At 41.1% G+C, this 144179-nt stretch overlaps 3 protein-coding genes and 1 long non-coding RNA gene across 6 annotated transcripts; 2 read left to right on the top strand and 2 right to left on the bottom strand.

Annotated features, from left to right (window-relative positions):
- Positions 1-3907: 3907 nt before the first annotated feature.
- Positions 3908-50793, top strand: LOC106025467 (cryptic protein-like). Its single transcript, XM_063259659.1, has 9 exons — positions 3908-3954; positions 4735-4795; positions 14851-14861; positions 15436-15600; positions 15855-15904; positions 15997-16167; positions 16683-16794; positions 16899-17008; positions 48139-50793. The coding sequence occupies exons 1-9, from the start codon at positions 3908-3910 to the stop codon at positions 48240-48242; spliced, it is 831 nt and encodes a 276-aa protein (XP_063115729.1). The 3' UTR covers positions 48243-50793.
- Positions 50794-64025: 13232 nt separating this feature from the next.
- Ptpn18 (protein tyrosine phosphatase non-receptor type 18) lies at positions 64026-132307 on the bottom strand. Of its 3 annotated transcripts, XM_063258768.1 has the most exons (16): positions 131951-132307; positions 129733-129841; positions 129525-129601; positions 129346-129441; positions 129223-129261; positions 109180-109248; positions 107817-107879; positions 106394-106536; positions 105934-106000; positions 105777-105854; positions 105598-105687; positions 105304-105392; positions 104479-104681; positions 103980-104054; positions 68013-68185; positions 64026-65337 (listed from the first exon to the last, which is right to left on the bottom strand). In XM_063258768.1, exons 1-16 carry the CDS (start codon positions 132041-132043, stop codon positions 65002-65004), a joined length of 1800 nt encoding a protein of 599 aa, XP_063114838.1. In that variant the 5' UTR covers positions 132044-132307; the 3' UTR covers positions 64026-65001. The 3 variants fall into 3 exon arrangements, with proteins under 3 accessions (XP_063114838.1, XP_063114839.1, XP_003478818.2); XM_063258769.1 differs by lacking the exons at positions 64026-65337; positions 68013-68185 and adding an exon at positions 103119-103785 and having other exon boundaries at positions 104479-104765; positions 131951-132279; XM_003478770.5 differs by lacking the exons at positions 64026-65337; positions 68013-68185 and adding an exon at positions 103119-103785 and having other exon boundaries at positions 131951-132278.
- Positions 69604-71836, bottom strand: LOC100729768 (serine protease 40-like). The gene is made up of 3 exons (XM_063259586.1): positions 71752-71836; positions 70920-71154; positions 69604-70193 (listed from the first exon to the last, which is right to left on the bottom strand). The coding sequence occupies exons 1-3, from the start codon at positions 71834-71836 to the stop codon at positions 69767-69769; spliced, it is 747 nt and encodes a 248-aa protein (XP_063115656.1). The 3' UTR covers positions 69604-69766.
- LOC134478250 (uncharacterized) lies at positions 104751-107620 on the top strand. Its single transcript, XR_010050744.1, has 2 exons — positions 104751-104894; positions 106632-107620. It is a non-coding gene; the product is annotated as an uncharacterized LOC134478250 (long non-coding RNA).
- Positions 132308-144179: the final 11872 nt, after the last annotated feature.

Below are 144179 nucleotides of genomic sequence, written 5' to 3'. Positions count from 1 at the left end.
CCAAGGAAATCTTAAGACCTGACAACCTCTGGTTAATTCTAGCACACATTTAAAGAATAATTAATAACATTTTTTCTGACACTCTTCTAAAAATTTGCAGAGGAAGGAATAGTTACTAAAATCCTATGAGGCCAGCATTACGCTGACACCAAACCCAAAGATTCATCGCAAAAATTTCATTTATGAATACAGAAGCAAAAATGTTGAACAAAGTACTACAAATCTAAATTCAAGAGAATAATAAAAGAGTTTTACCATTACTGAGTATCGAGGACCTGGGCAAGATGCTCACTGCCTGTATGACAGGTAAGGCAAAAGGATGAAATAGGAAAGAGACAAATTTATTAATGCATGATGCAGGGCTGTAAGGTCAATGCCTCAGGGCAGCCAGAGGCCAAGATGCTTCCAACCAGCTACTCTGTTGGATGTAAGAAGGCTAGTAGAAGATTCAAGGTCAGCAGAAGACTCAGAGGTCAGTGACTCAGCAGGCAGTGGATAATCCTGGGGTGACTCAAAAGGACAGTGTTATAAACCCCAAAACCCAAAATGTGCTATACTTATTATAACTTGTTCTCTTCCTGTAAAACTTGTGTAATTGTCAGTTAAGTTGCAACTTTATAACCATAACCTCAAAAGGTGCTGTGATGGTTACTCAGTGTGGCCTTATAACTGGTTTCCATTCTGTAACACATCTACCCCATAATCCCCTCCCTATTTCCTTGGTTCCTGTAACTGCTTGTCCCACTCCCCGATGTCCTGAGATTTATGCATTCTGAGAGAAATTCAACAAGTTGTCTTTTAGGGAAGCAACCTGATCCTCAGATCCAGACCCCTCCCCTTGTGGCTTGTTGTTGTGGCTTGTTGCAGGAAGCTATAAATAGCTCCCTGCAGGTCCCCCTGCACTTCCCCAGGTTGCCCTTTCGGATGGTGTGGCCACTGAGCTCAGCAAATAAAGTGCTTCCTTTTTTTACTTTATGGAGCCTGTCGTTTTTCTGCCCATATCAGACAGGGATGATCTTACCCTGATGATTTTGCCCTTTGGTCTTTTTAAAAATTTTAATAGTTTTAGTTGATTCTTAGTCTGTGGGAGAAGATAGCCCATTCCAAGAGAGTTAATCAAAAGTCTCAAACCAAAGAGATGATGTCATAATCCCAAGCCTCCATTTATCCCTTAGAGAAGTATGCAAAATTAGTCCCTGTAAATTTGTGGTCCCCAACAACCGAGTAAAATTTTTGCCTGAAATTGAACAGTGGCTCAATATGGAGAAAACTTTCCCAGTCCTTGTCTCAGTCCAAGAAGTTTATTTATTTATTTATTTATTTATTGTCTTTTTCCTTTTTATCGGTACCGGGGATCGAACTCATGACTTCCTGCTTTCAAGGCAGGTGCTTATGCCGCTGAGCTAAACCCCCAGCCCCAGAAGTTTATATTTGTAAACCCATGGAGTAGTTATTGGAATTCCAATAACTTCATCCCATTCTACCACTTCCAGGTAGCCCATGGCAAGAATAAAGGTAGAAAGACATTTTTATAGTTTTGGGCAACCAAGAGGGTCCTAAGTCCAGCCAAGATGGCGGCTCACCCAAACAAAGGCCAAAACCCATGACCAAACCCAGGTTTTATTAATTCTCAGTGAGGAGACAGAGACTTGGGAATGAGTGACTGTGAGAGTGGGGGGAAGTGTGTGGCCCCAAGAGCTGGGCTAGTTACCTGGGTTGAAGTTCTCTAGGCAGAGGGAAGGAAATACAAAAGGAGTAATTTTCATAACACAGCTCAAGGCAGTATCTAATGTTTTAGGGTCAGTGCTTCATTTTGTAATCCTTTAAATCCTGTGGAGCCTGGCTCTCCATCCTGCTCAGCTCACACATGGTTTTTGGGAGTTTGGGGGTGGGGAAACACTGACTGTTGCCTTGCTTCAAACACTACACAATAGCACCTTAGCCAGACTGATTTGCAGTGTTAAAAGCCAATTGAAGGGATAAGGAAATGGCCTAGCCAGCTCTGTACATACCAATACATGGAAACAGGGCCAGCTTTAGCCAAAATGGAGATAACTGAGCTTTTTCCAAGCAGAGTCATCCAGGTGGTCCTCCACAGCTCAACATGTGAAAATCAGTCAACATAATATACCACATTAACAGAACCAAGGAAAAGAACTGAATGCCTCATGGATAAGGTATTTAGCAAAGTCTAGTGTGTTCAACGATAGTAGTCATGAGATCTTTTTCCATATACTTTTACCAGGTATTTTCAGCACCGTACTAAAGTTATAACTAGAAAAATTGGACAGCAATGCAAAGTAAAATCATGTAAATTGGCAAAGAGGAAATAAAATTATCTCTGTTTGCAAATGACAGAATCTCATAAATCTAAAGCCTGTATGGGGTTGTAGTTCAGTTACAGAGTGCTTGCCTAGTGTGAAGATAATAATTTTCTCCCTTTAGAATATTCAGGACCCAGATTTAATTCCCTACACAATTAATTAGTTAATTAATTTCTTGTCATTATCAATTAAACAGCCCACCTGAGAGGGTGAATGACTGTAATGCCAACATTTTGGAGGCTGAGGCAGGAGGATTGCCAGAAGTTCAAGGCCAGCCTGGAAAATATATGGTAACACCTTATCTCAAAAAACCAAAAACAAAAAAACAAATCATACAGCTCATGATATTCTTCTATAACAGCACAAAATGAACTAATACCACACAAAGCAATCCACAGCTTTAATACCTGTCAGAGAGCTTTTATATACAAATAGAAATTCATCCTAAAATCTCATTTGAACTTTCTGCAACTATACTTATTTACAAATACAGTGTGAGAGAATCAAGCTGATAACTACAAATTATATTTCTAATGCTCACACTCTGTTCCTGATGTTCCAACGAAAATCTAAACCTCCTAGTAAAAATCTCCTTTTTCTTTGCACAAATGGTATTATTGGGGTCCTCACCTAGGACCACCAATCACCAATCTCCTGCTCAGGGGTATGATGACAGAATAAAACACAGAAAAGATGCAAATGTACATCTACATGTATATATTACAAGGGGCAGCAGGATGGTCAAAGCCCATTAAGAACTGAGACCCTGTGTTGGTTACTTTTCTCATTGCTGGTAGGAAATATCTGACACTCAAATCTAAGGGAGGAAATGTTTGCTTCGCAGATTGTGGAGGTTTCAGTCCGTAATCAACTAGCTCCAAGGCAAGGTGTCATGGCACAGAAGCAACAGTTCAAGATGGCAGAAGATGGGAAAAGCAGTGAGAGCAAGAGAGGAGAAGAGCACCTTTCTAGTGTAAGCAAGCCACCCCCATCCAGGGTGGGGAGTGTAGCACTCACACTGATAGGTTTTTCGGCATGGTTAGAGAGATGGGAAATACGAAATAAAAGTGGCCCTTATTCTAAGAACGCGGAGAGAGCCTCATGATCTCCGGGGTCGGGCTTTTCTCTGCTGGACACATGGTGTGGGGGGCATACATATAGCTTTGGTCTGGGGTGGTGCCTAAGAGGCATTACTGATGCACAGGTAGCCCATTGGAATTCATTTCGCAACACAGGTAAATTGCCTAGGGCGGGGAAGATGACCTCAAGGTAAAGCCCCTTGGTTCCTCCTCTCACTGCCATAGTATCCTATCTAGGGCAAAATCCTTTCAGGCACCATATCCTAGCCTTCCTCCTGTACAGGATGAGGATGTTTATAAAGCAAAGACCCTGGCTTGCTGAAGTTAAGCTTCTGAACTTCTCAAGTTGACACAATGTATGGGTTTTCTTAGGTGCACAGTTGGATTGGAGGGGTGTTGGGGGAGCTGCACAAAGTGGTGAGTGTGAACTGTTGATGTGGACAAGGCTCAGGGATTGAAGAACAAAGCATTTTAGTCCCAAGTGACCTAAGAGCTCCAGTAAGAATGGTGACAAGAGTGGAACAAGAGTGGAATGGGACAAAACTTGCTGTGTAAGTGGGCATGGGCTGTCATGGATAGCCAAGAGACATGTGCCCAAGCCCAGCATCTAGGACCAAGCAGAAAATGCTGTGTTCAATTACTCTGACACAAAATCAAATAATTTTTCAGTAAGTTTGCGTGGATCTGACATCAGCTTGAGAAGTGGGCATGCAAAAATCTGCTGCCATTAAGCTCATTGCCACTGTGTTCTCTCTTTCACAGTGGTCTGCTCTCCAGTGACCCCTCCACTCTGCCATAGTCCTTAGGGTGGGGAATAAAAATTAACCTAAGGCGCACAGTGTGCTTAGCATCCATGCTGAGGCCCCACTGGTCTCCCTCCCCTGTGCTTCATTGCCAGGTACTGGACTGTTTCACAGGTGGCACTCGAAGGAGGGCCCCCGAGAGGAGGGGCTGGGCGGAATGGGGTGCCAGCATCAGCTTCCCTGTGTGTCTGGAGGACTGTGGCTATCTCAGCAAGCAGGGAGGGATCGCAGGTTCCGCAGTCTCTGCGGCCTGTGGTGAGTGCTTAGCTCACTCTGCCCAAATCCCAGACTGTTCGTGACCCTCCAGGCTTCCAGGTGCAGTGAAGTGGAAAAGTGGGTTTGAGGCCCCTACATCTGCCTCCCCATTCCGGCTGCACTTGGAGAACTACTGAGCTTCCAACGGGTGGGCGGGCCCATGCTATCCCCGTAGCCCAGCCTGTTTGGGCCTCCCACACCTCGCCATCGGTGTGCAGAGGAGGGGCTTGGCGGATCTGAGGCACCTGCATCAACCTCCCCGTGTGTCTGCAGGACTGTGCATGACTCGGTGGGCAGTGGAGCATCGCAGGTTCTGGAGGCCCCGCAGCCTGCGGTGAGTGGTCAGAACACTCGGCCCAGAGCCCAGACTGTTTGGGTCCCTCCAGGATTCCAGGTGCAGTGAATTGGAGAGGTGGGTTTGGGGCGTCTACATCTGCCTCCACATCCTGGCTGCTATTGGAGAGCCATGGAGCTTCCAACGGGCAGGTGGGCACATAGTGTCCCTGAGGCCCAGCTTCTCTGGAACTGCGGAGTTCTGAGCAGGCAGAGGAGGGCCATTGGTTCTGCAGGCCCAGTGGCATGGGGTAGCGTGGTGCCAGAGTCTCAGTAGCTGCAAACATACAAGGAGATTTCCAACAGATCCTGAGGAAGCTTTCAAATAACACTTGAAACACAGAAATATAGAAAAATAACAAAACAAAAGACCAAATTACAACCTCAAACCTCCAGCCCATCTCAAGAAACCCTAGGTGCAATGTATATAGAGGAAATTACATGCCATTCACCTCAAATATCGGACACAATAGCTACTGAAATTAACAAGCAACTCCAGGAAGCTTTAAAGAAATTCAAACTCGAAATAATCTCCCAGGTAAAAGAAGAAATGATAAAAGAAATGAAAGAGATTCTGAATATATCTAAAGAAAACACAGAGAAGAAATTGGAGGAACTAAACAAAAAGATAGAATCGCTAGACGAGCAATATAAGAAACAAACAGAATACATAATGCAGATGCACAGAGATATGCAGGAAATAAAAAACTCCACCGAAAGTTGTAAAAACCGCCTTAATGAAAGTGAAGACAGAATTTCAGACCTTGAAGACAGGATTCCAGCTAGTGAACAGGAAAGGAAAGATCTTTTAAAACTAACAAGGGATCAGGAAACAACAATTCACCAACTGCAAGATGACCCAAAGAGAAATAACATAAGAATGATAGGGATTAATGAAAAAGAAGGAGACAACATAAAGGATGTCAAGAGGATATTTAAAGAAGTAATAGCTGAAAATTTCCCAAGCAGGAGATCAGAAACAGACATCAGGATCAGTGAAGCATATAGAACTCCAAATAGTCATAACCAAAATAAAACTACACACAGACATATAATAATCACCATCCCAGAAATCCAACACAAGAATAGATTATTAAAAGCTGTCAGAGAGAAAAGACAGATCACTTATAAAGGAAAACCTATCAGAATCACAGCAGACTTCTCAGCACAAACAATAAAGTCAAGAAGAGCATGGAGTAAAGTATTCCAGATCCTAAACCAAAATGATTTCCAACCTAGACTGATGTATCCTGCAAAACTATCATTCAAAATTGATGGTGAAATACAATACTTCCATGACAAAGAACAGCTGAAGAACTTCATGAACACCATACCAACCCTACAAAAAATATTGAGAGACAGTTTAGATACACAAAGGAAAAAACCACTAAGCAAAACAGATAATTAAACAGAACAGAAAGATAAAGATGCAACAGCAGAGAGATAACATGTCAACAATAAACCAGCATTTAACAGTAATAACCATTAATGTAAATGGTCTCAATGCACCAATCAAAAGAAACAGACTAGCAGAATGGATCAAGAAACAAAATCCAACCATATGCTGTTTACAGGAAACCCATCTAACCCAGAAGGATACTCACAGACTGAAAGTCAAAGGATGGAAAACAATACATCATGCAGCAGAAATCCAAAACAAGGCAGGCGTAGCCATTCTGTTTGCAGACAAAGTGAACTTTAAACCAACAATGACCATAAAGGACAAAGAAGGTCACTACATACTCGTAAGGGGAAAACCCCAAGAGGAATAGATAACTATCTTAAATATATATGTACCAAACTCCAGAGCATCCAGTTATATAAAACAACAATTAACAGAAATGAAAACTCAAATTAGCAGTAACACAATTGTAACAGGAGACCATAATAGGTCATTGACACCAAGGGACAGATCAACCAGACAGAAAATGAGCAAAGAAATAACAGAACTGAATCACACCTGCAAACAAATGGATTTGATAGACATATACAGAATGTTCCACCCAACAACATCAGAATACACATTCTTTTCAGCAGTATATGGATCATTCTCTAAAATAGACCATATATTAGTTCACAGAACATATTTAAACAAATGCAAAAGAGTTGAAATCATCCCTTGCATGTTATCGGATCATAGCGCTCTGAAATTAGAAATTAATGATAAAAGATACTGCAAAAATCCCGCAAACACATGGAAACTGAATAACACACTCTTGAGTAATCAGTGGGCCATAGAAGAAATTAAAGAAGAAATTAAACAATACCTAAAAGAAAATGAAAATTCAGATACAACTTAACGGAATCTGTGGGATGCAATGAAAGCCGTCCTCAGAGGAAAATTTATTGCACTGAGTTTCCACATCAGGAAAACAGAAAGAATACAAATAAATAACTTGATGCTACACCTCAAACAGCTAGAAAAAGAAGAGCAAGTCAAGCCCAAAGCCAAAAGAAGGAAGGAAATTATAAAAATCAGAGCAGAAATCAATGCAATAGAGACTAAGAAAACAATCCAAAGAATCAACGAATCAAAGAGTTGGTTCTTTGAAAGAATAAATAAAATCGATAAGCCCTTAGCCAACCTTATTTGAAAAAGGGAAGAAAAAGCTCAAATTCATGCAATAAGAAATGAAAAAGGTGAAATCACTACAGACCCAATAGAAATACAGAGGATCATCAACACCTATTTCGAAAACCTCTACTCTCAAAAGTTTGATAACACAGAAGAAATAGACAGATTCTTAGAAACATATGAAGTACCAAAGCTAGATCAAGAGGATGTAAAACTGTTGAATAACCCAATTTCTGTTAATGAAATTGAAAATGTAATTAAGTCCTTACCTACAAAGCAGAGCCCAGGCCCAGATGGATTCACTGCAGAATTCTACAAGAAACACAAAGAAGACCTAATGCCGACACTCCTCAAACTATTCAATGAAACTGGAAAGGGAAGCAATCCTTCCTAAGACATTCCTGGAAGCAAATATTACTCTAGTACCAAAACCTGAGAAAGACCCCACTAAAAAAGACAACTATAGACTGATCTCCCTAATGAACACAGATGCAAAAATCCTCAATAAAATATTGGCAAATAGGATGCAGCAAATCATCAAGAAGATTATACACCATGACCAAGTGGGATTCATCCCAAGAATACAAGGATGGTTCAACATACATAAATCAATAGATGTAATCCACCATATCAATAAAGCCAAAAATAAGAATCACATGATCATTTCTATAGATGCAGAAAAAGCCTTAGATAAGGTCCAACATTTATTCATGATAAAAACTTTACAGAAAATTGGAATAGATTGTCTTTACCTCAATATAATAAAGGCCATTTCTGACAAACCAACAGCCAGTATCATACTAAATGGCCAAAAATTGAAAGCCTTTACTTTAAAATCAGGCACAAGACAAGGATATCCTTTATCACCACTCCTATTTAATATAGTACTGGAAGTACTACCCAGAGCAATTAGGCAAGAGAGAGAAATAAAAGGGGTAAAGATAGGAAAAGAAGAAGTTAAATTATCATTGTTTGCAGATGACATGATACTCTATATAGAAGACCCCTTAAACTCCATTGAAAGACTCTTAGATACAAAAAATAAATGCAGTAATGAGGCTGGATACAAAATCAATACTCAGAAATCAATAGCATTCCTATACACGAACAACAAAATCACAGAGAGGGAAATATGAGAAACTACACTCTTCACATTAGCAAGCAAAAAAATGAAATATTTAGGAATTACTCTCACGAAAGAAGTGAAGGACTTATACAGTGAAAATTATAATGCACTGAAAAAAGAAATCAAAGATGATCTCAGAAAATGGAAAGACATCCCTTGCTCATGGATATGAAGAACAAACATTGTGAAAATGACCATTCTCCCAAAACTGTTATACAGATTCAATGCAATCCCAATAAACATACCATCAACATACCTTATAGATCTAGAGAAATCACTCCTAAATTTCATCTGGAACCAGAAGAGACCTAGAATAGCAAAGGCAATTATAAGCAGCAAAGACAAAGCAGGAGGCATCACAATCCCTGACTTGAAGTTATACTACAAAGCAACAGTAGTAAAATCAACATGGTATTGGAATCAAAACAGAGGCGAAGATCAATGGAATAGATTAGAAGATACAACCACGACTACAAACACACTCAACCACCTTATCTTTGATAAAGGAGCCAAGCAGGTTCACTGGAAGAACGACAGTCTCTTTAATAAATGGTGCTGGAAAAACTGGCTCTCCATTTGCCGAAAACTAAAGCTAGACCCATGTCTATCACCATGTACTAAATTAAAATCTAAATGGGGCAAAGATCTGAATATTAAAAGCGACACACTAAATCTATTGGAAGACAAATTGGGTAGAAACTTTGAAGACATGGGAGTGTGTAGAGAATTCATGAACAGGACTCAAACCGCACAGGAAATACTTCCCCGAATCAATAACTGGGGCCAGTTGTTATTAAAAAGTTTCTGCATGTCAAAAGAAATCTCCAACATAGTGAAAAGAAAACCCACAAACTGGGAAAAGATTTTAGTGAACTCTATCTCAGACAAGGGACTCTTGTCTAAAACATATAAAGAATTAAAAAACTCAGACCCCCAAAATTCAAAGATCCAATCCAAAAATGGGCATCTGAGATGAATACGCACTTCTCAGATGAAGAAATGCAAATGGCAAATAAATACATGAAAAAATGTTCATCATCATTGGTCATTAGAGAAATGCAAATTAAAACCACACTGAGATAGCAACTCACTTCTGAAAGAATGGCCAGGATCAAGAAAACCAACAACAACAAATGCTGGAGAGGCTGTGGGGAAAAAGGAACTCTTCTACACTGTTGGTGGGAGTGTAGACTGGTACAACCTTTGTGGAGGTCAGTCTGGAGATTTCTCAAAAAGCTGGGATTGGAAATCCCATTTATTCCAGCTATTCCACTTCTAGGCATATTCACAGAAGAACTGAAAGCATCGTACCACAGTGATATATGCGCACCTATGTTTATAGCAGCACAATTTGTAATCACCTGATCTTGGAAAGAACCCAAGTGTCCATCAACTTAGGAATGGATAAAAAAGTGGTGGTATTTCTATACAATGGAGTACTACTCAGCTATAAAGAAGGATCACATTGAGATATTTATCAATAAATGGGCGCAGCTTGAGACCATACTCATAAGTGAAATAAATCAATCTCGCATGTGTGAATACCGAATAGTTTCCCTAATGTAAGTAATGATTCAAATATATAAAAATATGTGGTAATCATGATTCCCCATTATGTGGCCTTGAAGCCTTATAAATTTTTCACTTATTAATTGGAAAGGCTTTATTCTGGGGTTCTTGATATGGAAATATTTGAAGCTATAGTATATGAAGTTTTATTCAAATATTTCAAGGAAAAAGACAGACATTATGGTAACTACTATTAAGTCGGGTTATTTGATGGTGAAGCACTAGGTGGCTGAAACAGTCATGCTTTGACCTGTATTGTTATATTGTTATGTCCTGTTTTATCTCAATCTCTCCCTTATTCTTTAAAAATTTATTTAGTTATTTCTTATGTTTTTTTTAATTAAGGGGAAAAATTTAAAAAATTAGCAGGATATATAATAGTAACTTTTTTTGATTTCGTATTATCTTGTTTTGAAGTCCTGTAATACTCCCACGATCTTGTTTTGACTGATTAGACTCTGTTCCATTCTGTATGGTAGTATCAAGTTTGAGGGTATAGGCAACTACTTTGAAGGCAATAAGATTCACTAAGATGCCCATTCTGGTTTGACTATTGTCTCCTTTGGAAGTCCTGTAATGTTTACAATGCTTAAGTTTTATTGGTCTTGTTTTCTACTGTTTGTTCAACTTTATAATATCTATTGAGATAGACAATTCTTTTTAAGGAAACAAGAGACATTGTTGATAACTTTGTACTCTGTTTTACACCATGTGCTATGTCTATCCCTGGTTTTGACTGACAGCATTGTTTTGCCACATTTGACTTTATTCTCTCCCCCCACAAAAAGTGATAAGAACTAAGGAGTAATAAAACCCAAAATGTGTAAATTTTGTTGTAAAAAAGAGAGGGAAAAAAGAGCTCTAAAGGATATAACAGCAAGTGTGTTTAGGGGTGTTAAATAGCCGACCATATTAATGTTTTTGGTTGGATCATTGAACACAACTGTTTGCAGTCTCACTGTTTGAATGTCCACTTTGTATGCTTTGATACTGTGATTTGAGCAACTATCTCTAAGATGATAATATGTAATGTATTACCTGGTGATATCTTTTTTGTTTTTTTCGGTTTTTTTGTAGTTCTGTATTACTTGTACCATTACACCGCTTTGTTTTGTTTTGTGTTTTTCTCTTTTTCCTTTTAAATAAAATTAAAAAAAAAAAAAAAACAAAGGAGTACCCCTGGACCCAGGCTTGTATTGAAAAGTACACTTCTGCCTGCTTCCGCCACAGTACTGGGAAACTAAACTTCTCTCTACATTTTAATTTATTTTAAGCCTCTCTTCACTTTGGGAAATTCATGCTTTTTGCTTTTTTAAGACCATGTTTTCTGCAAATAAATCTGCAAGGACTGTATTATCTAGAAACCAAAGGCCTTGGTGATTATCCTTCTCCGGGTGTGTCCACATTTGGAATATGGAAATTAGCTGTGGAGATCTGTTGTTTGAGAGATGATCTCTTGTCACCTGAGTTGGTCACTTCTGGTCAGTGAGATGATCGCCTCTCACTCTTCTGGGTTCTCTGGGGGCCAGAGCAGTCACTGCCACAACAGTCCAGGTGTTACAGGGAGCTGAGGTAGGCAGAGACATCACAGGCAGTGGCACAGGGCTAGGTCCTGGATGAAACCAGTGCAGAAGCCCAGAGACCTGTGACTGTGAGGGAGACAGTCACCTCCTGCTGTGGGCCGGGCCTCAAGATAAAAGATCAAAGAAATGGATCCATGTCCCAAGGACTGATATTCTAAATAGTCCTCTCTCCCCCTGAGGAGGTTAGGAGTCACCTCCCAATGCCCTACAGGAAGAGTCACTGCTCTTAAGCATGCCCCCTTACTGTGCGACTGGCTTCCCCATTTGTCCCCAATTTAATCAATTCTACCTGAGCCATTAATCCTATTGGTTAAACATGGTTCTGTACCAACTTATGCCCAACCCTTGCAAGTTCACAAGTTTTCCTCACCTTGGACTTGTCTCACCTTGTAGTTTTACTCTGTAAAAGTCCCTAGAAAAGACAGTCTTTGGCAACCTTCTCTGGACCTCTTCTGTCTCTCTCAGAAAGAAGCTTTCTTTGTTTCAATAAATATATTCTGCTGTTGACCTCTATTTTTCCTAAAATTCATTCTTCAGTTTTAGACAACACAAGTTCATACCAGACACCTAGGAGGTTGCGAGTTTCTTTTCCCTATATCACTTTCACCATTTGATTTGAAGAACATCAACAGGGCTAATAACATGGCCTGGAGAGAACTTTTTGCAAGATTTTTGCTGAATGAAAGTGTACTTGGAAGGACACTGAGTAGATGGTCTCCAACATTTGTGAAGGTTGCCAGTAGAAATATACTCTATGGTTTTCAGAAATTACTCTGTTACCTAAAACATAACATAATGGGAAAAATATGTCAGGCGTGTAGCTCAGGAGTAAAGCTTGTACTTAGCATGAAGGAGCCCCTGTGTTCAGTTCCAAGCATCAAAAAGTAAAATAAAATGAAATCATACACAAGGACCTTGGGTGTTGCTTTGCATTGCCGTGGCAAAACAATGAACTGGGCAACTGAAGCGACATACCTTTATTTTCTCATCGTTCTGGGGGCTGGAAGTCTAAGACCACCATGCTGGCAGATTTGGTTTCTCCTGTGACCTTGCTCATCGGCATGTGGATGGCTGTTTTTCCTCTGTGTTCTCTTGAGAGTTATACAAAGGCCATGTGTCCATCCACAGATGATGAATTAATAACAGTGTATACATATGTACAATAAGATATTATTCAGTCATGAAAAGAAGTGAAGTTCTGATTCATGCTACCACACCACGTGGATAAGCCAAAAAATATTAGGCTGCATGAAATGAACCAGATGCAAAGGGATAAAAAGGGATTAAAAGATGCAAAGGGATAAACAGATGCAAAGGGCTGTGGGTAGAGCTCAGAGGCAGAGCATTTGGTTATCACAGGAGACCCTGAGTTCATTTGCCAGTACCACAAAACCTAACAAACAAATGACAAACACTGTATTATTTCACTCCCATGAGATATCCAGGAAAGGAAAATTCATACAAACAGAAAGCAGCCCAGTTTAAGCACAAAGACAGGAGGAGAAACTCCAGTTGTCACTCTCCTGGGGACCCCAGTGAACAGCTCAGGTGGACAGCTTTAAAGTGGCAAAGAACCCTTCACACTGACTTGGCTGCCAGGCATCTGCTGCTGAGATCCCTTGCTGTGCTGAGAATGTGACAGTGTGTAATCCTGGGTGTCTTGGTTCCCACACAGTTTTATCTCCTGGAGGTTGGATTGCTGGCTCCAGTCTTATCTCTTTACAGCTGATAACAAGAAAGAGGAAGCACCATCCCCCTCCCCACACACAAGGGATCCACCTTCCCCCACTCTAGGCATTCCAGGCAACTCTTACAAGTCAGGTTTGGTTCATGGCAATTCTCTCAGCAAGGAGATGCAAAACTTCTTTTATGAGACCTTTGAGTAGAGGGGACACTCAGAGACCACAAAGGCCTGGTGAGAGTAAGTGACAGAGTGGAGAGAAAGAGTTCAGCAGTGGTATTAGCTCCAAGGCCCAGCCCCTGATGCTCGGGGAGGCCCACTAGTTCTTTGGCAAACAGCCAAAGATAGACATCTTTTGGGTGTTTCTTGTCCAAGATGAGCCATTTGCTTCCCTTTTTCTGCAATTTCCGTTTGAAAGCATAGGAGATGTTTAAAACTTCATTTGAGGGGCAAGGGATATAACTGGATTGTAGAGTATTTCCCTGGCTTGGATAGGCCCTAGATTCAATGTCCACTACCAAATATCTGGGATTGGCTTTTAACGATTCTAAGACAGTAAGCCTGGGAAGAAATAAGATTGTATTCACATGGCGAACCTGAGTTTACTGAATCTTTTTCCTGGCTTTTTTGTATGCTTGGAAATAAAAGATATTGTGAGGAATTACATTTTAAATGATCTATTTGAAACTTTACTACTATTACAATACTTTTGTTTGCATAAGATTCTTTAAAGTAAAAATTGTAAAACTTTTTTTTAAACAAAGAAATACCATCAGTTAGGCTTTCATATGGTTTTAATACACAGCCAGGTTCAATCATGTAAACGTTTCTATTAATTTAGTCATAAATGTACTTACATTTTGTACATAGCTAAATTATGTAATAAACTAATAAGCACCATTCAACTTCAAAATGAACCTTTCCTGGATGTGTTGACTGAAGCCCTGGGTGCCATCTCCTGTGAGTTTTGTTCCCTCGGGTCTGTCAGTCTGGCCTGATCTTCGGACTTACAGAACCCTTCCTCAGGAGGTCTTGTGCTAGCCAGGCTCTCTGGCGCCTTGCTAAGTTAATGGTCCCTGTAATAAAGGTAACATTTAGAGATACAAGAAATCAAATGAGAGTCAAAAGCTATTTCAACTTTCAGAGAAGCATATTATTGTTTAGAAATCGTGGTTTTTGTCTGTTGTTTGTTTTGTTTTGTTGGTACTGGGGATAGAACTCACAGCCTGGGGCTTGCCAGGCAGGCTCTTGAAGTCAGTTCTCATATTAAAATACAATTTGCCATACTGAGTTGCAACGTGCTTTCTAGCATTGATGAAAGGGCCCCAGGCCTGATTTTAGCAAGTGGAAAAACTGGAAGCCGCTGTCTGCTGGGCATGAGGTGGTGAGCAGGACTCCTGTGTGCAGCAGGCTTCGCACATCACACTCCAAGAGTTTTCCTACATATTTGTGCATTCCTGTTTTTCCAAAACCTCACCGCCCAGGGACTTAATGTTTCCAAGCCTCCATTTCGCTCTTTCAGGTGCTGGTAAGGTGAGTGTCTTTCACAGGGAAGCCCTGCAGCAGCCTTTGCACCTCTGTGGCAGTAAGGATACCCTGAGAAAGCAGGGGAAGAAGGCCTCCCACAAACCCTGCTCAGCAGTCACACTTCTGGGGCTCGGGCTGCTCTGTCTCACACAGCAGCTGCCCTCTCTAGCTGACCTGTCTCACCATCTCTAGGACAAGGAGTATACAATAGCAAAGTCTCCATTTCCCTGGGAAAGTTTTTCTGTTGGTGTTGGGCATTAATTAACTAATTAATTAATCAAATGGTTTTTTTCTTGAGATAAGAACTCGTCCCCTTGCTCATGAATGTTTGCTGCTACCAACTCTGTGAATACTGCTGGGGTTAAGTTTGGGTTTGGGGCATGGTCAGCCTGTGTCTCCACCCCCTCCTCAGAGGTGGTTAACTGGGGGACAGTCCTCTGGCCTCTTTGGTGTCACAGCAGGAGCTCCTGAGGGTTTCCAAGGCAGAACTGAAAGGTGTCATGGCTGTTTGTCTGCGCCAAAGACGAGGGAAGCAAATGTCTCTGTCTTCCATGCTAACGCTCTGTGTGTGCTGAGGCAGTTGTTTGAAGGAACAGAGTGAAGATGCCCTCCGGTGCGAAACCGTCCAGACTCAGCCTCCCTGGGAATTGGTGTTCATTGCACTGATGAGGAAGGAGACGTTTCCAACTTATACCAACTGGACTGGACTTGTCAGTGAGAAAATGACCTGGAGGCACCATGTCAGGTAAGGGAAGTCACCAGACAGGTTTAAAGCGCTCAGGATAAACTGCAGTGAGAGTACCACTGATTCTGGCAGAGGAAGAAAGCCCTTTCACCTCACCTCCGAATCTTCCTAAACTATGACATTCCCCAAAATTTAACTTTCAAAATGATTGCATTTTATTATATTGTTATTGTAGTTACGTATTTGTATATAATCATTGCATTGCATTCGCCTTTTCTGCTTTCAAATTTTAATAATTTTCTTACATTTCCTAGGCTGCTGTGTCTAGTCAGTTTGGCATTACAGCTGGTCCACGCGGGAAACAGTAAGAAACGTTTTGTTCATAGGCTCAGGTTTAACTGCATACAAAATCCGTTTCTCCATCGTTATCAGTCTCACGCCTTATATTTTTGAAAGGCTCTCACGAAGAGAAACACAAAGGTGGTAGAGAAGTCAGCAATGTGGCCACCCCCGAGCTGAGGCCCACGGCGCTCCCTCGGGCCCTGGATCATTTCAGGGCGGGAAACGCAAGCTGCGAGGGCTGGAGGCCTCGGCGCGCGACCCCGCACCCCAGGGCGCACGGAGCGCGTAAGTCTCCCCGCAGAGCTCGGGACCTGCGCGGTGGCGGGGACAGGAGGGGAGGGTCATTCACAGGAAAAGTCAGAAACCACAAGGGGGCAGATCCTCGTCGTCTTCGTGCCACACATCACTACAAATGAAAAGGCTTCCCAGGGAGGCGTTTGTCTTTAAAGGTCCTGGCGCCTAATCCGCAGAGGGCTGCGTCCCCTGGCCAGGGAACCGGGACCGGCTGCGCTGCGGCCCCAGGACGTGGGTGGTCCGCCCACGGAGGCTGCGCTCCCGCTGCGCAGGAGCCGCAGCTGACTTTAACATGTGAAAGGCAATGCGGGCGAGAACCCGGCTCGCGGGGTGCCCCCGGGCGGCTCCTGCCCGCCGGAGCCCTGGGCAGTTTGTTTTTCAGCCCTGAGCTAACAAGCAGAGTTTGGTGAGCACACACGCCCAGCGGGGAGCTGGCTCCGCGGCCTCCCGGCGGCGGCCCCGACCGCTCAGGGCGGAGGCCAGCCGGTGACTCTGTGACCCCGCAGGTGCGCCGCCACCGCGCTGCTGCAGGAACGGGGGCACCTGCGTGCTGGGAAGCTTCTGTGTGTGCCCCGCGCACTTCACCGGCCGCTACTGCGAGCACGACCAGAGGCGCAGGTGGGCACGGAGGCCCTAGCGGGGGTTGCGGGGGTGGGGTGGCCAGAGGGATCTGGGGGGCAGGCATGCTCCCGAACCGCACCGATGCACTGCCCGCTCCGCAGCGACTGCAGCGCCCTGAGCAACGGAGCCTGGACCATCCGCGGCTGCCGCCTCTGCAGGTGCCTGTTCGGGGCCCTCCACTGCCTGCCCAACCAGACGCCTGGCCGCTGCGGTAAGGGCGCGCACTGGACACGCGAACTGTGCCTTCGAAATGAGCGGTCCGGGTTCGGTCATCACTCTGGAAGGTCAAGAGCTTTGTGAACCGCTTATGAGTCATTATTTAAAATTTTCAAGTTTTAAAAACAATGCAGATTGTTGGGTTTAACTGCCCCTTAAGCGTCCTTGACAGTGAGCCAGTTTGAGGAGCTGACAAGCTGGTTAGCAGAAGCCAAGCTAGTCCAGCGGGGCATCAGTGGCGATGTTCCTGCAGCCTCCTCTCCTCAGGCTTGAAGTGGAGAGCAGCAAGGGCCAAGGCTCGGTTCAGGCCCCCTGGCAGGAGCTGCCCTGCAGGGTCAGGCAGCAGGACATTTCAGGATGTGGCATTGCCAGCCTCCTGCGCCCTCCCTCCTTCTCAGCCTGGGTTGGCACACTGTAGCGGGTGGGAGGCGTCCTCCTCCAGCCCAAGTCCCCACATCTGCCTGGGTCATCCCTTAATGCTTCAGTTGTGCAGGGAGTTGAGAGAGCACTCAAAGAAGCCAGAGCTCTATGCACTTTGCTGCCCCTGCCTCCATGTCAGGGGCCTCTGGAGGCCTCCCGCAGGGCAGGGGAACCCCTAATGATTGCATGGCCTTTGACTGCCAGGCCCTCTCTGCTCAGGCATCCTCAGGCAGGACAGCTGGAGGAGAACAAGTGGCGGGGGAGTCTTGCCCTGCAGCTTTGTGCTCAGCTTCCCATTCTTACTGTTGGTGGAGCTGTGCGTGGAGGGGCACATCAGGGAGCGCTCAGCTGCTAACTTACCTTCCAATCCCTTCCCAGCCTGCTCTGCTTCATACCAAGCAAGCAGAGTGGTATTCCACGCATATGTCCACTTCTCTCTCCCCGTAATGCAAACATTTCCCCAAAGTCCCCTGTCACCGGTGAGTTCTCTATTTGCCGGACTTTCGTCTCCAGTTCACCAACTGTTTCTTGTGACCCCAAAATCAGAGGACACAGATTTGGGGGACTGACAGTCAGAATAGTCGGTAACACCTTTATAGTCTCATAGGCACCTCATAGTTTCCTCCTGCAGTTCCCCCACATGTCCCGTTCTCCCAACACACAGAGTACTAATGTGGAGAAAGGGCCGGCTGAGGTCATTTTGCATGTCTCTATAAAGCCTGTGGGGCAGGGACTCGGGTAGGTATCAGATCCCGGGTATCAGATCACTGTCTTACGTACTACTGGGAAATTCCAAGGCTTAGACTATTGACTGTCTGCCACAAACAGTGGCAGATGGCTTCTTCTTTTTTTTTTTTTTTTTCAATTGATTTTAAAGGAAAAAAATAAGAAAAATCAAGAAGCAAACCAAAAGAAAAAAGCAATATGACAACAATAACCACAAAAAGCTGCGATATAGAATTTCAAACTAAGATGATAGGAATTTAACAGTGGTTGCTATATTACATACTGTTGTCTTCAAAATAGTTGCTCAAGTTGGCAGATACGGGCATGTAAAACTGATCAAACAATATATTTCCCTTTGAGCAGTTTCTTTCCATTTTACTATATTGTAATTTTGGGCTCTTATTTGCTGTTTCAGTTTCTTACACTAGTGAGACAATATGGTTTTTACATGTACGAGTCTTTTATTTCACCTATGAGTGTGGTTTCAAAGCCTTGAGTTTATCATTCTTGATAGCTGAGTAGTACTCCACTGTATAAAAACTCCACATCTTTTTTATCCATTCCTCAGTTGATATGTTTTGGTGGTGTTTCCAACACCAATTGACTATTACAAATTGTGTAGCTATAAACATGGGTGCACATACATCGCTGTGGCATGATGTTTTCAGTTCTTCTGGAAAAATACTCAGAAGGAGAATAGCTGGATCAAATGAGACCTCCAATCTTAGTTTTTTGGGAAATCTCCACACTGATTTCTTTCTTTCTTTTTTGCAGTCCACCCCCCCCCACACACACACACCCTACCCCACAACCCCCTCCCTCCGTACCAGGGCTTGAACTCATGACCTCATGCTTGCCAGGTAGGCACTTTCACCGCTGAACTAAATCCACAGCCCATAGCAAGTGTTTTAAATCCTGTAATGGCAGTTTTAGCATCTATAGAAGATGAAATGAAAAACTTTATAATAGTTTGAAAAACATCTACAGATGGGAAGGTTGCAAAATTCAGCCCCCCCCCCAACCCCTCTTTGCTGCTTGAAACCCCTGCTGCTCCCAGGGTGGGTCAGCAAGCCCAAGAAAGAAAAGCTCCCAGCTGTCAAGGTTCTTTCCTCAGGCCTTAAACCACACCAGGCTCTCTTCATTAGACAAAGAATGACTGTTTCTACCTGTGTCCCCAGAAAATCAAGAGCTCATTTTCACAGGCATCAGAAGCCAGTTTAAGGGCTGGAGGTGTAACTTAGTGATAGAGCACCCCCTGGAGTGTGGAAGGCCCGGGGTTCAATCTCCAGCTCCACAAGGAGAAGGATCAGGAAAGGAGGGAGTGAGGGAGGAAGGGAAGGAAATGGGTCAATTGAATGCTGTAGTGCTGGAGAGGAAATTCTGTGTTCTAGTGTGTTCAAGGCCCTGGGTTCAGTCCCCAGCATCAGAAAAAGAAAATAGCAGAACAAAAGAGGAGATTGATTCTATATAATAATAAAATAGCAAGCTCAAGAGATATGCAGGGAACATAAATGTGATGCTGTGAAGAGGGGCCAGGTTAACTTTACTATGTAAACTCAATTTTAAAAAGACACTTTTGTGGAAAATAAAATAAAAGACTGAACCAACTGGCAAACAAACATCTTTGGGCCATACCCACTGTGTGGCCTGAGGGGATGCCATGAGAATGGCCCTGAAGAATCCTGGCCAGCTATGATTCATGTCCAGCCCTGCTGGGACATTCTCGTGTGCACGGGCAAGTCCCTCTGGGCGTGCAGACAGGAAAGGAAGCTGTCTGGTTCCCAGGGACATCCAAGTGTGGCTGCAGATTGGAAACTTTCAGACACTGGGCTGGGCCTCACACTGAGACATGATGCTGTCTCCTCCAGAGTGATCTCCAAAAACTATGACCCCAAAAAACAACAACAGCAACAACAACAAAAAACCCCATCACCGTCACCACCACCACCACCAACAACAACAAAAACCCATAAATAATTTGAGCGCCTTTCCATTCAGCAGTGGAGATACAGTTGCCATGCTGAGCATGCACAAACCTGATTTCATTTATGTTCTCCTTTTCGCATAGGCACAAGGCTAATAAATATGGCAAAAGTTGTTGCTCTGTCTAAAATCTAAAAATGAACTTTTGATAAATATTTAAGTCCTTGCTCAGGCTAATAAGTCATCCACCAGTAGCAGTTTCTGCTCGATGCAGTGTAAAATAACACTGGGTTGCAAAATCACTGATTTTGTAGATATGCATCACAAACATTAATAAAGCAATGTTTAAAATCTTTTTGTATATGAATAGTAGAAGTTCCACTGATTTCTTTCTAAGTTTAAGAGATGACCCCAGGCACCCATGGAGGTCTGCATCATGATGCCCCTAGCTCCATTTTGAGATCTCAGCTTAAGGGATTTTATCGATTCAATCAAATTCACAAAGCGCCTTACAGCAGTGGACTTGGGGCGCTGTATGGTCTCACTGCCTAGAAGGACTGACTGCTCTTCTGTCAGCAGCCTCTTGAGTCACTCCTACCTCAGCCTCTGAAGGCTGGGATTACAGGTGTATACCGCTATGCCTGGACATGCCTGACATACCTTTTCATATACATTTATTGAAAGGTCCATTTTAGACTTAGCCATAGCAGAGAGTTTTATTATACCTATTAGTCTTTTTCTTTCACATTTTTTTTTTGTATTAGTACATTGGCAGTACATAGTGATTACCTTAACAATAGGGAGGTAATATATGTACATAGTACATCATAATTCTTTTTATATCCTTTATGCTTGATCTCTTGGTTCACTTCCCATTTGCTAAAGATCAATGTCTATATTTCTATTACATATGTTTTCTTTTGCTCTTCATTTATGCTTTGGATTTCTCATAGAAGAGAAACCAGACATCTTAGTCACTTTTCTCTCATTGTTGGGACAAAATATTTGATGCTCAAAGTTAAAGAGGGAAAGATTTATTTAGCTCACACTTTGTGGAGGTTTCAGTCCAAAATCGGCTGACTCCAAGGCAGGGTGCACGGCACAGGGGCAACAGTTTAGGGCAGCAGAAGACAGCAAAGCAACAAGAGCAAAGTTGAGGCAAGCAAGCCCCTTTTTCTCCCTTGTACTGTAAGCAGGCTCCTCCCCAAACCCTGGAGCAAGCCAGGCAGGTGTAGCACTCACAGACTCCGTGTCCTCCTCTGCACAAGATGAAGATGTTTACAAAGTGATGCTCCTGGCCTTCTGTGGAGGCACTTGGTTAGACCTCTAAACTCCACAAGTTGACATAATGTATCAACCAATACAGCAGGAATTATTTACAGTTGTGTGCCTGACTTATTTTACTTAACATTACAGTCTCAAAATGCATCCTTTTTTCTACGTAATGCTGTCCGAGTAGTGTGTACAAACACCGCATTTCTTTTCATTCTTTTTATTTTCCATTGTGTTCTTTTAAAAAAGAAAATAAAAACAAATGCAAGAGAGACAAACAAACAACAACAAACTCAAAACAATAACAATATAGAATTCAAAATGACAGGAATTTAACAGTGGTTGCTGTATTGTATACTGTTACCTTCAAAACAGTTGCTTAGATATCCATATATAGACATGCAAAATTGAGCTAATCATATGAGTGTTAACTGTTCTTTTCCAAGAACTAATAGAATTAGTAGTATAGGCGTCTTAGCCATCTATAGTCGTCTTAGTCGTCTATAGTCGAGAGCTATCTTATATATATAGATACAAATTTATGTCTTTTGGCTTTTCCCTTCTTTCTTCCTTTCCCCAACCCCAATTATGTTTGAGCTGTTTCTTTCCTTACAATATTTATTGTAAAGTTTGGGTCTTATTTGCTCTTTCAGTTTCTTACAGTAGGGAGGCAACGTGGTTCTTACACATATGAGTTTGATTTATTTCACTTGTGAGTATGGTCTCAAATCCCTCCCATTTACCTATAAAAGGCTCTGTGATCCTTCTTTATAACTGAGTAGTACTTCACTGTATAAAAATGCCACATCTCTTTTTATCCATTCTTCAGTTGATAGGTATTTGGGTTGTTTCTAAGATTTGGCTGTTACAAATTTGTGCTGCTATAAACATGGTAAACACACATCACTGTGGTACAATATTTTCAGTTCTTCTGGGCAAGTGCCCAGAAGCAGGATAGCTAGGTCAAATGGGACCACTAATCCTAGCTTTTTATACTGATCTCAGTGGTTTCACCAGTCGACACTCCCACCAACAGTGCAGAAGAGTTCCAGCATTTGTTATTGATATTTCTTAATCCTGGCCATTCTTTCTGGAGTGAGATGGAATCTCAGTATTATTTTAATTTGCATTTCTCGAATGACCAATGATGTTGAGCATTTTTTCATATATTATTTGCCACTTGTTTTTCTTCATGTGAGAAGTGTGTATTCATCTCAGATGCCCATTATTGGATTGCGTCTTTCAATTTCTGGGGCCTGATGTTTTAAAATTCCTTACATGTTCTAGATGGAAGGTCTTTGTTTGAGGGAGAGTTGGCTGAGATATTTTCCCAATTCGTGGGTTTTTTTCCCACTCTTAGAGATTTCTTTTTATATGCAAGCACTTTTTAGTAAGATGAGAGCCCCGTTATTGATTCTGGGACGCATTTCCTGTGCACTTTGATTTCTGTTCATGAACTCTGCCTACCCCTGTGTCTTCAAGATTTCTAGCTACTTTGTCTTGCAGCAGATTTAGTGTTTCTGTTTTAATATTTAGACCTTTGATCCATTTTAACTTTAGTGCATAGTGATAGGCATGAGTCTAGTTTTAATTTTCAGTATATGGAAAGGTAGTTTTTCCAGCACCATTTATTAAAGAGGCTATCTTTCTTCTAGTGAGCATATTTGGCACCTTTGTAAGATAAGGTAGCTGAGTATGTTTTTAGTTGTGACTGTATCTTCTAATCTATTCCACTGATCTTTCAGGTCTGTTTTTATTCCAGTACCATGCTGATTTTATCAGAGTAGGTTTGTAGTATAACTTTAAGTCAGAGATTGTGATGGCTCCTGCCTTGTGTTTGTTGCCCAGAATTGCCTTTACTATTGTAAGTCTCTTCTGGTTCTAGATGAGTTTTAGGACTGATTTCTCTAAATCTTTGAGGTATGCTAGTGGTATTTTGATCTGGATTGCATTAAATCTGTATAACAATTTTGGGAGAATATCCATTTTCACAATGTTGTTCTTCCTATCCATGAATAGAGAATGTCTTTCCATTTTCTGAAATCCTCTTTGATTTTTTTTTTTTTTTCAGAATACTGTAATTTCCAGCCTTGGGTTCTTTTACTTCCTTTGTCAGACTGGTTCCTAAGTATTTCATTTTTTAAGATGGTATTGTGAAGACTGTGGTTTCCCTTATTTCTCTCTGAATAGGTTTGTTGTTTGTGTACAGGAATGCTATTCATTTCTGAGTATTGACTTTGTATCCAGCTACATTGTCGAATTGGGTTACTACATCTAATTAGTGTTTCAATGGAGTTTTAGGGGTCTTCTATGGAGAGTATCATGTCATCTGCAAATAATACTTTAACTTTTTCCTATCCTTATTCTTTTATTTTTCTTTCTTGTCTTGCTTGGCTAATGTTTCCAGAACTATATTGAATAGGAGTGGTTATTCAGCAGTTTCACGTCTTTTTGATGCAGCTGTGGTAATTCATGTTTCTAGGAACCTGCCCACCTCTTCTGGGTTATCAATCCTATGAGAGTAAAGGTTTTGAAGTAGCTTTTAATGATCTTCTGTATTTCCACAGGGTTTGTAGTCGTTTCACCGTTTGCATTTCTTATTGCATGGATTTGAGCTTTGTATTTTCTCTTTTTCATAAGGTTGGCTAGGCATTTATCAGTTTTATATATTCTTGCAAAGAACCAACTCTTTGATTCACTAATTCTTTGTATTGTTTTCTTAGTTTCAATTGCGTTGATATGTGCTCTCATCTTTATAATTTTCTCCTTTCTTAGGTCATTGGGCTTGACTTGCTTATCATGTTTCTAGAAGTTTGCAGTGCAACATTAGGTTGTTTGTGTCCATTCCATTTTCCCAACGTGAGAATTTGCCACTGTAAGTTTCCCTATGAGGACTACTTTTATTTTGTCCCACAGGTTTTGGTAAGTTGTATTTGCATTTTCATTTAGTTGTAGGCACTGTTTAATTTCTTCTGTGACCCATAGGTTGTTTAGGAGCATGTTATTTAATTTCCATGTGTTTGTGGGGTTCTCGTGGTTTCTTTTGTCATTAATTTCTAATTTTATTGCACCATGGTGAGATAATATGCATGAGATCATTTCAATTACTTTGCATTTCCTTAAGCATGTTCTGTTGGTTAGTATATGGTCTACTTTAGAGAATGACCCATGTGCAGCTGAGAAGAATGTGTATTCTGCTATTGTTGGGTGGAATACTGTGTACACATCTATTAGGTCCATTGATTCACAAATTTGATTGAGTACTGTTATTCCTTTGTTGATTTTTGGTTTTTCTTTGATTCATTGGTCTGTCTCTTTGTGACGGTGGGGTGTTAAGGTCTCCCATTATAATTGTATTATTGCTTATTTGACTTTTTTTGTCTATTAAGATTTGTCTTACGTAGTTATGTGCTCCCATATTTGGTGCCTGTATATTTATGATTGTAATCTCTTCCTCTTGGAGTTTTCCCTTAAGAAATATGTAGTGACCTTCTTCATCTCTTTTGATCATTTTTGGTTTGAAGTTCATATTATCTGCAAACAGAATAGCTACTGCCACTTTTTCCTGGGTTCTTGTTGCACAGAGTGTTGTTTTCCATCCTTTGACTTGCAGTCTATGAATTTCCTTTGAGTGAAATGTGTTTCTTGTATACAGCATATTGTTGGATTTTGTTTGTTAATCCACTGTACCAGTCTGTTTCTTTTCACTGGTAGTTGAGGCAATTTACATTGATGGATATATCTGATATGTAGTGACTCATCTCTGTCATGTTATCTCTGTTACTGTTTCTCTGCTTTTTTCTCTGTTTAAGCAGGTGTCCTGCTTGGTAGTTTCCTTCTGTTGTTGTTCCTGGAATCGTGGTCATCTATATCTCTTTCTAGAGCATCTTTCAATACTCTTTGTAGCATTGGTTTGGTGGTAATGAATGTCTTCAGTTGTTCTTTATCATAGAAGTGTCTTATTTTTCCATTGATTTTTGAAAGATAGTTTTGCAGGGTACATGAATCAGGGTTGGAAATTGTTTTGTTTCAAATACTTCAAGTTCTTCTTGACTTGAGAGTCTGTGATGAGAAGTCTGCCATGATTCTATTGTGCTTTGCCTCATGGGTGATCTGTGACTTTTTTCTGACAGCTTTTAGTATTCTGTTTTTGTGCTGAATTTCTGAAATCTTAATTATTGTATGTCTGGGTGAAGATTTGTTTTGAATATGGCTAATTAAGTATCTATATTCATTTAGCTGTATATCAGATTCTTTTCCCATGCTTGGAGAATTTGTCTGCTTTCATTTCTGTAAATAGTCTTCTTATGTCATTTGTGTTGTCTTCTGGTTTTTTATTAACTCCTATCAGTCTTATGTTGCTTCTCTTTGCATCATCCTGCAGCTGTTTCCTGGTTTCTTGTTATTTTTAAGAGGTTCTTTTTGTTGTTGGTGTTTTGTTTTTGTTTTTTGTTTTTTGTTTTTACTGGGTATTGAATATATGACCTCACACTTGCCAGGCAGGCACTTATGCCACTGAGCTAAATCCCTTGCCTGATAGATCTTTTCTTTCATCGTCATTAGCTTCCATTCTGTCTTCAAGACCTGAGAGCCTATCTTCAGCTTCATACAAGCAGTTTTGCTGGCTTCCAATGGGATTTTTAGTTTCCTGAATATCTCTTTGAATCTGTTTCATGCATTCTAATTCTGGTTTATACTGTTCACTCAACGTTTTGAACATTTTATTGTATTCCTCTATTTTTTTAATCTGTGTCTTCCTTAGATACATTCAACACTTCCTTCATAATGTTTGTCATTTCTGTTTTTCCTGAGTGATTGTTTCCGATCTGATTTCTTCTATAGCTTCATAGAGTCTTTTCTTTACTTCAGTTGCTATTGTTTCAGGAAGTTCAGTCATATGATTCCCAGTGTCTTCTATTTCAGTGTCTCCTGGGTTTGTTCTTAGTGGGCTTGAGGTCTGAGTCTGCATCTTGCTCTTTCATTTTGTCATTTTTCCTCTGGGACCTGTGTGGCTGGCCAGGCATCCTCATCCTCCTGACGGATTGCACTGGGATGCTGGGCTGGGCAGAGTAGGGAGGCTCTGGGACCCATGAGGCTTTCAGGGATGCACCCCCACTTTTTAAAAAATCTATTCATCTGTTGATGCCTATATAGCCCACTTCCAAGTTTTAGCTGAGTTGTGCTGCTGTAAGCATGGATGTGCATGTGTTATTGTAATTTGGTGTTTTAACTCCATTGGGAAGATACCTAGAAGGGAATAACTGACTTCAGTGGAATTTCTACTTTTGGTTTTTAAAGGACTCTCCATACTGATTTGCATACAGTTGCAATAGTTTACAATAGTACCAACAACATACAACCTCACCAACACTAGTTCAGATTTGATTTCTTGATGATAACTACTCTTTCTAGAGTAATATAGAATCTCGGTGTTTTGATTTGCATTTCTCTAATGATCAGTGATGCTAAACATTTTTCATGTATTCACTGACCGTTTGTACTTTTTCTTCTGAGAAGTGTCAATTCAACTTAATTGCCAGTTTTTATTGGGTTTTTACTTAAAGGGGGTTAATTTTTTTTTTTTAGCATTTTGTATATATTCTAGATATTATACCCAGCCTGAGGTTAATTTTTTTAACATTTTGTATATATTCGAGATATTATACCCAGCCTGAGGAATAACTGCCAAAAATGTTCTCCCATTCTGTAGGTTGCCTCTTCACTCTGTTGGTTGTTTCCTTTGCTGTGCATTGTCTTTTCAATCTAATTCCATTGTTAATTCTTGGTGTAACTTCTTGTGTAACTGAGGTTCTATTCAAAATGTCTTTGCTTATTCCTGTCTTTGAGTTTGACCCATTTTATCTTTTAGCAGTGTTTCTATTTTAATACTTAGATATTTGATACATTTTGACTTTAGTTTAGTACCTAAGTGAGAGATAGAAATCTAGGTTAATATTCTATGTGGGAACAGCCAGTTTTCACAGAACCATTGTTATAGAGGCTATCTTTGGTTGTTTCCAAGATTTAGTTATTACAAATTGTGCAGCTATGAACGTGGGTGCACATATATCACTGTGACATGATATTGTCAGATTTTCCGGGAAAATACTCAGGAGGGGACTAGCTGGATTGAATGGAACTTCCAATCCTAGTCTTAGAGAAATCTTCATACTGATTTCCATAGTGACTGCACTCCCACCCACAGTGAGCAGTGTTCCTTTTTCCCCACAGCCCCCCAACATTTGTTATTAGTTAAATTCTTGATGGCAGCTGTTCTTTCTGGAGTGAGACGAAATCTCAATGCTGTTTTAATTTGCATTTCTCTAATGAGCAGTGATGGTGAACATTTCTTCATGTATTTATTTGCCATTTGTATATCTTCATCTGGTAAATGTGTGTTCATCTTGGATGCCCATTTTTGGAGAGGGCCTTTGAATTTGAGGAGCTTGATTTTTTTCTGTTCTTTATATGTTCTGCATATAAGTCCTTTGTCTGAGGGGCTGCTGGCTAAAATTCTTTCCCAGTCTGTGGATTCTGTTTTCATTCTGTTGGCGATTTCTTTTGAAGCGCAGAAACTTTTCAATAATATGCGATCCCAATTGTTGATTCTTTGAAGTGTTTCTCACGCAGTTTGCATTTCATGAATTCTCTGCCTACCACTATGTCTCCAAGATGTCTACCTACCTTCTGTTTTAATATTTAGGTCTTTGGTCCATTAGACTTTAGTTTTGTGCATGGTGATATGCATGGGTCTAGTTTCAGTCTCCAGCATGTGGAAAGCCAAGTTTTCCAACTCCATGTGTTAAAGAGGCTATTGTTCTTCCAGTGAACATGTTTAGACCCTTTGTCAAAGATCAGGTGGCTGAGTGTCTTTGTAGTTGTGTTTGCATCTTCTAATCTGTTTCATTGATCCTCAGGTATGTTTCTTTGCCAGTACCATGCTGATTTTATCACTGTGGCTTTGTAGTATAGTTTCAAGTCAGGAACTGAGATGCCTCTTGCCTTGCCTTTGTTGCCCAGAATTGCCTTTGCTAATCTATATTTCTTCTGTTTCCAAATGAATTTTGGGAGTGTTTTCTCTAGATCTACAAAGTATGTTAATGGTATTTTGATTGGGATTGCATTAAATCTGTATACAGTTTGTGGAGTAGGGCCATTTTCACAGTGTTAGCTCTTCCTATCCAAGAGCAAGGAATATTCTTCCACTTTCTAATATGCTCTTCACTTTCCTTTTTTAGCATAGCACAATTTTCAGCATATAGGTCTTTTTCATTCTTAGGTGGCTTCCTATGTATTTCATTTTTTTAGATGCTATTGTCAAAGGCAATATTTCCATAAATTTCTCTCTTGGTGATATTTTTGTTGGTGTACAGGAATGCCATTGATTTTTGAGTGCTGACTTTGTATCCAGCTACACTGCTGAATTGGTTTATTACCTCTAGTAGTCTTTTAATGGAGTTTTTTGGGTCTTTTACGTAAAGTATCATGTCATCTACAAAAAGCGATAGTTTAACTACTTCCTTTCCTATCGTTATTCCTTGTATTTCTCTCTCTTTTCTGATTGACCTGGCTAGTGTTTCCAGAACTATATTGAATAGGAGTGGTGATAGTGGACATTCTTGTCTTGCTCCTGATTTTTGGAATGAAAGCTTTCAGTTTTCATCCATTTAGTATAATGTTGGCTGTTGGTTTTTTGTAGATGGTCTTTATGAGATTGAGGTAGATACCACATATTCTGAGTTTCTGAAGGGTTATCATCATGAACATGTGTCGGACTTTAGTGAAACCTTTTTCTGCATCTATTGAGATGACCATGTGGTTTTTGTTTTGGGCTCTGTTGATGTGGTGTATTACAATTAATGATTTGCATATGTTAAACCATCCCTGCATTCCTGGAATGAATCCCACTTGGTAGTGATGTATAATCTGCTTAACGATTTGCTGCATTCTATTTGCCAGCATTTTATTGAGAATCTTTGTGTCAATGTTCATTAATGAGACTGGCTTATAGTTCTCCTTTTTGGTTGGGTCTTTCTCTGGGTTTGGTATCAGAGTAATACTTACCACCAGGACTGATTTGGGGAGGCTTGCTTCGTTTTCAATTTCATTGAAGAGTTTAAGGAGTATTGGCATCAAATCTTCTCTAAATTTCTTGTAGAATTCAGCTGTGAATCCATCTGGACCTGGGCTTTTCTTTGTTGGTAAGTTGTACTATTGAAGTTATTTCAACTTCAATAGCTGATGTTGGTTATTTAAAATTGCTATATCTTCTTGGTTGAGCTTTGGTAGTTCATATGTTTCTAGAAATCTGTCCATTTCTTCTGTGTTTTCTACTCTATGTGAATAGAGAGTTACAAAGTAGGTATTCATGATCTTTTGAATTTCCATGGGATCCGTAGTAATTTCTCCCTTTTCAGTCTTATTGCATCAATTTTGGTTTTTTCATTCTTTTTTTTGATAAGGTTAGCTAGAGTTTTGTCATTTTTGTTTATTATCTCAAAAAACAACTTTTTGATTCATTAATTCCTCGTATTTTTTTTTTAGTTTTAATTGTATTGATTTCTGCTCTTTACAATCTTTACAATTTCCTCTCTTCTATAAGCTTTGGGTTTAACATGCTCTTGTTTTTCTAGAAGCTTGAGACGAACAATTAGGTTGTTTATTTGTGCTCATTTGGTTTTCTTGATATGACAGTTTATTGCTATATGTTTCTCTCTTAAGACCGCTTTAATTGCAACTCCCAGATTCTACTCTGTTGTTTCTGCATTTTCATTGAATTGTAGGTATTGCTTTATTTCTTCTTTAATTTCATCTGTAGCCCAATGGTTGTTCAGAAGATTGTTATTTAAGTTCCACGTATTTATGCAGGGTTTGCAATTTCTTTTGCCATTAATTTCCAATTTCGTTGCACTATGGTCAGATATTATGCATAGGATAATTTCGAAACCTTTGCAGTTACTTAAGAATATTTTATGGGATGATATGTGGTCTATATTGAAGAATGTCCCATGTGCAGCTGAGAAGAAAGAGTATTCTGATGTGATTGGGTGGAACACTCCGTAAACATCTACTAAGTCCAATTGCTCACAGGTATGATTCAGTTCTAGTATTTCTTTTCTGACTTTTTGTCTAGTTGGCCTATATCTTTGTGACAATGGGGTATTAAGGCCCCCTGTTATAATTGTGTTGCTGTGTATTTGGTTTTTCATATCCATTAGTATTGGTCTTAGATAGTTGGGTGCTCCTATATTTGATGCACGTATATTTGTAATTGTTAGTTCTTCCTCTAGAATTTTTCCACTAATGAGTATGTAGTGACTTTCTTTATCTCTTTTAATAATTTTAGATTTGATGTTCATATTGTCTGCAAATAGAATAATTACTCCTGCTTTGCTATGGGTTCCTTTTGCATATAATACTGTTTTCTATCCTTTGACTTTTAATCTCTGAGTTTCCTTTTGGGTCAGCTGTGTCTCTTGTATACAACCTATTGTGGGATCCTGTTTCTTTTTTTTTTTTTTAATTTTATTCAAAAGGAAAAAGAGAAAAAACAAAACAAAACAAAGTGGTCTAAGGGTACAAGTAATACAGAACTACAAAAAAAAACAGTAAGAAATCACCAGCTAATAGATCACACATTATCATCTTAGAGATAGTTGCTCAAGTCACAGTGTCAAAGCATACAAAGTGGACATTCGAACAGAGAGACTGCAAACAGTTGCGTTCAATGATCCAACCAAAAACATTAATATGGTCAACTATTTAACACCCCTAAATATGCTTGCAGTTGTATCCTTTAGAGTACTTTTTTTTCCCCTCTCTTTTCTACAACAAAATTTATACATTTTGGGTTTTATTACTCCTTAGTTCTTATTACTTTTTTTTTTTTTTTGGAAGAGAATAAAGTCAAATATGGCAAAACAAAGCTGTCAGTCAAAACCAAGGATTGACATAGTACATGATGTAAAAACAGAGTACAAGGTTATCAACAATGGTTACCATAATGCCTCTTGCTTCCTCAAAAAGAATTGTTTATCTCATTAGGTATTATAAAGTTGAACAAAACAGTAGAGAACAAGACCAATAAAATTTAAACATTGTAAACATTATAGGACTTCCAAAGGAGATAATAGTCAAACCAGAATGGGCATCCTAGTGAATCTTATTTCCTTCAAAGTAGTTGCTTATACCCTCAAACTTGATACTATCATACAGAACGGAACAGAGCCTAATCAATCAAAACAAGATAGTGGGAGTATTATAGGACTTCAAATCAAGTTAATACGAAATCAATAAAAGTTACTATAATATATCCTGCTAATTTTTTAAATTTTTCCCCTTAATTAAAAAAAATAAAAAATAACTAAATAATTTTTTAATGAATAAGGGAGAGACTGAGATAAAAGAGGACATAACAACATAACAGGGATCCTGTTTCTTGATCCATTCTGTCAACCTATTTCTTTTGATAGGTGAATTGAGGCCATTTACATTTATGGATATAACTGACACGTACTGGCTTGACTTTACCGTGTTATGTTCCAGTTGTTTGCTTTCGGCTCCCCCCTCCCCCCTTTTTTTATTGCTTGTCCTACCTGGTGGTTTCTTTCTGTTGTTCTGGGGACTGTGGTCATTTTTGCTTCCATCTAGTATGTCTTTCAGTACTCTTTCTAGGGTTGGTTTGGTGGACATGAATTTCTTTAGTTGTTCTTTGTCATGGAAGTATCTTGTCTCTCCATTAAATTTGAATAAAGTTTTGCTGGGTACCTCAGGTTGAAAGTTGTTTTCTCTCAAGGTTTGAAATACCTCACTCCAAGCTTGTCTTGACTTGAGGGTCTGTGCTGAAAAGTGTGCTGTGATTCCAATGGGCTTTCCTTGATAGGTGAGTTGTGTCTTTTCTCTAACAGTTTTTAGCATTCTGTTTTTATGCTGCACGTCTGGTATCTTAATTATTATGTATCTGGGTGTAGATTTATGTTGGTTGTGATTGTCTGGTGTTCTATATGTCTCACTTATCTGCATATCGATGTTTTCCTCATGTTTGGGAAATTTTCTGGTATTACTTCTGTGAATAGTTATGTCATTTGCATTCACTCCTGCAGTTTTTGTTTCTTGGATGTCCCTTTGAGTTTGTTTCATGAATTCTACTTTTTTCTGCATTGTTCATTCAGGGTTTCGATCAGTTTCCCATGCTCCTGTACTTTTTTCTCTATTTCTTCTTTAGCTGTGCTGAACAATTCCTTTACTGAGGTTGTTATGTCTGTCCTTACATGGGAGAGTACTTCTAACTTGATTTCCTTTATAGCCTCATGGAGCTGTTTTTTGTTGTTGTTTTTTTTTCTTTTCTCTTGCTATCTTTTCAGAAATTTCCGGTGTGTTACTTTGGAAGTCTTCTTTCTATGTCAGTGTCTCCTATACTTGCTCCTGGTGAACTAGATGTTTGAGACGGCATTTTGCTTTTTCATTTTGCTGTTTTCCCCTTTCAGTTTAATATTTGGTCCTTCAATCCCACTAGTGTCAACTGTTGGTAATGTGTATCTTGGGGTCCTACTGTAAGGTTGATGTTTGTCCAGTGGCTGGGTCCTACAATGAAGAGCTGGGCCAGTCACCTGAATTCCCCCTGCAGGGCTTGTTGGATGAGTCCTATGTTCTTCCTAGGGTAGCAAGCCTAGGAGTATTGAATCAAAACCTGTCTGATTTCTTCTTGAGCCTTCTATTTTCTAGCAGCAGGAAGAAACACACGTGAGCTGTGAAATATTATCTGGTTTCCTGGAGACTGTCTGATACATCAGAGAAGCAAAGATCTCCCTCCACATCCACAGAGTGACCTCCACTTAGCCCACACACTACCTTCCCCAAGCCAGAATTCCTCTGCTGCCTCCTATTGGTTGATTTCTTGATGACAGTCATTCTTTTTGTGGTGGGATGGAATCTCAGTGTTGTTTTAATTTGCATCTTTCAAATGACCAATGATGATGAATATTTTTTCATATATTTATATTCCATTCATATTTCTTCATCTCAGAAGTGCATATTCACCCTGAGATGCACATGTTTGGATTGAGTCCTTGAATTTCAGGTGCCTGAATTTTTAAAAATTCTTTATATCTAGAGATAGAATTCTTTAGTCTGAGAGACAGTTGGCTAAAATTATTTTCCCAGTCTGGGGTTGTCTTTACACTCTGTTGGTGATTTCTTTTGGTATCTAAAAACATTTAATAGGATGAGATCCTAGTTATTGATTCTTTGAAGTACTTCCTGTACAGTTTGGGTTTATTCATAAACTCTGCCTAACCCAATATCTTTGAGGTTTCTAGCTACTTTGTCTTTCAGCAGATTTACTGACTCTGTTTTAATATTTAGATCTTTGATCTATTTTGACTTTAGCTTAGTGCATGGTGATAGACGTAGGCCTAGGTTTTTTCAGCCTATGGACATCCAGCTTTTCCAGCAGCATTTATTGAAGAGGCCATCTTTCTTCCAGTGAACATGCTTTGTTGACTGTATGCAGCTATGCTACTGAATTTGGATATTAATTCTAGAAGTCTTTCGATAGGATTTTGGGAGTCTTTTGTGTGGAATATGCTGTTATCTGTGAACACTGATAGTTTAAATTCTTCCATTTCTACGAGTATTCCTTTTATTTCTCTCTCTTATCTAATTGCCCTGGCTAATGTTTTCAAAGCTGTATTGAATAGGAGTGGTGATAGTGGACATCCTTGTGTTCTTCATGACTTTAGAGTAAAAGCTTTGAGTTTTTCTCCATTTAGCATGATGTTGGCTGTTTGTTTTTCGTAGCCAGCTTTTATCAGATACATGGTATGACCATGTATTCCAGTTTTCTGAGAGTGTTTGTCATGAATGAGTGTTGGACTTTTTCAAAAGCATTTCCTGCATCTATTGAGATGATCACATGATTTGTCTTTGACACTGTTTATATGGTATACTGCATTTATTGACTTCCGTATGTTGAATCGTCTCTGGGTTCTTTATTTTTATTACTTTTTGTTTTATTTTAAAGAGGATAAAACAGAATCAAACCAATCAAAGCAAACTAGTTTAAGGGAGACAGGACTTCAAAGCATGAAATTGATAATAGTTACCATAATGCCTTTTGTTGTCTTCAAAAAGGCAGATAACTTCAGACATAGTAAAAATCAAACAGAACAGAACAGAAATAATAAGAAGAAAACAATGAGTGAAATAAAGGCTTTTGAAAACAAGCCAGTAACAAATCCAAAATTGCGACCATACTGTATTTTGCTATCCTTGAAATAGATTCTTCTGCCATCTGATTTATCAGAATCAAACAAAACAGAAGAGAATAAAACCTAACCCCCCCCCAAAAAAAACAATGGAAATGATATAGGACCTCAAAACATGATCATATGGAATCAACAGTGGCCACAAGCTTCGGAAGGAAATGTCCTCTAGATGCCGCACTGTGTACCAATATCCTCTGAACCTATGATCACACCACCGCTCCTAGACCTGCAATACTATTGAAATACCAAAGCACTACAGACATTCATTTGCATTTCACCCTGATAGCTATCATCACAGCCTGTGTTTCTCCAGATAAGCCAGTGGCTTATGGGAGGTGGGGGTTGGTACCTCTTGCTTGCCACCCCAATTGCTGGAAGGGGCTGGGGTCTGGCCATTCCCAGTCTGGCTGTGGCCCATCTATGGCACTAGTTGCCAGAGTGGGTTTGTCTGTTAGTGTGGCCACTGTTCTTCCTCCTCACCAAGTCCGCAAATGGTGCTGATTCATGGGGAGAGGCTTGGGTCTACCTGTTCCCAGTCCACTGGTGGCCGTGTGTGGCACTGGATCCTGTACTGGGCTAATTTGCTGGCATGGTCATTATTCTTTCTCCCCCGAGTTTCCATCCCTGGATTCTCGGGACATCTCTTTGGTCATGGTGTGTAATCTTTATGGTTTGTTGCATTCTGTGTGCTAGTATTTTATTAAGAGATTTTACATCTATGTCCATTAGGAAATTTGGCCTGTAGTTCTCTTTTTATTGGTTGAGTTTTGCCCAGGTTTCTTATCAGGGTCATACTTGCCTCCAAGAAGAGTTAGGGACAATTGTTTCCCTTTCAATTTCCAAAAGGAGTTCGATGAATATTGCCATATCCTCTCTAAATTTCTTACAGAATTCCATGTTGAATCCACCAGGACATGAGCCTTCTTTGTTGGTAAGTTTTTAATTACATTTTCAATGTCATTAACTGATACTGGGTTTCTCAGACTTTTTACATTTTCTTGATTCAGCTTTGGTAATTCATATGTTTCTAGCAATCTGTTCATTTCTTCTATGTTTTCCATCCTTTTTGAGTAAAGGTTTTCTAAGTAGGTATTGATGATCTGATTCCAGAGAATCTGTACTGATTTCACCCTGTTCATTCCTTATTGCATGAATTTCAGGGATTTTCTCTCCTTTTTGATAAGGATGTTTACAGGCTTATCAATTTTTTTTGTTCTTTCAACTCTGATTTTTACAATTTCCTCCCTTTGATGGGCTTTGGGTTTTATTTGTATTTGTTCTATTTCCCAAATGTAAGAATTCACTACTATAAATTTCTCTCTTAAGACTGCTTTCATTGCATCTCACAGGTTATTTAAGTTGTGTTTGCACTTACATTTGATTGTAGATATTCTTTAATTTATATTTTAATTTGGCTTATCTGGAGAAACACAGGCTGTGATGATAGGCCCATTGGATGTTCTGGACTACGGTATTTAATTTCTGTGTATATGTGGATTTTTGTGGTTTCTTTCACCATTAATTTCCAGTTTTATTGCACTATGATCAGATAATATGCATGGGATGATTTCAATTCATTTGCATTCCCTAAGTATATTGTATTGGCTAGTATATGGTCTATTTTAGAGAACATTTCATGGGCAACATAGAAGAATGTGTATTCTGATGTTCTTGGTTGGAACACTCTGTACGCATGTACTAAGTTCATTTGTTCACTGTTTTTGTTCAGTTCTGTTATTTATATGCCAAGTTTTTGTTTGGTTGGTCTGTCTCTGTGACAATGGGGTGTTAAGATCCCCATTATAACTGTATTATTATTTACTTGATTTTTCATGTCCATTAATATTTGTCTGATGTAGTTGGGTACTTCCATGTTTGCTGCATAGACATTTATGATTGTTATCTCTTCTTGAATTTTTCCCAACAAGTTTGTTATAACTATTTTTGTCTCTTTTGATCATTCTTGATTTGAAGTTAACATTGTCTGCAAACAGAATAGCTACTCCTGCCGTTTTTCTGGGTTCCTATTGCAGGAGTACTGTTTTCCATCCCTTGATTTTTAGTCTGTGAGTTTCCTTCTGAGTTAAATGTTTCTTGTATAAAGCATAGTGTTTGAACTTGTTTCTTGAACCATTCTGCCAGTTCGTTTCTTTTCATTGGTGAATTGAGGCCCTTTTCATTGTTACCGGTATATACTGGTACATACTGGTTTAATTTTGTCATGTTATTTTTTACTGTTGGTTCTCTACTTTTCCCCTCTGTTTAAATGCTTGCCTTGCTTGGTGGTTTCTTTTGATTTTGTTTTTGGAATTGGGTTCATTTTATCTCTGCCTAGAATATCATTCAGGACCCTTTGCTTGGTTTTAAGGAATTTCTCCAGTTGTTCTTTATGGTGGATGTATCTTATTTGTCCATTAATTTTATTTACTTTTGTTACCAGAGATCAAACTCACTCCCTGCCAGGCAGGCTCTTATGACACTGAGCTAAATCTTGGGTAAAAAATTCGTTTTGTGTGTCCATTAATCGTGAAAGATAATTTTGTGGGGTACATCCATCTGGTTTGGAAGTTGTTTTCTTTCAGGTCTTGAAATACTTCAGACCAAGATTGGTCTTCTTAACTTAAGTATTTGTGTTGAGAAGTCTGCTGTCATTCTGGTGTGATTTCCTCTATAAGTGATCTGTTCCTTTCCGGTAAATGCTTTTACTATTCTGTCCTTGTGCTAAATTTCTTGCTACCTGATTATTACAAGTCTGGATGTGATTTATTTTGGTTATGGCTAGTTGGGTGGAAGTGCCTCACTTCCCTGCTTGTCAAGTTCTTTTGCCATGCTTGGGAAAAGTTTCTGCTAGTACTGCAGCAAATTATCTTTTGTAGAATTTGTGTTGACTCCTGCTTTTTCAATGACACCAGTTGTTCTTATGTTATTTTCCTTTGTGGCACCTTGCACCTGTGGAATTCTAATTTTTCTGACCTTTTGTTATTTTTAAAAGATGTTTCCTTTCATGATCACCATCCAGAGCCTGTCTTAAGGTCTGAAAGTCTGTGTTCAGTTTTGTTCAAAGTCATTTTTTTTTCCTCCAGATTTAAATGGAATTCTTTACTTTATGGATACTCTGTTTGAGACCATTTCCTACATTGTATTTCTTTCCTATATTGATCATTCACATTTTCTGTCTTCTTCTTATTGTCCTCTATTTTTTTTATCTGTCCCTACTCTAGATTTGCTGGGCGGTTCTTTATAATTGTTAATACTTCTTTTTTTGTCTGAGATTTTTTTTCTTATCTGATTATCTCAGTAGCCTTACTGTTTTTCTACTTCTTTTGCTATCATTTCAGAAATTTTAGATGTGTGTCTTGCAATTTCTTCTAGGTGAACGTCTTCTGAACTTATTCTGGGTGAACTGAAGGTCTGAGACCATTTTTCTTTTGTCTTGTCATTTGGTATTTCTAAAATATGTTTTATTTTATTTTCTTAGGGTGATCCTTGTGAGTTTTTGTAGTAAGTAGCTATGTCACTAATATCAAGACCTGCCTAGGCGATGTCTGTTTCAGGAATGTCTCCTGTGTGTGAGTAAATCTTGAGGTTCATCTGTCCCTAGACCCTACCTTCCTAATTAGTTAAGTGTGGGATGTTGATATCTGTTTGCTCAGTTCTCATTCCTTTGATGTAAGGCTCTGGTGAAGTTATTACCTCAGAGCTTCCCTGTCTTGTTACAGAAGGAGAACAACTGATTACAACAGATATGACATCTTAGCTAAAGTGGTAAAATTGGCACTAACAATAGCACAAAGCACAATATAGAAACTGAGAAACTGTAGTGACTGTTGAGTTTGTAGTTCAGACCGTTATGAGCATAGTCTATAGTCATAGAACAGAACCAATCATAAATTAGGAGTTTGTATGCAAATGTTTCACCTTGGTAGAGTAACTTTATCTTCCCGGTTTGGATATTTAGGGTGGATAGTGTGTAAAACACTGATTACTGGGCAGGCAGTGGAAGCAAGACAGGAACACAAAGGATTGTGTTCATGAAAGGATTGAGCAATTTGAGAAGAGGTAGAAAAGAAATATGAAGGAATATTTGAGGGATTTTTCTTAACTTGGTCACTAAGTTTGGGGAATGGGATTGGTTTGCTGTGAGTGGAGTTCTCCCCAGCCGTTTAGAAAAGAAAGAAAAAAGGAAATAGGAAGAGGAGCAAAATGGAAACAGAAGAAAAAGTAAAGGATGAAAAAAGAAAGAAGGAAAATTGAGAGAAAAGGCCCAATTACTATCTCTTGGCTTCTTCCGATGCCGGCAATTCTGTGGTCTAGCGGGAGAGGCCAGTTTTGGATTCCTCCTAATCTTAAGTATTAATTTTCCTTGGAACTATTGTGAATGTTATGATTTTCTCAGTTTCTTTCTCAGTGGGTTCATTATCACTATACAGAAATGATCCTGATTTTTTTGTGTGTTGATTTTGTATGCTACTACTTCACTGAATTTGTTTACTACATGTAGAATTCTTATGGTGGAGTTGTTTTTGACCCTTTTTTGAATGATCATATCATCCATGAGTGTCTTAGTCACTTTATGCTCATAGCTGAGACAAAATACCTGAAGCCCAAAGCTGGGAAAGGAAAGGTTTATTTCTTACAGTTTTTGGAGGTTTCAGTCCACACTCTTTGGCTCCAAGACAGGCAGGCATGGCTGGGCTGCAGTTCATGGCGGCCGCCAGCAGCAAACTCAAACCAGCAAAGAAAAAAACACACCTTCTTCCTGCCATTACATCACATCCTGGCTCCACCCCTATGTGGGTGGAGCACTGACACCATCAATCCAAACACTATACAACGAACCGTCACATATGAACAATGCAAACTCATGAGGCCTGGGGGACACAAACATAAAACCATGACAATGCATAAGGACAGTTTGCCTTCCTCCTTTCCTGTATGTTTCCCTTTCATTTATTTCTCTCGCCTGATTCCTCTGACTAGAGATTTGAGTACTGTACTGAGCAAGAACAATGATAGTAGACATCGTGACTTCTTCCTGGTTTTAGAGGAAACTCTTTGTTTTCCTCAACCTCAATATGGTGTTAACATTAGTTTTGTAATAAATGACTTTAGTCATACTAAGATAAAGGTCCTTTTACTCATGTTTTGACCATGAATTGATGTTGCACTTTGCCAAAGGATAAATCTGTGTCTATTGAGATGATAAAGTGATTTTTGTTGCGGCTACTTCACTGAATTTGTGAAGTCTTATGGTAGAGCTGTTTTTGACCATTTTCTATGTCCTCTAACAGTTTTCAAGGTACCTCTGAGTATTTGGTCACCTGCATCAGCCTTATCATCTATTTCTGACACTCTGTCCTCACACTAGTCACTTCTGATGCCTGTATATTTTATTGTATTTTATTTGATACCTTTTCATGAACTTTGTTACTGAACTTGTCCCTTATATTCTTTATTTTGTTGAGCTCCAGTATCTTTTTATCAGTGTCTTTTGTAAGCTCACTGATCATTTGGTTTATTGTGTCTATTACTAGTTTGTATCATTGAGCCCACTGAATGAGCCTATTGAGTTTTTGTTTTTGCTTTTGTTTTTGTTTTTGTTTTGTTTAGTTTTGTTTTTGGTCTTCCCCTTTCATTTTATATAATTCTGCTGTTTAGTTTCTTATTTCCCCTCCATGAATGTCCTGTGGATTTCATTTGGAGCCACTGAGTTTTCTGAGGCTTTGTTTTTATTTTGTGTATGTATGTATGTGCTGAGGATTGCTGGCCTGTTATAGTGGACAGACTGTTGCTAATATGGAAAACTTTTCAGTTAGTATCTGCTTTTCCATGATGTCTTCTGGGTTTGGCCAACTATAGACCTTTATCCACTGTCCCAAGATCCAGCCACTCCCATTAGTCTGGGGAGGGGACAGTGCAGTGCAATTGGCTTAGCACCCCGTTCTCTAGGAATCAGTTAGTACTGTTGGTGACACAAAGGAAAATCAGATAGTGCCATGGAGGAAAGATAAATTAATAGCAAAAACTTATATCACCCTGGCAATAGCAATGAAATCAGCAACAATAAGAGTCCAAATCAAACTTGATATTAAAATGCCATGAGAACTAAGAAAAGCTATCATTCTACCAGCCTTAATGATAGAAAAGAGATCTGTCATAACATAGACGGTAAGACAAATCCAATACTGATGTAACGCTCTCTACCCAATGCACCAAAAGCATCATTAACAGTAGAAAAAGGTTCAGTAATGCAATAGTAGCATAGAAACCACTAAATATGTGAAGATTATTAAAGCTTAATAACACAAGTAAAGATGTTAGGGTAGGGAATGAGAAAATGGAAGAAGTAAAATTTGAAAGGTAAACAAAAGCAAAATGAGGAAAGAGAAAAGTGATGTAAAGGATCCTATTCAAGTGTCTTGGTTATTATTCTTTCATTGTTGGGACAAAATACTTGACACCCAAAGTGAAACAAGCAAAGGTTTATTTAGCTCAAAATGTTTTGGAAATTTCAATCCATGCTCAGCTGGCTCCAAAGCAGGGTGGCATTATTTAGGGACAACCATTTGTTGTGGCCACAAATGGAAAGAGCAAACGGGGCAAAAGATGAGGAAAAGCATGCCTCCTTTCCTCCCCTATATTGTATGCAGGCTCCCCATCCCTGGGCAGCTTCAGCAATCACACTGCCAATCCTAGCACTAGACAATGAACCACAAATGCTAAAGTTGGCCATTTCTGTAACTGTGTGAGGCTTGGTGTGGCCATCCAAACACAAACCACGGTATTCCATCTCTTGCCGCTCAAAGACTCATGCACGTGCTTTGTACAAAACATATTTAGTCCATCTCCAAGAACTGCCAAAGTCTTAACAGTTTCAGCTCTACTGGAAATTTCAAGTCCCAAGTCTCCTCTGAAATCTAAGGCAAACTCTTAGCTGCAAACCCTTGTACAAATGAAAATAAAGTCAAACACTTCCCACAGATAATGGCTCAAGGTAAACATTACCATTCCAAAGGGTATGAATGGGATACAAAGGAATGGGACCAAAGGAAGTCCAAAATCCAGCAGGGCAAACATTAGGTTACGGAGTTCCACACTCAGCATCTGAAGAAATCTGGTTGTGAGCTCTAACAGGCTTGAGTGACTCCACCCCTTCAGCACTTCAAGGAGTTTTAGCTCCCACAACTTCTCTCTTAGGTTCACTCTCCTCAACCTTGGCAGCTTTTCATAGATGATCCATGCTCCTGAGTCTTTCAAACTTCTGGATTCTCCACTGTACCTTTAGCCTCTCATTTACAGCTTCACATATTGCCCTCTCAGGGGCACACTACCTGGACTTGCAAGCCTTCTGAAATTGGGGTGGAAGCCCTTTCAATCTCAGAACTTGTGCATTGTCCATGTGCATAAAACCAGTACTATGAGGATGCTGCAAAGTCTGCTGCCAGCTGCAGCAGCTGCCAGGCTTTCCTTTCTCTTGGCCACAGGGGTCGAATGCCTAGATCAGTAAGCACTCTGAATGTGATTGTGAGGAACAGAATCCCTGTGGTGCCACCATTCTGGAACCTGGTGAGGCTGCCACCATTTTTTTTTAAATTTTATTTAAGGAGAAAAAAAAAGCAGAGAAAGGGTACAAGTTATACAGATATACAGAAAAAAATAAACAGTAGGAAATCACTAGTTAATGGATTACATATTGTCATCGTAGAGATAATTGTTCAAGTCACAAAATTAAAGCTTGTAAAGTGGACATTCCAACAATGATACTGCAAACAGTTCTGTTCAATGATCCAATAAAACTCAGTGATATCATTTTCTATCTTATACACTTAAATATACATGCAGTTATATAGTTTGGAGTACTTTCTTTTCCTCTCTTTTGTACCATGACTATTACACATTTTGGGTTTCATTGCTCCCACGGTTCTTATTACTTTTTTGGAAGAGAGTAAAACCAAATGTGACATAACAGAGCAGAGTCGGTCAAATCAAAAGGGTGGACATAATAATGTAAAAACATAATACAAGGTGATCAACAATGGTTACCATAATGCCTCCCGCTATCTCTAATAGAATTGCCTATATCATCAGTTATAATAAAATTGAAAAAAACAGTAAAGAACAAAACCGACAAAACCAAAACATTGGAGACATTGTAGGTCTTCAAAAGTAGATAAAAGTCATCGGGAATGGGTGTCATAATGAATCTCACTATCTTCACAGCTGTTGCCTAAACTTTTGAACCTGGTACTATCCAGCAAAACAGAATAGAGGGACATCAGTCAAAAACAAGATGGTGAGAGTAATACAGGGCTTTAAATCAAGATAATGGAAAGTCAAAGTGGGTTACTATAAAATACCCTGCTATTTTTATTTATTTTTTCCTTAATTAAAAGGATAAAAATAAAAAAGTAAATAATGGAGTGGAGATTGATCTAAAAGAGGGCATAACAGCAAAACAGCGCAGATCAAAACATAACCATTTAAGCAGAATAGTGTTTCACCACAAGATAATCCTGACATAAAAGTAGTTACCATATTGTCTCTTTCCTTGAAATCCTTGAGTACAACTTTGTATACTGTAGCATTAAATTTATCAAAACAATGTAAAACCATTTAAGAGAATGACAGCATTACGGGGTATTTACAATAAACTAACAGAAAATGAACAATGGATTCTGTATAACCTCCTTATCTTTAAAACATTTTGCTTATACTATCGTACATAATAAAATCCAAAAAGATACAACCTGTTTAGACCAATGGAGACAGAAGAACAAAAGCTTGATGAGACTTCAAAACAAGATGATACTAAATCAGTATTACCTATTAAGACGTCATTTTCTCCAAAATAGCTGTTCCTATCATCCAATCTTCTCTGCCTCATTTCTGTTGAGCTCTTTTTCTGTCATTAGCTGTCAGTTTGTCTTCTTCATTTTGTTCTCTGCTCCATTCGTTGTGCCCTCCCCGCCACTATTTCTGGATTCTTTGTATTTTTCTTTTTTTAGAATATCCTGCAATATTCTCTGTAGAGTTGAATTGGTGGTTGCAAACTCCCCCAGTTCCTCTTTATCCTGGAAGCACCTTGTTTTTCCATCAATTTCCAGGGACAGTTGTGCAGGATATCTAAATCTTGGCTGGAGATTATTATCTTTCAAAGCTTGAATTATTTCCCCCCATGCTCTTCGTGATTTGATGGTTTGTGCAGAGAAATTTGCTGTAATTCTGATGGGTGTTCCCTGTAAGTGGTCTGTTTCTTGTCTCTGACAGCTTTTAATATTCTGTTCTTGTATTGAATTTCTGGAATTTTTATTATTATATGCCTGGGTATAGCTCTGTTTGGGTTGTAGGTGGCTGGGGTCCTGTATGCCTCATACATCTGCGTATCTTTACCTTTGCTAAATTAGGAAAATTCTCCTGGATTATTTCTGTGAGTAGCTTTTGTAGTTCATTTGTTTGTGTCCCTACTTCTTCTTTTATGTTCTTAATTCTTAAGTTATGGATCCTCTTATCATCTTCTTGTCTTTGTATTATTGCTGTTTGTTTCTTTGTTATTTTTAAGAAGTCTTTCATTTCATTCTCCCATATTACAAATCTGCCCTCCAGTTCAGATAGTCACTTATCCTTAGTTTCTTTCAAGCTGTTATGCCAGTTTTCGATAGACTTTTTAGTTTCCTGGTAGTCCCTTTGAACCTGCTTCACGTATTCTATGCTTTCTCCATTTTCTCCATCAAACAATTCTCCCCTCTTTTTGTGTTCTTCCATTCCACCATCTGTTTTTTCTTGGGCGGTGCTTAGCATTTCTCTAACTATTCTGCTTACTTCTAGCTTCAGGTCATTGATAACTTCATTCCCGAACTGATCTATGAGGCTCTCTAGATGGCGCTTTATGTCTATTGGTGCGGTGTCCGCCATTACCTGTTTCTCAGGATTGGGGGCCGAGGAGCCTTTCTTGTTGCTGCCTCTTCCCATATTCTTTGTTCCTCATATATGCAAGCTTACATAGGGGGCCCAGCTTCCCTCCCTGTCAGCCACAGCCTGATCGAATTGCGCCGGTTAGGTGTTCCCACCCTCCACAGCACACCAGGAAGTTTCAGACCAGGCAGCCTACGCGGGGCCCGCCCCTCCAGGCCACCCTCACGCTCTGGGATCTGGGTTGTGCTAGCCTACTGGGTCCGCCAGCAGCGTCACGTGGCAAGGCACTTCTCACCAATCCCGCTTGAGAGGGTGATACGTGGCTGAAGTTGCCACAGCGCCTTGCTCCCGCAAGTCTGCCCAGTCCCAGAATGTCCTCCGCTGGAGTCAAATTGTGGTAGAGTGTCAGTTTCTCTCACTTACCTCACCACAAGTCAGTGCACGCCTCCCTGCCCGTCCTGTTTTCGACTCGGTTCACAGATTCCCGTTCTCAGAGCTTCCGCGCATCTCTCTCCTTGCCGAGCCGATGTAGAGGCAGCCGCCGAGCGGTGGGAAACCCAAATCGCGGCTTCCAATGGGGTGGGCTCCAGCCTCCACACTGAGGCTTTTCTGTTCCTGTTCTAGCACCAGGACTGCGTTCCAAGTTGGATTCTCTCAGCCCAGTTTGTTCCTGGGTCAGCAGAGCATATCTCCACCGGCTTATGTGTCCTTACTCAGCACCATTCCTGACTTCTGAGCCAAGTCTTTCAGAGAGCCTCCGTAGCTGCTGTTATCTGTCCACCATGTTCTCCCGGAACTCGGCTGCCACCATTTTGGAACATGGTGCTGGAGATTTTCTCCACCAAGCAGAATCTTCCACTTTTGCGGTTTGGAGGCTGAAAAGGGTAGAGACCCTCTGCCACTTCCCATGATACCTCCAGGCCATCTTTTCTATTTTCATGTTGCTTCTCAGCAATCACGATCTCTTCAGCCCCATGTTTGTAGTCCACAGCTTTAATGGAGCTTCCTTTCTCATCAAACTCACATTTTAAATCATCCTGCTGGGCTCTTTACTCTTGATTCACAGCATAGATATGGCTAAAATCCCCCAACAATAGTCCTGACACTGCCCCAATATTCAACTGCCTTGAAGTTTCTTCTGCCAGATTTACCAGTCCACTGCCCTTAGTCTCAGTCTCTGGCAAAGTCTCTGGAAACAAGCAAAATGCAGACAAACTTTCTGCCAAGCAATAACACACATTGTCTGCAGTCCAACAACCAATGTGGTCCTTCCCAGCAGGAAGCTTCCAAACCTGTTCTTTACCAGCAGGCTTTCTATCAGCTTTGTGGTCTCCTGAGCTGTGACCAGAATCTTCCATGCAGAACAGGCCAAGTTGTTCCAACTCTATGCATTCAGGCAACACCTCTAAACCTTTCTAACCTCTTCCCACAAACCATTCCAAAACACTCTGGTTTACCACGTGATCAGGTATAACCACAGCAATGACCCCAACTCCTCTTTTACCAAGTTGTGTTTTGGTTGCTTTTTTCTCATTGTTGAAACAAAATGCCTGATGCCCAAAGTGGAAGAAGGAAAGGTTTATGTAGCTTACGGGTGTTTGGGATGTTTCAGTCCATACTCAACTGGCTTCAAGGCAGGGTAGCATGCCTCCAGGGCAACCGTTTGTGGTGACCACAAACAGGAAGAGCAAACAGGGCAGAAGATGGGGGAGAGCACATCTCCTTCCCTCCTCTATACTGTACATCAGGTCTCTGCCCCTGCATTGTGCAACACTCTTTAAATTGCCAATCAGGTATGATAATGAACAATCATAAATGCTAGATTCCAGCCACTTACATGATGACATGAGGACTGGGGGGATAAGGCATGCAAACACAAACCACAACATAAAGGAGTAAAAGAAAATTATTAGAAATAAATAAAACTAACAGAAAAAAAAGGAAAAAAACAAAGAACAAAATGAAGAAAATAAGCAGAAAATAGAGAAGAAAGCTCCTTCAAATTCCCACAAAACCAAGAAGGAAAAAGAGAAATAGATCCAAAGTTATTCCTCCACATGTTTTTATCCTAACCAGGGGCTGTACTTTTGGAATCCACCAGATGTGGAGGGGGATAGTGAATCACTGTTAGAGCTACTGTGTTTCCACACTTAACGATTTTGTGTGTGAATGCTAAATCCTGCCCTGCCTTTCCTGCGGGGCAGGGTCCCTCTCCCCCAGAGCCAGGATGAGTTTTTCATCCTGCTGTATTCTTTTCTCTTCATTATAGTCCGTTTCAGTGTGCTTTCTACTTTTCCTGTCAGCTCCCATCTGATTACCAAAGATTGCCTTCTTTTTTCTTCACCAAGTTATTGTGACCCAGGTTCTCGATTCCAGATCGTGGTGAGATTGTATTCTGGTGTTGGGTTTTATTCCACCACTTTAGGTCTGTTAGTCTTGTGTACACCAGTAAAAGCACCTGTACATGGAACCAAGTGTGTACATGTTTAACTGTATCATTGCTGAATGGGGAACATGGTCACATTTTTGTTCACTGATGGATAATGCTATTTTTAAAATGCTTGGGAACCATTTTGGATAAAGACAGCATCATATCTCAAAGTAAGGGACAGCCAGATGCAACACTGTTGATATCCTGTAGTGAATGATCATGGATTTAAGGCTGGTTGTTACCACTTGTTTAGTAAGGTCTTCCTAGTCAAAGAATTATTGTTAGAAATAATGTGGGGGAAAGTTGAACCAACATTGTACCAGATTGAGGTAGGATTTACAGGCTTATTGTAAAAGGATCTCTAGGAATATTTTTCTGAATGAGTTTCCTGAGAGGGGAAAAGGCTTGAATAACATTTGTGTCTTGAAGCTATGGGTTTTCGTAAAAGTACATGTTAAAATCTGGATTTCCTTGTCTCCTTTCTACTTAGCTTTTTTTCTATCCTGTGTCAAGGTGGCTGCAAGTTCTTTTATTTCCTGGTGTGCTAGGGGTGAGAACACTTAAAGGCTACCTTGGTCTGCTGTTGTGCTAAAAAGCTAAAAGACTATTTCTGTGTTAGTCTGTGAAAACCAATACAGTCCTTTTCTCTATATCCTCCATATTCCACAAAAATCCAGGCATTTCTGGCTGCAAATAAATGACTTTTATTTCCTGCCTTTGTTTCTCTTTTTTCTTCAACACTGAGAGTGGAACCCTGACCTCTTGCATGTTAAGTAAGTGCTCTACAAGAAGTAAACAGAATAAAAATATGTGTGTTATGTATGTGTGCCTAATTCCCACAATTAATGTAATCATTATGCACTGCAAAGTTCTAATATAAACTTAAAAAGTAGGAGGTAGAGGAAGACAGGAAGGCATACCTTTCTTGTGCTGGGCTCCCAGAGGGCTTGGTCTCGCTTGAGGTATAGCTGTGAGGTCCCCATGCAGGGAGATGCTGTGCTCAGGCCCTGTCTTTCCACCCCGTTATCCTTGAGGTGGGGCTTGAGGGGCAGAGTCTAATGAGGAGGCCAAGGAGAAGAGGGCCTTTATGAGTACCCATGCAAACATTTTTTGTTTTATCTACTTAAGCCAAGCCTGCAACAATGTCTTTTATACATTCTTTGGGTTCTTTTCCAGACCTGCAAGACCTGGCCTCACAAGCCAATGAACAAAGCGCGTGCGGCATGTGGAGTGCTCTCCTGCCGCCCTGCATCATCCTGCAAGGCTTTATCCATCCATGAAGGGGAAGACAGAAGTGGACAGAAATGCCCTCCTGAGGCTGCGAAGACTAAACTGATTCCACATAGTGTAAGAGCTACAGCATCCCTCCTGGAAGAGCCAGATTATAGTCAGCTAAACTAGATAGAAATTAATAGGCAGTGAAGAGAGTGATTGAGCCCTCGAGCAAATCAGTGCAGAAGAACAAGACATAGCAACACTGTGGCTGGAGACAACACTGAAGAGGGCCAGCCTCAAGACAGAGCTGCGGCAGCTAGCAATAGCTCGGTCTGAAAGCCTCCCTAGTGATAAACAGTGACTTGAGATTAAATTGTAAATAAAAACACCTGATCCAGTGAACCCAGATAGGTATCATATATATAAGCGATTGACCAGAACATCTGGCTTTGTACTCCCTTTCCTTTCAAGGCATACTTTCGTTCTTTCAGTATGCCCTTGCTGTGTGATTTGTTCCCCTATTACTACCTAAGAGGACATGCTTGGAATTGTACAGGTTGGTTGTAGTCTGGCCCATGCGGTATACACAATGTGATTTTGCTGTATAAAGTACTCTTGACAAAGAGCCTCAGTGGCCACCTACACATAATCTTCCCTGGAGATCTGGGAGCTGTTCTTTTTATTTCCAGTAAAGCTCTAACTTTCTCTTTCCTCCTCCTTCCTCCCACCTCCTTTGATGTTGTAAGGCCGTGAACTCAGCGGATCTGACAGGTTGGGTATTATTTTCTCCACATCATCTGGACTTGGGCATTTCTTCTTGTTTTCTATGCTGTAAGCAATAGAATTATTTAATCTATTATTACCTGAAATTAGATGAATACTTACATAACTGTTAGTGAAGGGACCTTTCTTGCTTCCTGAGCCTCACCCCAAACTCCGCAGCTGAGATGTGTGTGAATATTGCATGCTGGTTCTGTCCAGCGCTGAGTCCAAATTTGATGCCATAAGAGTACACACTGACCTTAAACATGTGGCTCCTCCCAGGAAATAACATTTCAAGGAGCAGCCAGAACCCCATGCACACCCTAGCAGGCCTCAGTGATGTAGAAATGCCTCACATCTTCCACACATGCACTGTCAGGTCTCTGGGTCCCTGGAAGAGGGGACTTGAGCACGTGGGCGAATGCTTTGCTCTAGGTCTGACAAGAGCAGTGACCTAAATATGCTCCACAAGTAAGGAAAGGAAGACAGGAGAGGGAAGAGCCCAGGCTGCAGGCAGGCAGCCTGGCACCTGCCTCCTTTTCTCCTGTGGCAATTAGCATCTTGCTGGGGAGATGACAGCATCTCCATATCAAAAGGGAAAAGTGTCTCAGATGCAGACAGCAAGGCAAGGCAGGGGAAAGTTTAGCCTACAGAGGCCCAAGGGAGATCTCCCCCATCTCCTGGGGGCAAGCACCACTTATCTAAAGCAGATCACTGACAAACCTGAGTCCCAATCAGAATCCAAGCTTGTATAAAGGACTTTGGAAAAATAAACCAGAGCTAGGAGCTGTTTCCTGCCAGTCGCAGCATTCCTGGAAGTTAGGCAATTTCTAAGCTGGCCTTTGCCTGGGTTCCCACTGATTAATCACTTTACTGTTTGGAAAAATAACCACAAGCAAATATCCTAAGTTATTTACATGAACTAATAAATAGAAAAAAGTCATGGGAGAGAAAAAAACCTCTGGAATGGATGATACAGCCTTGATCAATAAATTGACCAGGAACCTGGTACTTCATCGCCCTCGCAAACATGAGCTGGAATATCAGTGCTATGCCTGGAGTTGAACACTTCCCTAGTATGAAAGAGTTCCTGCTTTCCATTCCCAGTACCTCAGATACAAAGGCAACAACAAAGCTGAGTGGTGGCACGATCCTACCATCCCAGATCTCAGCAGGCTGAGGCAGAAGAATTGGAAAGTTTTAGGTGGAATACATAAGAAGGCCAAGGGCAGCCTGAACTACATAGCAAGACCCTGTCTTAAAATAAAACAAGAGACTATCAAAAACTGAATTTGATGAAAAGAAAAAAGACCAAGACAAAACTGTGTTGCTGCGCAGAATATGGTAGCCATCCACTTACAATAAACTATGAAAACCCTTAACACTGACTCAGGTTAAAGCCATCCTGCTCTCTGTAGGCAGTCACACGATGGCAACAATTGCAAAAATGAACATTGCTATCTAAGGCCCTTTCTTTCCTCCTAATTAGTCTTCTCTAAAAGATACCCATCTTCTCTAAAAGATACATGTTATGGCCTATATCCAGGTCATAAGTATGGCTTTTTGGAGGTGATTGGATATAGGGTGTGTGGTATTGTGATCAAGGATATGATGCTGGGATTGATTCACAGTGTGATGCTGAGTTAGGAGTATGAGTGCTGGATAAAACATTAGCTGCTGCTTACTGCTGGCCACTTGTGCCTCACTTTCTTACTTCTGTCTGCCTGCATTGCTTTGCCATGACTGGTTCTCTTTTGCGATGCCCTTCTGCCAGGTCACCCTGCCTTGGAGCCAGCCGATTATGAACTGAAACCTCTACAAACTATGAGCTAAAATAAATCGTCCTTCCTTTAACTTTGGGTGTCAGATATTTTGTCTCAGCAAGAACAAAAGTAACTAATACAATATGCATAGGCCTCCTTATCATCTTGTTATTTAAAGCTAAAGGTCATTTGTAAACTGGAGGAAGTACTCTTTTCAAAGTTTCAACTTTGAACAACACAAGTGCTCCTGGACGATCTACAAGGTGCTAAATGACGATCAAGGGAAATGCATTTTTCCAATAATCATATTTGCTGCCTGGAACTTTTCCCGTGTCCCTATCCCTAATATCTCACACTGACTGTATGATTCATCTCTTGAAACATGCCCAGTATCACCCTTGACAGTGCACCCTCATCTAAAGAAACTCCTGTTTCTATGTTCCTTGACTACTGATAAAATTCTTTTTACCGCCAGTGTCACCAGCCCTTTTTCCCACCAGTACAATCCCTTGGCAAGCACAGACCATCACTGTTGGGAGGACATGCCTCCAGGAGAGGAGGCCTACTCCTCTACTTACTTACTGCTCCTTCAACTCACTTTCACTCGCAAGTCTGTAAAATGCAATTATTTAAAAACTCAATATAGTTAATTACTTGACTGGTATTTGCAATGTTTTAAACTATTGGCTATCAAAATCTAAATTGAATGTAATTTTCAAATGGGAGGCTCAAAGATAAAAGAAGGCAGAATTCTGTTGACACAAAATTAAAATTTAATTGGCTCATAAATATAACAGTTTTTAAAGTTTTCAGTACATACATGCATTTAGGCAATCATAGTTTTTTATTCTGTCACCAGGAAGCTAGGTCCTGCTGCATCAGAAATCAGAAGAACCTCTTTTGTCCTTTTGTGTCCTTGATGAAAGCATAGATAGTAGGAAAGAGGGAAGTTGATCTTTTGCAAATAGAAAGAGCACCAAGAGTAGGAAGGAGGAAGAGGGGGACTTAAAAAGATTTAACATGTGTTATTAAGTGTACCACTTCCCCACAATTGATGTAATCATTGTGTACCATAAACATGTAGTAGTTAAAACTGTTTGATTACAAACATGGTGCCATTCAGACGTACAGGAAGAACTTACTGTGAAGTAGACATAGAGTTGCACCATTAAGTAAGAAGCCAGGCAGTACCACAAAAGCATCTGCCGTGAGTAGAAGTCTTGATATCTCTTCATGAACACAGGAGTTACTCCAGGGGTTCAGAGGATTGCAGTGATTATGATGCTTAATTATACTTTACCTGGATTCTATTTTGGCATTGAAAAATGTCTTCCTGCCTTTTATAGATGACATGATCAGTATTCTGTCAGAGACCATAATCATGTTAGAAATATATGAAAGAAGTTTACAAAAACTATGTTTTTCATCTAAGCCACTTCTCAGCCCAAGGTGGTGTTACTGGGTGGAAGAAGGTCACGCTGGGCTTCTTCTCACGTCCTTGGCTTCTCAAAGAATAGAACACAGCAACAGTCAGTGAGATTGTACATTTATTGAAGGGGAAGACAAGTGCAAGAGAGGGCAATCCAGCAAAAAGGCTCCTAGCAGCTCCAAAGGTAGAGCGACATCAGTCCTTTGTATCCAAAATACCTGGACTGCTGTTCATCTTATGTAAGTAGCCATTGGAATTTGTCCTGTCAAAACGTCACTTGGCCTCACACCAGATGTGTACTGTGCTGTTGAAAATAATCTTATTGAAAATAGGCCTCCCACCAGATGCAAACTAGGGATCAAAATCAGAGCCTTTTGATTAGTTGTGCCCACACGCATGTGCCCCTGTGGCCCCTGTGATGGTCCTGGAGACAGCACAGATTCAAGCAAAGGAACTGAAATGGCACTTTCCTGACTGCTCCACAGTGTTCACTATCATAAGTTTGACATAATTTTGGGTCTTGGGTTTGTATGTTTTCTTCTCTTAAGGAACAGTCCCCATGATCTGCTAGCTATAGGTTTTCATGACCTTTGACACATTCCAGTTAGCTGTCTGGTTTGCCCAAGCCCTAATCTCCTACCTCAGTGGGGGAAATAATTAGGGAACATTTCTTCTTCTGATATCACTGGCTACATGCTATGCAGTCCAGAGTGCTCTAGGCCTCGTTTGAGAAATAGAGCCTGTGTCTGTGGGTCTGAGACCCAAAACTGACTATAATGAGTGTACTGTACACTGAAGTTTCTGCTTACTTAACTTACTTAACTGTAACTGGCAGAATACACACTTTTGGACTCCTTTGTCCCTCTGGCGGGCCAGTGTCTGACTACCTGCTTAACACTGTATGTTCTTTTATTTCTATTTCATTAACATCTGTTTTTTGAATACCTGTGAAAATCTTTAAAACATAAGCTGTTCAGAAATGGTGATGTTACCGTCTGTACCAAGCTTGTGGTCCCACAAACTGAAAAGAATGTAGTTATGAACTAAAGGAAGAGATTAGGATAGTTTTTATTGGAAATAAGAAGAGGAAGAATAGCTCCCGGATTCCAAGAGGGGTCTGGAATGGGTGGCTATGAGTCCTCAATCCAGTACTAATTGCAAGTAAACAGAGCACAAGGATTGCTTACTGTTCAGTGGCCGCCTATCACAGCTGCCTCTGTGGATTTAAAATGACCACTTGGAATTCAGGCTTCTGAGCAAGTTCTTCTACGTGTAGGGTTATGGAAAACTGAGGTATCTTAGAAAACACATTGGTTAATTTGCATTATAATTCCTTGAACCTCAGGGACTTAGTAGGGTGTGGCTGCACCTCCTTTTAGAAAGGAAAGGGCTGCATTCCATGCTGCTGAGGAAGTTCATTCTTGGCCTAAAGTCCTACTGCACTGTCTGATTTTAATTCCCATCAACATGGCCCTTTCCGTAGCTAGCAGCCTTACTCTTGAGCTCACCAAATAAACTATTTTCTACCGTATCACGTGGTGGTCTTAGGGTCTGCAGAGCTCCAGGAATCCCAAGGTTTAGGGAACCTCCAGCCAGGATGGAACTCTATAATGACTCTCAGAGAAATAAAGAAACAATCCAAATTTTATAAGGAACTAAAAGTTTAGATTTGTCAAACCATCCTGAGAAAAAGACAAAAGCAGGACACATATGGAATAGAATTTGAAGTTATACTACAAAGCTCTACTAATAAAAAGCAGCATGGTACTGGCACAAAAGTAGATACATAGGTTAATGAAATAGACTCAAAGACACAGAAACAGCCCCACACAATTTTAGCTATCCGATCTTTAACAAAAGGAGCTAGAAAAAAATGCTAAAGTTAGCCTGTTTTACAAATGGTGCTGGGAAAATTAGTTATTCACAGGCAGAGAAAGAATCTAGACCCACATTTCTCATACTATAGTGAACTTAGATCTGTGGATGTCGCTCCCGGCCGGCAGGAAGGACACACGACAAAGTCTGGCAGTGGACAACCTTTTCTTTTATTTTTCTTCTCCGTACAGCCTGCCCTGGGATCGCTCCCAGCCGAAGCCTCCTTTGGTCCGCTCCCCGCGGCTCCTTCTGGGCTTCTACTTCCGGGCTTCTTCTTCCCCCCCCAGGGGTGGCACCAGTATATATACGGATACAGTGTCCAATCATGTTAAAGTGAGCAAGGCAAGCTGATTGGCTAACATCATCAGTTGCCAGGCAGACTATATTGTTGAGCGGGTTGCTTACGCGGTAAGCAGGAAACTAACGTGCTCGATGGGAGGGGTAATCTACCTCAGGCTTTACTCTTTACTACAGGCCTCACGTCCGCCAAGTGAGGCGACCGGGCTCGGGGCTGCGGCTCCCAACATCTCCCCCTTTTTTATTTTTTATGAATGTGCGCATCGTAGCCCTTTCTGGACTGGGTGCAGAGGCTTATGCCCTATGCGTAGGCCCACCGTAGGTCCTTGGCTTAGACCCTGGTCGGCCGTGCCATGGTCTGCCAAGGCCCTGAGGCCCTCGTCCTTTTTCTAGGGCCAGGCACAAACTGGACGGAACCTGGATGCACACAAGCTTGCACTCATTTCCTCTCCGTAAAGAAATCCCCTCGGAGAGAAATTTAGACCTGGGCAGCATCTAACAGTCCAGCGGCTTACGTGCAGGATGGGGTAGGGCCTGGCTTAGGTTGAGTCGCACCGGGGGAGTACGCTCTTACCCGTCATTGACTCTCCTACCCAGCTATGTCATAATTTTTTAGAGGAGGAGTGTGGGAAGCTCACCACCCCTAGACTCGGTCGTAGGCTAGGCGAGCGAGCCATGCATATGCCTGAGGATCTTCTTGTCCATTTCGGGCTACCGCTATTTCTATTCATCTTGTTGGTTGGTCTGTGATGGATCTCCGGTAGGGCAGGTCTGATCTTCAGTCGAGGGCTTTGTCGCCCGTGTCAGTCTCTCCGGTACCCACAGTGGTTCTCGTCCCGATTCCTGTGGGAAAACACAAACCGCGCCTCGGTTCCAGCTGACCACTGGATCCGGGCCCATCCATTGTCCTGTTAGGACATCTTTCCATTTAACCCACCCTTTATGGTTGGGGGAAGGGTTGCAGTGCTCCACGGCTGGGGAGCAATTATCATTATTTAAATTTAAAAAATTGTGTGTGAATAGTGCCATGGATAATCGTGCCTTTGGGGCCAGGCCTTGGCCTACTCCCCCTTTTTGTTTTTGTAAAATTTTTTTGAGGCTTTTATGAGCCCTCTCAATGATTTCTTGACCTTGGGGATTGTATGGGATACCATGTTTTAATTGAACCTCCATCATTTTGCAGAACTCATTGAAGGCTTTGCCTATATAGGCTGGTCCATTATCAGTTTTTAATATTTTTGGTTTGCCCCATGCGGCCCAAGCCGCCAGGCAATGATTGATCACATTAGACACTTTTTCACCTGTTTCTGCTGTTGCAAATATGACGTGAGAACAGGTGTCTGTGGAAACATGAACATATTTAAGAGTCCCAAACTCCTGTATATGTGTGATGTCCATCTGCCAAACATCACCAGGGATCAAACCTCGAGGGTTTACTCCCATCGGTATGGCAGGTTTGTATGTGGCACAGGAGTCACATAGTCGCACGATATCTCGTGCATCTGCTCTGGAAACATGGAAATGGTTTGCTAGTGTCCTGGCATTGACATGAAACTTATCATGGAAGGCACGGGCTCGCTCGATTGGTGTTAGTAAGGTAAAAATCCATAACGGGCGAGTGGCAGTGTCAGCAGCCGCATTCCCCTGTGCCATAGGCCCTGGCAGGGATGTATGTGCTCTTATGTGGGTGGTGAAGACCTTATGGTGTCTGTTCTGAAGCAATGTCTGGATAGACAGGAACAGCCCAGCCACTGTGGAAGTGGATCTAATTAAACCGGCAGTCTCAAGCACTTGCATAGCATTGACCACATACCTAGAATCGGAGACAATATTAATGGCTTCTGAGAACCGTTCAAGAATCATTTTAATGATCTGCAGTTCCACCACCTGAGGCTGATCAGGTTCAAATTGTATGGTAACCGGGGGCTTGCCTAGGATCACATAGGCGCCTATCCCCGTCTTGGAGCCATCTGTGTATATTGTAGTTGCTGGGACTAATGGCTCAGAGGCAGTAACCTTTGGAAAAATTATAGGGTGCTGAGTGACAAATGACAAGATAGGGTCTTTAGGGTATTGATTGTTTATATCCCCATGGAAAACACATCTCAGAATGGCCCATGTATCTATGCAGGCAGCCAGGGTCTTGATCTGGCTGGCGGTATAGGGTACTCGGATGGCTTGTGGTCCTGAGCCAAAATGTTGGACAGCTCTATCATGCGCTTCAAGGGCCAATGAAGCGACTGCCTCCGGGTAATGCTCTATGACTTTTGCAGGTGAGACCTTAGGGTGTATCCACAGTAATGGTCCTTTCTGCCAAATCACCGCTGTGGGCTGTAGACTAGTCTGTAGCAAACAGACATCAAAGGGTCGCCCTGGTTTAATTCTGTGTAAGGTAGCCCCACCTAAGGCTTTTTCTACTCTCTGTAAGGCAGCTCTTGCCTCAGGAGTGAGCCTCCTGTGGGAGGCTATATCTGGGTCTCCCTTCAGAAGGTCGAACAGGGGTTTGAGATCTGAATTTGGTATATGTAAATATGGCCTAATCCAATTAATGTCTCCCAATAGTTTTTGCATGTCATTTAGGGTCCTAACGCCATCCGTCCTAATGGTGACCTTCTGTGGAGAGACTAGCATAGGGGAGATTTTTGCGCCTAAGTAGGTCACCATTTCTCCTCCCTGAATCTTGTCGGGGGCAACATGCAGATTAGCTTGTCTCAGGGCCTCGACCAACTGGCCGAGCATATTATTTAGCATGTCTGGGTCCCTGCCGCTGAGCAAAAGGTCGTCCATGTAATGCACACATCTTATCTTGGGAAAGGATTTCCGTAGGGGGGCCAGTAGGGAATCAAGGTAAATCTGACACATAGTGGGACTGTTGGCCATACCTTGGGGCAGCGTTATCCACTCGTATCTGAGATCAGGGCTTTCTTGGTTAATGGTGGGTAAAGTAAAGGCGAACCTATGAGTGTCCTCTGGATGCAGGGGGATTGAGAAGAAACAGTCTCTGAGATCTATAACATAAATCGGCCAAGACTGAGGGATGGCTGAGAGAGCTGGCAGCCCCCTCTGGACCGCCCCCAGGGACTGCATCTGCGCGTTGACCGCCCTTAGATCATGGAGCAGCCTCCACTTGCCAGACTTTTTCTTAATTATAAAAATGGGGGTGTTCCATGGGGAGGTTGACGGCTTAATGTGTCCTAATCTAAGTTGTGTACTGACTATTTCTGACAAGGCTAATAGCTTCTCCTTAGGCAGGGGCCACTGAGGTACCCAAACCGGATCATTTGACCTCCAGGTGATTTTGATCGAAGTGGGTAGGAGAGCTTCTTCAGCAGCCCCTAAGAAAAACCCAGCCCTTGCCTACCTTTTTTGTTCTCTACTGGTATTGGGGATGTCCGACCCTGTAGGGCATTGCCCAAGCCTTTGCCGGGGGTATATCCCTGGTTCCTGAGTATATCCTTAGCCTGGGGGGAGCAGTTTGACGTAAGCGTGACATCCATCTGAGTGAGGATGTCCCTTCCCCATAGAGACACTGGCAACTGCAACACAAATGGTTGGAAATGGCCCTGATGACCCTCCTCATCGCACCAGAGCAGGGTTGAAGCACTAACCTGAGGAGCTGACACCATCCCCAGGCCCTGCAGCGTGTTATCTGCAGTGTTGGTGGGCCAGTTGGAGGGCCAATCCTTTCTAGAGATAATGGAACGGTCAGCTCCTGTGTCTAGGAGCCCTGTTATACTCTTGCCGTTGACCTTAAGTGAGAGCATGGGCCTTTTATCAAGTATTATATGGAGTCCCTCGAAGACTTCCCCTGAGGAACCGAAACCTTGACTTTCTCTAATTTTCTGCTTTGAGGGAAATCTCTTGTGGAGACTGGGGAGCAGCAAGAGCTGCGCTATCTTGTCTCCTTTATTGATTACCATAGTACCCACAAGAGATTGAACCATAATTTTAATGTGTCCTGTGTAGTCTGAGTCTATGACCCCCGGGACTACTGTGAGACCCCGAAGGGCCGTGGAGGATCTCCCGATCACCAGACCCACGGAATTTTCGGGTAACGGTCCCTTAAAGGTGGTTTCAACCACTTGAACACCCATATCAGGCACTAATATAAGTCTGGAGGCGACACTGAGGTCCACACCTGCTGACCCAGGGGTGGCCCTTGTTGAAGGCTGCCATCCTGAGCTGTCCTGTCTCTGGGGCGGGGGCCCGCCTGTGAAGGGGGCCCCCTCTGGCCGTTTTTTGGCCCTCTAACATCTCGTCCACAAATACGGTTGCCCTGAGCATCAAAGACCGACCTACACTCCTCGGCTTTGTGTGATCCCCTCTTGCATCGCCCACAAACATATGGTTCTTCATTCCTAGGGTGAGGCCTAGCATCTGTATTGTTTGGGCAATGACGTTTAATGTGTCCTGGCTCCCCGCAGGCAAAACACCCTTTAGCCTTACATTCCCCTTCTAACCCGCGAGGTCCCCTCTGCTGTACAGCCGCGGCCAGGAGAGCAGCCACTCCCGAGTTGGAGAGCGGCCCCCCTATCTCTCTGCATATCCTAATCCAGGTGTTGAGGTCCTTGTTCTTATGAGGGGCTATCGCTGCCTTGCACTCCTTTGTACATTGCTCGAAAATCAGCTGCCTTACCAGCGGTCGAGCCACTCCCGGATCAGAAAATATTTTATCGGCAGCATCTTGCATTCGGGCCACAAAGTCAACAAATGGCTCTGTGGTACCCTGAATTATTTTTGAAAGACACAAGGAGGCTGTTCCGGCACCACTTACCTGCTTCCAGGCGCGGAGCCCTATGGCATTGATTTGTTCATAGACAGCGCCGGGGAACTGAGTCTGATCATCAGCGTGCCGACCTTCTCCCATAAGCATTTCCTTGTTCCACCCCCGGTTTCCCTGATTGGCGTTTCTCTCAGCCTGCTCTGCAGAGAACTCTGCGTACCAGGCTCGCCAATCCAGGTAACTACCCGAGGGCAGACACGCCTTTGCCAGCTGAATCCAGTCCGCGGGGGTGAGGGGCCCAGAAGACAGGTTCTCCAGCATGGCAATGGTGTAAGGCGCAGTTGGCCCAAAGGTTGTAACTGCATTTTTAAGTTCTCTAATCTGCTTTATCTCAAAAGGCTCCCATGCATTACGTCCCTGGCCCATAGCTACTTGTACAGGAAATATCCCGTAGGGGCCACTATCTATTCCAGGTGGTGGATGTACCTCATGAGACAAACGTCCCCCCTGCCAAAGCTGCCTGTAAAAATACCGACCCGCCGGCGGCAGAGCATAAGACGGCGGCCGTGATTGGGCGGAAAATGGGGGCCCGTGCATCACTTCCTGTTCTGGCGAAGGGGAAGGGAGCTCCCGGGCGGCCGCCTCGTGGCGAGGGATCGCTTCCGGGAACAGCCCCCAAGGTGGGGCAGAAGGCTTCCCCTCCCTCTCGCGCCGGGGAGCGCTCAGGAGCTCTCTACTCCTCCGCAGACCAAGTTGAGCGGAGCGCAATTCACGGCGCAACGCTGGGAAAGAACCCTGCGACTCCTTATCGAGCGACTTAGGCTCCTGACAGCTGGTCTCTTTGGCCTCCTTGCCATTCAACTTTCCCTCGTCCTCGGAGTCAGACGACTCCGAGGCTAGAGCCCCGTCCTTCTCCTTAGCATCTTTGTTCCCCTTGACGGGCCCCTCTCGGGAGCTCCCTGACTGGGCCTGCTCAAATACCCTGCGTACTTTTGTAAGCTCTTGAGAGCTTTCTCCACAACCACCCTCGCTCTTAATGTTACTACCTAGCATGTTTCCCATTTTTTAATATGTTACTCACCGCGTGAGGCCCAAGGAATCCGCCACTTACGCGTGAGCCTGAGGGGAGTCTAAAAGCCCTGTAGGTGCGCGCCACCCAGAGCCCAGGCTTATCCCCAACTCACCTGTCTCGCAGCTCTGTACTGGAGCGTTGTCCGCTGTCACGTCTCGGGGGTGATCAGTCCCCGTACGGGCCACCAAATGTCGATGTCGCTCCCGGCCGGCAGGAAGGACACATGACAAAGTCTGGCAGTGGACAACCTTTTCTTTTATTTTCCTTCTCCGTACAGCCTGCCCTGGGATCGCTCCCAGCCGAAGCCTCCTTTGGTCCGCTCCCCGCGGCTCCTTCTGGGCTTCTACTTCCGGGCTTCTTCTTCCCCCCCAGGGGTGGCACCAGTATATATACGGATACAGTGTCCAATCATGTTAAAGTGAGCAAGGCAAGCTGATTGGCTAACATCATCAGTTGCCAGGCAGACTATATTGTTGAGCGGGTTGCTTACGCGGTAAGCAGGAAACTAACGTGCTCGATGGGAGGGGTAATCTACCTCAGGCTTTACTCTTTACTACAGGCCTCACGTCCGCCAAGTGAGGCGACCGGGCTCGGGGCTGCGGCTCCCAACATAGATCAAAATGGATCCAAGGCCTAGATCTACAAAGAGAAACACCAAATCTGCTGAGAGACAAAACCAAGTAAAACAGTGTAAGACACAGGCAAAAGTAAGGGCTTTCTGAAGAAAACCCGAATTAAACGATGAATGATTCCAGGAATCAAAAAATTGGTTTATACCAAACTAAAGCTTCTATACACCAAAGAAAATAACCAACAGAGTGAAAAGACAACCACAAAGTGGTCAGAAATTTTGCCAGCTACTCTTCTGATAGAGGACTATTATCTTGAATATATGCATAGCTCAGAAAAATTAGACACACACAAAAAAGAAAAGAAACCCAATCAAAAAATGGGCAATTGAAGTGAATATACACTTCTCAAAAGAAAAAGTACAAAAGGCCAAAAAATGCATTGACAAATGCCCAGTATTTTTTTTTTCATTAGGGAAATATACATCAAATCAAACAAACAAACGAGAAATTCATGTTCCATCTTATTCCACTAAGAAAGGCTATCATAAAAGATTGAAAATATGACAAATATTGGTGAGAATGTGAGGAAAAAGGAAGTCTACTAAACTTTTGCTAGGAACTAAAACCAGTCATCAATGTGGATATCATTAATTTAAAACTAAAAATTACATTTGAGCCTGCAGTACTTCTGTGTACCTTCTGTAAAGAGTTAAAGTCACCTTTTTACAGTGATACATGAAAACCCATATTTAGAGCAGTGCAATTTATGATAGCTAAATTACTTTTAGTCCACTTTATTTCAAAGAGCAAAAAGAGAAAAGGAAAACAAAATTTGAAAACACGTCAATCAGGTAGCAACAATGGTACACACATTGTGCACTGTCATCTTCAGATCATTCACACAGAGCAAAAGACATCTGCCTTCATTGGTCTGAGCAATACTGGTACAAATGTTTCTCTTCAATGAACTCAGAGTAGTCAGTCATATATATAGATGCCTGTTGCTTCTTTGACCTCACACTAGTGAGACAATATATTTACACATGTGTCTGATTTATTTCACTTATGAGGATGGTCTCAAGTTGGATTCATTTATCTATAAAAGTCTCCAGTTATCATTTATGGCTGAATAATACTCACTGTATTAAAATATCATATATTTTTATTAATTTCTCAGCCAATGGGTATTAGGTTTTTTCCAAGATGTAGCTATTACAAATCATGCTGCTATAAACATGGGTGCACACATATCACTGTGGCATGATGTTTTTAATTCTTTTGGGAAGATACCTAGAAGAGCAACAGCTGGTTAAAATGGAATCTTTAATCCTGGGGTTTTGAGGACTCTCCACACTGATTTCCAGTCATTGTACATCTACACTCCCACCAACAGCAGAGAAGGGTCCCTTTTCCCCAAAGCCCTTCAGCATTTGTTATTGCTTTATTTCTGGACAGTAGTCATTTTTTCTGTGAGGTGGAATCTCAGTGTTGTTTTAATTTGCATCTCTTAAATGACCAGTGATGTTGAACACTTTTTCACATGTTTATTTGCATTTGTATTTCCTCATCTCAGAAGTGTGTATTCATCTCAGATGCCCTTTTTTGGACTGAGTCTTTAAATCTGGAAGGACTGATTTCTGTTGCATTGAGTCTCAGTCACTTTATTAGACGCCTTGTTTTTAGGATAGCCTGATGAATGCATTCAAATCAAGCAACATGTTCGTATCCTGAAAAAAGTCTTAAATCCAGCAAATGTTGTGTGGATTGTGGTGCTCAGCTTTCTCCTCGTGGCACTGTGACATCTGAAGTACACTTGTTATGAAAGTTTCACACTTGTTTCGTTTTGCTCCTTCTTCATTTTCCATTTCCTTCCTTTGTGGTCTGCTGCTCTGTTCTCTCTGCCTGCTGTTTTCTATTGCCTCAGAACTTCCTGAGTGCCGGGCCGCATCTTCTCTTTCCATGCATTGGCACTGGTATTTTCTTGCCAGGAATTCAAGTCACCTAATTCAGAAGACTGATGAAAAAAAGACGTATCATTTGTATCTGCTAATCTCCTGCAGAAACCTATGCTACTACCTGAAATCTAAGAACAGGAACAGTATTCTAAGTGTCTGTGGAAGGAGCAGCTATTGCAGAGCACTCTGATGTGTGGCAGCATTTCCATTTCCTGCTTCGATCTGTACACCTGTGGGGCGGCTTCTTCCCAGGACTTCACTCTCACAGCTGCCTGCTTAGGAACTGATGAGTAATCCACGGTACTTGGCAGTGTAATTTTGTCTCTGCTTAATTTCCTTCCTCTGCCAGATCTGTGTATTCATCTCTACAAATGAGAATAGTGTGGTGGGATAAATTTTAAGTCACCGAAACGGTAGCCTTGATGGGAATGGAAACCTCTGTTCCCCTCCTCATCCCCCTCTTCTCTCCTTCTCCCCTCCGCTTTGGCCTCTCCTCTGCTTCCCCTTTCTCCCCCTCCTGCTCCACTGGTCCCTAGCTGCTGAGGCCACACCCATATGAGGTGCTAGCTCACTGCCACCTCTTACTGGAGCTCTAGCCTATTTGTGCTGCCCCAAGCCTCTCATGCCCAGCCAGGGTGCTTCCTCACTGCTGTGCCCTATATTTTTCACATAAAGTATTTTCTTTTGAATTTTTTTGGTCTCCTGTCTTACTGCTAGTAATGTTTTTCTATATGAGTAATTTATTGTGATTGTCAAAATTACATTACCTATCTATTTCAGTAATTGTTGCTCAGATAGCATACAGTGTCTGTTCTATTTTTCATGTGAAGACCCCTTTCTGAGGTGGGTCGTGGACTGGCACGAGTGCATCTTCCCCAGGACTGGTAGCTTGGCTCTTGCTCAGTGAGGAAGTATGTGTGGGAGATTAAACTTCTGAGGAACTCAGCAGGCCCGGCAGCATACTTCCTCTACTTTGCACCCCAGCCCTCAGGTGGCTTCTACATCCAGGGGTTCAACTTAAAGCCTTGGAAAAAGGGCTGAAGTTCCACTCAGTGGTTAGCGTGCCCAGCATCCATGAAGCCCAGGGTGTACACAAAAAACTTGTTGAGGCTATTCATGCCAAAGCTTGAAAATGTTTGAACCAGGCATAAAATCACAGGAGGAGGCATCTGCCATCCCAGGGAGCATTCTGTTTTCTTGGCCTTGCAGGAACAGTGACCCAACACCCCAACTCAAAGGGGAGAGGGTTACCTTGGCTCTTTGCACAGTCCCTGGTCAGCTGGCTCCAGGGTACAGCACAGTAGAAGGGCCAGGTCAGAGGAAAGCTGCTCATCCCATGACTGCTGGGAAGAGGGGAATAAAAGGGGGAGCAGGGAATGGGACTGTACCCTCCAGGTCACACGCCCACCAATCAGGCCCACTGCTTACTAACAAGTCACTCACACCAGCCCCATTACCCAGTCACCTTCTGAAAGCCCCACCTCTGAACACCTGAGCCATTTTGGGACATTGTGTTTCTAAGCCACAACCAGATTTGGGGACACAATGGCTCATGGGTGGCTGGGGGAGCACTCATGACACTTGCTCTGCAGTCCTGGCACCTGAGCAATGGTGATGGACCTTGATTAAAACCATGGGGGACCAAGAGAAGACTTGGTAGGTCAATGGTCTTCTCAAAACTGTCTGCTCCCTGTTCTACCCTTTACCCCAGGTACAACTACCGCAAGACTACCTCCAGTTTCTCCAGGATCCTCTCACTAACTGGTTAATTTCTCGAGTCCAAATTCCTTCCTTTTTATGCCCAGTTCAGGTACCTGGCTGTGTTTGACAAATTATTCAAGCTAGTTCACATATTAAAAGAAAGTTCTTGAACCTCAGGCTCCTTTGCTGTCTATCACTGCAGCTTTTCCACAAGAGCTTCTGTGAGCCCCGGGATTCTTCGTGCCCACTGTGGAAGCACACAGTGCTCCTCCACAGGGTTACATCCCAGACCCAGTATTTTGGCTCATTATTCTGAAAGAACACATGCCCTTTAGGGCCTGACAGGAGACTCAATTTGTGGGATTCAACTGCCCAAGTTGCGCCACAAAGCTCCCACATGGCCAGTGTAGTCCCCTGAGTGTCTCTGCCCAGGGAAAGAAGGACGACACTGGTTCATACCAGGCAGCTCAGTGCCCAGCAGGGCATGAGGTACAGCAATGATGTGTGAGAAATAAGAGCCAGATCTCCCTTTGTTTGCTTTTATTTTGTCAGTCCTGGAACACAGTTGGCCTCAGATGGACAGGCAAGCCCAAGGGGAGAAGCAAAGAAAGGTAGTGCAGAGCTCAGCCAGGACACTTGTGGGCAAAGCCTAGACATTGGGATGCTGTGGGTCCATCACCTGTTCCTCAGCAAAATGAGCTGCAGCAGGAAGATCTGAGAAGACAGCAGGACCATGAAAACCTGAGGTTTGACAGTGTCCTGAGGATTAAAGGCAGTCAGGCCTGGAGTCTTTTCTGTAGTCAGGGCTGGAGTCTTTTCTGTAGTAGGGGCCAAGACAATGTCAGGATCAGGATTGGCACTCTTCTTCTCCTGAATCCACTGGGAAAAGTAGGAGACCTTGGCAAAGACGCTTGGGCCCACAGGCTTCAAACACTCTGTGCTCCAACTGGCCACCCCTACCAGATACCAGACTCCTTGTACTGGGCAGACAAGGGGACCCCCGGAGTCTCCCTGAGGAGAAAGAGGACATGGATGGTAGAACCGAGATAGGGAGGAACACACATTGCCCAGAGTAGAGCAGACAAACTGGGCCCCAGGGCTTGCCTGCGTCAAAGTGTGTGGTGCTCATCAAGGTAACCTGGATGATTTAGAAGTCCAGACTCCAGGGGCGTGACAACTCCTGGATGAGTATCTTCAGAGCAAGGACCCAGACTCCCATCCTACAAACCTCACAAGGGGATCCTGAGTATCACCTGAGTTGGTAGTCACAGGTGTATGACAATAAACAAAGGGACTCTGGGAGTCTGACATCTGCACTCTGCCCTCCCACTCACATGAGAGAAGGGGCCTCTGAAGTCCTACAAGGCAGCAAAGTGGCTAGCCTGGGGCCTTTGGCTTCACCCCGAGCCCACTGCAGCATCCTGCATGTGTCTTTGTACGTGACTTAATAAGTTCTCCAATGTTCTGAGTTCCTTGGCTGATTTTAATTAGAAAATGCAAATCTGACAGGGACAGGGGAGTGGGGGAGAACAGGCAAAGCTATCCAATGGGCTGAGGGGAAAAGAGCTGCTGCCTGGGTCATGGAGGGCTCTGGAAATACTGTGGCAATTGCCTGTGCAGCAGAGTCCCACAGGCAGAAAGAGCCCAGCCTTCATGGGGAGAATGCCCTCAACTCACAGGCCAAGAAATCACACTCAGGGGAGCCTAGTACCCTCCAGCTACTTGTTAGATACCATGGTAGATAACAGATAGCTAACAGCTAGCTCTGTTCACAGGTGGTATTCAAGAGCATTGCGCCTACCTGCATACAGGATATGTGCAAAGCAGGCAGCAGAGAGGACAAGAAGAGCTCCAGAGGGACAGCACCAACTGGGCCATCAGAGAGCTTCTCTGGGGCAAGACTGGAAGGAGTGAGGCCTGGATGTGGCAATCATGGGCTGGACAGTGAGACCCTCAGCAGGAGGCAAGAGGGTCTGGAACACATTTAGCAAGGCTGTTCTAGGGCTTCTGGGTATGGCCAGCTGCAGACGCCAGGCTGTTCAGATCACCCTGTCAAAGGCATAGCAATGACTATACTATTAACAGGAAATGCTCAGCATGCAGGGTTTTCACTGACTGATCCCTTCTTTGTATCTGTGTTTCAAATGTAAGGACCAGGGGTTTAGCTCAGTTGTGTAAATGACTACCTGGCAATCGTGATGTCATGAGTTTGATCCCTGGTAGAAAAAGAAAAACATAAGGGAAAAGCAGTAGGGTGAGTGTGGAGCAGGCTTTGGTGGTCAAAAAAAAAAAAAAAGCAAAGGGAGCAGAGCCTTATCTAGGCTGCATGTAGCACCTAATGTAGGATGTGCACCAAAGCCAGGTAGGGTGAGCTGAGGAAGGGTGAGAAGCAATGAAGCAAGAAAGGGTATGTGCAGACACAGGCATGCTGCCCAAAATGCTACCAATGCAAGAACAGATAGGTACAACTATGCTATACTCACATAGTGAGTAGCCAAATGCCTCAAACAGTGCTGACTGAAAAGAGACATGATTTGTATTGATATTAAGTCCCAGTACAAATGCGCTGTGCTTTAGTAGCTAATATAGGATAGTAGGGGAGAATAGTGACAAGACAGAGGCGTAAGTATTGTAGGAGACAATTTGAGTGACTTCCCTCCAATGCAGAACCATTGCTGCAACATTGATTATATTTCCTTCTGACTTCAGTTGACTCTAAGCATTGCAGATAAGGCTAGCCAGGTACTGGTTTGTGATCTCTAAAGCCATCAGACAGTCAGTCTCCTGTTTCCTTGCATAGTGCTCTCTGTAAAAGATCTGGCACAGCAAGATCACAGCGCCATTCAGCTCCAGACATGTATGCTGATATGAACCTCTATGTAAAGTTCCCCTGGGCCCAAAAGTTTACATATCAGAAACTGAAGCAACAGCCTCCAAAAACAATTCAGTTGTTACCTTTGTTGAATTATGCAGATTGATCCTTCTGCTTGTCATTCTCCCTACATTTTGCAAAGATGCTTTTCTCCCTACCTAGCTTGCCAGCTCATTACTCACATAGTTGCTTGCCATTATCACTATGGATCCTCAAACCCCCCACCCCCCACCTTCTTCACAAGATAAATTCTGGGACAGGCCTTGGATTAGGACTTTTGTCTGCATATCCTCATGGGGATTGGAATTAGGACCCCTTGGCTGCTCTTAACTTTGAACGTGTCTGGATGTCTTTACTCTTGCCATGATTTAAATTGGAGGTGGTAGACTGGAGTTAACTTGTCATGATTCCAACAATGTCTCAATAGGATTATAAATATAGCTTTTTGGATTCTGCGGAAGACAGGAAAAGGGATTATAATACTTGATTTATCATACTCAGTATTACATAACTATGGCCTTTGGTTGTAGGATGCATAAATATACTGAACTCTAAAATTTCCTCAAATAGTACAAAGTAAGTCCTTTTCCTTGCATGCTACACTTCGACCTTTTTAAAAAGATACAAAGAAAATGGATGAGAAAAATACTGGTGTTCTATAGGGGTCTGACATTTTAGGGTGTGTTGAGCTTGGGAAGATTTTAGAAAAGGGGCTGTGGCAGAGTACAGAAAAGACCCAGAGGGAGCGGACATGGTCACTGTATGAGCAGAGGAGTGACCAGGCTCAGGGTAGAATCTGAAAGGCCTCACTTACTCTGCAGACAGATCTCTGCTTTTCAAATTCTGCAGCACACAGCATGTCCTCCTTCACCATGTAGGCATTGGGGTCCTTGATGCTAGGTGGAGGTTCATAAAACCATGCACACAGATCTTGATCTATGAGACGCACCTCCCCTTCCTGCAGCTGGAAGGGTGGAGGCAGGAATGCTGTGGGAGAGAATTTACATATGAGACTCAGTCTGGAGAAAAACCCAGTTTCTCCCCAGTCTGCTTCCTGCAACGGGTACCCATTCTGGCTCACAGCAGCAGACATGGAACAGTTAGGAGGAAAGACATTCAAGAGAGCCAAGAAGAAAGGGCACTGGTGGAAAGAATCAGGAAGACGGTCAGTGTAGCTGCAGGGAGTGCGGCAGAAAAAATTATGAGTTGTAGTCATAATAGGGCCCAGAGCTGGCTGTGGTATTGCAAGGCTCTGGAATTGCAAGTTCATTCTAAGTGCAATGGCACTATTGGAAAGGTCCACTTATATTCCAAGACCAGTTCTTCTGGCTGCTTTGTGAACAAGAGATAGCAATATGGAGGGTGGGAGTGTGAGTCCTGACCTAGGTGGAATATAGCAATAGTGTATCTCACAGGTACCAACAAGTTTACCAGTATATAACAGTAAAAAAAAAAAAAAAGCCTTACCTCAAGGAGCATTGACCTTAGCTATTTGAATTCTCTTTCTAGGTGTTACTCACAGGTCTGACCTGCAATCTCTGGTGCAGTGCTCTCTGGCTACGTCTTTTCTGGATCATCATCAGCTGCTGGTATGTGGCAAACCCTACGTCTGGGTCAGCACAGCCATCGGGGGAGAATGCTGAGAGACAAGGAGTGAAGGTCCAGGCTCTCACTGGTGTCAGCTGCTCCATCCCCTGGTGGCTCTCCAGCTCATGAGTTCTCTTCATGCTCTCACTCCTCTCCTTTGACCTGGCTTGGATATTCCCTGCCTCTTCCAGTGGTTCTGAGACTGACAGCTCACCCCAGGAAGAGTTCTGAAAGTGTCAGCCAGCCGGCTAAGAGACAGTGAGCTGACTAAGCCATATGACTGACATTTAGAGGCCGAGCAGGGGCAGCACCATCCCAAATCTCAAGGAAACTCCTGCATCAAATGCCACTGTGGAGATGCTCTACCGGATTGTGACCCTATGAGTCATCCAATTTTATATTCTACATTTTTTGCCACTCACCATTATGTCTTTTGGATCAAAAGCACTCACATTTGTACAAAAATCTCTGCTCAATATCTCTTTCAGTCTAAAAATATTTGGCTACACTTCAATATCCATAGGCATTCTCCAAGGATACCAAAACTCACAGATGCTGAAATTTCTTATATAAAATGGCATCATGACACTTGCAGAGAACATATGTACAGGTCTTAGAATACCTGATGCAGTGTAAATAGAGATACTGTATCATTCAGAGAAAAATAAAAAAAGAATGCACAGTCCTCCTGCTCTGAATGTTTTGGTTGCAGAACCACAGATATAGAGAGAGAACGAACAAGTATTACTTGCATTTATGTATGAGCCATGAGTTCCACACAGGTAAATGTTCTTTAGCTATGAATACCCCAACTTGCCTCAGGTCAAAGGGTGAGCTGCTCTCCTCTCCTTACTCACACAGGACTTTCTGGGGCCATGGAGGACTGAGTGGTGTTTGATGAGACCCTGCAATGGCCAAATCCCAGAAGAACCTTGAATGAGGGAGCCAAATTTGTTCTCAGCCCTGTTAATCCTAAATGGCTCAAAATGACAGAACCCAATTTCTGATTCTGAAAATTAGAGAATTTGGGGGGAGGAGTGGAAGGGCGGAACTGAGGGAACCATGAGGTTTTTTAAGAATTGAAGACCCAGGTCTCCCAGCCCCACACCCTTTGCCTTGCCCTGTGTGCTCACTGTTTTCAGTAAGCATCCCCCAGCCAGTTATCCAGCAGGAAATAAAGGGATCCAGCTGCAAGTCTGCATCTGCTAGACAAGCAGGGAGGACGTGGGAATTGTACTCCACAGGCTGGTGCAGTTGCATCAGGACGATGTCTCTTGACATGCGGTGAAATTTGTTATAGTCTTCGTGGACAATGAGCTTATGCACGGTCATCATCAGGCTGTAGTTTGTGGGCTTGCTTAGCTGGTTGTAGCCCAGCAGGATTCGGTAGCTGGATGGGTTGTGGGACCTATTGGAGGGCAGTTCCTTTGAGTGTTGGGCTGCCCCCCTCACCCTAACAGCTCCCCTACTTTGCAGGCAACCAGATGCTCCATCCTGTCATCTTAAGGGGTTATATGAGCCCCTTTACTAATACTGACATAACCCGTTTCTTGAGGTGGGCTTGACTGCACTCATAACTTTAGGACATTTGTCCTTTGATGGTTCTTGATGGCTTATCCAGCATGTCTCAGAATTCAAAGAGCAGCGCTCCAATTCTGAAAAGACACATTTGGGGTACATCAAACTGTATCCCTCTTTGCTGGAGAAGAGACGTGGCTTATTTCCAGCTTGACCAGCCCCTCTCATGGCCCCAGGGCCTTGTCACTGTACTTCCCTAGTTGGCATGACCCAGACCTAATTCTCACATAAGTGTCTTCTGTAAAGGCTGCCATACCTTAGGCACAAGCAAGGTATCCCAGCGTGAGAAGTGAAGGATGGGCCCTGCCTGAAGATGGGGCTCAGGTGGACATGAGAGGGAGGTCAATTGAAGAGCAGGATGGCATTCCAGGTAGAAGGCACCACTGAGTCAAAGGTGGGGCAGCTACACAGGGCACCTGACACAACAAATCATCTCAGGGCTTCACTCAAGGCACCTCAGACCAAAGCCTGGCAGACAAATACTGGGCACTCCTGGCTCCTCCCTCACTCACCCTGTACCTCCCTCCTGCTGCCCTTCCTAGCAGGGAATTCGCACCTCTGGAAGCAGTGGGCTGCAGAGATCAGCCAGTTCTTGTCGATGAGGGTAGCTCCACAGATGTGTTGGTTACCCAGGAGCAGACTGGCCTGCCACGGCCACCTTCCAGGTTTTGCTGCATTACCTCCAAAGATCTTCCCTGTAAACTGAGGCCTGCCACATACTGTGAAACAATCACAGCCAGAGGCACCTGCATTTGGGACTCCATCCCTTGGTGCCCTTAAGCTAGAGGCATCTGCAGGACTCAGGGTACATTACAATCGCTCCTCTCCCTTCTCAGGCCCAGGATGAAATCGCAGGGCAAGGGGCCAGGGTGAGCAGACAGCTGCAGTGGTGTGGGAAGGAGGTGGGCCTTGGGCCTGGCTCCTCTGGACCCCAGCTCACTAGAGCCCCAGCTCAAAGTGCAGAAAGGAAGGCAGACAGAGGTGAAGGCCCAGGTGGACTGAGTAGGTGTGCCCTCCCACCTCAGCTTGGAGAAGAGTATGTGGTGCTGATCCAGACAGATTCTTCTGTCCTTGTATGGAGGCTTCAGAACCAGCGGGAAGCGCCAGGAGGGGAGGGGACTGTTTCAGGAACCCCTACCTCCCCACCCCAACTGAAGCCCACTTCCCAGGCCCTCAGAGCCACACTGGCCTCTCTGGGCTCCTCTTGACTGATGTCGGGGATCGGAGAAGTGAGGGGACAGGAGAGGCTGGCAGGTGGCTGCTTCCTGTCTGGGGCTCCCCTCGCCTGACTTACTCTCTGACAAGGGTGTAGAGTTACTGGCCACAGGTGGCAGGAGGTGCAGCCAGAGAAGAAGCACTGCAGAGCTCCAGGGCCTACACCCACCCACCCCCGACTGCTGACCCCTGGTGCTCCCCATCCCGCCACCGGCATCTGTGACCCAGCCAGAGCGCGCGCTGCCAACGGCGAGTCATCCTGGCGTGTCCAGGGGCTATGCCCCCCCCAGCCCGCACTGTGCAGATGGCCCAGCTCTGAGGGGTCCATCATCCCCAGGAACCCCTGGGATGGCGGGAGAGGCGGTGTGTCATAGCACCTCACCATAAGCCTCCAGTGATTCATGGTCCTTTACTATGTAAAATGCTCTCACCACATCCCAGAGCTCCACCAGGTGTCAAGGCCTGGGAACAAAGTATGTGTTCTACTTTGGAGCCCTGGCTGTCCTTCCTTTTTCAAAGAAGTAACACACATTTTTATCTGAGCAAACTTTTCAACTTGCTTCTTGTGAGAATTAAGGCAGGTGTCCATGCGCATGTGCGTGCGTGCGTGTGCGTGTGTATGTGGCGTGGGGGTTACTTGCTGTGACTATTCCTGTTTACTTTAACTGTCTCGGGATCTTTGCAGTCCTGAGATTTCACTTAATCAAACAAAGCCACAACCACAGATCTTTTGGAATAAAAAAGATGAAAGAGATACCAGAGCAATAGTGCCCTTCTGTGTCCTGCAGGCCCTCGGTTGCCATAGAGACCTGTGAGAAGAACTTGCTGGTCTGACGGGTCCTTCACCTGACTATCTGGATCTCTTGGTCATTTTGAGCCCTCCGCCATAAACTATACCTTTTGACATTTGAAGTAGCTGAGAATTTTCAAAATCATCCAGTTCCCACACCTTACAGCTAGACAGCTCTCCTCTCCGTGTATCACTCTCCTCTCACACTGTGCTATAAGCGGCAAAATGAAACTAGGTAACTAGATATTTGCACCAGTGTATAGTCAGTACGTTTTAAATAAAGGCAAATAAGATCAGAAGCCCACAAAAACAAAAGGCAGAGGTGTAGGTGACATAGAAGGAAACCTAGTATAGAGTGACACAATAAAAATCGAAAGAAAGAAAGAAAAAAAAAAAAGAAAGAAAGAAAGAAAAAGAAAGAAAGAGAAAGAAAGAAAAGCACAGGCTTATTTGAAGAAGGCTGAGATGTCAATTGAATTATCCCCCCCCCCCCAGATACGCTAAAGCCCTCACCCCAGGAACCTGTGAATATGACTTGATTTGGAGATAGAATCTTTGTGGATCAAGTTAAGATGATGTCTCCCTCGTTCTGGGTTGGCTGTGAATGCAATGATTGGTGTCTCCACAAGCTCTTATGAAGGCAGAGAGACACAGGTGGAATGCTAGTGCTATAACAGGGAGCTCAATGCTGGACCTGCAGAACCCCAGTGAGTTATTAAAAGTAGGACAAAGCTTGACATCTCTGCCTTCATTTTATGATTGTCTTTTTTTGTGGCCTTAAAACATCTTTGAGGGTCAATCTTGCTCAGCTATGTACTTAAACAGTGTCTGTCTAAAAACTGGTAATATGTGGTTTATTAACCCTGAATTTACCCAGTCTATCTTATTGATCTTCAAGACCAAGGACTCAAGATTAACTAAGGTATTTTTAAGATTTTCAGGGGCATTCAAGCCCCAGTTTTTACAATATTCTGTTGCAGACCCTCGAGGGGTGTGTAGAAGGCTCCAAATATTGTAAACCTGCAGTCACCTTGAACACCAGGAAAAGCAGGGCCTGGTAAAGAGATCATCCCATGATTATACTGCTATCCACAAGTAGAGTGGGAACCCATGATGGGGACCAAGGAAGCTCTGAGCAGAGCAATCATCTCAGAAGTACTGACTTTCCCCTTGCCTGACCAAGCCGGTCCTGAAGTGAAATCTACCAGAATGTGACGTGATCACGGCATCATACCCTGTAAGCTTCAAAAAACCCAACCTCTTTTCCATAAAACCTTGAAGTCAGACCTTGTAGTCCTTTATTTGTCCTTCCCGGTGAGAGCACACAGATTGCAGCTCCTCTTGTGCTTTCTCCTACTCATCTCCTTGACTGGAATTGTGGGGCAGGTGACCGAGCCTGATCAGTCAAAACCCCAGGAATTGGGGCTTTTCCCCTAAAACTCCATTAACAATGTGACAGCTGAAGAAGAGATCTGTGTCATTCATAGGCAAGCCAAGAAATGCCAAGAATTGCCAAAAACAACCACCAGGAACTAAGAAGCAGGCCAGGAAGATCCTTCCTTAGAGATTTGAGACAAAGCATGGTCCATTGATACCTTAATTTTTTATTTTGTACCTCTAGAACTGTGAAACAATAAGAATCTTTTGTTTAAATTTTTGTTTTATTGTTTTCTAAGATAAGGTGTTGCTATATAGTTTGTGCTGGACTTGAACTCACTGGGAAGCCCAGACAGGCCTAGGATTGGATTTCCTCTGCCTCAACTTCCTAAATGCTGGGATTACAGTCAAGTGCCACAGTTCTCAGCTATCCAGAAAAAACTTGTAATAAATACTAGCCATTCGTGTAGATATATCACTGACAGCTTGCCAGCTACCCAGCTACAGTACATAGTTCCTACTGTGCCATCTGTCAGAACTCCTCTCCTCCTTCCCCAAGAACACATTCTTCATTTGCTTCTTCATGAGCCTCCACTGATAACACCCTTGAAGTCAAGATTTTCGTCAACAATCTGTCCAAGAAGATTTAGATTTTCTTTAAGTGCTTACATTTTTTTTAATAGTGTTCTTCAAAATTCTTACAACTTCTGCTGAGATCCCAGTTTCAAAATCACTCACATTTTTGGCCTCAGCATCCAACTTTGGTTTTGTTTTCCACAGTTTCAGTTACTATGGTAATTTTATCCCAAAATATTACATAGGAAATTCCAGAAATAATTATAAATGTTAAATCATTCAACATTCTGAATTGCATGATGAAATCTCATGCTATCCTGGTCCACTCCATCTGGAACATGAATTGTTTCTGTATCCAGTGTCCTTGTGCTGCACACACTGTCTGCCTGTTAAGCGTATAGTAGCTGACAACCAGTTGTCAGACTGACAATAAGAAGCCTTTTGTTAACTTAATGAGGGCTCATAGATGCGTGCATAGTGGTGATCGTAATTGGGCTAAGCCAAAGGGAAATTGTAAGATGCTTCTTTTAAATAAAAGGTGAAAGTATAAGATATTTTGGGAGAGAAAACATTCACAAACGTTTATTACATGTAGTATGATCTATTTTATTACTGTTGTTGCTAATCTCTTCCATGCCTAATTTATGCATTAAACTTTACTGTAGATGTGCCTGTGTAGACTAAAAGAGTACCTGTGACATTCGGTACTGTCTGTGGTTTTAGGCATTCCTTGGGGGTCTATGAACACATCTATGGATAGGAAGAGCCTCCTATCTATGTTACGGCAGCATGCCATTTCTCTAATGAAAATTTCTATTAATTATTTTGTTACCCTTTTGTTACCTGGTGTATTCCTGGTTTGTAATCCTGGTGAGCTCCAAATACATACTATTTTCCTTGTTCTTGATTAGGTTGAGTTCATTCTAAGCAACCTGTCAGCGACCCATATCTTTCTGTAGTTCTTCCCTTTCATGGTTTGAGAGACTGTAAATATGATGAGCTATCTATCATTCCTGTGACTACAGATCTTGGGTATATGTATGGCAACGGAAAGCTAGCTAATGCACTGTGTTACTAATTATCACAAATCTAGTGACTGTGACAAAATTCATGAGATAATAAAACTATAAGAAAACTTTAATTTAGGCTCACAGTTTCAGACCATGATTGCTTGATCCTGTTGCTTTTGGGAACCGTGGCAGGAGTGTGTGGCAGAAAAAGCTGGCTGCTCTCTTCAAAGCAGTCAGGAACAAAAAGTAGAAAGGCCAGGGTCCCACACTCACAGTATCTGAATTTCTGTCCTGTAGCCCTACTTCCTAAATGTTCCACCATCTCCTTCCAGCACCACAAGCTGGGACCAAACCTGCAGTGCAGTGGCCTTTGGGGGGAAGTTCCAGATTCAAAGTGTGGCAGTGAGCATCTTAGGGGTGAGCTCTATCATTTAGGTCTGGAATCCCTTTCAGCCTCATGTGTGAAAGACTCATTCACCAGCTCTGTGCTTCTGGGAGGTGTGGAACTTTAAGAGGTGGAGCCCAATGGAAGTGTGCCCTTGAGGGGACAGTGGGACTCCACCTCTTCTTTCTCTGCTTTTCAATTCCCAGCCCTGAGGTTAAGGGTTTGGTAAGTGCTGCCGCCTTGCTGTGCTGTCTTGCCATAGGCCCAACAGTGACAGGGTCAACTAACCAAACTGACTACTGTTATAGATTAATGAGCTGTATGGGATTAAATTGCTAAATCCAGGGACTTAAAATCCTTAGACTAATAAAAAAAAAAATCCTTAGACTAAAAGCCTTTAGCATAAACAAATGAGTTCATTCAAAATAAAGAACATTCAAAAATAAAAAGGTCTTCCACAGTGTTCTCCAAACTCAGCTCCTCCAACTTCAACTGCCCACTTATAACTTGCAAATACGGGGGGTGGGGGGGAGGCAGAGAGATATGGGGAGGAGCTGAAGCTGGAGATTGATCACACGTATGGGGCTAGAATAAGGCTCATCTCAAGAACAAAGAGCATCTGAGGTGGTCCACGTGAACACACTGCTCTAGTCCAGAGAGGACCAACCCCCTAAGGCTACCAGGCAGGCAGGTTGCTAGGCAGATGGACATTATGTGACCTAAACCTTCCAAAGGTATCAATAAATATGCTGTGGTGGTTGAGCAGTTCCTTTCCTGCTATCTGGAGAGAGGGGTTCACTTGATTCTAGCTCTCAGTTTCTTGTCTTCATTTCTTCACCTTCTCACTGCCCTTCATGACCCTCAGCCCGAAATTTGAAAGCCACCCAGGCCATGGTACTTAGAGGCACAAGTACATGTTTTACCCTCTTGTTGCTATCCCCTCCTCTTGTCTGTACTTTATCTCTCAATTAATTTTAATGTTCATCATTAAAAGCTTCTCCATCTCATACACATCAACTCCATCTCATGCACATTACTGCTTTCATTTTTCAATATTCCTTTCCAGGAAGCAGTCATTTTCATAAGGCTATTTGCATATTTTCTGTGGTCACTGTTACCATGTGGTTCTTTTGCATTTGGCTTACTACATTTGCAGAAGCATTTTCCATACTTCATATTGTCTCAAAGTAGTTGCATATGTAAGAGCTGGTTGTTTCCATTTAATAAGTCATCCTTTTGAGTCCTACCTTCTTTTGGATTTTTAGCTGTTTTCAGAGAAGAAACTCTTGTAAGTGGGACAAATAGGTCAAAGCACATGAAAGTTCACGCTTCTTAACTGCCTGTACCACTTAACATTGAAACCTATAAGCTCATAAAAATGATGGTGACCCTTGTTGTTAATATGCAAAACCTTTTCTAAGAACAGAATAAAAAACTCAAAGCAAAAGTGATAAATAATAAACAAATAATACATGGTTAGCCTCATTGATAATTAAAAATTTGTGAATTCAATAAAAAATGCCTCTTTCATATCAAGGACTGACAAATTTGGTTGCACACCTTGATGCTGAGAACTGGGTAAATAGTCACATCCATTGTGTTCTTTGCAATTAGATTAACTGGCAAAGATTTAGAGGAAGGTGAGTTAGTAATTCCTGTCAAAACTGAAAATATACATGCCTTTTAGGGGATAGAGTTCTAACTCAGTGGTAGAGTGCTTGCTTACTTTCTATGAGGCCCTGGTTTTAACTGTCAGCCCTCACCCTCTAAAATGTACATGTCTTATGACTAAGCAATTCTACTCATAAGAGTATGTTCTTTAGACTTACTTAGAAAATTAGATAGCGATAAAGGAAAACTATTCACTTCATGATTGTATGGAGCAGCCACATTATGTAAACACAGTTGGGTCCATTGTTAAAAGGAGGAGTGAGACTACCTATGGTACTTTACATTGTATCTTTCATTGCATTTGAATTAAAAGGATATATTGCTTTTGAATATTAAAGAAAATACTCCCCAACCAATAGTATATTTTGAAGAAAAGGAAACATTTGAAAATTTATTCACAAAGGGGCTACAAACGTTCCTTCTCATAGAACTTGCCAGTGAGCATGTTCCTTTTGCCACAGTGAATTCTCTGAGGACCAAACTGTTGGTCTAGGAAAATTATCAAAAAATTTCATTATTGTTTAACATGGTACATGATACTTAGGCAGATCTATCAGGCAAGAGGAGAATTAAAAGGGCTATGTATAGGATGTGACCTCAGACTATCTTTATTTGCAGATAACACAATCCTGTAGACAGACCCTAAAAACTTCCACCAAAAGATTCCTACAACTAATAATCAAATTCAGCAAAGTAGCAAGATACAAAGCTAGCACACAAAAATCAATAACACTTTTGCACTCCAAGAATGAACACATTGAGAATGATATAAAGAAAACAGTACCATCCATATTAGCTTCAAAAAATTAAATATCAAGGTATTGTCTTAATCAATGAAGTAAAAGATTTCTGCAGTGTCAACTACAGTATTCTGAAAATAGAGATCAAGAGGATACCAGAAAATAGAAAAAAATTCTCTGTTCCTGTGTAAACAGAACAAATATTATCAACATAGCCATAGTACCAAAACTAATTTATAGATTTAATGCAATCCCAAGCAAAATACTAACAGTGTTCTTCATAGAGTTTTTAAAAATCCTAAGATTCATATGGAACCAAAAGAGATCCAGAATAGCAAAAGGAGTCATGGGCAATAAGCACAAACAGGAGGCATCAAAATTCCAGATCTTAAATTATATCACAAATCTACAGTAATAAAAAAATCATAGAACTAGCATAAAAACATTCATGTAGATAAGGGAGCAGAACAGAGTACGTAGAGAAAACCCCAGATGCAGATATCTGATCTTTGACAAGGGGTCAACAATAATATATGCTACATATGAGCTCTTCAGTAAATGCTGCTGAGAAAATTGGTTATCTGCGTGCAGATTAAATATTCTCTCACCATATACTTAAATAAAAATGGATCAAAGACATAGATATTAGGGCCTGGGGATTTAGCTCAGCGGCATAAGTGCCTGCCTTGCAAGCAGGCAGTTGTGAGTTCAATCCCCGGTACTGATAAAAAGGAAAAAGACAAAAAAAAAAAAAAAAAAAAAAAAAGACATAGATATTAAAACAAACATTTAACTTGCTGTAAGATAAAATAGAGAAAATTCTGGAAGACATAGACATAGGAAGGACTCCCTGATCAATACTTCAATTACATAAAACATAACACTGAGGCTCAGCAAATGAGGTCATACTAAATTTTAAAAGCTTCTCAAAGCAGAGGAATCAACCAACAGAGTGAAGAGACAATACATAGAATGGCAAAACTTTTGACATCTACTCTTCAGACAAAAGACCAATATGTAGACTATATGAAGAACTCAGAAAAATTAGACCCCCAAAGTAAAAGACTCAATTAAAAAATGGGTAGTTGAAATGCATGTACCTTGAGGCCATAATACTCAGTAAAATAAACCTGACTGAGAAGCTTAAATATGGCATGGCTTCTCTTACATGAGAAACCCAAAGTATAAATAAATTTAAGAGCAAAATAAAGGACAAATAAGAAAATGGAAGATAGATCTTTTGCATATCAAAAGGGAATCTAGAGATAGAGAGAGGAAGAACAGGAGGGAAGAGGAAGTAAAAAGGATTATGCACATGTGCCAATTTCCAAGATGAATATAGAAACCAATAAAGAACAAATAAAAAATATATCATGCTGTTCTTCTTGAATAATTTATTTACATGTTGTGCTAGAAAGTGAATAGAAAAGCAAAGTGTTTAACATTTATGAATGAGCAAAACAAATCCTTCAAATTTGAGTGACCATGCATGGGTGCAGAGTAGGTATGAAGAACAAAGCCAGAGCTCAGGGCTACAATGGTTACTACGAGTGTGATGACTTTGCCCCATAAGTCAAGAGTGAACTCTCCACTTTTGTTTTGTTCCCTAATTGTGCCTAGCATTTGATCCCTCATGTCTTTTAGTGTGAACAACATTGCCCAACAGATTAAATGCTCACTTGGGCTGAAGGATCCTTCTCCTTCAGAGACAGGTGGGCATTGACAGAATTTCTTAGTACAGCCTGTGAGAAAGCAAACAGGAAGCTGCACTTTGGGGTGATAAAAGAGAAAAGGAAATCAGGCTGTTAGTGAAGTAAGCAAACCACTTTAGTCCTCCTGATAAGAAAATCAGACAAGCGGGCAAACTGGTGCAAGCCAAGGTGGTGACACGTCTGACCGAGAACAGGCCCTAAACTTTATTGTACCTTCATTATACCATGGTTCCCTAATAAAATCTCCTCCCAGAATGGGGACACGGCACATCTGTAAGCACAAATGTGTTGACATATGAACAAATTTACACCTCTGCGGTAAGGGACCTGAATCCTCTCTGGAATCCACCCCAGTTTGGGAAAAAAATCCCTCTGAGGCCTCATAAAAGCTGAATATATCCTTTGCCAGAGGCTTCTCTGACTGTGGAGTGGCCAATTTCACTTCCTCCTTCCTGACGTTGCCTGTGGGACAGTAAAATTTTTTTCTTACAATAAACCTCAATTTTATTTTACTATAAAATTAGCCCATATAATGATTTCTAGCTAATGTGGAAAATGATCCTCACTAGCTGGTGACATCCCATTCCTGAAAGTTTACCTAGGCAACAACCACTGTCCCTCCCCTGGCTGTGCTCCACCTGATGCCCTTCCTCCTTCCACACATTCATTCCAGTCATAGTCTCATGGGTGTGAATGATAGAAAAAGACCCAGGGCCAGAGCCAGTGAGGCAAATTCTGTCCCTTAAACCAGGATAGTACTAGAAACAGGGCTAAATTGCACTTCTCCTCTGTCCTGGTAGGAGCCCAGAGAGAGCCTTAGGGACCACCAGAAGGCCTACAGAGTATGAGTTTATCTCCTGCTTCCCTAACAGGAAGCTTCCCTGTTAGTCCTCAGAAATCACAGGATTTGCAGAATCTGAGTAAGATATTTTAATCAGCCAGTCTTGCTGGAAGCTAGACTATCTCTAGCTCTTAGTGCTTTGAGGGGCAAAGACTACACTACACTAAAATAAGCATGTTTTAGCTTGGTACAAATGCCAGCTGCCAAGAACACATGATATTTAACCTGATTTCCTGCAAGGTACTAATCCTAAGCAAGTCATCATGCTTTTTAATCCTTTTGTACCTGCACCTCCCTTCACATACGCTGGTTCCTGACTCCAAGTGAGCTCTTCAGCACTGTGTCCTCTTTCACTATTTTCTCTTCATCTAGAAAGAAGGATCATAATTTGTAATCTTTACCAAAACACAGTGTTCTCAGCTCTCTATAAAAATATCTATTTATTTTAGAATCTTAAACTTACAAAACTGCATGTATCAAAAAACTTAGTTCTTGAAAAAAGTGTAGAAATAACTGATGTTGGAGAAAGGTGTATGGGAGTTGTCAGGGATCGTTGTGGAAAAACCAGGACCAAATCAGGTGGAAGACGCACAGGCACTGAGGAATCGGAACGCAACTTTTTATTATACTAATGGGATGGGGAAACTGAGTTTCCAATCATCAGCCCTGCTTTGAGATTAAATAGACACTTATATGTGTTTTAGGTAGCAAGTACAAAAGGCTGATAGCAGGTTATTTTATAATTGGTTACATAGACTGGGTCAGATAGACTTGTTCTGGGCTGAAGGGGGTTTCTTACACAGTAGAAAGGTCAGGGAATTGGCTGAGTGAGTAGAATCAATCATTGTCTTTATAACTGAGTCAGTCTGTCCTTGAAGAAAGTTAGCACAAGAAGTTGTACTTTCTGGCTCAGTCTATCTTACAAGTCTTATCTTACAAGTGTCTATCTTACAAATTACAGCTGGTGCTGTTATGCCAAGGCTAATTGAGACTAAATGGGCTGAGTGTGCCTATCACATTCTCCACATAGTGTCAGGTTCATGAATTTTAAAACTTCCTTTACAGGATAAGGGAAGGAAAGAGCCAAAAATTAGAAGGAAATAGTCATGAAGCATATGGGGTGTTATTGAAACAAATGTTAAATGCTCAAAGAAAAAAATTATCACAATAAAAGACATGTTGTCATGAACTCTTCTGAAAATGTCGTTTTTACTTATCCAATACTCTTGGTACTTTCTTTTCTTTTTTTTTTTTTTTTTTTTTTTTTTTTTTTTTTTTGTGGTACCGGGACCTTGTGCTTGCCAGGCAAGCGCTTACACCACTGAGCTAAATCCCGGGCCCTACTCTTGGTTCTTTCTAAGCAGTTCTGGAAGTTCTCTTCCATGTCTTTAGTTGCACTGTTGTGACTGTGTCTGTGCTGATAGATCCAAAATGTTTGCTTTTTGTTGTCGTTTGTACTTTGGGGAGGAGGCTGAAGTCTCACAGAGAAAGATCCAGTGAATAAGAAGGATGAAAACATATTATAATGTTTTTACATACCTTTCTTTCTATCAGTGCTGGTATTCATATTTTTTAATCTCACCTCTTAAAGAAACAAAAGAGGACTTCCATAATTGCTTCAGAAAATGACAAGAATGATGGTGATATGGTTTATCTCTAGATGTCCCCTGCAAGCCTCATGTGCTCATAGAGGTGAGGCTCTTGAAGTGTAATTGAATCACAGTGTCCCTAGAGTTAAAGATTATGTTGGGAGGGGGCACTGTTAGAAAAGGCTAGAGACTCAGGGTGTTACTTGAAAGGGCGGAGCTCTCTCTTAGGTTGTCCCTTCATCTTCTGCTTCCTGGATGCCATAATATGAGCAGCCTCCTCCCACCAGCTCCTTCCACCATGCCTTGGAACCAGCCAAGTGTGTGTGAAAATATAAGCCAAAATAAACCTCTCTTTTAAATTGCAGATGTCAGGTATTTTTTTTCCAGTGATGAGAAAGAGAATAAGACAGATGATGTGTGTTCAAAAACAGGGGAAATATTTTTGAAGGAATTTAATGACAATGTGTCTGTTACTGTAATCATTTTTTTAAATGTAAACATTCACCTTAGTTTTCAATCACCCCTTGTATATAGTATTCTCTTAGCAAATTCTAAACCCATTGTAGAAATGTACTCATGGGAATACTCAGTTCTGCTCATCTTAGTTTCTTTGCAGTGCACCCTCAATCAGACGCACTTTTCAGACACAAAATTCCCCAGCCATATAAATGTGTCTTTCTGGAAGGAAAAAGACAAGGATAAAGTAATGATAATCTTGCAAGAGAAGATAGACTAACGATGAGTGCTGTGTACAGAGTTGGTATTTCTGTTTCTTAAAGTCTGATTATCCCAGTGCAATAAAAATCTCCCTCAACTCTAACAGCTCTTGATTAGATCTTCCTCACCAATCATCAAATAATCTGAAAAGCAGAAAAATTTCTTCACTTCGACAGCTCTTAGTCTTCTTATTCTCCTACTGACTCATGCAGCCATGATCATAGGGATGCCTTGGAGGTATGGCCACTGTTGCTTCCCAGCATCAAAGATCATACCCTATAGTACTACTTTAGGCAAGATAAATGTCTCATGTATGTTTCCTGTTCCATATCTATTGCTTTTGTACCACTAGCATTGTAAAATTGAAAAAGTATAGTTGAACCATTATGAATTTGGGACCATATAAAACACCAGACCTCTGAATCAGAGAAATGAACAGTTTATTTATTTATTTATTTATTTTCGGTTTTTTTATCGGTACCAGGGATCAAACTCATGACTGCCTGCTTGCAAGGCGGGTGCACTCATGCCTCTGAGCTAAATCCCTAGGCCCGAACAGTTTATTTCTTACAGTAAACATCACAACCAGAACATTGTGCTGAGGTGGTTTCCTGCCCCTCTTTTTCCAAGAGGCTGTGATATGGACTGCATGCTGCCTGTCTACAAGTGGGTGTCACAGCAGAGTTCGTAGAGATTAAGAGACTTTGAAATTTCAACAGAAACACCTATTCTTTCACACAAAGAGAAATTATTGTCTTGCAATGGAAGCATGTAACACAAATATGAGGGTTTGAGATATAGGGTATTATCTTGGCCATGCTCTGTCTTCTTCTTGTTATTCAATTATCTTTCAAAAGCTAGCCTGTGCCCTCTGCTGAGAAAGTCTGGACCTGTAAAAACACAAGGGATGGAAGCACAGTTGTTTACCCAAAAATGAACACAGTGACATTGTGAAGCAAGAGAGTCATAGGAGGTGAATATAGTTAAACAAGTGCCAGAGCCTTTAGTTGGGGCCATAAAGATTGCAAGCAGCAGGTTCACATTTATTCTGAGCAAAAAAGAAACTAAACAAGGGTTCTGAACAGGAGAGCATCAAATCCTGACTAATTTTAGAAGGACTTCCTCTGCCATCCTGCTGTGTTGAATTATTTTACAGGGAATATGATGCAAGGAAACAGGAAATTATCAGTTGGCCTTAAAGATTACATATCAGTACCTTAGCTAGCCTTATTTGCATTGCTTAGAGCCAATTGAAGGGAAAAGAAAATATCACAGCCAGATCTGTACATATCAGTACATAGAGACAGGACCCAGTTTTTAAAATGCAGAGGAAATGGCTTTGTATTCAAGGAAAGCCATCTACTTGGTCTTGCACAGATGGATTGACAATTGGGGATTTAACAGCATGGAAGCCAGCATATGTCTCACAGTAGCAGGTTCACAACATGGCTAGATGGGATGGGGGAAGAGTTTTGAGAAAATAGAGAAAAGGGGCAGCATTTGGAGTGGGAAGTGTGGTCCTGAATTCAAGTGCAAATTACTTATTTGAGAGGTAGTGTGCAGGAAAGGGAAAGCAATCAGTAAAGGATGTGATTCCTAATAGTTCCCACTGAAGGTGACTGAAACCTATATGATTGATTCACTGACAGCTGCTAGGGGAACAGTTCATCTGGTTGGGCCAGAATGTAGTCGGTAGAGGCATGAGAAAGCCAGCACTCACATACAGAGGGGCAGGACAGTAGGGGACCCGAGGTCGGGCAAGGACATAGGAACTCAGGAGAGGTGCCCATCAGAGGTCCAGAGATGTGAGGCTGACACAAGCTGGAGCTCTAGGAAGATAGTCTTACACTCTTTTACTTTCACTTACTTTGAGACAGGAGTCTTACTGTGTTGGCCAGGCTGGCCTTGAACTCTTGGGTTCATGTGATCCCTTGCTTTAGTCTGCAGAGTACTTGCCGCCATAGATGTATGGCTGTGCAAGACTATGTTTTCACTGTATATGTCTTTTAGAGATGTGTTCACATCCAAGCAAGTATGCATCCTTACTCCTGCTTTTCTACCCTTGCATAGTATCCCATCCTAGTATTTGTTTAGCAGGATGCCACTATGGAATATGGAAAGGGCACCAAGTCTGAACTATAGACAATGCTGTAGGGAACATCTGGTGCAATCACTTTATAGTCAATTATAGAGATAAATTCTAGGAATAACATTTTTATCTCAAAAGGGTATGTAAAATTTTTTAGGAAACATGGTTAAAATGATATCAACCCTAAACAATGTATGAATTTATATATCCACTGGCTGTTTATGGGAACCTAGGCCACCCACTGTTGATCTTTGCTAATATAACAAATATGTCAATGTAGTTCTAACTTCATGTTTCTTATTGTATCTTATAGTGTGTCCTTGAACATTTTCATTTTGAGGCTTGGCTTTACTTAGTGATATTTACATATTTAAATTAGCTGTTTGGAGACAAGAAGATGGCGGCTTGCTAGGTAGCTGGGTAGAGAGCCTCTCTGGGAAAAACATCTCAGATGCTGGAATTTGACAACATGGAGAGGGCCGGATGAATGGAGAAGGATTCTTGTGATCCCAGGAGGAAACTGAAGGAAAAAGAAAAATAGGAAGAGGAAGGAAAAACGTGGGTGGAGGGCTGGAGCTGGATGCACTCACTGAGACTCTTCCTGCACTGTGCAGGGTGCACCGTGAAGTCAGATGATTCAAGGTTGCGCTGAAGCCACAGCGGCCGATAACGGGAATTGGTGAGTCTTGGGCCCTTGGCGGGCTGACTCGGTGCAGCATGGAGTGGAGCCAAGGTGGAGAGCTGCATTAATTCTCGGTGAGTGCTGGAAATTGGGTCCCATGGTGGGTGAGGCTGGCTGGAAGACATCTTGGAGTGGGGCAGAGTCTGGTACTGTGGTGGTGTCAGTCAGCCACCCCTGGCTTAGAGAAGAATGGTGGGATCAGCTTGGGCTGAGTCACGTCCCCTGGTCGGGACCCAATAGCCAGGGAAGAAACTGTCCTGACCCTGTGATGTCACAGTCACAGTACAGCCTAAGTTGTTGAAGGAACTTGCCAGTTGACTAGCTCAGAGTAGAGCAGTTAGCCCACAGTCCCTGCATGCACCTCAGATAACAGCAAACTGGAGAGGGCAGCAAAACCCCAGCCAGCATGCTTTGAAAAAACCATAAGCAGTACAGAGAGGGCCTGAGACCTCCACCACGCACCTGTCTGAAAGAAACCAGAAACATGACAACAGAAAGAAACAAGAAAAAACCTCCAGCCACTGGCCCTGAGAAAATAGGTCCAGAAGAAGTAAATACAGAAGAGAACCAGTGCAGCAGTCATGCAATACTGGCCACAACATCAGTGGACATATAGATTTACCTTCTTGACTTCATAGACAAACTTAAAACTGAAATTCTAACCCAAGAGAGGCAAGATATAAAAAGACTAGGAAAAGAAATGCTAAACCCTCTCAAAAAGACACAGATGGAAGAATGGAGGAACCCAGAAAAGGAAGAGAAGTCTTTGGTGAAGAATATAAACAAAATCTAGAATACATGAAACAGATCCAAAGAGATTACCAGGAATTAAAAACTCCATTGAAATCTGGCAAAATACCTTGGCAGAAACTAAAGTTAGTCTTTTGAAACTTGAAGAGAAGTTTACTACGTGTGATTGTGAAAGAAAGACCTACTAAAAATAACAAGGAACCAGAAAGTAACAATTCAAAGGCTAGAAGATGACAAGAGGATTTACAACTTAAGAATAAAAAACATGAGCGAAGAAGCAGGTGTAACCACAAATGAATTTAAAAAGCCATTTACAGAAATAATTAAGGAAAACTTCCCAAGCATAGGAAAAATAAATGATATCCAGATAAATGAGGCATACAGAACTCCAACCAACTACACTCAGACATATAATAGTCAAGATCCCAGAAATCCACCACAAGAACAGAATATTAAAAGCAGTCAGAGAAAAGAAGCAGATGCCCTACAAAGCAAAAATCATCAAAATAATGACAGACTTATCAACACAAACTATCAAATCGAGAAGAACCTGGGGGAGTCCAAGCCCTGAAAGAAAATAACCTCCAACCCAGATAGATGTGACCTGAAAAACTATCTCTCAAAATTAATGGAGAAATAAGATGTTTCCAAGACAAGGAGGAACTGGGGGAGTTCATGGCCACCAATCCAACCCTACAAAAAATACTGAAGGACATTCCAGAGAGAGAGAAAAAAAAAAAAACCAAGATTCCAGCAACAGTGGCAGAGAGTGCCCTCAATGAATGGGGCACACAGTGGAATGAAGGAGAAGAGTGGACAAATAATAGCAGAAAAATAGAATAGCAGCGATGAGGCAGAGAAGGTGGGCTATAATCTTTAATATAGCTAGCCTTGATACACTAACAAAAAGAAACACAGGCAGAGTAGATAAGGAGGCAGGATCCATCAAGATGCTCTGAATAGGAAATATATTCAACCTGAAAGAGAGTTAATAATCTGAAAGTCAAAGATGAGAAAACAATGCTCTACGTAACAGGGCACCAGAGAGAAATAGGGACAAGTCGTCCAGCAGCCGAAGATAGGTTGGAAAGTTATGACACTTTTGTGCAGTGTAGAACTACACAGCTAGAAGGAAGGAAAATCTTGTGGCTTTAGTAAGTAAAGGAGTACAGCTCAAGATCAAGCTCAGATGTAAAGAAGTTCAGCACCACTCAGATAGATAATGGGCTGACCCCTAATCTAAAAACTAAAGGAGTTAGTGGGACCCAAAATATACAAAGCATCCTGAGAAAGGGAAAGGTGAGGAACTGCCTGAAAAAGGAAGGCAGACGACATTGTTAATAGTGTATCAGGCTTTAAAAGCCACAGTAGTCTTATCACTCTGCTTAGTTTGATTGTTTTTTTGTTCTAGTCTGTCTACTCATACTAGATTTGAGGGCACAGACAGCTATCCCAAAAATAGCTGGCTATACCACGGTAACTATCCTTAATTTCCTATTAACTTAAAGTGAAGCTCTGTATTACTTACATTGTCTTAATATAACTGGCATTATTTGAAGCTGGTTTGTGAGACCGTTGTTTTGCCTTGACTGATTTTATTCGAATTTGGTATGCTTGATAGTATCAAGTCTAAGAGCAGAGGAAACTACTCTGAAGATGACAAGATGTAATAAGATACCCATTCTGGTTTGATTATTAACTGCTTTTGAAGTCCTACAATGTCTCCAAAGTTGTGTTTTTATTAAAATAGCTCTGTAATTCTATGTTCAATTATATTATGTCTGATGATGTGGACAATTGAAAATAACAAGGGGATGCATAGTAACTACTGTAGATCACCTAATATTGTGGTCTTATATGTCTTTTTCATTTCATGTTTTTCTAGGAATTTGTTTTGTTTTGTTTTGTTTTGTTTTGTTTTTGTCTTGTTATGATCTGTTTTTCCCTATAATACAGAAAGGATAGATATACATGGAGAGATTCACACATGGGGAGAATTTCTAAACTATTTACAGGAACAGATTATATAATGCATGATTGTGGGAAACCCTGCAATTGGCCATCATCTTATGTTAATAAGACAATTGGAATCTTAATGTTAAGTTTCTATTTAGTAGTTAAGTTTCTATCTCTCTTCACCTAGCCTGTCACATGTCCATGTGGTTCAGCCTGTACAGCAATTATGCTAGATAGCCTGCCTTATGGGCCCATGCACAGGAGAGTCAAATTACCCTATAACTTCCGGTCTTGCTAGAACTTCCCACTGTTGCTAAGTTACCTGGTGAAGTCTCAGAACCCAACTCCCTGCTCCCCCAATACCCTATATATTTGTTACTCTTTCTTTGAATAAACGAGACTTGATCAGCGCACTGTCTTGTCTCCATTCTAGGGTCTCGGTGGAGTTACCCGAGGACATGATGTAATGAACAGATATTCTGAAGAAGAAGAGACACTAAGAAACCTAGTGCTAATTCTGTAACATTATGATATAAAATCTAGCAATACTATTATTCACTGTTCAGAGTGATATTCATCTAGTCTCTTATGTTGAATTTCAGCATACGTAAGATAAGGACAGCTACAATGAAGAGAATGAGGGACATTATCATAACATTATTGACTTCAATACTTATGGTGCTTTTTGATGCATAAATATTTTTATGAAGTAAAATTTATCCATATTTCTTTTGAGCTTCTGATTTTCCTTTCCATATTCAGCAAGTCATTATTGACCCAGTGTCAGGTCTTGAAGACCTAAAAAGCCTTCATCATCCTGTTCTGATTAGTTTAGTACTATAATGTTAAGTATATATTTACTGTATGTGAAGATGGGGACAACTACTTGGAAGAAAACTAAAGACAATAAGATAGACAGTGAAGATCTCCAGTGGACTTGCTTTGAAATCCGTGTTTCTTAACATTGTTTCCTTATGATCTGTTTTGTTATGTTTTGTTCTGCTTAATCTTACCCCCTTTAAAATAAAAGAAAGTGTATAGGACTAATAACCATATTACTAAGTTGTTGTTGGATCACTGAGCAGAACTCATGCATGCGTAGAACCTATAAACAGTTTACAAGAACTGATCTTATAATGCCATGATGAAATGAACAAATACTTTGAAGAAAAAGAGACACTACAGTACCCAGTGCTGATCCTGTAGCATCATGATGTGAAATCCAGTAATACTATTATTCTTTGTTCAGAGTGTTTTTAGCCTGCTATGGTCTGTTTAATCTTTTTTTTTTTGGTCTTTTTCTTTTTTTATCGGTACCGGGGATCGAACTCATGACTGCCTGCTTGCAGGGCAGGTGCTTATGCCACTGAGCTAAATCCCCAGCCCCAGTTTGTTTAATCTTAACATAAATGAAGATATGGATAACTGCATATATGTTTAAGTATATAGGATTGATAACCATATTACTAAGTTTTTGATGGATAGTTGAACAGAACCATTTGCAGTCTCGCTGTTTGAACCCCCACTTTGTTTCACTTTTGTATCTTGAACAACTATTTGTAAGAGTACAATCTGCAATCATCAACTAGTGATTTCTTACTGTTTATTTTTTTCTTTGAAAGTATGTATTATTTCTACCCATTTTCTGTTTTGTTTAGTCTTTAAGTAAAAATTTTAAAAAATTAGCTTTTGGGCTGGGGATTTAGCTTAGCAGCAAAGGGCCTGCCTGGCAAAAGCAAGGTTGTGAGTTCAACTCCAAGTATGAAATAAAATAAAATAAATCTTTTGTTTGATCTGATTTGTAAATTATCTTTAGAGATTGTAATAAATTGCCAGACATGGTGGAACATGCCTGTACATCTCAGTACTCAGGAGACTGAGGCAGGAGGATTACTGTGAGTTCTAGGCAAGCCGGGGGTATAAAGTGAGTTCATAGCAAGACCCTGTCTCTTTTCAAAAGACAAAATAAAAAACCTTTTTTCTGACTTTACTTATGGTGCTTTTTGATGCATAAATATTTTTATGAAGTAAAATTTATCCATATTTCTTTTGAGCTTCTGATTTTCCTTTCCATATTCAGCAAGGATAGCAGTAGCTCAGGATTTAAATATTTTTCATAATTTCCCCTTACATTTTTTAAAGTTTAACCTTTATATTTAATCTTTAATGCATTTGAAATTTGTTCTGCTGTGAGATATGATGTGTCATTTTCTAATAATTAATTATTATAATAACTGAGTTGAATAAACTGCTTTCTTTTTTGCTCATTGATTTAAAATGAAGCTACTTTCAAATAATAGAGCCATCAGGTTTCAAACTGAAGAATGCAGAATCAAATTTACTTTCATTTACTCATGTTTGAGGTAGAGTTTTCAGTATTATTTCAGCTATATAGAATTGTTTTATTTGGGAGTCATCCTTGAAAAATTTTGTTTCTCTACTGTAAATATCCAGATTCTCTCTTGTTCTGGAAATCACTTCTGTTAAAGTATTAATAAATGTAACTTCATTGAATCCATTTTACACAGTAGACAATTGAATCAGAGAGGAAGTAAAATACTTGCTCAAAGTCAGTCAACCAATAAGTGACTCATTCCAATTGACTACTGCTATAATACATGGCTTTTTACAGGTTAAAGAAACAGCAAATGGTAGCTGATGTGGTGATGAATGCCTATAATTCTAGCACTCTGGGAGGCAAACAACTTATCAAGACTCTATCTCAAAAAGAAGAAAGAAAGAGAGAGAGAGAGAAGAAAGGTAAAAGAAAAAAGAAAAGAAAGAAAGAGGAGGGAGGAAGAAGAATGAGAGAAAGAAGAGAAAGAGTAAGGGGAAGAAGAAAAGATTAAAGACGTGGAATGATGCCTCCTTCACAACAGTTAGCAGTGTGTTTTGGAAGGGAGGTGTGGGGAATTAGCTGACAATCAGTGTAAGTGGGACACCCTCAGAACTGAGTCAGAGTGGTTCTGGGCATGTACAATCTGCATGAGGATTGTTGCCAACAGTATGAAAGGAGACCTAGGAGGGGAGGACTGCTTGCTGTTGATTTTCCTGGAGAGAAGCTTGCCATGCAGTTGTCTTTCCTGATGAGAACTAGGCTGTTTTAAGGACCTCCGACCTTCCTGTCACTAGAGATGGCTGCTGTCCCTTTGAGGGAGCTCTCGTCTTCATCCTGAGTGTTGTTTCCTGGCTCCAGTGCAGATCCCTGTCTGCTGGCACAGATCCTTCATTCTTCTGGCACAAACTTTCTAGCTTTCACCACTGGCCTTTTGGCCTTCCTGGTGCAGATCCTTGATATGGATTCACAGAGGACATTGCTGTAGGGTCCAGAGTCTCTGCTGCTTTCTTCAGGTCTCTAGTGCATGGACAACTCTCCTGCATTTGACCTCTTCAGTGAATATTATAAAATAATCCTGTAAATTTCTGTCCCATAATTAAGTCTATTCCCTTGCAAACCTTGACTATAATGTGAGGCTACCCAAGTTACCTCTATTGTAGGATTCATGAAGATTACTGAATTACCAAGCACACAGTTAGTGTTACTTATTAATTTATTTAAAAATTAGGGCCTCATTTTGCCCACAGCCATATTGTTCTATAGCAAACACTATGATTATTATAGTTTTATAAACTCATCGGCATTGGCCTAGTTACCTAGACCTGGGCTTGAAATTTGAACTAACAGTTGGATTCTCTGTAATATAGACACAGTGACTGTATCTATTTAAACATATTGTTCGAGAGGTGGAATTCAGCTCAGAAGGATGGCATTTCCCTAGCTCACTCAAGGCTTTAAATTTCATCCCTAGCACTGCACATGTGTGAACTACTGAGTGCTTCATTTTGCTGGGTGTCTTCCCACTCTGCTGTTCAGCAAGGTTCTCTTTACACTTCAATTTATTGGCATCTTGGGTTTCTCATACAAAAGAAATTATATGTCATTTAAGTTTGTGTGTCTGATTTACTATACTTAACATTATGGTTTCAAGGTATAGTGCATTTGTTTTCCCATAAATAACTCAAGGTTATCATTCTTTATAGCAGTGTAATACTCCCTTGTGCATAAATACATTTTCTTTATCAACTCATGCTGTTTCCAAGATTTAGGTATTATGAATTATGCTGATATAAATATGGGTATTTATGTATCACAGCAAAATGATAAGTGATGCTTTTAACTGTTTCAGGAAGATACCTGGGGGAAAAAGATGAATTGAATGGAATTTCTACTTTTAGTTTTTTTAAGGAATCTTTGTACTGATTTCTATAGTTGATGGTATTAGTTTACATCTCACCAATGTAGGAAGGTTTTTTTTTTTTTTTACCACACCCTCAGCAGCATTTGGTATTATTTTTTTAAATTTTTAAACTTTATTTTCAATAGATTAAGACAAGAGGACAGAACAAAGCAGATCAGAACAGAACAATGTAAGCAACACGGCACTTCACCACAAGACAGCCCAATATCAACAGTAGCTACCATAATGTCTCTTTCTTTGAAATAGTTGAGCATACCTTCATATTCAATAGTATCAAACATCACAAAATAGTATGTGGAGAGCCCTGTAATTGGCTGCCACCTTAACATCTGCAGTCTGCACCACCTTAATGCCCTCTAGGAGTGAAGCTTGGTAATTAAGCAGTGTCTTGCATAACTTGTTTAGCCTGTCCCATTATTCAGGGATTATGCTTATTGAGCCCACTAGGGGAAATTTGAACTGACCTATAAAACCTTGGTCTTGCCACTGTTGCTAAGTTACCTGCTGATGTCTCAGCACCCAAATCCCTCCTCCCCAATATCCTATATATTTGCTACTCTTTCTGTGAATAAACGAGACTTGCTTGGAATTCCTCAACTTGTCTCCCCTCTTTGTGTCTATTGTTCCCTTCTTCATCCCCACTCTCCCTCTAGGGTCTCCATGGACTTACTCGCGGGCCGGGTCAATAGTATAAAACCATTCAAGAGAATGAAAGTATTGCAGGGCATTTAGAACCAAATAACTAAAAATGAACAATGGCTACTATATTATCTCATTTTTCATAAAAAATTTGTTTATATTATCACACATAATAAAATCCAATAAGATACAATATGATAGAACCAATGGAAACAGAAGAACAAAAGCATAGTAGGACTTCAAGGCAAGATGATAAAAAATCAGCAATGGCTGCCATAATGTCTTGTTTTCTTCAAAATAGCTGTTCAAACCATCACACATAATAAAATCAAAACAACCCAGAATAAAACCATTCCAAATAATAATGAAAACATTGTAAGGCTTCAAAACAATGTAATGGGGAATCATGATTACCACAGAATCTTATGTACTCCATTTCTTACACTAGGGAGACTATATGGTATTTATACATGTGAGTTGATTTACTTCACTTATGAGTATGGCCTCAAGTTGTGTCCATTTATTTATAAATATCCCAATGTAATCATTTTTTATAGCTGACTATACTCCATTGTGTAAAAATACCATGACTTTTTTTATCCATTCCTCAGTTGGTGGACACTTAGGTTGTTTCCAATATCTGGCTATTACAAATTGTGCTGCTATAAACATGGGTGCTTATCATTGTGGTATGATGTTTTTAGTTCTTCTAGGAATATGCCTATAACTGAATAGCTAGGACTTCCATACTCAGCTTTTTGAGGAATCTCCAGACTGACCTCCAAAGTGGTTGCACCACTTTACACTACGATCAATAGTGCCTGAGAGGTCCTATTTCCCCACAGCCTCTCCAGCATTTGTTATTGGTAGTTTTCTTGATCCTGGCCATTCTTTTGGGAGTGAGATGGAATCTCAGTGTTGTTTTAATTTGCATTTCTCTAGTGAGTGATGATGAACATTATTTCATGTATTTATTTGCCATTAGAACTGTGTATTCATTTCAGTTCCTGATTTTTGGATTGGATCTTTGAATTTCATGGACCTGCTTTTCATTAATTCTTTACATCTTTTAAATGGAAGTCCTTTGTCTGAAGGACAGTTCACTAAGATTTTTTCACAGTTTGTGGGTTTCCTTTTCACTATGCTGGATATTTCTTTTGACATGCAGAAACTTTAATAAGATGTGATCCCAGTTATTGATTCTGGGAAGTATTTCCCATGTAGTTTGATTCCTGTTCATGAATTCTCTGCCTACCTCTATGTCTTCAAGAATTTTACCTAATTTGTCTGTCAACAGATTTAGTGTTTCTGTTTTAATATTCAGATCTTTGATCCATTCAGATTTTAGTTTAGTACATGGTGATAGGCATGGGTCTAGCTTTAGTTTTCGGCATATGGACAGCCAGTTTTTCCAATGTCATTTATTAAACAGACTGTCGTTCTTCCAGTGAACATGTTTGGCCCCTTTACCAAAGATAAGGTGGTTGAGTGTCTTTGAAGTTGTGGTTGTATCTTCTAATCTATTCCATTGATCTTCAGCTCTGTTTTTATTCCAGTACCATGTTGATTTTATTACAGTAGTTTTGTAGTATAACTTCAAGTCAGGGATCATGATGCCTCCTGCCTTGCCTTTGCTATTTAGAATTGCCTTAGGATGAATTTTAGGAGTGATTTCTCTAGATCTATGAGGTATGTTGATGGAATTTTCATTGGGATTGCATCGACTATGTATAACAGTTTTGGGAGAATTGCCATTTTTTCAGTATTTATTGTTCCTAACCATGAACAAGGGATGTCTTTCCATTTTCTCATCCTTTTTTCAGTGTATTATAATTTTCCCTATACAGATCTTTTACTTCTTTCATGAGATTACTTTTTAAATATTTCATTTTTTTTGGAAACTGCTGCAAAGGGTGTGGCTTCTCTTATTTCTCTCTCAGTGATTTTGTTGTTAGTGTATAGGAATGCTATTTATTTTTGTATATTGACTTGTATCCATCTACATTGCAGAATTTATTTATTATATCTAGGAGTCTTTCAATGGAGTTTTGGGAGTCTTCCATGTAGGGTATCATTTTGTCTGCAAATAATGATACTTTAACTTCCTCTTTTCCTATCTTCACCCCTTTATTTCTCTCTCATCTAATTGCTCTGGCTAGTATTTCCAGTACTATGTTGAACAGGAGCAGTGCTAAGGGACATCCTTGTCTTGTGCCTGATTTTAAGATAAAGGCGTTCAGTTTTGGGCCATTTAATATGATGCTGCCTGTTGATTTGTCATAGATGGCCTTTATCATATTGAGGTAAAGACCATCTATTCCATTTTTCTGTAAGGTTCTTATCATGAATGTTAGATCTTATCAAAAGATTTTCTGCATCTGTAGAAATGATTATGCATTCTTACTTTTGGCTCTATTGATATGGTGGATTACATTTATTGATTTATGTATGTTAAATCATCCCTGCATGCCTGGGATGCACCCCACTTGGTCATGGTGTATAATCTCCTTGATGATTTGCTGCATACTGTTTGCCCATATTTCATTGAGGATATTTGCATCTGTGTTAATTAGGTAGATTGGCCTGTAGGTCTCATTTTTAGTTGGGTCTTTCTCAGGTTTTGGTACTGGAGTAATATGTGCTTCCAGGAATGATTTAGGAAGAATTGCTTCCCTTTTGATTTCACTGAAGATTTTGAGGAGTGTCGGCATTAAGACTTCTTTGTATTTCTGTAGAATTCTGCGGTGAATTGCTCTGGGCCTGAGCTCTTCTTTGTAAGTAGGGACTTAATTACATTTTCAATTTCATTAATAGAAATTGGGTTATTCAGCAGTTTTACATCTTATTCACCCAACTTTGGTACTTCAAATGTTTCTAGGAATCTGTCCATTTCTTCTGTGTTATCAAACTTATAGGAGTAGAGGTTTTTGAAATAGATATTGATGATCTTCTGTATTTCCACAGATTCTGTAGTGGCTTCACCTTTTTCAACCCTTATTGCATGAATTTGAGCTTTTTCTTTCCTTTTTAAAATAAGGTTGCCTGGGGTTTATCAATTTCATTTATTCTCTCAAAGAACCAGCTCTTTGATTCATTGAATCTTTGGATTGTTTTCTTAGTCTCTATTGTTTTAATTTCTGCTGATTTTCATAATTTCCTCCCTTCCTTTTGGCTTTGGGCTTGACTTGCTCTTCTTTTTGTAGATGATTGAGGTGTAACATAAGGTTGTTTGTGTTTGTTCTGTTTTCCTGATGTTGAAGTCAGTGCAATAAATTTTCCACTGAGGACCATTTTCATTGTGTCCTACAGATTCCCGTAAGTTGTATTTATATTTTCATTTGCTTGTAGGTACGGTTAAATGTCTTATTTAAATCCCCTTGTGAGCCACTAATTGCTCAAGAGTGTATTATTCAATTTCTATGTGTTTGTGGGGTCTTTGCAGTTTCTTTTATCATTAATTTCTAGTTTCATTGCCACTATGATCTGATAACATGCATGAGGTAATTTCAACACTTTTGCATTTACTTAAATATATTCTGTGGGATAGTATATGGTCTATTTTAGACAATGTCACATGTACTGCTGAGAAGAATGTATATTCTGATGTGTTGGATGGAACACTATGTAGATGTCTAACAAGTCCATTTGTTCACAGGTATGATTCAGTTCTGTTATTTTTTTGCTGATTTTCTGTCTGGTTGATCTGTCCTTTTGTGTCAATGTTGTGTTAAGGTCTCCTGTTATAATTATGTTATTGCTTATTCAGTTTTTCGTTTCTGTTAATACTTGCTTGGTATAGCTGGGTGCTCTAGAATTTGGTGCATATATATTTAAGATTGTTATCTCTTCCTCTTGAAGTTTTCCCCTAACTAGTATGTAGTGACCTTCTTTATCTCTTTGGATCATTCTTGGTTTGAAGTTCACATTGTCTGTAAACAGAATAGCTACTGCTGCTTTTTGGGGGTGTTCCTGTTGCATGAAGTAATGTTTTCCATTCTTTGACTTTCAGTCTATGAGATTCCTTTTGAGTTAGATGGGTTTCTTTAGACAGAACGTGGTTGGATGTTGTTTCTTGGTCCATTCTGCCAGTCTGTTTCTTTTAATTGGTGAAGTGAGACCATTTACATTCATGGTTGTAAATGTTATATATTGGTTTATCATTGAGATGTTACCATTCTGCTATTGTATGTTTATCTTTCCATTCTGTTTAATTGTCTGCATTGGTTAGTGGTTTTTTCCTATGTGTATCTTTCAATATTCTTTGAAGGGTTGGTTTGGTGATCATGAAGTTCTTCAGCTGTTTTTTTTTTTTTTTTTCACTGAAGTATCTTATTTCTCCATCTATTTTGAAGGACAGTTTTACAGGGTACATCAGTCTGGATTGAAAGTCATTTTATTTTAGGATCTGAAATACTTTGCTCCATGCTCTTTAACTTCGTTGTTTGTGTTGAAAAGTCTGCTGTGATTCTGATATGTTTTCCTTTATAAGTGATCTGTCTTTTTTCTCTAACAGCTTTTAATATTCTATTCCTATGTTGGATTTCTGGGTTGGTTATTATTGTATGTGTGAGTGTAGTTTTATTTTGGTTATGGCTATTTAGAGTTCTATATGATTCACTAATCCGAATGTCAGTTTCCATTCTCATGTTTGGGAAATTTTCGGCTATTACTTCTGTAAATAGCCTCTTGATATCATTTGTGTAGTACCCTTCTTTCTCATTTATCCCTATCAATCTTATGTTGTTTTTCTTTGCATCATCTTGTAGCTGTTGAATTGTTATTTCCTGATTCCTTGTTTTTTTTTTTTTTTTTTTTAAGGATCTTTCCTGTTCACTGGCTGCAATCTTGTCTTTGAAGTCTGAAATTCTATCTTCACTTTCACTGAGGCAGTTTTGATAACTTTCAATGGAATTTTTGATTTCCTGTATATCATTTTGAATCTGCTTCATGTATTCTGTTTGTTTTTTATATTGTTCATCTGAGATTCTATGTTTTTGCATTGTTCCTCTAATTTTTTAACTGTGTCTTCTTTAGATGTGGTCAGCATTTCTTTCATTTCTTTTATCATTTCTTCTTTTACTTTGGAGATTATTTCTAGTTTGAATTTCTTTAAAGCTTCCCAGAGTTGCTTCTTTATTTCAGTTGCTATTATGTCAGGTATTTCAGGTGTATGGCATATATTTTCTTCTATATCCATGTCTTCTAGGCTTTCTTGGGATGGGCTGGAGGTTTGAGATTACATTTTGGTCTTTCATCTTATCATTTTCCTATGTTTCCATGTTCCAAAGCTTCCCTTGGATGTGTTGTAAATCATCTCCTATGCCTTCAGCTCCTGGAACTGAATGGAGTCCGCAGTATCTACCGTGCCACCTCTGGTGTTCCAGAAACCTGGAAGGGCTCCTAACCACTGTGGATGATGATCCAAAGCTTTCTTTGGGCTAGCTCCACTCACATCACTTTCCCTCAGCTCTCCTGATTGAACAAGGTTGCTGGGCATGCTCTAGTCAGGCTGCAAAACCTCCAGAGCCTAGTCCATTGTGTCTGGAAGCTGGGTAGGCACTTTACCACTGGGATGAATGATCTTTGACTCTCTCTAGGCCCACACCAGTGTGTGGAACTCACCTTGTGTGGCCTCAGCTCCCTGGGTTGAAAGAAGGTCGTTGGGGATGGTCCAGTTAGGCCCATGAAACCTGCTGGGCCTAGTCTAGTGTGATTGGAAGCTGGGAGGGCTCTTAACAGAATGATTTTAAACTCTTCCCAGGCTGGTGCTGGTGTGTTGGAACTCACCTCACATGGCCTCATCTACCATATTTATTATAATTTGATTTCTTCATGAATGCCATTCTTTCTGAATATGAAATCTCAGTGTTGTTTTAATTTGCATTTCTCTTGTGGTCAAAGTTGTTGAACTTTTTTTCATATATTTATTGACCATTTGCACTTTTTCTGACAAGTGTCTATTCACTTCAGTTGCCCATTTTTGATTGGGCCTTTTATTTTGGGGGTCTATTTTTTTTAGTTCTTTAAATATTTTAGATATTATTTCTCTGACCAAGGAGTGGCTGGTGAAAATATTCTTCCATTCTGTAGGTTGTCTCTTCACTCTGTTGGCCTGTTTCCTTTGTTGAGCTGAAGCTATTTAATTAGATGCAATTCCATTTATTGATCCTTGATGTTAATTTTTGTGTAGCTAGGTTTTCTGTCAGAAAGTCCTTGTTTTGCCTATGACTTCAAGAGTCTTACCTATGTTTTTCCAGAATATTGCTTCTGCTTTAATATTTCAGATGTTTGGTGCATTTTTATTTTTAGTTTAATACATGGTGAGATATATGTCCTGCTTTACTTTTCTTCATTTGTGTTTGCCAGCACCATTTATTACAGAGGCTGTCTTTCCTGTAGTGTATGTTTTTGGTCACTTTGTCACAGATGAGGCTGCTCTACACGCCTGAGGTTGTTTCTGCATTCTTTGTTCTGTTCCCCTATCCAGATGTCTGTTTTTGTGGCAGTACAGCATGGTTCTCTCTGCAGAACCATGTTTTTGTCCAGAGTGGGTAGCTAAGAATTGCAAACAATTGATTCAGTTTAGACCTAACCCCCTCAAAAACCTTAATGGAGTCCTACTGACTGCATCCCCACAGTACTAGCTTTTGGCCTCCAAGACAGATACTGAGAGACTGCTCTAATTGGCACTTGTATCCCTTCTTGGAGGAGGCAGTGTCCCTCCTCTTTGTGCCATGGGACAGAATAATATATCCCTCCAGGTCATTACTGCATTTCTTATGCTGGTTTCCAGAAACAATAAGTTTAATATTTCTGGCTTTGAAGTTTGTTTACATTCTAAGTGACACCTGGATCCTCCTCAACTCAGGCAGTTCTGGACTCCTTCCTAGCTCTCTCCAACATGGCAATCCCCACCCCTATTTTTCATCTGAAAGTTTGGGCTCAGAGATGTTGGCTTCCTATTTCCTGTGACGCTGGAGAATTCCAAGGTTTATCTGCAACCCTGGGTTTCTGTTAGTCTGCCAGCAAGTATTATGACTAAGGGAGGAAAGGTTCCTCCTCTGTTTACCAACACCCAGAAAGCCCAGAGCTAAATATGGTCTAGTGTTCACAGAGCACAAGACAAGGCTCTTCAATAAACATTTGACTTGGTCTCTTTCACTGACTTCTCACAATAACTGTGCACAGCTCAGTGCCTGGTAGAGGCTTCAGTGGGCTACAGAGAGCTTGCTGGCAGCATAGGCATGGCTCTGTGTCAGGAGGCACAGCTGGGAGTTGCCAAGATGAAACTGACATTGTGAGGTAGACATGGACTGGGTTAGGAAGGTGCTCATACTTGGCACAGTATGGCCAAGGTGTTTGGGGTACTGTTTATAAATGCCCTGCTGTCTTTCTACTCACTTGGAGGATTGTCTGGTTTGAGGCTTTCTCAATGGGGGAATATTTGTCTTTCTGACTCGTAGTACATTGTCTGTCCAGCTAGAGAATTTCCTAGCTCATGGGTTACTTATTGGGGGTCTGCCTGGTAGTTTTGTTTTTGGCTGGTGGTCTACATGGCTGTCCTGCCAGATGCCTAAAGACCTTAAGCTAGGAGTCACTATGCTTGGGGTCCATTTCCCAGTTCTCATCAGATTGTCTGGCTAGTGATTGTGTTGCCTGTCATTTGAGGTCTGGTTCCTGTCTTGTCAGGCTAGTGTTCTGTATATCTGGCTCCAGATGTGTCTGTCAAGTGGCAACCTGTATCTCTCTGTCCAGCCAGGGAGTCTGTGTCTGGACAGCTAGGAATCAGTTTGGTGAGGGGGTCTTTCTACTAGTCTGGGATCTGCCTAGATATGGTCTGCTTTGTTGGTGGTCAATCTCTCTGAACAGCTGGGGATGCACACCCATGCATTAGGGAGGTTCTATTTTCTATGTGACTTGATTTGTCTCATGGGCGAGTGTCTATCCATCCATCTAGGTTGAAGTCTTCTGTCTCTAGCTGAGGGTAGTGGTTCTTCTGTCTGCACAGGGATTCATAGATCAGATGGGGGACTCATTTATCTGAGGGGTTTGGAATTTATGTATCTGCTAATACAGTGTCTGTCTGTCCACCTGAAGGATCTATCCAACTGAAATGTCTGCCAGGCTGGACTGGATAGTGAACTTGGGATGCTTCTCTGAGTGTCTGTGTTGTGCCTAGCTGTCCCCCCAAGCATCATGCAGTCATAGGGTTTTTTTTTTTTTTTCCAGAGGTGACTGAATTAGAGTTTGTGATTGATTTATGGTCTAATGCTGGGATTAAGGGTTTGATGGCTACACCCACCTGGGGCAGGTAGCGTGCATACAATATAAGGGATAGAAAGAGATTTGTTCTCTCTCTTTTGTTGCTTTTGCACTGCCATGAGCTGTTGCCCCTTTGCCATGTGCCACCCTACCTTAGAGCCAGGTGATGACAGACTGAAATCTCCATAAACAGTGAGCTAAATAAACCTTTTTCCCTTTAACTTTGGGTGTTGTGTATTTTGTCTCAGCAATGAGGAAAGTAACTAAGAGTCTGCCTGTGTTGCCAGTTGACTGGTTGGTAGCTCACCTATTTTCTGTTCAGAAGCCTCTCTCAGAAGCTACACCATGCCCAAATGGAGGTTCTACATTGGTGGGGACTGTTCACTGCATGGGGATACATACATCTATCTGGCTTAGCTGGGAGTCTGGCTGAGATGCTTATCAGCCAGGGTTATTTGTATACCAGTAACCATCTGGTTGGGAGTCCATTTGGCAAGTTAGAAGGCTGGCTGGAAGGTCAGTCAGTCTGATGGTCTGGAGGACTTGGTGGCATCTGCTCGTCTGAAATTGTTTGTGTCTGTCTAGGACTCTGTCCAACTAGGAATCCATGTGTCTGTTGAGTTGGCAGGAAGTCTGTGTTTTGGGGCCATGTCTGTTGGGAAGTCCCTCTGGATGGAACAGATCTGTTTGGCTGTTTGTTGGTTTATCTCTCTGGCTGGGGTCCATATGTCCAGCTGTGGACTTTATCTCACTGAAGGGCTGTTTAAGGATCTGGCTCTGTCTGTCCATGCTGGTGAGTCATCTATTTTTCTGCTAAACAGAATATTTTGATTCCACCTATGTGGGGTCAGTCTACTTGGCTGTGGCTAAGCTTGGTTTTTGATCTGTTTGGATGCCCTGAAGTCTACCCACATTTTCCAGAGTCCATCCGTCTCTGTGTGGGTCACAAGTGTGTGAGCAAGGGAGCACAGACACCGAAGAACTGTGTCATTTGGTGAGGGGTGTAGTCTGCCCTTAAACAGTGTAGGTTGAGGGCAATGCCCATTCCTATACCTGTCTTCTCTCCTGCTTTTCTTCTCTAGCCCTCATTCTTTTTTTTTTAAATAGTCACATACCAAACATCCATGGATTCACCTTTTCATCTCCACACTTACTGTATTCTGTTCTAAAGACTGGAGAGTAACCCACATAAAGACAAACTATTTCCTAGTTCTTACTAATGTATAATTATGCTTTTTTCAATGTTTGGTTGGTAACACAGTGTTCACTGATCATTCTTGTACAGACATGGCTGTGTATATACTCAAATAGATTCAATGTACACATTCTTGGAATTGGTAACTACAGAGTTAAATAATGTACACATTCTAGAAGTTGATGCACATTGCTACAGGCTTATCAAGGTGATTACAATCAGAGAGCAGGAAAATTCTTGTTTCACCTTACATTTGTCAACATGGGATATCACCGGCACAGTATTCTATCATATACTATGTAGTTTAAATAACAGAAATTTATTTTCTCATAATTCCAAGATCATGATGCCAGCATGTCAGGTTCTAGTGAGATCTTCTGATTGGCTTGTTACAGTGCCTCTAGATAGACACTCCCATGGCAGGAAAAGAAAGAGGCTGGAGAGAGAAGCATGCTTTCTGATCTCTGATATCTCTTCTTAGAAGGGCACTAATCCCATCATGAGCCCTACCCTTCTGAATTCATGTAATTCTAATTGCCTTCCAAAGTCCCTTTGTCCAAATAGCGTTACACCGGGGGTTACAGATTCAGCATATGCATTTTGCAGCCCTCCCCCCAGTCTTGAGTGCAATAGTCAATGAAGCAGAGCCCTCACAGTTCCCACCCTGAGAAACTTGGTTTTTTTGTTTGTTTGTTTGTTTTTTTGTCTGTTTCGTTTTTATAGGTACCGAGGGGATTGAACTCACGACTACCTGCTTGCAAGGCAGGCACTTATGCTGCTGAGCTAAATCCCCAGCCTCTTGTTTTGGTCCAGTATTCTCATTCTTCAGACATCAATGGCAGAGCTATGACTGGTGGCAAAGTTCCCTTTCCGACAAGGGGCAGGCCCAGGCGCAGCACTCACACCCTCGTCCACTCCACAGGGGGTTCTCGGGGTCCCTTAGGCCTTCTGATGCGCAGATTGAAGCCTGAGAGAGAAAGGTTGCTGTCTTAAGTTCCCATGAAGAAGCTTAAAGAGGCACCTTGCAGAACTTCCTAGTTTACCACAGCGGCATCCACAGGTCTCTGACAGCCTGCACCCCACGCTCCTGCCCCAACTCTCAAACTCCCTAGGTGCAATCAAAACTGCAGAGCGTGGCGCCCCAAGCTCTGTCTGACTTACCTAGCCCACCAGTTTGCGCTCCGTCTGCCACATCTTCATAAGCATCCTGGCCGGCAGAGCTTCGGTCAGCAGGAGCTGTGGGCAAGAGACACACACGGAGGGCCAACTCGCTGCCCCAGAGGGTCCCCGACTCCACCTCGCCCAGGAAAGAAGGAAGCCGCGAGGAGGCGGTGCCCAGAGTGAGACTGCGCCTTTGCCGTGGTCAGGCTAGGGGCACTGCAGGACACAGGGAAGACAGAAAGCTGGCAGCGCCAGAGGCGGGGCTGGTACCGAGCTTTCTGATCAGTATCCACACTAGGGATGTTTCAGAGTGCTTGAGGTCCTGCACGGTTCGGACGCGGCCTGGGAGCCAGGAGGCCAGCCTTTGGGGCGTGGCCAGGCTGCGGTTGGGGCTTGGGTCCGGTAGCGGCGGGTGCCCTCGGGGGCCCACCACGTCAGCCTGAAGGGGATCAGGGCTGCCCACCCTCCTGGCTCTGCCTGCCCGCTGGCCCCTACTCACAGCAGCTTGGCGACGCCCCTTGCACCTCCTCCGCGTGCGCCCCAGGCCTCTGAGCCCGCGGCATCACCTGGCTGTAGAGCGGCTTCTCGACTGCGCTGCTCTCCTGCCCCTCCGGGGCGGCGCCTGCAGGGTCCCTGCGCTTCTGCACCACGGCGTAGGTGTCCGCCATGGCGAGGGGCTGTGTTGCCGGCATCGAGATGCTCCTGCGGCCGAGCGAGCAGAGGAAGTGAAACCGCAGCCGCGGTGGAGAGAGGGGGTGGGGTGAGGGCTCGGCTTCCTTCTCCAAGCTGCGACCCACAGAAGGGAGAGAGGGAGGCCGGCTCTGAGCAGAAGCAGGGGTCTCTGGGACAAGACTTGGCTTCAGCGTCCAACTAGCACACCACAGTCAGGAGAGCCTGGGTCAACCTGGCTCGCAGGTAATGGGGAGAGGTATTGGCATTGACGATGATCTTTTGTGTGTGAAGGTGAGTGAATAATGAAGAAGTGGCATTTTAGGGGAGGAGGGGACACTAGCTTCAAGAAGGAGAGAGGATGGTCAGCTGTACTTGGAGAACCTGACATGAGTCCTGACCCTGAACAGCAATCAAGAAATAATTGCCAAATGTATCACCTACCGGAGGAGCAAGGAACAGGCTGACCTGAGAGTAGGGCTAGCCTTAAAGGCAGAGGCAGGGTACCCTCGGGGGGTCAAAGAGTCCTGTAAGGAAGGTTCCCATAGCAAGTTCAAAGACAGTGCCAAGAGAATCCGTGAACTGAAGGACGAAGAGGGGCTTGTCGGGGAGTTTGAGAAACTGAAAGGTAAGTGTTGGGGTTGGTTGCTGGTACCTGAGAACTGTGCCCGGTGGGCCAGGGTTGGCAGGAAGGTCTGTGGAAGTCCAATGAGAAAGCGCATCATCATAGAGTGGAGCACAGTTCTAGGGGAAAACAAGACGGTCAAGAGGCGTAAGAAAAAACTGGCTGGGCTTCTCTTGGGGTCATGGTGGGGTTCCTCAAGATGAGGTAAGAGGGACAAGCAGATGAGGGAACCAAGAACCGTGGCAGGCAGTGTCTGCTCTCAGAAGTGCAGGGCCTCAGGACTGCTGAGATGGGCAAGAAGAGAGTGGGCAGGTGCCTCTGTACCTCCTTGAGGTTCTGGTCCTCGGGGCTGGTCTTCTGGAGAGCCGAGTAGAACATCTGAGCCACTACCTGGTGCAGGAACCGGTACTGCTTCTGTTTGATCGAGAGACCATCAAGAAGGGAAGATAGGGAGAAGAAGGGTGGAAGTTTGTGTCCTTGGGAAATAAGACCAAGGCTCACACCTCTGTCTGCACAATTGAAGGCCGCTGCTTCCGCATCTCAAGGACTACATCAAAAAGGCTGAAGTCGGGTGGGATCATCTGGGGAACAGAGACCAGTGTGGGAACAGGACCATGTGCACATGGACTGAATTGCACAACACAGGTGCCCTCATCATACCTCGGTCAGGAGCAACTGCCTCACATAATCAATAGTGCACAGGACACCTGTTCGCCCACAGCCAGCACTGATGAGTGAAAATCAGAACAAGTGCAGTCAGGGCCTGCCCACAACACTTGTAAATGGGGGTATTTGGAGTTGAGGTTAGGGACCTTGCCATTTACAGAATTCCCAGATTATAATTTTAATTTTTAAGTCACGTATTTGTCAAGCACCAGCTATGTGCTTACTTCCTATCAGGGAGCACAAATGCTAATCAACAAATGCTAATAATGTCATTCCACACAGCATGACCAAGTATGGCCTCAGAGTTCTCAAAATAGGTTACTTAGAGGCGCAAGACTATCTATTAGACAAGACTGACAACAAGCTTTGCTCCCCACCATCTTTCACTGGTGACAAGCTTTGCTCCCTACCACCTTTCTGCCTCACCAGAGCTTCATAAAGCATATTCCCTAACCTGCAGTGGACACAGAAGGGTCCAGGGCTAGATCCTTGGAGGCAGCGGGCTTCCTCTATCATTGTGAGTACAGTGTCAGGGTTTCTGGGGACCCCACGGTCTGGCCAGGACATGTATTGCAGCTGGTGCACAGAACGGAATTTCTGAGACAGAGGACCAGAGAGCAGAGGATTAAAAACATTCACTGACTGATACATGCAAGGCCCAGTGCTAAGCATCTTCCATTTAATTCTGTCAGAAATGGCTGTGGAAAGAGAACAAGAAGTCAACAAGAAGCTAAGACCTCCTGTGATTTGCACCATGCACAGGATGATGAGAAGAGCCAAATGCCAGCCCTTCTGGCTCACAAGCAGGGAGACAAGAAAAGCCAAAACTCCCCCACGCTCCCCACCCCACCATAAGTGATTGACTCATCCAGAGAAACATAAGCTGTAATGAAAGCTAATGAGATAAAATACAACTTAATGCTTGTAGTGTTCAGGATTTCACTGACTGCAGGCTGAAAGGCAGTAGTCTGATCATCTATTCAAAGCATAGCAATACACAGTGTAGCATATATGGGGAATCTCCTTCTGAAGGTGGTGGCCATTGTTCCCTATTACCTTGCTTCAAAATTCTGTATCATTCTCATTGTTTTGTTTGGTTGGGTTTTATTGTTTTGTTTTGTTTGATTTTATTATATCAGATGGCATGGGTGGCTATTTCAAAGATAACAAGATATATCATGGTAGCCATTTTGGATTTACTATTATCTTGTTTTAAAGTCTTGTATTCATTGTTTTGTTTTAATTGGTTCTATTCTGTTTTGCTTGATTTTATTATGTTGGAAGGTATGGGCAGTTTGTTTTTGGTACCTGGGATTGAACTCACAAACTTGCACTTGCCAGGCAGGTGCTTACACCAACCACTAAGCTAAATCTCTGGCCCCATGGGGAACTATTCTGAAGACAAGAGGCATTATGGTAACCACTGTTGATTTCCTATTATCTTGTTCTGAAATTCTGTGTCACATGGTCTTGTTTTTGTTGTTGTTGTTGTTGTTGTTTTCTTTTTCTTTTTTATCGGTACCAGGGATTGAACTCATAGCCACACACTTGCAAGGCAGGTGCATATGCCGCTGAGCTAAATCCTCAGCCCCACATGGTCTTGTTTTGATTAGCTTTATTCTATTTTATTTTGCTTGGTTTTACTGCCCCCAAAATAAAATTTTTTAAAAAAGAAAAGAAATGGCTGGAGGAGTTGTTGAATAATAGAGTACTTGCCTTGAATGTTCACGACTGGGTTTTTTGCTCAGCATCACAAAGAAAACAATCCACCAGATAATGACTGAGGAAGTGGGCACTGTTGTGAATGTCCATTTTACAAAGCAGGATAAAGCTCTGTACCTGCAAGAACCCTTTACCTCCTCCTCCCCATTCAGTACCTTCTGGAATGTGACCAAGAGGAGCCTGAGGATGATGTCTGCATTCAGTGCCAGTTCCTTTATCTGAGTTTGTGGGCAAGTGGGAAGAGGAAGAACAAGAGAATAAATATGCCAAAAGACACACTAATAGAAAGCAAAGCATTATTTATTTAAAAATATAAATAAACATAAAACTCATTTAGTCCAAAATTTTCCAAAGCTTTCACAAAGGAGACATTTCAGAGAAGACAAAGGTACTATACAGAGCCCACTTACAGTGAAAAAAAAGATCTTTTCTTGTAAAAGTTTCATGATTTTAAATGCTAACTGCATGCATGAGGAGAAATTTCCCCCAAGTTCTTCCGATATGCTAAAAGAAGTAAGGATTTCAAGAACCCAAACAGGCACTTTTACATTGTAGATATAACTGTGAATGAAACCAAAACAAAAATGCTGAGGGTGGGGATGCGGGTCAGTGGTAGAGCACTTGTTCTTTTTTTGTTGTTTTGTTTTGTTTTGTTTTGTTTTGTCTTTTTCATTTTTATTGGTACCGGGGATCAAACTCACGACTGCCTGCTTGCAAGGCAGGCGCTTATGCCTCTGAGCTAAATCCTCAGCCCCTTGTTCTTAGTTTTTTAAAATTTTATTTTAAAAAGAAAAAAGTCAGAAAAGAAAAACAAAAAGCAAAAGAGATAAACAACAACAGCAAACCCAAAACAATAACAATATAGGTTTTCAAAACAGAATGAAAGAAATTTAACAATGTTTTTATATTGCATATTGTTCTCTTTTTTCCAAAGAGAGAAAAGAAAATAGAAAAACAGGGAAAAAGGTAGAACAATACCAAATTCAAAAAAATGAACATCATAAAATTGCTAGTTGATACATTACCCATTGTCGTCTTAAAAAATAGCTGTCAAAGTCACAAAAATCAAAGCATAAATCGTCAAACATTGACAGTGCAAATCCTTCTTTTCAATGTTCCAACTGAAATTCAGTAATATGGCCATCTATCTTACACAACATACATACCGTTATACCCTTTAGAGCACTTTCTTTCCCTTTTACTTTCACAATATCTGTTGTACTTTTTGGATCCAATTATTCTGTCAGTAGAGCACTTGTTCTTTCTAAAACAAGACCCTGTATGCCATCCCAAGCACCAGAAAAACAAATAGACAAACAAACCTGCTAAGGCAATGTATATACTGAGTTGTGACTATTTGCAGGCTAACATCAACATAATGTCTATGAGGGAACTGTGGGAAAGGATTCATCTCTTCTAGTCCAGTCTGAAGACTTCCCACCCTGCCAACCCTCCCTTTAAACCTCCCATAACACCCAAGGCCTGTAGAACCCTGTTCCCACCTCTGCCACAGCTCACCAGAGTGATGCAAAATGGCCCAATCTGTAGTGGCTCTTGTTCCTGGGGCCAGTAACGTTCACACTTTTTCTGCAGAAGATAAGAAAGGAAGGGCAAGGAGTAAAGAGAGGGGAAAGTTTCAGAGTTCCAGCCCTTACAACATACCCATGGGCTGCTGGTGGAGGTACAGGCAGCTGTGTGCCAGAGGCCTGCCACATCATATCTCATCATACACATATAGACTCCCCAGGGGCAACCTAAGGACCATGTCCTTCTGGAAAACAGTCTAGAATATCTACTTCAAGTAGCAAAAAAACTGGGCAAAATGCATGTGCCTCTTTTTCCACCTCTGGCAGTTACAGGGCTGTGACCACTAACGACCCCCTGCAGGTGTCACCAGGCTGGAGGAGAGGAGAGCCCAATGATCCCTATAAACTGAAAAGCCAGAGATTATGGCTCAGGGAAGCCAATACAGGTAGAATATGTAGGGCAGAATCTTGAAAGGTAAGCTATGTTAACAAGAGCAGAAAAAAATCCTCAAGAAACCTTGATGAGGTCCTCTTCTCACCTAACTTTTGGCTGAATAATAATCTGAATACATACAAACAGAAAGCCAGGACAAATAACCTCTTATGAAATAATATAACTAAGAATCTGTAGGATAAACATTTCCGAGGACTCACAATGGAACAGAAATAATTTATATTTCCTCCAGGTCAAGTGGAGAGGTATTACTGATTCTGAAGCACATTTAGTAGTGGCTTCAGTAATCAAACAATAGAACCAAAGCTAAAATAATCCAAGAAGAAGGACTTCTTTAGACATGCTCTTAAAAAGCTTAAAAACAAACTCTAGAGGCTGGAGACATATTTCAGTGGCAGAGCATGTTATTCGTCTCATCAAAAAGCTACTGGCTTTGGTCCACAACACCATGGGAAAACACAAACAAACACAACCTCCCCCAAAATCAAATGTAAAAAACAAACAAGTAAAACTTTATTTTTTAGGAGTGTACTACTAGGGATTGTACCCAGGGCCTCAAATATGTCAGGCATTTACTCTATTACTGAGCTAAAGCCCCAACCCTAAAATACTCTGTGTGAAATTTAAAATATCAAGCATCTAATAAATATTTACTACATATACAAAGAAGTAGAAAAATGTGACTCATAATTATGAAAAAAGGCTGAGAAATGATGGAGATAAGGAAAGGAGGACAGGCCTTAACACATTTATTATAAATATATTCAAAGAAGAAAAAGGAAGACATGAACAAGATAAGGAATGAAGCAAAAGATACTAAAAACCAGACCACATGAAACCTCTGAAGAGGAGAAATAAAACATGTGAAATGAAAAAAGTTACTAATAGCAGATTAAATAGCAGAAGAAAAAAATCAGCAAAACTACAGAGATAGAAAGTATTCAAAATGAAAAAAAAAGAAGATGGGAAAAAACAAGAGTCAGTTTTATGTGGAAATATAACACTTGCGCTACATAGATGTATCTAGAAAGGGGAGAGGGAAGACAGAAACTGTATATGAAAAACAGCTGAAAAAGTTCCCTAGTTTGATGAAACTACAGAGCTGCAAGGCCAAGATAAATGAAAGACAGGAAAATAAACATGAAACAAGTTACATTGATACGGATCATAACCAAAATGCTGAAAAAACTGCTATAAAGGAAGAACCCCTAAAAGAAAAATAAAGGCACTGACAACAGATAGGATGGTAGCAGATTTTTTTCTTTTGTACCAGAGATTGAACTCATGACCTTGCACTTACCAAGCAAGTGCTTGACCCACTGAGCTAAATCTCTGGCCTGATAGCGCAATTCTTTTCAAGAACCCTGTAAACTATAAAACTAGTGATGGAATATCTTAAAAATACAAAAGGAATAAAAAAGGCAAACAAAAACCTTCTTCAGGCAAATAAAAACCAAGCAAATTCAACACAAGCAAATTCGCATTGTGAAAAAAGAAACAAATCAAATATAAACAAAATAATAGAGAAAAAAGTTGTATATGTGGCTGTGTAAATATATTTCATTTATTTTACTGTAGTTAAAAGATAATCTACTCACTTTTACTAAGCAGGTAAGAAATAATAAATCTCAATCTTATACAAACTCTTGCAAAAAAAATTGAGGAGTGAACATTATGCAGTATACAATCTGCATGAGGCCTGCTAATGTCCTGATAACTCAATCAGGCCAGAATAACACAAGAAAAGGAAACTACTAATGAGTGTCTCATAAATACAGTTAACAAAGGTTCTCAACAAAATACTAAGAAAGTACTATACACCAGGACCAAATGGGAGTAATCTCAGGAATGCAAAATTGTTTCACCCTATGTAAAGCATTGAATGTCATATGTTATGTTTACAGACTTCAAAACAAAACCACAATCACCCAAATAGCATCTAAACCACAATCATCCAAAACTTTATGAAAACTAACACTGTTTCATGATAACAACATGAAAGGAACTAGGAATAGGAAGAATATTCTTAAAATAAAAATAACATCTACAAAAATGCCACAGATAACACATGATGAAAGAATAAAGCAAGTGAGGGCTGGGAATTTAGCTTAGTGAGATAAGTGCTTGCCTGGCAGGCCTAAGGTTGAGAGTTTGATCTCTGGTACAAAAAAATGAATAAATAAAATAAAGCAAGTAGTACAAGACAAGTTGTACTTTCTAATTTCTATTCAAGTAGAAATTCTAGTTAGTATAGTTAGGAAAAGGGAACCAGGAGAAATTGCTGGGGTAGGAGAAAAGAGGAAGCAGAAAAGAGAGAAGAAGACAAGGAGAAGGATTGGGAAAGAGGAGGAAGAAGGAGAGGGTGGGGATGGTAGTGGAGAGAGGCATGATGGGTAGGAAGCAAGACTGGGAAAGTAACAAAAAGTATTCTGATGTATAATTGATATGATTTTATATAAAGAGAACTCTAAAAAATGCAACACATGCTATTAAAGCTGCACAGCTGCAGATACAAGGTCAATGTAGAAAATAATTCTGTATATAGTATAACTAGTTTGTAATAAATGAAGAAAACTTATAATAACATAAAAATATAAAGTACATAGAAATAAATTTAACAAATATGCAAACATTTTTAGACTAAGCACCACAAAGCATTGCTTAAGGAGAGTTTGGGTAAATTGAAAGATTTATGTAGCAGCCCTACTGATAAAGACCAGGCTCAGCAGGTTTCTGCTAGGAGGAAGGACTGCACTGACTGCTAGACTCCAGACAATGTGTATTATGGTTTTGCAGAAAGTTTTTCTGCATTTTTCTCATATCAACAGACTTTGCCTGAAACTAAAGATGACAAACTAATTAATCTGGCAGAAGAAATTTAAAGGCAGTCAAATACTGAGGCAGTGGCATGGCTATTTGCTGGTTTTGTTTTGTTTTTTTTTTTTTTAAGCCAGATTTATGTTGAGAATCAAGAGCAGAAGAATGATTTAAAATGTTGTGAGTTTGGCCAGAAGGGAAGTTCTAGTAAAGCTGCGGACTACAAAGAGAAAGCAGAGAAGTTCTTGATTGCTAAGAAACAGGATGATAGAAAAGCTGGCTTGAGGATATCATAGAAAACACCAGGATTCCACCTTTTGCAGCTTCAAAATTGCAAAAGTGAAAGACTTTACTTTGAGGAGAAAGCAACAGAGCATCATTTTACAGAATGGCAATGGTCACATCATGAACCAGAATGGTGGCAGCCTAGAGAATTTGTTCCTCAGAAATGGATACAGGTTTTCCAGTGACCGAGTCACTCAACTCCTACAGCCGAGAAAGAGGGAAGCCTGGCTACTGCTCCAGCTGGTGGGAGACCTTGGCACCGTTCATGTGCCACTGGTTTCAGGTGCATGAGAATGTAAGAGTTCTGACATTAAAAAGGCTTTCACCCCAATTTCAGAAGGCCAGAAGTGTGCCCCTGAGTGGGCAGTGTGTGAAGCTGTGAGTGTGAAGCTGAAGGCGCAGTGGAGACTCTGGAAGTCTGAAGAAGTCAAAAACATGGATGATGTGAGGAAAACTGCAAGGAGGGAAAACATCAAGCCTAAGAAAGAAGCCATGGAAGCTACAACCACCAGAAATGACATAGGGGCAGAGCTACACAAGTCCTTTGTAGGTCACATCTTGGCATAGATTGTGTAAGATGCTGCACATGGAACTACAGAACATAATGTGCCCTATTGGATTTTGGACTTGCTTTGGCCCATTCCTTTGTATCTACCTGTTTGTAACTTTTGGAATGAAAATGTTTATCTTGTGGTATTCAATGTTGGAAGTGTTTAGCTTTCTTTACACTTGTACAGGGGCTCACAGCTAAGAGTTTGCCTTAGATCTCAGAGGTTTGGGACTTGAACTTTTCAGTCCAGTGATCTTGGTTTATTAAGGTCAATCTCCTTAACGAACATAGATGCAGAAAGCTTCCATAAGGTGAACCGAGTATAGCAAATCATCAAGAAGGTTATATAATATGATCAAGTAGGATACATCTCAGGGTCAGGGATGGTGCAACTTAAACAAATCAATACATGGAATACATCATATCAGGACAGCCAATGACAAAAGCCACATGATCATCTCAATAGATGCAGAAAAATCTATTGAGAAAGTCTAACATTCATGATAAAAACTTTACAGAAAAATGGAATACATGGTCTTTATCCAATCTGATAAAAGCCATCTATGACAAATCAACAGCCAAATGATCAAAACCTGAAAACCTTAACTCAAAATAAGGAACAAGATGAGGATATTCAGTATCTCCAATCTTATTCAATATAATTGTGGAAACATTAGCCAAACAATTAGACAAGAGAAAGAAATAAAAGGAACAAGGATAGGAAAGGAAGAAGTTAAAGCATCATTATTTGCAGATGACATGTTACTTTACATAGAATACCCCAAAATTCCATCAAAAGACTTCTAGGTTTAGTAACCAAATTCAGTAACTATACAGAGTAAACACTCAAAAATCAATAGTGTTCCTGTACACAAATAGCAAATGCAGTTAGAGAGAAATTAGTGAAACTATATCTTTCACAATAACATCTACCCAAACTGAAATATTTAGGAATCAATCTAACAAAAAAGTAAAAGAATTTTACATTGAAAACTACAGTTCTCTGAAAAAGGAGATCAAAGAGGATGTCATAAAATAGAAAGTTACTGCCTATTCTTGGGTAAAAAGAACCAATATAGTAAAGATGGCCATACCCCCAAAATTGTAACACAGATTTACTGCAATCCAGATCAAAATTCCAATAGGATATCTCACAGACTTAGAGAAAACAATACTAAAATTCATTTGGAAACAGAGGAGATACAGAATAGTAAAAGTAATTTTGGGTGACAAAGGCAAGACAGGGAGTATCATAATCTTTGACCTAGAATTATACTATAAACTTACTATGATAAAAGCAGCATGGTACAAGAAAGATAGACCCAAGGATCAATCCTACAGAACTAGAGATTCAGAAACAACTCCAAACACACTCAGCCATCTTGTCTTTGATAGAGAAGCAAACACCTCCACTGTAAGAAAGATAGCCTCTTTAATAAATGGTACTAGAAAAACTGACTTTCTACATACTAAAGATTAAAACTAAACACCATGCACTAAGTTAAATTTGAAATGGGTCAGCAGCAACCATGGGCTGGGAAGAGAACCAAGAAGCCAGCCTACCTTTCCTATGAACAAATGGCAGCCATGCAAGCCTGGAAGAGAACTGGGAAGTGAGACCATTCTTCCCATCAGCTAGTGGCAGCCCCCTGGGCCAGGAAGGAACCCAAAAACTCAGCCTACCATTCTCATGAGCTAGTGTCAGCCATGGGTCAGGAAAAGAACCAAAAAGTCAGCCCACTCTTCCCATGAGCCAGTTGGCATGCAGGCTAGTACACAAGAAGAGACCCCTCACACACACACACACACACACACACACACACACACACACACACTGCGGAGGCAACTGACTGATTCAGCGGAACACAAGCTGGGATGACAGCAACTGATGAACGAAGACAACTTAATGCTTGTATTGATTGATTGACTTTGCAAGCCGGGGACTAATAGTCTGAGCATCTGTTTAGAGGATGCCAATATGCAATATAGCAACTATGGGGGAATTCTTCTGTTTTGTTTTTGAAATCCAATATTGATCTCCCTGTTTTGTTTTGTTCTGTTTTACAGTTTTGTTTTATTCCCTCAAAAAATAAAGTGGAAATGGATCAAAGATCTAAATACTAAAACAGAAACACTGCTCAAATATAGAATAGGTAGAACTTTTGAAGGCATAGTTGCAGGCAAAGAGTTTATGAGCAAAATCTTCATCATGTAGGAAATATCACAAAGAATCAACACCTGAGATCTCATCTTATTAAAAAGCAATAAAGAGACAATTCACAGTGTGGGGAAAAATTTTGCAAGCTGTTAGTAAGACAAAGGATTAATATCTAGAATATCTAAAGAACTTAAAAAATCAAACCACCCACATTAAACACCCAATCCAAAAATAGGCACATGAGATGAACACACATTTCTCAGATGAAGAATCACAAACAGCAAATAAATACATTAAAAAATGTTCAACATTGATGATCATTTGAGAACTGGAAATTAAGACAATGCTGAGATTTTCACCCCAAAAGAATGGCTACCTTAAAGAAATCAACTAATAACAAAAGCTGATGGAGCTGTGGGGAAATAGGAACCCTTCTCCATTGTTGGTATGAGTGCAAACTGGTGCAATTCCATAGAAAGCACTGTGGAGATTTTTCAAAAAACTAAAACTAGAGGATCTATTTGACCCAGCTACCCCTCTTCTTGGTATCTTCCCAAAAGAATTAAATGCATCTTACCACAGCAACATATGCACACCCACATTTACAGAAGCACAGTTTGGTATAGCTAAATCTTGAAAACAATCCAAACGTCCATCAACTGATGAATGGGTAAAGATGTAGTTTTTTTTATACAGAGATGGAGTTTTCTATACTACTGTGCCACAAGGATAAGCCTGAGACATTTCTAGGTAAATTGATGCACTTTGAGATCATATTAAGTGAAATAGATCACACACATGTCTGGTGTGAGAAATTGGAAGTGTAAATAGGGACCAAAGAATATAATAGAGCCAGTTCAATGGGAAGAACAAGGTGAAGAAGAGAGGGGAAGGGGAGGAAGGAAGGGACAAGGAAAGTAGAGGATAGAAGGAAAACTGGAAAAAAGTTTTCGTAAATGAGGTGGGGAAAAGGAGTTGAGGGAAGTGGAAGGAAATGAGAAAAAAGAGGAAGCAAAATTCATTATGATAAATAATTATGTATATCTAGCAAGATATGTCATATGTATGTATCAAAAAAAATTATGCTGGAACAAATGAGTATCCATATATACAAGAATGAATTTTGTCATCTAATTCATATCATATACAAAAATTAAAATAAATCAGAGATCTAAAGCTAAGTGATAATGCTATCAAACACAGTGGAATGCATAGGAGCAAATCTTAATAACTTTTTATTAACATAGTAGTTTAGATATAAAACAAAAGCATAAAGAAAATAGATTGTCTGCCTGCACCCTCAGTTCTGGAAACTGTGTGGCTGAAGGTGAGTGTCCCCACACCATCCCGAGCCCTAGGAGTCTAAGACCTTTGCTCCCACCAGCCAAGGAACTTCAGGACACTTGACTATCTCAGCAGGTCTTGGGCCTGCCTGCACCAACTTTCCAGCTTCCTGCCATGCTTGGCTGGCTCCGGGGATCATGGGCCTGCCTGTGCCCTCAATTCTGGAAACTGAGCAGCCAGAGGTGGGTGTTGCTGCACCATCCTGAGCCCCAGGAGTTTAAGATCTTTGCTTCCACAGGATAAGGAACTTCACAGCTTCCTGTTACACTCAACTGGCTGCACAGGTCTTGGGCCTGCCTGCCCCAACCTCAGTGATCCTCTCTAAATCCGGGGAACTGGAAGGGTACAGTTCAAGGAAGCTGAAGGCAAAGAAGAGGATTTCCAACAGGCCCAGGGGAAGCCTTGGAATAACACTTGAAACATGGAAATATAGGAAAATGACAAAACAAAAGACCAAAATGCAGTCTCAAAACTCAAGCCCATCCCAAGAAACCTCAGGAACTATGTACATAGAAGAAAATATATGCCATACACCTGAAATTCCTCAAACAATAGGAAGTGAAATAAAGAAGTGACTCCAGGAAGCTTTAAAGGAATACAAACTAGAAAAAATCTCCAAAGTAAAAGAAGAAATGATAAAAGAAATGAAAGAGATGCTGACCATATCTAAAGAAGACACAGTTAAAAAATTGGAGGAAGTAAACAAAAAGAGAGAATCCCTGAATGAACAATATAAGAAACAAACAGAATACATGAAACAGATTTAAAGAGATATACAAGAAATCAAAAATTCCATTGAAAGTTGTGAAAACCAACTCAAACAAAGTGAAGATAGAATTTCAGACCTCAAAGACAAGATTGCAGCTAGTGAACAGGGAAGGAAAGATCTTTTAAAAATAACAAGGAATCACAAAATAACCATTCAACAGCTACAAGATGATGCAAAGAAAAACAACATAGGCATAAATGAAAAAGAAGGGGACAACACAAAGGTTATCAAGAAGATATTTAGAGAAGTAATTGCTGACAATTTCCCAAACATGAGAATGGAAACTGATATCAGGATCACTGAAGCATACAGAACTCCAAATAGCCATATCCAAAATAAAACCATACCCAGACATATAATAATCACCATCCCAGAAATCCAACATAAGAATAGAATATTAAAAGCTGTCAGAGAGAAAAGACAGATCACCTATAAAGCAAAACCTATCAGAATCACAGACTTCTCAGCACAAATAATAAAGTCAAGAAGAGCATCAAGTGAAGTATTTCAGATCCTAAAGGAAAATGATTTCAAACCTAGACTGATGTACCCTGCAAAAATGTCCTTCAAAATCGATGGAGAAATAAGATATTTCCATGACAAAGAACAGCTGAAGAACTTCATGATCACCAGGTCCACTCTACAAAGAATACTGAAAGACAGTTTAGATACACATAGGAAAAATCCACTAGGCAAAGTAGACAAACTGAACAGAAAGATAAAGATGCGACAGCAGAAAGATAACATGTCAACAATAAGCCAATATATAACATAACGATTAATGTAAATGGTCTCAATGCCGCAATTAAAAGAAACAGATTGGCAGAATGGAGCAAGAAACAACATCCAGCCATATGCTGTCTACAAAAAAACCATCTAACCCAAAAGGATATTCACAGACTGAAAGTCAAAGGATAGAAAACAATACTTCATGCAACATGAGCATAAAAAAGGTAGGGGTAGCTATTATGTTTGCAGGCAATGTGCACTTCATACCAAGAATAATCAGAAGAGATAAAGAAGGTCATTACATACTAGTTAGGGGAAAAATTCAAGGGGAAGAGATAACAATTTTAAATATATATGCCCAAAATTCCAGAGCACCCAGTTATACAAAGCAAGTATTAATAGAAAGGAAAAACCAAATTAGCAATAACACAATTATAACAGGAGACCTTAACACACCATTGACACTGAGGGATGGATCAACCAGACAGAAAATCAGCAAAGAAATAACAAAACAGAATCACACCTGTGAACAAATGGACTTGATAGACATACACAGAGTGTTCCATCCAACAATATCTGAGTACACATTCTTCTCTGCTGTACATGGGACATTCTCTAAAACAGACCATATACTAACCCACAGAACATACTTAAATAAATGCAAAAAAGTTGAAATTATTCCATGGACATTATTAGATCATAGTGCCATGAAATTAGAAATTAATGATAAAAGAAACTCAAAAATTCCATAAACACATGGAAACTGAATAACACACTCTTGAGCAATCAGTGGGTCACAGGGGAACTTAAAGAAGAAATTAAACAATACCTACAAGCAAACAAAAATACAAATACAACTTACCAGAATTTGTGAGGAGCTATAAAATCTATCCTTAGAGGAAAATGTATTGCACTGAGTTTCCACATTAGGAAAACAGAACAAATACAAATAACTAACCTAATGCTACACCTCAAACATCTAGAAAAAGAAGAGCAAGTCAAGCCCAAAGCCAAAAGAAGGGAGGAAATTACAAAAATCAGAGCAGAAATTAATGCAATAGAGAGTAAGAAAACAATCCAAAGAATCAATGAATCAAAGTTGGTTCTTTGAAAGAATAAAAAAAATTGCTAAGCCCCTAGACAACCTTATTTTAAAAAGAGAAGAAAAAGCTCAAATTCATGCAATAAGGAATGAAAAAGATGAAATTGCTACAGACTCTAGAAATACAGATCATCAATACCTATTTGGAAAACCTCTACTCTCATAGGTTTGATAACACAGGAGAAATAGACAGATTCCTAGAAACATATGATGTACCAAAGCTAGGTGAAGAAGATGTAAAACTGATGAATAACCCAAATTTTATTAATGAAATTGAAAATGTAATTAAATTCCTACCTAGAAAGCAGAGCCCAAGCCCAGACAGATTAGCTGCAGAATTCTACAAGAAATACACAGAAGACTTAATGCCGACACTCCTCAAAGTCTTAAATGAAATCAAAAGGGAAGCAATTCTTCCTAAGTCATTCACAATCCCTGACTTGAAGTTATACTTCAAATCAACTGTAGTAAAATCAACACATACTGGAATAAAAATAGAGCTGAAGATCAATGGAATAGATTAGAAGATATAACCACAACTACAAACACACTCAACTACCTTATCTTTGATACAGGGGTCAAACATGTTCACCGGAAGAATGACAGTCTCTTTAATAAATGGTGTTAGAAAAACTGGCTCTCCATAAGCTGAAAACTAAAATTAGACCCATGCCTGTCACCATGTACTAAATTAAAATCTAAATGGATCAAAATCTGAATATTAAAACAGAAACACTAAATCTATTGGAAGGCAAATTGGGTAAAAACCTTGAAGATATAGGGGTAGGTAGGGAATTAAACCGCATGGGAAATACTTCCCAGAATCAATAACTGGGATCACATCTTATTGAAAAGTTTCTGCATGTCAAAAGAAATCTTCAGCATAGTGAAAAATAAACCCACAAACTGGGAAAAAATCTTAGTGAACTGTCCCTCCAACAAAGGACTTGTGTATAAAACATATGAAGAATTTTAAACAATCAGATCCCCAAAATTCAATCCAAAAATGGGCATCTGAGATGAATACACAATTCTCAGATGAAGAAATACAAATGGCAAATAAATATATGTTCATCATCATTACTCATTAGAGAAATGCAAATTAAACAACACTGAGATTCCATCTCACTCCCAAAAGAATGGCCAGGAGCAAGAAAACTACCAACAACAAAAACTGGAGAAGCCGTGGGGAAAAAGGAACTCTCCGGCTCTGTTGGTAGGAGTGTAGATTGGTGCAACCATTGCAGAGGTCAGTCTGGAGATTTCTCAGAAAGCTGGGATTGGAAGTTCCATTTGTTCCAGCTATTGCATTTCTAGGCATATTCCCAAATGAACTGAAAACGTCGTAACACAGTGATATATGTGCACCTATGTTTATAGCAGCACAATTTGTAATAGCAAGATATTGGAAACAACCTAAGTGACCATCAACTGAGGAATGGATTAAAAAAGTGGTATTTTTACACACTTGAGTACTACTCAGCTATAAATAATGATCACATTGAGATATTGATAAATAAGTGAGTGGACACAGCTTGAGACCATACTCATAAGCAAAATAAATGAAACTCATATGTATAAATACCAAATAGTTTTCCTAGTGTAAGAAATAGTAAGAATACATAAAAGTATGTGGCAGTCATGATTCCCCATTATATTGCTTTAAAGCCTTATAATGTTTGCATTCATTAGTTGGAATGGTTTCCTTCTGAGTTGTTTGATTTTATTGTCTATGATTGTATGAACAGCTATTTTGAAAACAAGACATTATAATAGCCAGTGCTGATTTAATATCATCTTGTTTTGAAGTCTCGCCAAGCTTTTGTTCTTCTGTCTCCATCGGTTTTATCATGTTGTATATTATTGGATTTTATTAGATGTGATAGTATAAAAAATTTTTTATGGACAAGGAGATAATATAGTAACCATTGTTCATTTTATGTTAGTTGGTTCTGAATACACTGTAATACTTTCATTCTCTTGAATGGTTTTATACTGTCTTGTTATGTTTGATACTATAGTGTATGAAGGTATACTCAAATATTTCAAGGCAAGAGACACTATGGTAGCTACTGTTATGTCAGGTTGTCTTGTGTTGAAACACTATGTTGCTTAAATTTTCTCTTCTGATCTGTTTTGTTATGTTCTCTTTTATTTTAATCTTTTTAAAATAAAAAAGAAAATAGATTGTAATTCATCAAAAAAATTTAAAAATATGCTTACAGAATGGGTAATGTAATTGTTAATCATATAGTTATAAGGGATGTATATTGAAAGAATTTTTATAAATTAATAATAAAAAGTACAACCCAAAATAGCTCAATTAAAAATGACCAATACTTGAGAGGGTGACCCAGGAGGACTGTCACAGGTTCCAGGTCAATCTGGGCTACCGAATGAATTCAAGGTCAGACTGAGTTGCATAGCAAGATTGTTTCTCACAAAAAGTAGCCAAATGGTCTGAACAGATGTTTGTTCAGAAAAGATGCACAACTGGACAAATAAGCACATGAAAACCAGAACCACAATGAGTGGTTTTGCTAATGGACAGTGTACAACAGCAAGTGTTGACAAGTATGGAGAATACTTGCAATCTCTTGTGCACTGTGTTTGGGAATATAAAATGATGTAGCCACTGTAAGAAATGTCAACATAGAATTGTCATACACCCAGCAATTCCACCTTTTGTGCATACTCAACTGAGTAGAGATGCAAACAGATATTTATAAACACAGACAGGCAGCATTGTACACAATAGCTAAAAGGATGAAACAACTCAAATTTCCATCAACAAGATGAGTTCTTAAACAAAATATGACACATACAATAGCATACTATTCAGCTTTAAAAAGAATAACATTACAATACCTGGGTTAACCTTGAAAACATTATATTAAGTGAAATAAATCAGAGATAAAAGGATAACAATTACATGATTCTATTTATAGGATGTTTCTAGAACAGACAACTAATATAGGCAAAAAATAGAATAGTGGTGATCAGAATTTGGCAGTTGTTTAAATGTTAGTGCTGTTTAAACTCTGAGTAGTTTGTATTTGGAATGATATACAAGTTCTAGAAATAGATAATGGTGATGGTTGCAAACAATGTGATGTACTTGCTGAACTATACTGAAATGGTTAAAAGGCAAATTCATGTGTATTTCAACTTAATTTTTAAAAGACACACATTGAAATATTATTTCACATTCGTTCTAGTATGGCTATTAAAAAAACAACAAATGATGATGTGAAAAAATTGAAATCATCACACATTCCTGATGGGAATGTCAAATGATGTAGCTATTATGGAAAATGGTTATTATTTCCTAAAGTGTTAAAAATAGTTCCTATATGATCCAGCAATTCTTCTGCTCAGTAGTACTTAAAAACAAATGAGAATTTATGTCTCAAAGACTAAAATATGAATGTTCATAACAGTATTATTCATAACAGCCCAACCTCGCAAATAACTCAAAGTCTGTAAGTTACTTAATGCATAAGTAAAATGTGGTGCATCCATTCAAAGGAATATTAGACAGCAATAAAAGGAAATGCAGTATTAATGTATGTTACAATATCATGACACTTAAAAACATGCTGTGTGAAAGATGCTGTCATAAAAGACACATGTTGTATGACGCCATTGATATGAACTGTCCACAGCAGGCAAATCTGTAAAGACCAGAAATATATTGGGAGTTGCCTAGGGGCAAAGTGGTTGGAAAATGGAAAGTGACTGGTAATTAAATGATGAAAATGTTCAAAGTTTCTTGGGGATGGTGTTAACTCAAGAATATACTAAAAAGTATTGAATTATATGCTTTAAATGTGTGGATTTTATTTCAATAAAGCTGTTTTTTAAAGACAATTAAGAGGACTCTAGAAAGATAGCAGAATATGGGGGCTGAGGATTTAGCTCAGCGGCATAAGCGCCTGCCTTGAAAGCAGGCAGTCATGAGTTCAATCCCTGGTACCGATAAAAATGAAAAAAAGACACACACACACACAAAAGATAGCAGAACAGTAAGCAACAGAGACAATAGCCTTTCTGAAAGTCACCATTCAGATGCTGGAATATATCAACATGAGGAAGATAAGGAGGAAAGTGGGTGCCCTGGACCCAAGAAGAATCTGAAATGCAAATTGAAGCCCCTAGAGAGGGGGGCGGGGAGAAACTTCAACGAAGAAGCAGGTAGTTGGTAGCACTTTTTCCCTGAGACTGGACTCACTGCATGAGATGCACAGTTCAAACCTGCAGAAGCAATCACAGTGACAACAGTGTTGGCTGTTGACTCCAGAAGTCTCTGCAGTGAGACATGGAAGTGGAGAAGAGCAGTGGGCATGGAAGGGAGCAACAGACATGAAGGACTGCCCTGACTGGTGGTGAATGCAGGGTTGTGTTGGGAGAAAACAACTGGCCTGGAGCCATCGTGGAGATGGGCAGCTGAAGATTGGAACTCAAAGCTGTAGCTCACTTCCTCTAGTGGCTACCAGCAGGGCTCAGCCTTGAAAGATGATCTGAAGGTGAGCCAAATGTGACTGACTGATCTCTACCGGAAAGCGCAGGCTTACTGAGAGTACGCATTGCCCCACCAAAGCCACTGCCAGCGTGCTGTGATAGATCAACATAGATCAGCACTTTGTCTTCATAAGTTGTCTTCCAGTGAAAGCAGAGACAAAACTGGACCAACCTGGAAGTAGGCTTTTTTTTTTTTTCTGTCTTCTCCCTTCTCTCATTCACATTTGTCTGTGATTTTTAGTTTTTTCTCTTTTCTTTCTTTCTCATGCATTGTTTGATCTTATTTTTATGTAAGTGTAAACATGGTTTCTGGCCTCCCTGTGGCTCTGTTCTGTTTTTTACATCTCTTCCTTTGCTGTCCCTCCAGTCTTCTATACCAACCTCCCAAAATTAGCACAAACTCCCTTGGTCCTCCTTACTTCTAATCTCTTCCCCTTTTCTCAATTCTCTATTTTCTATTTAAACTATATTAAAATTTAACTCCTGAGTGCAAAATTGACATATGAATTGACATATCATTACATACTGCATATATTTTTCTGGTTTGTTTTAGATGTTGTATAACAAAAATCTAGTTTATACAGTTAATTGGTAAATTAAGGGTTATCTCAGCCTGGCATTTTGTAGGCTGTTTGATACTATTGATCTCAGTATAACCAAAATTTACATAATTGTTCTGAACAGCTGTTGGTCCTGGTATTCCATGACCAACACTGACTAATGTTCACAGGAAGTACTGTGGCACCATGCCAAAGAACTAAGGACTGGGCCAAACAAGCAACAACTTCCCATCTCCATCAAACTGAAAAGGTAAGATCTTCCAACAGACTCAAAGCCCAAAACCCAGCTGTACCTGGAAGATAGCTCAGAGAAATAGTCATCACTAAGAATCTTAAATATGAACAATAAAGCAACCCAACATAGGCAGTTTACAAGCATCACCCCAGGAATGAAACTTCAAAAAGGAAAGAAAGAAAAGAGAATGAGAAGACAAAAAAAATGTAACCAGACATTGAGTTCACCAAAGGCAATTCCAGGGGGCAGTGAGGTGACACAATCAGAAAGCCTCCCACCGGGTAACAATGAAGCAATTGAATGATGTTCAGGAAAAAAATGAAACCAGAAATAATCTCTCAGATAACTACAGAGATGATATACAAAGTAAAGACCATGCTTAATGACACTACCGCAGACACAGGCAAAAAAAAAAAAAAAAAAAGCTCAGATGTTATGGATTAAAAACTGGTGAGCAACTTAATGCCAGTGAAATTAAATCATCATGCTGCTGAGCATATATGTTTCACCTGAGGAAAGTTGCCAGCATAAATAGAGATATAGAGAAGTAGATGCATTGAGGTGCATTGAGGCGTTAAGACATTGTGGGTTCTCCTACGTGTTGTTTGAGTCATTGGTTCTCCTGGAGAAGCTTTGGTTCTCACATTGAGCATTGTTTCCTGGCTCCAGAGGGGAAGATATGTGCTGCTTGGTCTCCAGGATGAACTTGTCACACTGGCTTCCTGCATGTACTCGACTGTGCTTGTTGTCGGAGGAGCTTGGGGCCTCTGTGTCACTGAAGATGGCTGTGGTGCTCTTCAGGACAGCCCTGGCCTTTGTTGTGAGTGTGACTTCTAGGCCTCAGTGTAGAACCCTCAACCTATCAGCACAGCTCCTTCACCCTGCTGACATAGACTTTCTAGCTTCCACTGCTACCTACTTGGAAATCTTATATTCTAACAAGATGGAAAACACAAAAGAAATGGACAGATTCCTAGATACATATGAATTACCAAAGTTGAATCAAGAAGATATAAACATCCTAAATATATGAATTCAATTGATGAAATTGTAGATGAAATTGAAAACCTATCAACAAAGAAAAGCCAGGCCCTTATGGAGTCACTGCTGAATTCTACAAGAAATCTAGAGAAAAATCTAACACTACTACTTCTCAATATATATATATATATATTTTTGGTCTTTTTGAGACATCATCTAACTATGCAGTTCAGGCTGGCCTTGAGCTCTCTTTGTAGCCCAGGCTGGTCTCAAACTCACAACGATCCTTCTGCTTCCGCCTCTTGGTGCTGAGATTGATTTCAGGTGTACACTATCAAAGTCTTTAATGAAATTGAAAGGGAAACAATATTTCCAAATTTATTCCTGGACACAAGCATTACCCTGTTACCAAAAACAAAAAAGGATTAACCTAAAAAAGGAAATTGCAGACCAATCTGCCTAATGAACATAGAAGCAAAAATCCTTAATAAGATACTGGCAAACAGAATGCAGCAAATAATTAAAAAGATTGCACACCATGATCAAGTGGGATTCATCCTAGGGATACAGGGATGGTTCACATATGTAAATCAATAAATGTAATATACCATATTAACTGAGCCAAGGTAAAAAATCAGTCATCTCAATAGATACAGAAAAAACTTCTGACAAAGTCCATTCATAATAAAAAAAAAAATCCTACAGAAATTGGAATAGATGGTCTTTATCTCAATCTGATAAAAGTTATCTATGATAAACTAACAGCCATCATAGTAAACAGACAAAAACTGAAAGCTTTCACTGTAAAATTGGGAACAAGACAAGGATTTCCACTGTCTCCACTCTTCTTCAAAGTATTCTTGGAAACTCTAGACACAGAAATTAGATGAGAAAGAAATAAAAGATAGCAAAGGAAGAAGTTAAACTATTGTTATTTTCAGATGATATAATACTCTACTTAAAAGATACCAAAAACTCCACTAAGAACTGGCATATTTAATAAGAAAATTCAGTAACGTAGCTGAATACAAAGTCAACACTCAACAGTCAATAGCCTTCCTGTACATGAATAACAAACTCACTGAGAGAGAAATTGGGGAAATAACACCTTTTACAATAACACCCCAAAACATGAAATACCTAGGAATGAATTTAACAAAGGATGTAAAAGACCTAAGAGGATATTAGAAAATTAGAGATATTAGAGATAACCCATAGTCTTGGGTAGGAGAAACCTATATAGTTAAAATGGCTTCTAAAATTGTTATAACAGCTTTAATGCAATCCCAATCAAAATTCTAATAACTTAGCTCACAGAATTAGAGAAAATAACCCTAAAATTCATCTGGAACCAGAAGACACCTAGTATAGCAAAGGCAATCCTGGGCAACAAAGGCAAGACAGGGGACATTACTATTCCTGACTTGAAATTATACTATAAAGCTACTGTGATAAAAAAAAAAAAAAAGTCTGGTACTGGAAAAAAAAACAGATGAGAAGACCAGTAGAACAGATTAGAAGATGAACAAACAACTGCAGACACACTAAGCCACCTTATCTTTGACAAAGGTGCTAAACACATTCACTAGAGTAAAGATAGCCTCTTTGATAAATGGAGCTGGAAAAACCGGCTCTGCATCTGTTGAATATTAAACTTGGATCCATATCTTTGACCATGCACTAAAGATGGAATGGATCAAAGATCTGAATATTAAAACAGACCAATTTACTGGAAGTAAATTATAGAGTAGGTAAAACTCTTGAAGAAATAGGTATAGGTAAAGACTTTATGAACAAAACCCCAATTGCACAGGCACTATCACAAATAATCGACAACTGGGATCTCACCCGACTGAAAAGCTTTTGCACAGCAAGAGAAACCACCAACAGAGTGAACAGACAACCCACAATGTGGGAGAAAATGTTTGCCAGCTATACCTCGGACAAAGGATTACTATTGAGAGCATATAAAGAACTCAAAAAAATCAGTGCTTCCAGATTTAAAGAAACAGTCCAGACATGGACAGCTGAGATGCATACACACTTCTCAGATAAAGAAATTCAAACAGCAAATAAATATGTGAAAGTGTTCAACATCATTGGTCACAAGAGATATTCAAATTCAAAAGACACTGAGATTCTACCTTACCTCAGTAAGAATGACTATTATTAAGAAATCAAGTGGTAACAAACGCTGGAGAGGTATGGGGAAAAAAGAACCCTTCTCCACTGTTGGTGGGAGTGTAGACTGGTGTAACCACTGTGGAAATTAGTGTGAAGATTCCTCAAAAATCTACAATTAGCCACAGATTTAATTCAGTGACCTAAGCCCCTGCCTGGCAAGTGGAAGGTCATGAGTTCAATCCCTGGTACCAAACAAGCAAAAAAAACAAAACACAACAGGATAACTAGGATTAAAGGTCACATTGACAGCTATTCCTCTTCCGAGTATCTTCCTAAAAGAATTAAAAACATTATACCACAGCAATATATGTGAACACACATTTATAAGCAGCACAATTTGCATAGCTACGTCTTGGAAACAACAACCTAATGCCCAGCAACTGAGGAATGGGTAAAAAAGATACGGTATTTTTATACAGTGGAGAACTACTCAGCTATAAAGGATAAACTGGAGACTTTTATAGATAATGGCTGCAACTTGAGACCATACTCATTAGTGAAATAAATCAGACACATGTCTAAATACAGTATTGTCTCACTGGTGTGAGAAACTGAAAGAAACTATACACATAAAAGATAATTAAGATAGTTATACTACTGATTTCTCTGAGCTCATGGAAGAGAAAGGTTTGTGCTAGTATTGTTCAGATGATTAAACGCAGATGTCTTGTACTCTGAGTAACCAATGTAAGATAACAATAAGCAATGTATATGCTATTGTTATCCCCAATTGTTGTATTTTGAAATTTTGTTTTTCTCTTTAAAAGACAATAAAAAGTAAAAATAATAGTGTGTATGGGGTGTATTTCAATTGAGAATGATCTAATAGGTTACAAGTTCATAAGAACTTTGAAGAAAACCAGGGAAGTAGGAGAAGTGTAGGTGTGGTGAGAGTCTGAGAGCTAGGAGGCTCCTGGAAGGTCTCATAGAGGACGTAAAGACCAGAAGGAGCCAGTAGCAGGAGCCATGGGGAGTAAGGTCCCAAGCAAAGGGCAAGACTCAAGCCTTGAAATAGGGTGCTCACTGGCAGTGCTGAGGACTAGCAGACACCAGCATGGTTACAGGGAAGTCGGAGATGGAAAGGTTACAGAGAGGGGTAACCAGTCGGTAGGGCTTTATGCACTGCAGTGCATCTTGCATATGAACCCCAGCAAGGAGGCAGGGAATAAGCCCCATTAACAAAAGGAAAAAGATTGAGGCAAAATTCAAGAGGAATAGTGGTTTCCCACAGAACCACAGTGACACCACTCTGGGAACTGAGCTTTCAGGTCTTAAGGTCAGGGAGGAGATAGCGAGATTCCTTCTCCCTCCTCAGCACCAGCCACAGCATGGAGGAGGGCACCTACCCGCCCATTCTCTGTCTCTCCACATGCCATCAGAATCACCTAGGGGAGGCGGCAACGGGGGTTAGAGAAAACAGGGCCAAGGGCAGACTGGAAATTGTGCCCCCTCTCTCCCCCAAATCTGACCTTGACCCTAAACTCCCAGACCAGGCGCCAGAAGTCTATCAAGGTATGCGGCAGGGGTCCTTGTGTGGCGATGTAGGCCTGGCTTCCGTCTGCGCCCTGAGAAAGACCCACTGACTATAAAGATTCCACCGCCCACTCTTCGCGCCCCAGTCCTCCCCTTCCCTGACCACTGGCCTGACCCGAATGAAATTGCCATTGATGTAGTCACCATGTCCCTCCTCCTGAAGCAGGGAGAGAATCGCTCGTGTCTGATCATCTGCCAGCAGGTAAAGTGAGAGATTTAGAGTTTGGGGTGAAAAGGGCGTGAAAACTGGCCGGAGAAAGCACAGGGGCGGTGCGCTGGGCGCGTGCACAGAGACGCGTGCTTCTTCTGAGCCTGTGACTCACAGGGCACCACGTCTTTGTAGCGGTTCTTCCCCACATTCTTGGAGACACTGCCAGCCTCTGTGGAGCACACGTTGTCAGTCTTCCAGGCGTCAAAGCAGGCACGGATATCCTAGAGAGAGGCAAAGTGAGCAAGCAGGCACCGAGTAAGAGTCTAGGACACTGAGAGTGCGAAACACACATTCCAGGAGGTCAGAGCAGATTCCCACAGCGCACAGCTGATCCGCACTTGGGCTCTGTGCTACGGGTGTGGAACCATCGCACGACCCCACAGAAGCAAGCACCATTCCTGACGTGCTCCCTGCTCGGGCAGAAGGTGGTTGGAACACGAGATTAGGAGATCTGCCAAAGGTTCCATCCAGTAAGCATCGGAATGAAAGTAGACCCGAGACCTGTTAGTACCTGTCCCCTACACTCTGAATTCTTGCTACATTGTATTGTAAACAATAATTAAACAAGGGCTGAGAGTGCAGCTCAGTGGTAGTGTGTGTGGTGTATTATTTATATAACAAAACAAATGACAGCGATATGTAATACACGGAGTTAAAACGTGTAACCCATTACTGCTGTAACAAGACAGCGCAGGTACTTTGTTACTGGAAGGCGATTCATGATGACCGAAGTCCATTACTGTCGTCATCAGGAAGTCACAACCACAGAGATCATCAAGAAGACCTGTCAAGGAGCCATCCTGTGCGGGTCGCAGTTCCAAGCCCTTCACTGCTGTCCACGCGATCTTTGGAACCTCCGCAGACGCTGGCACGTTTGCGCACCGCCTTCCTTCTGAGAAACCCCGGACCAGTGCGCAAGGCGCTGACCGCGCGGCAGAGGGCGCGCTCCATCTGACATTCCCAATAGGGGTCCAGTGCCAGTCAGAGACCAAATCTTCACATCCTGCTTGGTACTCCTGCAGCTCTGGACATCTTATTTATAAGTTGTATATTTCACACTTATTATGGATTTATAATTTATAAGTTACAATATTTCATGTGTACATTTAGTTTTATATTGCGGCTGGGGATTTAGCTCAGCGGCATAAGCGCCTGCCTTGCAAGCAGGCGGTCGTGAGTTCGATCCCCGGTACCGATAAAAAGTTTAAAAAAAAAAAAAAACTTTTAGTCTACATTTAGTTTTATATTTATCTGTGCTATTTTATGATTGTGAGCTTACAGAACAACCATAGCTTTTTAATTTATATGCTACCATATTGTTTTATTTAGTCTTTTGGGTAAGTTGTCATTTAAAATCACATTTATCTCGGGAAGCTGGGCAGAAAGAGTGTTACAAGGTCGAGACCAGCCTGGGCTACCAAATGAACTCAAGGCCACCCTGAACTGCATAACTGAAAGAGACCCTGTCTCAAAAAGACAAAACAATAAACAAAATAAAATCACATTTATGTTTCTATAGTAATATCATATTTCTGAAATATTTTATACATAGTTTACATATGTGAATAGCATGTTTCTATATTTGGTACATGTGTCATTAAATTATAATTATTTCGTTACCTGTAGGATGCTGCGCCTTGGAGCTACACTAGCATTCATTGGGTTTAGCTTGTACTACTACTGCAATGCCTAGAATCTTTGTAAGTGGTGACAATGACATCTACGAAGTGTGTGCCAATGCCTTTTTACACCCCCCCCCCATGCGCGTACACTCGGGCTAGTTGGGTCATTAACTTTTTTTTTTTTTTTGTACCGGGAATTGAACTCACTACCTCACATTGATCAGGCAAGTGCTAGAATAGGTGAGACTAAATCCCCTGCCCAATTTTTTTGGGAAACTGAGGCCAGGCGGGGTTGTAAACCGCCCCGAGTCACAGTCTGAGTGCTGACCCGAAGCCGTCCTTACCCTGGCATTGCAGGCTCACGGGTCCTCTCTTCCCTGCGTCCGGCCCCGTTTCTGGGAACGCAGGGTCTCCTAGGTCGCCCGGGGCCAAGAGGACTTGTCCTTGCTTACCCCCACCCCCTGTCCCAGCTGCGCCCTTCTGCCGGCAAAGGGTCGTCCCGGGGCTCCCGAAGACCCTTCAGCCGGCGGGATTTGTCCCTCGAGGGCCCTGCCGGCTGAGGGGAGGACAAGACCGCGCAAGAGAGGACGTGAAGTGCGGGGATGGGGCGGGAGAGGGGCCCTAGGGCGGGGAAACCGAGGACAAGCAGGGAAGCGGGCAGCGTCCGGTCGCGCCAAGGGAAAGGACCCGGCCCGCCGGGTCACTCACGCTGAACTCGCGAGCCAGAGCCATCCCCTCCGGGCCGCCACGCGCCTCCAGCCGCTCCAAAAAGCTGCGCGCCGCGTCCAGGCCACGGGCCATGGCGCAGCGCTGAGCCGTCCAGGTGCGAGGACGTCGAGAACGCGGCGGGGGCGAATGCGCTCAGGCCGGCCTTCCCGGACACGATGAGGCCACAGGCTCCCGGCCAGTCGCGTCGGAGCTCGTCTGGCCCGGCCCACAGCCGGCTCCGGGCCGCAAGGGCTCCGCAGAGCTGCGTCTCAACAGACAAGCAAATCGGGCGCGGGTGCTTCCTTGTTCTCTTGGTTTTGTTTCGCGATGCTGTGCCTTGTTGGTTGAACCCGCAAAGTCCCCCATCCAACGTCCCAACCCCCAACGTCTTGCATCCTCTCGGACCCGCCCCCGATCCGGCCAGTGCCAGCGCCCGGCGGACCTCCCAGGGAGTAATCCGCCTGGGGTGGATTACTGTGCCCCTCGCTGGCCAACCTTGGCCAGCTCGCGTGAACTCAGGCAGTGCACAGCAGTCCGAGGGCTCCTTCTGCCCCGGGACCTCTCCTTAGGGTGTCCCGCGCTCTGCGCTGCAGCTGGATCAGAGGAGAGTCCCAGGAGAGGTTAGCGGAGAGAGAAAAAGAGTGCTACTCTGCCACTCCTTGCTTTGTAAAGACAGAGCAGATGCCGAAGCATCTGCATCTGTGCGTTTCCTAAAGTCGTCTTTTTTTCGGGATTAACTGAGGTGCTTCTTACGCCAGGATCTTGTTGGTTTTAAGGAGCTCAGTCCTCAGTTTCCGGGTGTTCTCAACACTTTTAAAGGGCTTTCGAGGTGTTCTCAACACTTTTAACGGGCTTCTTTTTCGGCTCTCACGTCCAGAAAATTTGCAGATCAGAGGACAACTGCTGTCCCAACTCTGAGGACCTGGTGAGAGAGTTGCAGCACTGGGGGGAGGTGTTGAGGATTTGTCAAGGACAGGCCTGTGTCATGGGTTAACCCTGCTCACTGGCGTCAGAGTAGATTCTCATTGAAGAGACTGTCAGGTGGACACCAGTGTGAGATCATAGTGTGGACAGGTAACACCTGTGTCTAGAGTTGTACCTCAAGTCACTGGAAGGTCAACAGGGTCAATGCTAAGATGCTAATTTATTAGGGGTCATTAGAGTGTTTAAATTAGGGGTGGCCACTTTTATTTTAAAAAACCTAGCAAGGAAGTGGTTTCAGCTTCGCTGTGTAGGGTTTCTGTCTCAGCTACTTCATTCTGATGGCATGACACCACAGTAGCCAGACAATATGGTTTCTGTATTCAAATAAAACTTGATGGACACTGAACTTTGAATTTCATACAATTTTCCTATCACAATTTTTTTTTTTTTTTTTGTCCTGCAGACTATCAGTTACAGATATTGAAGTTGGTGAGCAGGGTCAAACAACTGGGAGTGTTTTGCATATATTAGGGTCAGAGAGAGTGACAGTAAACACTTGTTTGTTCCAGTGGGGTCAGCAATATTCATTCAGTTGGTGTCAGTGGATATTTATGATAATCTTTGGGAGGTCAGTGAAAGACAGGAAAAATAATTAAGGGGTTATTAGGATTTAGTGCTTAGAAGGGCTTGTTGGACAATGAATACCAGTGGAATCATCGCTGATGTTTTGTGAAGCGGCATGATTTTTGAAGACTCAGGAGGTGGCATTAGAGAAGTGTCCATGGATCTGTGAAAAACAGAAGTTTGTTGAGGGAGTCATGGAGGCTCTCTGAATCCTTGAACTGCTAATGGCAGTCATTGTGGGCAGGGATGCCCAAAGAATGGGGAAGTCACCGAAGGATCAGGCAAGGTCTCTGGACTGTGACGTTAGTGGATGTCACTACAGGCTAATGGTCACTGGGCTTCAGTGGTGAGTAGGAGCAGTGGCAGCATTGCAGGGTCACTGGGCCATCTATGGTGGTAGCAAGGATAAGATGGCTGATCCCTCAACTAGGGTCTCTGCCTTGCTAGCTGGGGTTCTTCCTTCTTGGCAGGAGCTGAGTTAAGTCTGCCTGTCTGACTGTACAGGCTGGTGAGGAGATGCCCAGAAGGCGAGCTTCAGCTTAGGATATCTTCCTCATAGGCTGCACTGTATCTTCTGGGTGGAGGATAAGTCTGTCTGTCCAGCTGAAGGCTGCCAGGTGGGTTAGCTGTCACTCCACTGAGCTAACAACCTCTCTGTGTCAACTGGGAAGGGATTCTGTCATCTACTTGGAATATGGGGTCCAATTTCCAGTCATCCTTGGAAGAGGTTGATATTTCTTACTGGCACAGGTCTCTTTGGCTGTGGTGGTAGTGGTAGTGGGGACGTATGTCTTCCATGTGTCCAAGAATCTGCCCATTTGTCTGGCTGATTGTCCAGCTGGGAGTCTGTTGCTCTGGGTTATGTCTGTCCATCTGTAAGTCTGTCTGGCCAAGAGGTTGGTTGACTGGCTGTGATGCTGAAGGGCTGGCTAGATACTGCTTTGTGGCCTATGAAAATTAAGTTGCTGGAGCTGTATCTCTGAGTCAAGCTACCAGCTGGACTGAGTATCTATCTATCTGACCATACCACCCTTATCTCCTGACACCATTCATTTAACTTGCCCACCTTCCCTGATATCTGACTCTTCTTCCATGTCTCCTCAAATAGCTCAATGCTCCTGTCCTGCTGGATTCAAAAGATGGGAAGACTCCAGGCTGGTTGTCTCAGGCTGACCCCAGCAACCTCCCCAAGGTACCTTGGCATTTGCAGAGGAGTTCACAAGTTGTGCCCTTGAAATTCAAGCCACTGCTGCTAGCAGTCCTTCAGCTACCAGCAGTTCCCTGCAGTGAGAACAGCCGAACTTCTGAGCTTTGCGTGCTTGCCATGTGGACCACTGAGCAGAGATGAGGACTAGGTGCTGGTCAGTACTCAGGGTACTGTGCAGTGCTGGGAACAGCCTGGCCTGTATTGATGTTGCAAAGAAGAAAAGAGAAACTACAATGGAGAAAACCAGCAGACACTCTCAATCCAGGAAGCTTGTGAAAAGATCATCTCTTGTGACTACTGACATCTCTACTATATTGCTTCTCTGGCTTCCTTTTTTGTTATTGGGGGGAAAAAAGGTACAAGAAACATGAAAATTATTTTTCCCTCTGTTCAAAACCTACAAGTTGAGTGAGCTGTCCCACTGGCCCACTCACAAGTCTGGCATTTGGCAGATAGGAGAATGATCCTCCTCTCCAGTTGCAAGCAAGTGCTTGGGTCATACTGTCCCTGGGAACTCAGTCCCTCTTTTTAAAATTTTTATTTATTTATAGAGAAAGAAACATAAAAATCAGGAAGCAAACAAACAAAAAACAAAATAATAACAACAAACAATGGTACAGGATTTCAAAACAATGATAGAAATTTAACAATGGTTGTTATATTGCATATTGTTACCTTCAAAATAATTTCTCAGGCTACCAGATATGGTATCTTCCTTTGAGCAGTTTCTTTCTCTTTTATTATATCTATTGTAACTTTTGGATCTTATTTACTCTTTTAGTGTCTTACACTAGCAAGACAGTATGGTGTTTACACATGCAAGTCTGCTTTATTTCACTTGTGAGTGTTTTCTATTTGCATCTATTTACCTATAAAAGCCCCTCGTTTATCATTCTTAATGGCTGAGAAGTACTCTGTTGCATAAAAATACCACATCTTTTTTTATCCATTCCTCAACTGATGAACATTTGGGTTGTTTCCAAGGTGTAGCTATTATAAGTTATGAAGCTATAAACATGGGTGCATATATATATATATATCTATGGTATTGATGTTTTCAATATATCTGGAAAAGTGCCCAAAAGGGGAATAGCTGGGTCAAATAAGACCTTCAATCCTAGTTTTCTGAGAAACCTCCACACTGATTTCCTCTGATCTTTGGGCTTTGGGCTTGACTTAGTCTTTCTAGAAGTCTGAAGTGCAGCATTAGGTTATTTGTGCTTGTTCCATTTTCCTGATGTGGCAGTTCACCACTATAAATTTCCCTCCAAGGACTGCTTTCATTGCATATCACAAGTTCCTGTAAGCTGTATTTGCATTTTTGTTTGACTGTATATATTGTTTAATTTCTTCTTTAATTTCTTGTGTGATTCTTTGGTTGTTCAGTATGGTGCTATTTAATTCCCATGTGTTTATGAAGCTTTTGTGGTTTCTTTTGTCATTAATTTCCAATTTCAGGGCATTATAGTCATAAAATATACATGAAATAATTTACTTAAGCATGTTCTATGGGCTAGTATATGGTCAATTTTAGAGAATGTCCCATGTGCAGCTGAGAAGAATGTGTATTCTGATGTGGCTTGGTGGAACACTGTACACATTTACTAAGCCCATTTGTTCACAAGTTTGATTCAGTTCTGTTATTTCTTTGCTCTTTATTTCATTGACCTCTTTGTGACAATGGAATGTTAAGGTCTCACATTATAACTGTATTATTATAACATTTCCCATGCCTATACATACTTGTCTTACATAGTTGGGTTCTCCCATATTTGGTGCATATATATTCAAGATTGTTGTTTCTTGCTCTTGAAGATTTTCCCTAACAAGTATGTAGTGATCTTGATCTTTTGATCATTCTTGGCTTGAAGTTCACATTGTCTGCAAACAGAAGAGCTAGCCCTGCTTTTTTCTGGGTTCCTGTAGCATGGAGTAATGTTTCCCATCCTTTGACTTTTAGTCTATAAATTTCCTTTTAACTGTGTTTCTTGTGTACAGCATATTGTTGGATTTTGTTTCTTGATCCACTCTGTCAGTCTGTTTCTTTTGATTGGTAAATTGAGGCCGTTTCATTAGTGGTTGTATATATTGGCTTATCTTTGTCATGATATCTTTCATGGTTCCCTGTTTAACTGCATGTCCTGCTTCTTGGTTTCTTTCTGTTACTGTTTTTGGAATTATGATCATTTTTATGCCCTTCTAGAATGTACTCTTTGTAGGGTTGGTTGGATGGTCATGAATTTCTTCAGTTCTTTTGTTGTGAAAGTATCTTACTTCACCACAATTTTGAAAGATAGTTTTGCAGGGTACATCAATCTGGGTTGGAAGTTTTCTTTGAGTACTTGAAATAGTTTAATTCATGCTCTTCTTGACTTGATGGTTTGTGTTGAACATATCCTGTGATTCCTTTAGAGGTGATAGGCTTTCCTTTATAGGTGTTCTGTTTCTTTTTTGTAGCTGCTTTTAATATTTTCTTCTTTTTTTTTTTTTTTTTTTTTTTTGTCTTTTTCATTTTTATTGGTACCGGGGATCGAACTCACGACCGCCTGCTTGCAAAGCAGGTGCTTATGCCGCTGAGCTAAACCCCCAGCCCTAATATTTTCTTCTTATGCTGAATTTCTGGGATCTTAATTATTATATGTTGATGTGTAGATTTATTTTGGTTACAGCTAAATGAAGTTCTATATTCCTCGCTTATCTGTATTTCAGGTTCTTTCCCCATATTTTGGAAATTTTCTGCTATCACTTCTGCAAATAGTCTTTTTATCATTTGTGTTGTCTTTTTTATTAAAACCTATGTCTTATATTGTGTCTCTTTGCATCATCTTCCAACCGTTGGATTATTTTCTGATCTTTTAAAAGAGATCTTTCCTTTCATGATCACTAGCCAAAGTCCTGTCTTCAAGGTCTAAGAGCCTCTTTAACTTCATTTACATGGCTTTGCCAGTTTTCAATGGAATTTTTTATTTCCTGGATATCTCCTTGAATCTGTTTCATGTATCCTAATTGTTTCCTATATTGTTCATTCCAGGTTTCCATCACTTTCCTGTGTTAGGGATTAAAAACTAGTGGTCAACTTAATACCAGCTGAATTAAATCAGCATGGTGCTGAGTGTAGATAGCCCACCTGAAGAAGGTTGCCAGCATAAATAAAGACATGGAGAAGAAGAGGGAGGCATTGTGGGTTTTTCTAAGTGTTGCTGTTTTGAACCATTGGTTCTCCTAGTAGAGCTCATCATGACTAGCTTCCTCATTTAACCATTGTCATCAGAGGAGCTCCAGACCTTGTTGGTGAGGGTAGCTGTGGTTTGCTTTGGGGGAGCTCTGGTCCTTGCATTGAGCATTGCTTCCTGGCTCTAGAGGGGAAGATGTGTGCTGTTTAATCTCCAGGAGAAACTTGTCATGTTGGCTTTCTGGCATGTACTTGACCTTTCTTATCATCAAAGAAACTTGGGACCTCTGTGTTGCTGAGAATGACTGTGGTGCTTTTAATTTTTTTTTTTTTTTTTTTTTTTTTTTTGTCTTTTTCATTTCTATCGGTACCAGGGATCGAACTCACGACCGCACACTTACAAGGCAGGCACTTATGCCGCTAAGCTAAACCCCCAGCCCCACTGTGGTGCTTTTACAGGGCTTCCCTGGTTCTTGTTTTGAGCATGACTTCTTGGCTCCAGTGTACTAGCACAACTCTCAGCCTACCAGCACAGCACCTTCCCCCCACTGGCAAAGACGTTTTAGTGTCGACTGCTGACTTTTGGGCCTTCCCAGCACAGATCCATAAAATAGACTGGTGTCCTTCTCATGGGCTTTAGACCTCCAGTTGGACTCATGAGAGGCATTGTCATGGGCTCTATGTTTTCATCTGGACTCATGCAGGACATTGCTGTGGGATCCAGGTTGTTGGCTGAATATTATGTCTTTAGTGTTGTGAACAGATTTCCCGCACTTTCTTGTATTTCACTCTGGGTGACTATCATAAAATAAAATAATATTATAAATTCTTTATCCTAATTCTAATTGTTATCCTCCTACCCTGACTATAACATTGTGTTCCTCTATTTTTTTATCTAAGTCCTCTTCAGATTCTTTCATTCTGTTTATCATCTGTTTTTACCTGAGATTATTTCTGATTTGATTTTCTTTACAGTTTCATGGAGTTGTTTCTTTACATCTGTTGCTATAATTTCAGAAATTTTGGGGGTATGATTTACAATTTAATCCATGTCTATGTCTCCTGTACTTGATCAGATTGTGCTGAAAGTTTGAGATGCATTTTGTTCTTTGGTTGTGGCATTTTCCTATGTTTCTCTGAGTCAGCCAGATGTAAAGTCCTAGTTGCTTCTTACACTGGCAGCCTATCCTGAGCAGAGGTTTGCTGATGGCTGTGAGTCTCTGGGCCCAGACTGAAGTCCCCTCTAGGGACTTCAGAGTTGGTTCCCAGATACAGGGAAGTCACTGGGGGGAAGACTCCCAGTCCTGTGGGCCTCACCAAAGGTTCTTGGGTGACTGCAGGTCACTAGGCATGGACTTCCACTCTGCAGGTCTCACCAAGAGTTCCTGGATGACTGTTGGTTACTGGGTGCAGATTTCTGGTCCCCAAGGGCTTCAGTTGGCATGAGACCACTGGTAGTGGGCTCAGTCCCCATGGGGCTCACTTAGGGTTCCCAGATCACTGTGGGTTACTGGGCATAGACTCCTGGTCCCTACAGGACTCAGAGATGATTGCTGGGTGTTGGCAGGTCATTAGGTGCAGATTCCCAATCCCTGCAGGCCTCACTGAGGGTTCCCAGTCATTGCATGTAGACTCTCGATCCTTGTGGGCCCCAACTCAGTCCTTCTGAGAGTTTTTTGCTAAACTTTCAAGACCTCAGCACTTTCAGGTTTCAATGTTCTCCAAGGAGTCTGTCCCTGGGAAAGAGCAGCTCAAAACTATGGAAATGCACGGCCTTTAGTTCCCCTGCCAAATCCCTATCCTTTTTGAGACTGGGTTACTACCATTCAGACCTGCCATGAAGTTCTGCTTGAGAAAGTGGTAAACTATTGAAATCAGTGCAGCAGTATGCCACCTTTCTCATCTTAAAAAAATCCTAAAGTATGCATACCAACTTTTCCCTTAGGCTGGCCACCTGTCCATGAAGAGCCTGAGTACCTGCATGGCCACAGTAGGCTCCAGATATTTTCCATGGAGAAAATACACTCAGACAAGTGCTCCCACCCTGTTCCTGGGAGCAGGCAGGGAGTCTGTGTGCTTGGTCTGCAGTTAATACACCACAGCATACTTCCTCTGTGTCTGTTGGTGTTTTATTTAGAATAGATCAGCTAGTCATTATTTTCAGCAGAGGCTGACTAAAGTCCTGCAGTTTAGGGCCCTCTGTGGTCCCTGAATGCAGAGCTATGGGTGTTGTGGACAACCAAAGGAAAACCTAAATTTTTCTGCAGAATTTGGGCCCCCATTTGTCACACCAGAGAGAAAACATGCATCTCCACATTTAGGTGTATGTAAACCTATAATGAGGAAGTATCTCCACTGATGCTGTTGACCACAGTTTTCTGATGTCCTAGCAATGCGGTGTTATAAGGAAAAAGAAGGGTTCTTTCAGAAACACTAACTGCCATACGGCATTATTATCCAGAAAGTTCCAGGTAATTCTTGGAAAAACTATAAGAAATATCTTAGTTACTTTTCTCATTGCTGAGACAAAATACACAAAACCCAGAGTTAAGAGAGGAAAGATTTATTTAGCTCAATTATAGAGGTTCCAGTCCATAGTTGGCTGGCTCCAAGGCAGGATGGTACATGACAGAGAATAGTTAATGGCACCTACAAGGCAACAAAGCAACAAGAGAGAAAGAGGGAGAGACAGACCTCTTTCCATTCCTTATATTGTATGCAGGCTGCCTGCCTTAGGATGGTGTAGCACTCACACCCATAATCCTAGCATTGGACCATGAATCAGTCACAAACTCTTACGTTGGGCTACCTATGAAAAGCCTACCCTCCATGACCACATGAGATTTTTTGGTGGGGGAACATCCAGACAGAGATTCTGTTATGTGCATACACTTCAGACTAAAAGGAGATCAGTGGTTGTGGATTTAAGTTTCTCTAGGGAGTGAGGAACAATCTAAAATTAATTTGGGGTGATGGTTGCAGAACCCTGTGAAAACAATTTAAAAACCACAGTCAAGAACAGGTTCTTCAGGACCAATTCTTTCTGAGGCACGAAGAGGCTGCAACAGCCTACTTGTGCAGCATTTCTGAGCTCATTTTGAATCTCAGTTTTGTTAACATATTTGACACATACATATTGCCAGTTTTGCAATATCTTCAGACATATGCTAGTGGTAGAACTTAGCATCCAGAACAGAGTGGGTGGAAGCATTCATACAGACTCACTACTTGGGTCACATCGAAGAGAAATTCACCTACTAAAAAGACTCACATGACAGTGGAAGAGACATCCCACTCAACTAATCTGAAAACCTCAAAAGAAATAAAACTATAATCAGAAAATAAGGCAACAAGATGCCTCCAAAATTCCCTAGTTCCCTAAATCAAATGTCATAGATAATGAAGTGGGTGAAATTTTTGAGTATTTTTATTTAAGTTGATTGGTACAATTTAGCTATACATAATGACGACATTCATTATAGGGAATTTGTATCCGTACCTGATAAATTTTTTTCCTTCCTCATTCCCACCCCCCCCCTTTTTCTTTTTTTATCTTTTTTTGATACAGGGTCTTGCTGTTTGGTTCTGGGTGGCCTTGGGCTTGCTTTGTAGCCCAGGTCTTGAACCTGCAACAATCCACCTCCCTCAGCCTCCCGAGTGCTAGAATTACAAGAGTGTACCATCACACCCAGACTCCCAGCCCCTTTTCAATCTCCATCCCTTCTCTGTTCACAAACTTTGGTTTTCATTTTACTCTTCTTTTTTCACTTTTTGTTTCCCTTCCTTTTCACCTTCCCCTCCCTATTTTAATTTTGAATAGTTTTTTCCTTTTTCATCTCTAGTGTATGTTTTTGTTCTTACTTACATTTTCAGTTTCTCACTCCAGAGAGATGTGATATTTACTTACAATTATGCTCTTAAGGTCCATCCACTTAGTAATACACGTCTCAATTTATTATTTCTTTCTTTCTTTATTTGTCTTTTTCCTTTTTATCGGTACCGGGGATCGAACTCACAACTGCCTGCTTGCAAGCCAGGCGCTTATGCCGTTGAGCTAAATCCCCAGCCCTTAATTTATTATTTCTTTATATAAAAAAACCCCAACATCTTTTTATCCATTCATTAGTTGGACATTTGGGTTGCTTCCAAGATTTATCTTTTATGAACTGTGGTATGATGCTTTTAATTCTTCTAAACCCAGAAGGGGAACAGCTAGATTAAATGACACTAATCCATGTGTGTGTACGTGCTTAAGAATCTCCTCACTGATTTCCACAGTGGTTGCACAAGCCTACAATATTACCAAGAGTGGAGAAGAATTCCTTTTTCCCCATGGCCCCAGCAGCATTTATTATTAGTTGTTTCCTTGGTAATAGCCATTTTTTTTCTGGAGATGGAACCTCAGCATCGTTTTAATTTCCATCTCTTGAATAACCAGTGATGTTGAACGTTTTTTTTCATATATTTACTTGCCTTTTGTATTTCTTCTGCAGAAAATTGTCAACTCATCTCACATGCCCATTTTTGGATTGGGTCTTTGACTTTGGAGGGTCTGAAATTTTTAGTTCTTTATAAACTCCAGATATTAGTCCTTGTCTGAAGAACAGCTAGCTAAATTTTTTCCCACTCTGTGGGTTGTCTTTTCACTCTGTTGGTGATTTCTTTTGCTGTGCAAAAGCTTTTTAGTAAGATAAGATCCCAGTTGATTTTTGTGATAGTTTGTGTGATTGGGCTTTGTTCAGTCTTTGCCTACATCTATGTCTTCCAGAGTTCTATCTATTCTATCTTCCAGCAAACTTAAGTGTTTCTGTTTCAATATTTAGATCTTTCATCCTTTTCTTACTTTTTAGGGGTCCCAGGCATCAAACTCATGACCTCATGCTTTCCTGGCAGGCACTGTGCCACTGAGCTATATCCCTGGCCCCTCCATTTTTATTTTAGTTTAATGCATGGTGATAAAATGGGCTTAATTTTAATCTTCAGCATGTTGAAAACCAGATTTTCCAGCACATTTATTAAACAGGCAATCCTTTTTCCAGTGAACATGTTTGGCCTCTTTGTGAAAGATTAGGTGACTGAGTGCATCTGGAGTTGTTTCTGCATCTTCTAATCTGTTGCATTTGATAAAGATTTTTAAAAACCTAACAGTTAAAATGATAAATGAGCTCAAAGATACAAATTAACGCCTGAATGAATTCAAAAAGATAATATAGAATATCACTTCAATATTGAACATCACTTCAATAAAGAGTTATTTTGAAAAAGAAACAAGCAGAAATCCTAAAATGAAATCTTTAATTATTCAAATAAAAGTTCAATTGAAAGTTTTGTCAATAGGCAAAGGTATCAAAAGACTAGCAGGGTTTGAAAACAAGGTAGATATAACACAGAAAATAATAAAGAAAAACGCAAATAAAAGGTTATTCAAAAACTCTGGAAGAATAAAGTTCAGACTCATTGGTGTTGAGGTTGAGGAAGTAAAGATTAATGACATGAGACAAGAAAATTTCCCAAATATGGGGAATGAGATGAGTATTCAGGTAAAAGAGGCAATAGAACTCAACACCATTAGCCATTAGGGAAATGCAATAAAACTACTTTAATATTCTATCTCTCCCCAGTCAGAGTGGCTGTCATCAAGAATACCAAAATCCAGCTATACTACTCAAGTGTATTCTTATAAGAATTAATTCAGGAGTACTATATTGATAATTAAATACCCATGTTTATAGTATGATTCACTATAGCTATGCTCTGGAAACAGCTTAGATGCCCAACAACAGATGTATGGATAACAGATGGTCACAGAAAACATGCACAAATATACACAGGTAGCAATATGCACATGAAAATACAACCTCTGTCACAATTAAAAAAAATACATGGTGAATAAAATACCATGTGATATTTCAAAATAGAAAAAAAATCACTTATGTGATTTTTACTACAACTTTTATGTTAGTCAATAGTGAGGACCTCTGGAGGATGGGACTACACTACTGAAAGTAGAGGGAAGAGAAAGCTGGTTAATCTTCTATCATGCACATTTCTATATTTTTCTACCATGAGGATGTGTTAATTTTAACTTTAAAATTAGTAGTAGAGGGAAAACATTCCATGTGTCCCTCCAACTATGTAGAAAATGAGCCAGAGAATGTAGAAAGTAGCTCACTGTGATAAATAAGTGAAAAGTTTACACACAGTAATACAGGGAGGTGTGCAAACATTCAGATCATAACACTATCCAAAACACATAAGGAACTCAACTCAACAGCCAAGAAACAAATACCCAACTTAAGACA

The sequence above is a fragment of the Cavia porcellus genome, unplaced genomic scaffold (genome assembly GCF_034190915.1).
Source record: "Cavia porcellus strain 051 isolate PalLab524CR breed Dunkin Hartley unplaced genomic scaffold, mCavPor4.1 scaffold_12, whole genome shotgun sequence".
NCBI classification, from domain to species: domain Eukaryota; kingdom Metazoa; phylum Chordata; class Mammalia; order Rodentia; family Caviidae; genus Cavia; species Cavia porcellus.
This window is presented reverse-complemented; position numbering and strand designations above follow the sequence as displayed.

Excerpts from the sequence above, each read along its gene's own strand:
- LOC100729768 (XM_063259586.1), bottom strand. The coding sequence starts at position 71,836 with ATGACTCGCCGTTGGCAGCGCGCGCTCTGGCTGGGTCACAGATGCCGG. Across the intron at positions 71,155-71,751 it reads CCAGGGGTCAGCAGTCGGGG|ATGCCTCTAGCTTAAGGGCA; the intron begins GTGGGTGGGTGT and ends TGAGTCCTGCAG. Across the intron at positions 70,194-70,919 it reads GCAGCCCACTGCTTCCAGAG|GTCCCACAACCCATCCAGCT; the intron begins GTGCGAATTCCC and ends GCCCTCCAATAG.
- Ptpn18 (XM_063258768.1), bottom strand. The coding sequence starts at position 132,043 with ATGGCCCGTGGCCTGGACGCGGCGCGCAGCTTTTTGGAGCGGCTGGAG. Across the intron at positions 106,001-106,393 it reads CCCTTCTGTGTCCACTGCAG|TGCTGGCTGTGGGCGAACAG; the intron begins GTTAGGGAATAT and ends TTCACTCATCAG. Across the intron at positions 105,393-105,597 it reads AGGACCAGAACCTCAAGGAG|AACTGTGCTCCACTCTATGA; the intron begins GTACAGAGGCAC and ends GTTTTCCCCTAG.
- LOC106025467 (XM_063259659.1), top strand. The coding sequence starts at position 3,908 with ATGGTGACAAGAGTGGAACAAGAGTGGAATGGGACAAAACTTGCTGT. Across the intron at positions 15,601-15,854 it reads ACCTGGAGGCACCATGTCAG|GCTGCTGTGTCTAGTCAGTT; the intron begins GTAAGGGAAGTC and ends TACATTTCCTAG. Across the intron at positions 17,009-48,138 it reads CCAGACGCCTGGCCGCTGCG|ACCTGCAAGACCTGGCCTCA; the intron begins GTAAGGGCGCGC and ends GTTCTTTTCCAG.